The sequence below is a fragment of the Amblyomma americanum genome, chromosome 9, assembly GCF_052857255.1.
Source record: "Amblyomma americanum isolate KBUSLIRL-KWMA chromosome 9, ASM5285725v1, whole genome shotgun sequence".
Taxonomy (NCBI): Eukaryota; Metazoa; Arthropoda; class Arachnida; order Ixodida; family Ixodidae; genus Amblyomma; species Amblyomma americanum.
In genome coordinates, this window is record NC_135505.1 from 61,603,816 (window position 1) to 61,747,301 (window position 143,486).

Consider the following 143,486-nt stretch of genomic DNA (forward strand, 5'->3'; position numbering starts at 1 on the left):
CTGGCCTCCCTCATCTGATTGAGTGAAATCCTCATGAGGTGAGGGTGAGGACGCCCTCATGAAGGTTCACCCTCGTGAGGATGCCCACCTCTGCCAGAGTTTTTGTTTCTCCAAAGACTTAAGAGTGAGGAAGAATGGGCTTGGGCAGGGCATGTAATGCGAAGGCACCATAACCACTGATCCTTCAGGGTAACGGAGTGGATTCCAAGAGAAGGCAAGCGCAGCAGGGGGCGGCAGAAAGTTAGGTGGGCGGACGAGATTAAGAAGTTTGCGGGGATAAAGTGGCCGCAACCGGCGAAGGACAGGATTAATTGGAGAGACATAGGAGAGGACTTTGCCCTGCAGTGGGCGTAGACAGGCTGATGGTGATGATGACTTACAACAAAGGCCCGGACGAGCCTAACTAGATTGGCTTCTCTCATCCTGAACCGTGTGGGGACCTTGCCCCGCTTCGTACCCTATAGGGTTCGTTTCCGCACCACGAGAACCGAATAGAAGGAGCGCGAGGCCTAGTTGCCGAGCCCGAAGCGAGAGAGTACGGAAGCCGCGTGGGTGGTCCGAGTTTTCTCTACATACTCTTCTCTGCAGTCTCTGTTTCGACTCTGGGGTTGCGGCTCAGGGAGCCAAGTGACCTGGGGCTACGGGTGCCGCTACGAGCCCACTAGTATTGCGACTTTGAACCGGGCACTCCCACACCGGCCGATATAAGGTGGGCACCGACCACTCAGAAGCTGCTTCGTGCAGTGAGCAGGGTAGGACCACCCCACAAAGCTGATGTCTCCTCACGGCTGCGTGCACGTAACCTGTTTCGGGGTCTTTGTTGTGGTCACGGTCGTGGTCAGTGGTAGTCAGGCCGGAGGCTTTTTGGAGATGCCTGCACCTTGTCGCAATTAAGAGACACAGCCACCAGACTGTGGTGTTCACAGGGGGCGCAAATTGCTGCCAACTCGTTTTGTAACCTCGCTCGACCTGAGCAGTTCAACTCACGAAAAAGGTTTGTTCACTCCAACTTTGCGTTTGCAGTCGTTCGACACGCTTCGCTAGCGAGTAAGCACTGCACCACAAGGCCCTTGCGGATTGCGTTTCCCCTCCCGTGACCTACGTTAAGGGTATGCGGAGAGCGTTTCGGCAATCATGCAGATCAAGTGGAGCCACCCAGGCTTGTTGTCTTGTGCATGTCGTCTCGCAGACGCCTGCTGCGACAGAACTGCCCGTATCCTGTTCGGCGCGTCCATCCAGGGTAGCCGTGGCGAGGCCAGTCACCTGCCACCTCCGACTGCTGTTATCCTGGTGACCACTGCACAATCCCGGCTTGCAGTTTGCAACCGGCCTTCTCTTCGCAGGTCTGCTGAAATGTAATCCACAGGCCATGCGAGTCGTCCCAAAGGAGACAAGCCTGTTATACTTAGTGGTACAGCCAGGTACAATTTATTCTTCATTCTTTTCTGAGTCCCACAATAATTTTTGTCCCAAAGGAGACCTTCACGCCGCCTAAGGAACACCGCAGAAGTCTCCGTGCACCACTTCGGCACGACCTCCGCTGAGACACCTGCCTCAAGTTCATGAAGCCCAGGAGAAACCTCCGTAACATGCACTTGCAGGCATGTAGTTACACATGCAAGTTTGACCCGCGCTGCTCCCAAAATTTGGCTTACCGCCAAAATTTGACGTTCATCGATTTGGACCAAAATCGATGCCCAGAATAGCTTGACTATGGGTATCATGACGGTAATCTCCAAATTTGACTCTGGTCAGTCCCAAAATTTGGCCCACCCTCGAAATTTGATCTTTCGATCTGGACCAAACCATGGCCAACCCAATTTGACCTCAGTCATTTTATATTGGTTCTACCTTTGAGAGACCTTGTCACTTAGAATCCTAAGCATCTCGTTTAACAATATTTGCGTGATGGACTAGCAAGAACAGCTATCACTCGAATATTCAATGTAACGTAGATATGCCGCTGCTAGTTTTTTCCGACACCCCGGTCGTCGATCATTTGTGCTACGCTTCTTGCCACCTTATGTCAAACGGGAAAACTTTCCTTGCAAACAAATAGATAATTGTTTCCCGTAATTTTTATCCCCGCAGTAGCACTACAAATGACATGATTAGCAAAACCTTATGCGCAATCCAAAAGGCTGCAGTAAATATATACATAGATGAATATGGCCACCTGTGGTTTTTTGGCACGTATTGATAGTACAGACTAAATTTTGCGATGCTTACTATTATACATTTTGCCAGTACATGTAATAATGCTGTGAGTGGTAAAATCCACTCCATAAAGATGCACCTGCACATGGAGTGAACAAAGGCCCCACAAGTGTTCAGGTCCTCCTCCCCACCTCAAACACACCAATAGGACAGAAATCGCCAATAGATAAACTAAAAGATAAGATGGGTACTAGACTACAGTCCTTCTGAAGTCAATGATGATGAAGGCAACAGTATGTATTTGCCACTTGCTGCCCCTGCCATCTGCTAACCTATAAAAAGTGGCCACAAAAACTGTTCCGTAACAGACACCATTTTTTGCAATAAAGAGAAGCATGCGTACAGGGGTGGAGCGCCTGTAACTGTGTCAATGTGTCTATAACTGTGTTCGGCCGTAGGACTGCTGCATGGCATGTTGCCCACTGCATTATTGCTTCACTCTGTCGCTGGTGTAGCTGGCACCATCTATGGAAACTTGTGCCTGTGAGTACCAAAAAATTTGCTGAAATAAAAAAAAATGCTTTTGCACCGCATTCTGGATCCCATTCTGCTGCGTACAACAAAAGGGTATGTTTCAGCTCTTTTAGCTTTGGTCCCATGGCCAAAAATTTGTTGCAGAATATACCGAGGTTTCAGAGTGGAGATTCGCAACTGGCATGATCAAGGAGCTCTGTTCAACAGCACCCACACTGACATTCAACCAGATCAAGATCAAAGATCATCGCGTGCCACTCTTTATTTGTGCATTGTCTCTCCTCCACTCTGTCCGCAGCTCAGAGAGAGATTATCTCATGTGCCTTGGCCTCCAGCAACTTCTCCATGGCGGCCACATCTGCATTCCATGCGTCCAGCCGCTTCTTCATGGCCGCAATCTGCACCAAACACACACACACACACACTGTGGCTGAGCGATGTTGAATGCCAGGAAGGATTTATTTCCTTGCTATCCTTCATAAGTAAAGGCTCGTCAGAATGTACCCGTTAAAGCATTAGAACGCAGTCAACCTGAATCCTCGCAATTACCAGTTAGAACATAACCATTTTCACTCCTTAGGTCGAAGTGCTTAGTTGCACCATTTACACGGCAAATGACTTTTTCGCTTTTCTACATCATGGAACACAATGATGTACTCGACTCTTGCACCATAAATGACAGCTTAGTACAAAAATGCGCCAAAGCAGGATCGTCATCTGGAAGCTTCACACTGAAGTAGCTACACCACAGCAGCCAGCTCTATCATAGTTTCCAGTCCAGATAGTCGCGGATAACAGGGATAGTTATATCATGTCCCTGTGTTTGACAGCCAGATGCAAAGTGTCGCTGTTATGGATGAATTTGTTTTGACTACAAGGAGAGCGTGGCCATTATCGGGGTGTGTTTCCACTGTCTCTGAGCAAGAATCGGCCTCTCAGTAAGAGCAAATACAAAAACGTACACAAAAAAAAAACAGAATAAGAGTGCACAATTGCGGAGCCAGCTTGCTAAATAAAACACCTTTCTAAACAAATCAAATTCTTTATCGCTCAACAATACAGGTGTGTAGCTAATACTATATACTAGTGCACCTTTTTTAGAGCACGATAAATGTTTCTGCAATTGCTCTGTATCTTTATCACCAAGCTGGCCTCCGAATAAACTGATTGCTAGTTGCCAAACTGTTCCCTTCCCTCAAACAGCAATGAACCAACTACAGTATAATCTTGATGATATGAATACGGTCTATAAGAATACGCAAAATTTTCCCGGCTAGAGTGCAGTGCGTAGAATGTGTGGAATTTTGGATGTTCCGAACTTTTTTCCGCACCACTGTGGGTGATACGAACACACAAGCCGCGACCACACACGAGCACAAAGCGCTGCCCGTACACCGCCAACATCACGATCGCTAATAGTGTGATGGGCATCACGAGCAGTGCCATACCATGCTAACAGCGCAAAAGCCCATGCGTGTGGTGCCGACCGACAGATCGAGCCGGCGCACCAACACAGAGGAAGCAAAAAAACCCGTGATATGCACTTGAAGGCACTGGGCGCACCGAGGATCCTTGCATGTCACGGCAATACAGGGAAGAGAAACGGCTGGTGCGGTTGTAACGTCTCCATGTTTTCTTTCTTTCAAGGTTGAATTTCACTGACCAGATTTGTTATAACTGATGCTATGACAGCATTGCTGTAAGCAGTTTATGTTACCATAGAACACATGGTGAAGCTGACGGTGCCGCAACTGACCATTGTTATATCCGATATATTGTTACAACCGATATTGTTATAAGTGGGTTTAACTGTATCTATATAAATATATATATAAGTACAGTATTTTCCAAATACATGTAAGCAAGCACCATTCACTGATCTGTACAAGTTGTGTACACGATCCTTTGCAAATTGAAACTAAGTTGTTGGTACACTTAATGCCTTGCTGGCCAAACAGACAAAGTGACCTCATAAAGCTGCTTCGGCAACACCTTTTGCAGCCTTTCCCTCCTTTGCAAAACGGAAAATAAATTGTTTGATTTCGATTTGCGAGTGCACATAAGTGAGCACTGATCAGAATCTCTCTTCTCGGTGCTCAGCCATCGACACAAAGATGGTTGTTTGATTTAGTTTGGTTTATGGGGGTTTAACGACCTGAAAGCGACTCAGGTTATGAGGGACGGCGTAGTGAAGGGCTTTGGAAATTTCGACCACCTGGGGTTCCTTAAAGGGACTATGCAATAAATTAATTGATATTACGTAAAGCAGATGAGAGATAGGCATTTCATCACTCCTCATCCCAGCGCAAGAATTTTTGAGCTAGCATCAATAACAACCAATATATAGACGATTAAAAATTACGCTTCTCCTCTCCCCTTCAACTCGTACACGCTGGGCACCAGACAAAAATAAAGAAAACAGGTCTGGTACTGGGCCCCGCCCATGAATACGTCATCCGCTGACGTTCCTTTTGCGACTTCCGGTTGTCGCTCCTAGCACCCCAGCAGCAGCGTCAGCAGCGTGATTGCGGCGCGCGTCGTGTTTCTTTGCTTGTCGTCTGTTGCAGTCAGCAGTAATGGACCCGGAAAACGAGGCGCGACTGCTCGCTCTTACGGCCGCGATGGGCATCAAGCCCTATGCCTTCACGCCGTGCCGGCTGAACGCCAGCGACGACAGTATCGACTCGGCAAGCCACTGCGAGTGGCTCCGGAACTCCCGACAGAAGGAGGCGGCAGAGGAAAATTGAAACCATATGCGCGAAGGCAATGCCCTGGCTCGTGCTTGCCCGAGAGGGTCGTGCGGTGGCACGAGCAGACGATTTTCACGGCCACCGGAAGTGTGCCCATGACACCGTGGCTCCAGCGAATGACAGCGTGTGGTGGCCTGGTGACGTCATGGGTAGAGCGAAGTCTTTTTTCACGATTTTAGTTTCAAAATCGATCACTACGAGCGCACCAATCAGCCCGCGAATTTAAAAATAACACGGTTTTTGAAAATTCATAATAAATTGCCGGCTCAGTTCCGAACACTCATACTTGGTGTGAATGCTTCTTAGCATCATTTCTAAGCATCAAAAACATTTACAAGGGACATTTATTCATTGCACAGTCCCTTTAACACTTTCGTGACCGCGCCTATTCCCGTCGACAGTATGTTATCGATGGTAGAAGTTTGAATTTTGGCGCCTCTCCGAGCGTTATGGACAGCTAACGCCATCGAGCGGGTTAAAGAGAGACTATTTTATAAGTTTCGGAGTTGTGTTTCTCTTTTCCGCCGCGCGGGGATTTTTAAGCGCCTGCATAGGCGGGATGACGAGCGCTCGTTGTTTCCGAGATGGCATCTACGTCGCGTGCGTCCGCTCCACGGAAACGGCGAGTTTCAACGGATTCCGACGCATCTGGGCTCGAATTTGCGGATGATCATAGCACCACAGACTCTGAAGATGACTTCGATTCGTCGGACTTTAGTACGGACGGCGAAAGTGCCGCAAACCGCCCCAGAACATCGACAGGCATCCGCCGGTGAGTTTTGCTTTCTTATCGGACTGTGTTATCGCGTCGTAAGGATTTCCAGTGTGTTCTAAAGGGTCAGAGTTCTTATCTGCAGGGTGTCAACATCGTTCGGAAGGGACCATATGCCGTCGGCCGCGCAGAGAGTTGAGTTTTGTCCACGAAGACCGCCAGGAGTGGACCTTGGAATCGCGCTCCGGAGTGCTGCGCGGCGGTTCGTAAGAGCTGTCGATTTCTTCCTGCTCTTTTTCACCGCCGAAATCATCAGGGAGATATGCGAGAACACAAACAAGTATGCGTGGATGCATATTTTCGACAAGCCCAGGTACAGCGAGAGAGATGGAACCTGGAAGGAAGTTACTCAAGAGGAGATGCTGAAGTTCATCGGACTTCTCGTATACATGGGAATTGTGCAAGTCCCACGTTTGCATTGTTATTGGAGCACACACAGATTATTCTCAGGTCTTCTTCCGCCTACAGTGATGTCAAGGAAACGGTTCAAGGCGTTACTTGCATTCCTGAGTGTGTCTGATCCAGAGAAGACGACCGTCGCATCCTATGGCAAGCTTCACCGCATATCCTCTCTGCTTCAGCACGTCAACGATTCTTTCGCGCTATTTTTTCAACCGCGTCGGAACCTCTCCGTCGATGAGAGGATGGTGAAATCGAAAGGTCGGTCCGGAATTCGCCAGTACATGAGAGATAAAGTGATCAAATGGGGTTACAAATTATGGGTTTTGGCAGATTCGGAAACGGGGTACACTGTTCAGTTCAGCGTCTATACGGGAAAGCGCGAAGAACCTAGCGTGCGAGGTTTGGCATTCGATGTTGTGACACGGCTGTGCGAAAATTATCTAGATCAGGGTTACATAATTTTTTTGGACAATTTCTACACTTCTACATCTTTGTTTGTTCATTTACTGGAGCGCAAGACACTTGCGTGTGGGACAACGCGGAAAGATCGGCATGGCTTTCCAAGTGAACTCAAAGACACACAGTGGGAAAAGAAGGCGAAAAGAGGGGACGTTCGATGGCTGAGGGAGCAGGATGTTTTGTACCTGCAATGGAAAGACCGGCGAGTTGTGAATATGATGTCTACCGCGGACACAGCGAACAAATTCGTCCTTGCAAAGCGAAGAAAGAAAGTCGGGAATACGTGGACAGAAGTGTCCGTGAAGAAGCCGGTGCTGATCAAGAACTACAATGTGGGCATGCTTGGAGTGGACAAATCCGACCAGCTCATCGGGTCCTACAAAGTGCGTTGGTGGAAGACACTGTTCTTCCACTGTGTCGATATAGCTGTAGTAAATAGCTTTATAATGTTTGACGAGCATCGTCGGGAGCATCCAGAAATCCCAGAACTATCGAGAAGTTTGCACTTCGACCAGTTTGCCTTCAGGCTAGAACTTATCGACCAACTTCTGGGATGTGATGAGCCACATCTTGCGCACCCCCCAGTCGCGCCTGTTGTTCCCTCTCGGAGTGCACCTCAAGTGCAACAGCATCAGCCACAAAAAATGGAAAGATATAGAAACTGTAAATTGTGTTACGATGAAAGGAAAGTTGAGCAGAAAACATATGTTTTCTGTGAAACATGTGCAGCCAACCTTTGTTTCACTTCATCGAGGAACTGCTTTGCACGGTGGCACGATAGACACTAGGTCTAATGTTTCCCTGTGTACCTGAACAGCTTTTGCAGATACAGAGCTAATATTTGCAGGCTGATTTCATATGGCTCTTTTGTTGAAAATGTATATTTCGATTTTTTTTAAATATTTTTTTTGTGCAAAGCAGCATTGATGTTTTTATCGATTTTTTCGTTCTTGTTGCGATTCTTTTGCTTTCATAATTTTTTCTTACTGTCACTATTAAATATGTTGTTTGAAACCAATACCATTGGAAAGATAATTTCTTCTTCTACAATTTGATACCATACACTTCAACATGACTTACTTTCTGTGGCAGGAAAAAAATAATTACCAGACTACACGAAATCTACCGATTTTCCCGCGGTCACGAAAGTGTTAATGTGCACTGACAGCGCACAGTACACGGGCCTCTAGAATTTCCCCTCCATCGAAATTCGACCGCCGCGTCTGGGATCTTGCTGCAGGCAAGACTCACCTGGTCACGTGACAGCACCCGTGGCTGCACCCACTGGATGTCCACCTGGCGGTCCACCTGGTCAATGGTACCCCGTACCAGGCCCAGCGACAGTGCCTTCATCACCAGCAGCTCCACCTGCAGTGCCACCACCACAGTTTAAGGGGCCACTCTGAAGGATCTTCAAACACTCGGAGTTGACTGTCATGTCATATTTGCTGGACATTCCTGTCTTAAAGGGACACTGAGGAAAAATTGAAGTTGGCTTGTACCGATAGAATACCAGCTCCTGATCACAAAAACGCCCCTCTTACTGAAAACGAAGCTCTTGTAAGGTAGAAAAAAGCAAGAATCAAAATACAAGTATCGCCGCCACAGGCCAATCTTGCAATTACAAGCATGGTGACGCCACAGGACAAGAGACGCCACCTTGGAGGAATTTTCCTTCCTACATAGACGCCACGAATCTCTGAGGTTAACAAAGGCAGGTTGCACGATTCAGTTTTGAAGTAAGTTTTGTTTTGAAGCTGATAGTGCCCTTTTATCACAAAAGGAAGACAGACAAAAGACAACCTGAAAAGACAATGTTGGAAGCAAAGAAATCCGATGCTTGGCGGCCAGGAGAGTTTTGCTTTGTTATGGCGCTTTGCGTCTATGACCTTTCGTGCCCCGTGGTTTTGTTTTTGACGCGCCTCGATTTACAAGCACCGAACCGCAGAGTAACTCCAAGTGCCGCTTCAAGTGCTAGTTAACCTCTGAAGGAGCCTGTTAAGGGTGGTCAGATAATCACTACGGTCGATGAAAAACTATGATAGCATGATGGTCGGTGGTCGTACAAGGCAGCTAGCAGTATAAAGAGCACTTGTGTCTTCGTACGCTCGCCCGCCAAAACGTTCCCCGCTGTGCCAGTAAACTTCGAACTACTTAACGGAAATCGTTTATTAGGGTCGGGAGACAAGATACAAGGCAGTTAAGAAAAAAAGATTTGGAACTTCCTGAGACAGAGACTCCACACTCCTCCAACTAGTTCGTTGGCAGCTCCATTGAATAGCTTCGGCAGTTGGGCGGAGCTGTTCTATTCGAGCTCTCGGCTAATTTAATCCATTCACAGTACACATCTGGATGTACATGCAAGTGGGCGCCAGAGCCCGATCCAGTGGACACCGTACCTCCGGAAATCCGCGGAACCCATTGAAGCGTCATACGTCAGCTTTACTTTCAAGCCGCCGACTTTAAACACGAGCGCCCTTGAGCACCCAACCGTTTTCTGTGGCAAACAAAAAAAAATAAACCGGCCCTTGCAGCCGTGGGAAACCTCCTATACGCCTCCTGCTGCACTGTGCAACAGCGCCATTCAAGGAATCACAATCCATTGGCCCCAAGGCCTCGGACAGCCTCCGATGGGCGCGACGCACCGACCTTGTCCTGGCCCGTTGCGACTCCCCGCAGTGGGGTTATGATATTTAGTTTGCAACGGCTGCTCACTGAAGAAGAGGGAAACGACCCGCTGGCGCCTAACCAAACCGTGCTCCCTCAAAAGCATCGCACGCTCTGTGGGGTTGAGGTAGATGAAATGCAGGCCGAAGTTGAGAGAACTTTGGCGCCGGGTTCGGGAACGGGATCCATCGTAACGCTGCTAAGACGCCGGTGCAAACGTAAGCGAAGCGACGGTAGCAACCCCCGATAGATGCCTTCAACGTGCAGCGGCGGTAGCTTTCATTTCGGCTGCTGCCAGACCGCACCGCTAGCCGGCATAAATCACGGATTCTGCGTTTACGTCACGTTTCACATCACTCCGTCCTATGACGTCATAAGAGGGCGCCGAGTTTGAGTTGGAGCGACGGGAAAAACTTGAATTCAACTTCGAATCCAAATTTCTTTGAAATAAATGCATCTTTCGCTCCCGGACAAGCAGCAACAAACCCATGAAATGCTGAACTATCAGATTTTGCTAACAAAAAAAATTGATAGAGTTCTCATTGTCCTTTTAGGTGATATTTTTGCAAACTAACCAGGAACAAAATTACAAAAAGGAAAAAAGAAAAGGGGAATTGAAATAGGGTTTCAACCAAACTACCGTATTTACTCGTATTTAGGCCGGTGCATTTTTTTCTTTAATCGTTTACGAAAGTCGGGGGTCGGCTTAGATTCGAGGATGCGATTTGCCTGCAACCGCTAGACACGTAAAGCCATCTCGCGGCCACAGCTTGCAGCTGCTTGTAGCTTGCAAGTTTGCAGGCTCTATTTTGCTTGTCAGCGCTGGCTTGTTCAAACGTTGCGAACAAAGGTCTCGCCGTCCTGTACTTGCATGTGTTATTCGCCACGTGACTTCGAGAAACACCCGTGTTTGCAGCACAATAGGGCCCATTGTGAGGTGCTCAAAAGATCCTCGGAGGATCTGTGAACGCGGTGTGTCGGACAGTGGTGCGTCGGACAGCAGAGCGCTGCGTGTTCTAGCCCAGCGTTGCACGTGTGCGCGAGCGAAGGGTGTGTGCGAGGCGACGGCGCAGAGCGTGGCGAGCATGAGGAGCGGAGAGCTGACGTGTCAGAAAACTGAGGTGTAAAAGAAGGCAGCGCAGCGGAGATCGGGTCATTGAAGCATGGAGGTGGTAGCTGTTGGACGTTGGGCCCGTGCTGCCGTGGACCTCCCTTGGATCACCTACGCAAGCCTCCGGCGTTCCTTGCAGGCGTGGAGGTGGCAGCCAATGGACTGAGGGTCCTTGCTGCCAAACGGCACTCTTGGATAGCATCCTTTAAGCCTCCGGCGTTTCGTGACGTGTCGACGGGATCCGGCTACGATTCTCTTGCTGCTGCCACGTTCTTCGGGCTCTTGACGGGAGACCACCGGCGTCTCCCTGTGTTGCTCTCCACTCCTAATACCACCTGGCTCCCTTCCATCACTTCCTTCGACGCATCGCCAACGACCCGTCGCACTACATAGACCCACGTTCGCCCTGTCTGCAAGGCATCCCCGCTTCACATGGTATGCTCCACATCTGGTTAATTCTTTCCTTTATTCTGTAGTGTTGTACACATGTTGAGTGTGTGTTGTTCTTGTTTTCGTTTCCGTTTCTTATTGGCCCTTTTCCTTTAAAGTATAAATAGGGCTTCGTTTTGTTTTGTTTCATATCATTGTTCTCTTGTTCGAATCTGCACGATAGCTAGCGTTCCCCTTCGGAAAGTCGGGGACGCGCTACAGATTCGCGACACCCACCAAGCGATGCCATTACACCGCGGCTTTTAAGCGGAAAGCACTTCAAACCTACATGCCCAGCGCGACTTCAGCGTGGACGAGAAGAACGTGCGCTGGTGGCGGAAGCAGTGGAACGAGCTCTTCAACTGCGCTGCAAAGCGATTGGCCTTCAGTGGACCAAAGAGGACGAGACACCACGAGGTGGAAAAGGACGTCGTCAAATTTATCAGGAAGGAAAGGGAAGGTGTGATGCCCGTGACGACGGAGATAATACACCCAAAAGCGAGGAAGGTCGTTAATGTTAGAGGCGTCCCACGGACCCAATTTAAAGCCAGCAGGGGCTAGGTCACGCGTTTCATGAAGTGTTTCGGGTTCAGCCTGTGACGGCAGACTTCCGTATGCCAAAACCTACCACCTGATTTTGAGGAGAAGCTGGTGGTATTTAAGCACTTTGTAATCAAGAAGCGGCTGGAGAAGCAGTACAGTCTGGGCCAAATCGGTAATGCCGATCAGACCCCAGTGTATTTCGATATGCCTGTGGCGTACACAGTCAATGAGAAGGGTGCAAAACAGGTGAAAGTACGAACTGCTGGGTATGAGAAGCAACATCTTACCGTGATGTTATGTCGCATGACCGATGGGCAAAAACTGCCGCCCTGCCTCATTTTTAAGCGGAAAACGCTGCCACCTGGAGAGATTTGTCCTAAAACATCGTCGTGCGCACACAAGAGAATGGATGGATGAGTGGTGCCCTAGTCAAAGACTGGGTGAAGACCGTTTGGCAACATTGTGCCAGGGCCCTGTTGTTCAAAGTCACTCCTAGTTCTCGACTCCTACCACGGCCATGTGACAGATGCCGTAAAGTCTGTGTTTTCGAAAGGCGGTATGAACATTGCGGTGATACCTGCAGGAATGGCGAGGCAGCTACAACCGCTCGACGCTGCAATCAACAAGCCGTTTAAGGATAGGCTGCGGAAGAACAACAACGACTGGCTGACGCTTCAGGACCACCAGCTCACACCGACCAGGCACATCAAGCGTGCTTTGCTTGGCCACGTGGCGAACTGGGTTGCCGTGGCATGGGAGAAAATTCTGGCCTAACTGATTGTGCGGGCCTTCTGCAAGTGCAGCGTCTCGAACACGCTGGACGGAAGTGAAGACAGTGCGCTGTGGGACAAGGAGGACAGCGATGTTGACGAAGACAATGAGTGAGCATACGACGTGCTACGACGAGCGTCGCAAGCTTAATACAATGCATGTTCTAGTCCTAGTAAATGCTTTTTTTTATTCAGCTTACATTTGAGTAAACTTCTATATTTTCTGACTTTATGAATTTCTGGGGTTGGCCTAGAATCGAAGCCGGCCTAGATTCGAGTAAATACGATATGATATCATGGATGCTGCCACAAAACTTCTCGTGCATACGCTGGCTGGCTAAACTGGTGATCGTAATTGACAATTTCATCATTATTTATCTGAAATGATCACAAACGTGCTCAAATTTTTTTTTTCCTTCAGCAAACATATTGACCATAATGCAGCTTGTGATGTTACATGCATAAGGTACCCATAGAAATTTCTCAACTAAAGCCTCAAAACTTCAAAATTTCAAAATCATTTTCACAGAAACAGAATTCCGCCCAGCTGCAAAATTTCGGACAAAGGATCAGAATACTATGGAGAACGTACCATGAATGTTTCTATAAATGCCTGGAGGTCAAATAAATTCCCTAGTTTCTGGTGGTCAACCAAAGCACAAGACATGCAACCAAAAATATGTTGTTGGTGCTCCATAAAGAGACACTGAGGAAAAATTGAAGTTGGCTTGTACTGATAGAAAACCAGCTCCTAAGCACAAAAACAACACCAATTTTTATGAAACAAAGCTCTTAGAACGTAGAAAAAAGCAAGAACTAAAATACAGGTATCGCCGCCACAGGCCCATCTCGCAAGTATGAGTGATGATGAAATAGGAGAAAAGACACCGCAGATCTCCGAGGCTGACAAAGGCGCATGAAGGTCAATGTGTTTGATTGATACTGAAGCATATAAGTTTTGTTTTACAACCACTAGTGCACTATTATCACACAAAGACTAAAGAAAGACAACTTGAATACTGGAAGTAAAAAAAAACCTGCAACTGGCGGCGCAACGGGTGGCCAGCTGAGTTTTGGTATGCTTTGGGGTGCTTCAAGGTTATGTGTTTGCATGCCCGCATCGTTTCGTTATGCATCTCGATTTACAAGGGCAGAGCAGGAGAACCATTGTAATGGCCATAAGAAATTAAGGAAAATTAATTTTTCGGTGACATATTTTTCAGATCGCACATTGTTTTCCGAACATTCTCGCAGTCCTTTCAGAATTCATTTCATTCATTTTTATTTGTTCTTCACAACATGACGTACACATTGTGAAAGGGGCCAAGAAGAAAAGCCGTTCCTTTACGGCTTGAAAAAAAAATCTTGGTCCCCCCTGGCATTGACGGCAACGAAGCAACACAATCCAGAAACAAATGTACAGAAAAAAATATACAGAAATATAGAGACAAATCTGAAAAATAAGCCAGCCACTGCATATCGACGCCGCATATATGGAATTATTTTCTCAAACAGTCGAAACATCTGCTTGAAAACCAGAATAATAGTGCTACAATATAATTGCACATGCACATAGAACTCCCATTGAAAGAAACACTTCATGTGCAATCGGCCTATCTTATAACGATGCTCCTCGAATAAACTTTCACATGAAAACACATGTTGCATTGCAGCATCATGGACGTGGGATGAAACTGGGTGTGTGCATGACAACTAAGAAGGGATGGGAACCCCTTTTCAGGGGCAAGCGATTTATGTGCACTGGCGAAGTATATGGCAGTGTTTTTACGCTCGTGACAAGAACGGCACGGGTGTGTTTTACCTGCTTTCATAACCCCAGACACACGCACAAGAAAAAAAAAAACTCAGGTTTAACTTTGTGCTCAATAATGCACAAGAATAACGCCATTTTCTCTTTTTTCTCTCTGAGTTTAATGCCGAAGGCAGACATCATCACCCTCCTGGCATCCTGGCGGACTCGCTCCACTGTCAAAAGCATTGGCAGAAACCACTCCTTTGCTATCTTTAATGAAAGCTAACGCACTGAAAGACTACCGTGCTTAAGGTAACGAGAGTTGGCCTATTTTTATGATATAAGCGAATGGCTAGGCTCAGCACCTCATTGAGGGGTAGGCGTGTCTGGGCGGCAATCTCCTCAAATGAGAGGCGGCTTCCCGGTCGCTGGAACGCCATCTCCATCAGGCACAGCAGGCACATCTTCTGCCGCAGCGACAATTCACAGGCCGCCAGGTCCGGCTGCAGGAACCACGGACAACAACATGAATCATGTGTTGCCTTAGTCACCACTCATTTTTCAACACTAAAAGGGGCACGACACTATCTGCTACAAACATGCACATCATCACCAAGCGATGGCCGCTTCGACGCCATGTCGGCGACTCGGAGACCGCATTTCATAAAGCCGTGCTTGGTCTTCCTTGCTTTCTATGTGACTCTGCTTAGAAGATATTTCAACAAAACCACCAATATTGCACCAAAGCGGCCATCACTTGCACCTTTCACCACCACGGAATTCTTTCAAAAGTCAGAGCTGCGATCATTGAGAAATAGCGCAATGGGCAAAAGACTAATGTCTTGCAGGCCATTCAAAAGCAAAAAAAAAAAACACCACGGAAACTTCAGAGTCTCTACCCATTTTAATGTTAAGTGAGAGTGCCATAGGACAGAATGCTAAACACCAGCCTTTCAGTGACGACAGGTCAACTCAGAAGGACACAGAAAAGATGAGATTATATTTCTTTTAGTACCAGAATGAACTTCAACCAAAATGCACAAGAAAAAAAAAACTAACTTCCCAGTTACCGCTCACATTTTGATGTCCGATTCAGTGACAGTTGCTTGCGTCACAACATGGTCCGCACCACGCAGTGAATGGGAGCAAGTAGGTAGGTGTAAATAATGGTTTTTTGGTTTGAAGCGAATAGTATTTTCTTCGAATAAGTTCGAAGCAAATATTTTTCTCACACTCAAAAAGGTTCAATTACACAATAGGCATATTGAAAACCACGCATTTTTCTAACATGCAAGACAATTGCATGAAAAAAATCCGACCATTACGCTTCTCGGTAATGAAATTTTTCACCGCAGCTGCTGTGGCACTGGAACTGTAGGGGACCACATATGGAACATGCAGTGCCGAACGGAGGCAGCTCTGGGTTTCACCTTGGGCAACGCGCACAGCAATCTGCCGCTGTTTGCCTGAGGCAAGGCTCCGAGGCATGGCTTGCCTCGGGCAAACAGATAGCGGCGCGCACTACTCTGGCGCCATCTCTTAGTGGGTTGCCACCAACGAGTCCGTCTTCAGGCCGCCACCGTACCCTCCTCCTCTGCTTTCCTCCTTGTGCTCTTTTCACTACAGTTAAAACTCGATTTAACGAAGTTGAGGGGAGCCGTGAATTATTTCGTTAAATCGAGAACTTCGTTAAATTGAATGAGGCATTTCTTGGGCACATAATTCAGTACATTCGATTAAAGTAAAACCTCGTTAAAACGTACCCGCTTAAACAGTACTTTCGTTTTAAAAGTAGTAAAGTGAAGTCCCCGACTGAGCACCCATTGAACATAATGCATTTTGCATCCGCATAAACCGTACCAGCTTATCGCGGTCGTATCGGTTAGCACGTACCATTTTCACTTTTCGTCGCACTCGCGCGTGACGAATTCACGCCGGTAGCACCGACCCAAAGGACGGTTCGGCTAGCGGCGCAACAATCTTCCCTAAATAGCGCCGACGGGACGGCAAGCCACACAGCTAATGACAAATTGGCGCCAAAGTTGGTAATCATACAACTAGCGCAATCTTTGGGGGTCCGTATGGTCATCGTCATGACCCCCCGCGCTACTTTCGAGTGGGTAGCGCCAACACCACGACCGGCGCCGCTAGCGCGTATGAAAAGAAGCAACAAAAATTCTTACTCGACAAGAAAGGCCCGAGGGGACTACAAATTTATTTTCCGCCAAAGAAGTCGGTGATCTTTGCCTGCGTGCGCTTTGTGAGCAACGGCCGCACCGATTTCTCGTAGGTCTGAAGTGCGTCCAGCGCGTCTTCCGTCCCCTCGTGTGCGCCGGCAAAATGTCGCAGCAGATCGAGAGCATCCATCACCTGACCTGGTGTCGGCACGGGAGCTTCGGCACCTGCAGGGTCGTCGGCAGCGTCTTCAGCCGTCACTCCCTCCACGCTTCCTACAAGCCGCAACATATCGGCATCAGTCAAAACTTCCGTTGTGACTGCGTTTGCGTCGGCGTTCACGTAGTCTGAGAAACTTATGCCTGTGGGCACTTCATCCACTGAGCGAAGGTGTTCCCAGGCATCTTCATCCTCGTGCACGGCGCTCGCGCAGTCCGGACCAGCTTCGGCAGTTTCAGGGCCTAGTGTACCGAAACCGGCAGTCCTGAAGCAGTTGACAATTATCGACGGCCTCAATGCTCTCCAAGCCGCCGCCACCATCTCAACCGCCATAAAAATATCTATTTTCGTCTCGCGCTTCAGCTCCAGGTTGAGGAGAACTCTGTCGACGACTCGACGCTTGTATGCGCACTTCACGCTATTAATTATCCCTTGATCCAAGGGCTGAACCACGGACGTTGCGTTTGGGGGGAAGTAGCGGAGCTCCACGCTGGTCAGCTCGACCTCTGCAACGTAGTGGGCCGTGCAGTTATCCAGCAACAGGCACACTTTCCTTTTCTGGCGACACATGTCGCTGTCAAATTCCTTCAGCCATGTAGCGAAAATGGCACGCGACATCCACGCCTTTGAATTGGCAACGTACTTCACAGGAAGCTTTTTGGTGCCTTTAAAACAGCGCGGCCTCGCACTCTTTCCGATGACAAGCGGGTCTCGTTTGTCGGTGCCGTCCATGTTGACGCACAGCAAAAGAGTCAGCCTTTGTTTGCTGTGTTTGCCGCCGTGGCACGCCTGCCCCTTCAGGGCGAGTGTTTTTTTAGGCAGCATTTGGTAGAATAGACCGCTCTCGTCGGCGTTGTAGACGTCGCTGGGGGCATATTTTCCTAGAATGTCGGGCACGTTTTCAGACTGCCAGTCGCCGACTACAGCCATGCTTACGCTGCTCGCTTCACCGCTAAGCACTTTCCCGACGATGCCGTGTCGTTCTTTGAAGCGCGACAGCCAGCCGGGACTTGCCTTGAACTCGTTGTCGCCCAGCAAGCACGCGAAAGAGCGAGCTTTTTGGATGGATGGATGGATGGATGGATGGATGGATACGGCTGAACCCTTTACATCGGGCGGTGGCTCAAGCCACCTAGCCATGTCTTGTGAAATTTTACTCCTGCCTTGCTTTTAGCCACCAATCAGATAACCTTCGCTTGGTTACTTCTAACCTCTTAAAATCCACTTTCCCTTCACTATCCCTAAACCCCAATGCCTTGGGTAAGTCAGCCCCGCTGCCTTCCACTGTAGGGTGAAGCCCTTTACAGAAAAGTATCAAGTGTTCAGCCGTTTCCTCCTCCTCTCCGCACGCAATGCACAAAGTGTCTATCTCCTGGTACCTGACTCTATACGTCTTAGTCCGCAAAACTCCAGTCCTGGCCTCAAACAACAAAGAACTTCCCCTACAATTATCATAGATATTTTCTTTGACAATTTCCTGTTTAAAGGTCCGGTATGTTTCTAGTGCCGATTTCGTCAGCATCCCTGTTTTCCACAAAGCTCTCTCTGTTCCTTTAACCTTTTTCTTAACCGATAATTGCTGATTTGCCCCCTTACTGCTGTCCAGATATTTGCTTGTCAATTTTCTAGTTCGCTTTCTCCATTTAGTGTCAACATTCTTTATATACAGGTATCTGAAAACTTTCCTAGCCCACCGCTTTTCCTCCATCCTTCTCAATCGTTCCTCAAATGCTATCTTACTTCTAGCCTCTCTGCTCTCGAAAGACGCCCATCCCATATCACCCTGTACCCCCTGATTTGGTGTATTGTCATGTGCTCCCAAAGCTAACCTCCCTACTCCCCGTTGCCTAATTTCCAGCCTTGCTTGAACATCTGGCCTCATACACAGGACCGCATTCCCGAAGGTCAGGCTAGGGACCATCACCCCTTTCCAGATCCCTCTTACCACCTCATACCTATTGTAATTCCACAGTGCCCTATTTTTCATGACAGCTGCATTCCTACTAGCTTTATTCATTACATATTTTTCATGCTCTGTCAGATACTCAACACTGTTATTTATCCACACCCCAAGATACTTGTACTCATTCACTACCTTTAGCACGAACTCCTGTATTCTATGCTCGCCGCCCTCTTCATTAAATGTCATGACTGCAGATTTTTCCTTACTATACTTGAAGCCTAATCTATCTCCCTCTGTACTGCATATGTCTAACAACTTCTGCAGGTCTTCCTTGTTGTCAGCCATTATCACTATATCGTCCGCATATATTAGTCCCGGTAATGTCTGTTTAATCAATTCCCCTTGCTTGAAAAAAGATAGGTTGAAGCCTAGTCCGCTCCCCTCTAGCTTGGTCTCGAACCCTTGCAGGTACTACATGAACAACAAAGGGGACAGAGGACATCCTTGTCTAAGCCCCCGCTGTATCTCTACAGGCCCTGATACATTTTTTTCCCATTTTATGAGCACTCTGTTACCTCTATATATATCTTTTAAAAGATTAATTACTCCATTTTCCACATCCAATGTGCCCAATATGTTGGAGCAGGAACAGCGCCATCTATGAAATGTGGCACGAAACCTTTTTACTGCTGGCGCCATCTCGTGAGCTCGACTCAAAATTAAAACTCGATTTGCGCCGCGCAGTTTGAAAAAAGCGACGGGATGAAGATGCTCCGCGCTGTTACCGCTGACTCGCAATCAATAAATTTTGGGGTGCTGTCTACAAAATAGACCAAAAATTAACACTTTTTCACCTTTATTTCTCGAAAAAAGGTTCGTTAAATCGGGACAGATCACGGAATCGGTTTCGTTATTTCGGGTTAGTCAAAGCATTGAACCCTATGGGCGTCTGAGGGGAAATTAGGATACCTTCGTTAAATCGAGATTTTTGTTAAATCGGGTTTCGTTAAATCGAGTTTTGACTGTATCACCATACTTTCAACTTGCACTGCGTTCTGCATTCACTCTTTTTCATGTTCCACTCCGCTCGTTCGCTCTGCCAGTTATGCCAAGGCCGACGGCAAGGGATGCCACTCAACCCACAAATGGACAATTAAGAGCTGTGCTCTTTCAAAGAGAGAGTGCGTTGAAGCTTTGTCACACTCACTGAAGCTGTGTCAACTTCCTGCAAAAATGGCCACCAGAAATTGGAGGAGCCAACATAAATGTGGCCCCGATGTATCTGTGGGGAGTGAGACCTATACCGTATTTACTCGCGTATAACCCGCCCCTACGTATAACCCGCACCCCTAACTCTGAACTCCACGAAAAAAAAAATACCTCACGTATAACCCATAAGTTTACCTGAAAAAAAAAAATGAGCACTAGAAAGATACAACTGCACACTCAGTGATCATTTTGTGTTCAGAACACTTATTGAAACGACCACCACCACATCACTGGTTATCAGATTCTCAATCACCGCAGCTCTCACTGCTGCCCCCACTTAAGGCTTCATCGCTACTCTCAAAGACGTGGTAGTCCTCGGAATCATCCAAGCAGTTAGTGATGGCACATTTTTTAAAGCTTTTACGCACCAAGTCGGCCAGTGTCGCTTTCTGCACATCCACGATCCACTGGCACAGCAATGGAATATCAGGCTTTTGGACATGTCCCGCCGGTGTGAAGGCGTAAAGGCCGTCTGCCATCCACTGGGCATACAGCCGCTTCACGTGTACCTTGAATGGCTTGTTGAGGCACACGTCGAGTGGCTGTAGCATGGACGTCATGCCGCCAGGTATTCCAGGTATTATAAAAAGGTCAGTGCCAGTCTCGGAGAGGCAAGCCTTCACCGCATCAGTGCAGTGGCCTCGGAAGGAATCCAGTACGAGCATCGACCGGCATGCCAGCAAGGCACTAGGCTCAACAACGCTGGCTGAAGAAAGCTTGGCCAATGACGTGGGGAAGAATAAACAGACTATGATTTTGGATTTGGCCATGCCTTTCGTTGGCCCCTCATCGGCCTGACAAGGGTCGATGACGATGGGGATGGCGGACTACACGGGGGAGGCTGCCACGCATTGCCGTGAAGCCGACCTCCTCCCCGAAGAAAAATTCGCAGATAACCCGCACCCCAACTTTTTAAACGCGTTTTTTTCAAATTTTGGTGAGAGTTTTGTGCGAGTAAATATGGTATGTGGGGTATATAACTGCTGCTCTTGCGATTGCGTCGTTGTGCAGCTGTTGCTTTGAAGTGATGACTCCATGATACCTGCTATGCGTACGCGCCATGTACCCAGTGTCAACTCATGTTACGCATTGGAAAAGGGGGCACTCATCTCTTCTCATATGTCGCACTAGTTCCCTTTCGAGATGCGCGGCTACTGAAGCTGCTGTCAGCTCAGACTCGTTCCACGGAGGTCAAGGGAGCCACACATTCTCAGATTAGAAAGGTTTATCATAGCACAATCTGCTTCCGCAGGGAGCTACTGCACATGTGGAGACCATTCTAAGGACGCCAAAAGGCGCCAGGTACCGGTCAGCTGTTTGTAGCCTGCCCCTTCAAGACCAATCAGCGTGTGCACATTGTTCGCATGCAGAAGTGGATCACATTATGCTAAATCTCTCTACTGAAGCACGTTGTCACCGTGCCAGTTATGGCACGTGTGCACTGCAGATAGCGTGGCTGCAGACGCCTAGCAGGCACAGGTCAGGGCGCTGCGCTTCCACCAGTGCACATCTGTTGCCGCCAGCATGCGCAGACCTGCTCAGGCATACATAGGAGTGCAGGTACATGCACGTGATTGGGGCTTTGGTTTCGCTTGCGCTGCAATGCCCCCCCCCCCCCCCCCCCCCCCCCCCCCCGCCGAAAGGGGTATATTGAAGCGGAACCACATGCAGCAAGAGCTCGAGAAACAGTATTCACTCAAGATGAATACTTCGAAATTTCGAACACCAAACATTCAAATTGAACTGAATATCGAAAACTGCACCATTCGACCAAATATTCGAAATTATCAAGCATTTGCACATGCCCAGGCGCGAGCACTAATTCATGCTGCTGTACAAGGAGGGCACTATTTTCCTTCGAAGGTGGTCACGTTACACAGATGCCGCGGAACCGGAAAATGAGTCATTAACAGCTTTCGCTGCACGAGCGTACCTGTTGGGACCATGCTGGCCTCAGGGCCTCGTACTGGGCCAGGGAGCCACTGTTGAAGGCCGTGAGCAGCTCCACCACCCACTGGCGCTCGGTACCTTTCAGGCACTCCAGGATTGGATGGGCCAGCTGTGTAGAAGGGCAAGGTTAAATTAATGGACAGCAAACAATGAAGCATTTAGTCTGCCTTTACGTTGCTTGAACACTATTCATACTATTTTTTTTTCAGGAGCTATATCAACTGGTGAGTGAAGTGCAAAATACTCCACTCACTTACTCAGGGTTCGTAGCAGTTTTAGTTGAAAAAATTCAAGGGTTTTCAAGGACTTTCAAGGCCCTGGCATAGCAATTTTAAGGACCTCAAACAAGGTTGTGTTTAGCAGCTCAGACCAAAAAAGAAATTCTTCAACAGCAAAATCATTCATTTTATTCAAAAAGAAAAAAGGAAAGAGGCATATACCACCTTAAAACACATCAGCAAGTAGACACACATTTCCTTGAAGCACACACTCGTTAAGCACATCAAGAAAGCGCTTGAAGTTTTTCCACAATTGCACGAGCAATTGCTTGAACGTCCTGCATCTTTTCTTTCGCAGTTTTTCTAAGACTGTTTGACTTCACAATATATGTGATGTCATTTGCTGCTTCAGCTTTTTCGGAGTAACTGTCTGCACCTGCCATCAAGTCCACAATAGTTTTTTCTAGTTTATTTTTCTTGTGTCCGTTGGCTTCAATTTCATTTTCAATAAGGCTTCTCTTTGACTGCCTCAACTGCTTAGCTTCTTGCTGCTTCTGTTCCTCCAGGTACGCTTGGTACCGGTTCCAAGCGGCTGAAGTAGATGTCCGCAGCTCCTTTGTTATTGCGACTATAAAGATGCCTCCCACCTTATCTATGGCATCACACACAATTCTTTGCGACACGTAAGACATTTCCTTCGTGTTTTCAATAGAGATGTGGCGGTTAATAATAAATCCTCTTTCTACAGTAGCTTGACGATGACTTAAAGTAAGCAGAACTTTGACCACACCCCAGAGGTTTGAGCATGAAGTAAGGAACTTCAAAAGATTGCAAAAAAACTCAAACTTTTGGAATGCTCCTCAAATGATCCAAGGGTGTGCTTTTCTTCCTGGAGCAACTCTGTGTGCTCGGCGCGAGAACTGCATCTCGCTGGCGCTCGCTCAACCAGTTTGCTTCAATGAGGGCACCCAAAACTTTCCTGAAGCCTGTAAGGCACTCATCAGGCCTTGAACACATCTGCACAGGATCTAAAGAAGAGAGGGCCCTAACAAGAGGGTATCTTAGTGGGCTTTTATCCAATATCTTCTTCGTTGCATTAATCATAAACTGTTTGCACTCCATCTTAAATGCAAACACATCCTTTGCACTTATCTTGGCAGCTTTCACAACTTGTTCTGCTGCATGACCAATGTCTACTTTTTCAAAATGTATACTTTTTCTTTGGATCATCGATGTCAATCTCCAAGAGGCTCAAGATTCCAGCAGACGCTGCTACCACAGAGCACTTCACAAACCTTGTCATTAGTTTTCTCACAACACTTTCAAGGTCCTTTGCTAAAAAGAACACCAGAGGTATGTCAGCTTGGTATTCAGACAAAAATGGCCTGAATAACATTGCAATTCCCAGAGCAAATTGAAGCTTTGCTGGCGTCAGCAGATCAGCGCAGGCATCACACACATGTTGGAATGCAATACACTTAGGCAAACTTACTTGTTTCACTATGGTACATTGCACATACTTGTTCACATGGGGCCACAAAAGAATGACGCGGTCAATAACAGGTACATTTTCAACCCAGCGATGCGAGACAAAGTTGAGAGGGTATGTTGTCTGGCCAGTAACAGAGGCAAAGTCATCTCTCCGTGCAAGTGCATCGTGAAACAGGCCACTTAGGCTTGAAAGGAGGGTATCCAGGCACCACTTGCTGGCAACAACACCTGCTCTGTACGCATTGTGCAGAGTGTGAAGACCACAAGTCCCCAACTCCAGGCACTGAACTTGATAGTTGTTCTGAAGGTGACATTGCAAATTTTTGAAACATTTGAAATTCACATTGGGCCCATCCATAGACAAGTGAACTATTTTTGAAAGTGGCAAACAATCTAAGGCACTCAAAAGCTTTTCCTGGATGTCTTCTGCCGCACTGTGTCCCATGAAGACTGATGTGTAGTGTACATGGTAGTTACACGTTCAGAAACGGCGTCCCAGTACCACACGTGGATATCCATCTGCTTCCGCTGAAGGTAGTCGTTCAATGACTCATCGAACCGGACAGCGTAAAAGCCGCACTGCTCTATTTCGCGCTGCAAACGAGAGAAAATATGGCCGCAGGCCGTGACAAAGGACGTACGCGCATTTCTTTAAACCGCAGGAGAAGGCTTTCGCGATTTCGCTGTCGGGAAACATCTTTTGAAACAGTTCCCCTGTGTGCGAAGACGAATTGCACGAGTAGCGGGAAGCTACCACTTTCAAAGTTCACAGTACTTTGGCATCGGTCACAAGTTCCTTCATACCGCACGCATGACTCAAGTCTGATGACACTGAAGGCATGACGCTTTCCGGTCGCTCACTGACGGTAGCCACCACATAGTTCCGAATCGAGTTTCCTTGCGCTCCATTTTTTACGCTTGCAATGTGCTTTGCGCTTCTCATGTGACTTTTAAGTGCCGACTCGCCCATGGAGGAAGCGTCAAATGTTTTACAATATGCCCTACACTTCGCGCGATGACAGTCCGAGGGATCCGGAGCAATCCACTGCTTATAAACATCATAATGCAGCCAGGACCGCTGAAACTTGCACCTTCCTGGCATAGCGGAAAAACTCTGGAAGTTTTCTTCACAGCACATGAACCACGCTAATCACCAGGAAATGATCAAGAAACAAGTACACTGGATTGACTTGGATTAGGACTCGTTGAATGTGGCCAGACACTCAATTCTGCTAAACCCTAGCTGAGCGTAAAATTCAAGGACTTCCCAGCACCTAAAAAAATTCAAGGGTTTTCAAAGCCTTGAATATAGAGTTTTAAATATCAAGGGTTTTTAAGGGTTTCAAGGACTGCTACGAACCCTGCTTATTTCACGGTAGACCAAGAGACACGCTCTCTACATGAAGGAGGTTATGGAAAAAAGAAAGGCAAACCCCACCACATCCAAGTGACCCCATCATATTAACGACACCCATCGATAGATTATCCCTTTCAGGCACACATTACGTCGCATTGTCAAGAAAAATCTGGACATTTGCGTACGTATATACCTTAAACCCCCATTTTCCCAATAATAATGCAAATGGCTCAACAACTTCAGAAATTCAAGCATGCTGCAGATTTTCACATTCATGAAATTTCATCCTTATTTAAAAAAGAAAAAGACATGCTCAATTAACTAGCTTCATTTATATTGTCACCGACAAACGGTCGAAGCACTCAAACCAGGTTAATTAGACGTTCTGGGCGTGCAAGAGAGCCGGGAGCTCGAGCGAGGAAGAAGACGAAAACTCTAGCCCCTCGAGTGCGCAAGGCATGGCAAGTCCCATATAAAACAGTTCCCACAAAGCTGTTCCCACAATGAAAAATCAGCTGAAATTTCTTTCAGTAAAACATTCAACCTCATGAGAGAAGAAAAATGTTACAGCCCAAGACAGCATTTCCTAGGTGCACTGTAGAACTTTGCGACGTCCATCTTTATTATTTTTATTTTACATGATCCTTCTTTCTAGGCATGAAATGGCCCTCCCATTCTGTTCAGCAGGGATTTCAAATGTAGCTGGCACCACTGACTTCAGGAGAACATCTTCAGATGGTTCAAAAATCAGTTTGAAAGGTCGGGTGCTGCACAATCTTAGGCACTGTGCTGAAAAGGTTACTGATGCAAGTGAATAGATCCTGCCTCCTTGCCTAGGTAGAATCAGGCATGGCGTTACTATAAGACCAGGTAAAGATTAAGGATTTTAACTCCCCGTTTAGCTACGCCCTCCGGGCAAGAAATTTGATGCTGAAAACCTACTTTTGCCCCCTTTCTTCTCATAAAAAAATTAATGAAATATGCATGGTGCAAACGAGGCCATCTCTCCAAGTATTCTCCACATGTACATCTCTGAGCAAGCATCACATGATAATAATCCTGCAATAATAATCCAGCAGGGGAATAATCTGTAGAGAATACCTAATTCTGCAAAACAGGTGCAGGCCATAGAACACCATATTCATGGGCAGGAAGAAAGGTCTGATATGACGATCTGACTCAATGCTGTCATGGCAAAGAAGCCTGCAGAGTGTTCTCATGAAGCATTAAATTAGTCACACTCTCCTTAGTGGCGGAGTGACGTTACAGGTCAGTACTGGAAGGGCACACCTCACACAAGAACAAGATGGTTCAGGAAATGGGCGGAAAGCAGCAGCTGGTGCTACAATACAAGTGGGACCACCATTTCTCTACCGCGACCTCAAGAAGCGTTCGCTGTGGGGTGCTGTTCCGAACACGTCTTTCTACGCGACACATGACGTGCACAGGCCTCAAATATTAGTTTTGTTGCACTTCAAGCCTAGCAGCTTTTCAAATCAACGATGTTGTAAACCAAAGGTAAAGGCATAAGATGATACTGCAACAAGATAGACCATGCAGCTTGGCTCCGAGGCTCATGTCCCTAACGTTAGTTTTTTTCTTTTTCTTGTCCACTGCAGTTTACAATGGAACGGCATGGTAAGTGGGGTCCCAAACCTACTCAAGGGCTATGAGAGAGGCACCGTACTCGTGGGCTCCAGGTTGATTTTGACCACCTGCGGGGGGGTGTTTAAAATGCGCCAATGTCACACAGTACATAGGTGTCTTTTGCGTATTGCTTTCATCTAAACACAGCCACCACAGCCAGGGGTCGAGCCTGCAACCTTGGTTTTAGCAGCTGAACGCCACATTCACTAAGCAACCACAGCAGTTGCAGTTTAAAATATGTAATTCCTAAACACTAATAGATGAAAATTGAACAATAAAAAGGAGACCACTGCTAAACGACTGAAGGAGCGCATGTGCAGCACAGCTTTGGCCAATCTCCTACTCTCCGCAAGCACCGTCTTCGTACACGCCGTATCTATCGCACTTACTTGCGTAATGAACCCAATTGCATAATGAACCCACCAACCACTTTTGTTGCTAAAAATTCCTTTTTTTAATGCATAAGCATTACTTGCCTCATATGTGGCATGTACAGAAAGTGTCCACAATTTCTGTCCACACAGTAACTCAGGTAAGTTCAAAGGAGCGCCGCACAAGCTGCAGCCAATGATAGGAAGTTGGGTAGGTGTGAGGTGCACACCAAATCATTGGGGATTCTTGAACGCGTGTCGACAGTGGTGCGTCGGACAGCGGAGCGCTGTGCGTGCCAGCCCAGCGTTGTGCATGCGCGCGTGCAAATGGTGTGCGTGAGGTGACGGCGACAGGGAGCGTGGCGAGGACGAGGACCGGAGAGCTGACGTGTAAAAAAACCGAGGTGTGAAGGGAGATGGGGCAGCGGAAATCGTGTCATTCAAGCGTGGCAGTGGCAGCCATCGCACGTTGGGTCCGTGCTGCTGTGACCTCCCTTGCATCACCGACGCAAGCCTCCTGCATTCCTTGCAAGTGTGGAGGTGGCAGCCAATGGACTGAGGGTCCATGCTGCCGAAAGGCACTCTTGCATAGCCTACTTTAAGCCTCTGGCATTTCGCGACGCCTTCGACGGGATCTGACTACGTTTCTCCTGCTGCTGCCAAGTTCTTCGGGCGGTTGACCGGAGACCACCGGCATCTTCCTGCAGTCCTCTTCGCTCCTGATATCACCTAGCTCTCTTTCACCGCTTCCGTCGATGCAACACCAGCGACACGTTGCAGTTCATCAACCCGCATTCCGTCCTGTCTGCATGGCATCCCCGCTTTACCTGGGATGCTCAGTACCTGGTGAACTCTTTCTTTTATTTCTGTAGTGTTGTATGCCTGTTGAGTGTGCATTTTTCGTGTTTTCGCTTCTTATTGGCCCTTTTCCTTTAAATTATAAATACGGCTTCGTTCTGTTTTGTTTGATCTTTTTGTTCTCTTTGTTGTTTAGTTCGAACATGCACGTGACATCGTTCCCCTTCAGCAGCAGGGGACGTGTTGCCAATTTGCGACAGTGGGCTCGGGCATAACTTGGGTAAGCTGCGTGAGAAGTTGCTCGGGAAGAGAAACAAGCGTCACACAATCGCTACCGGTGGCTGTGATAGACACCTGCCAGTGCAGTGGTGCATCGCTTAATAAGCGCTGCATCACTGCATTTCACAATGTTAGTGTTTAACGAGAATGCCATCAAAGACATGCAGTATGTGGGGTGCTGTGTCACAGACCCCAAAGTGGCAGTCATGGCCATCAACCCAGAGCTACCACCACAAGAAAAGGGATATCATTCAGAAGGACAATACAGCCGGACGATGGAGAACTTAACCTCACTGAAGGACTTCAACTCCTGAGAACTACTCCAAGACCTTGAGGAAGCCATCACATAAAAATGCATCAATAAAGTTTACCTAAGCTCAGTCACTCTGGGTGTCATGAGAGTCACATACATGCAACCAGTAACACCACCGTAATGAGTGATTCGCTGCTCATATGCATGGATCTCCAAATGGCGTGCAGTTTGGTGGCCAATGCGATCTAAGTGACACAAACACACAGAATACTGTTGAACCTCGCTACAACGGAAGTGACAAGGCGCGCGCAAAATTTCGTTGAGGCGAAAACAGTCCAAAAACACTGTCAAGTTGGACAACACATTCCCAAAACATCATTTATTTCCAAAGAAGTTGGTCAGCTTCTCCTGTTTCTTTTTTTTTTTTGTCACGACTGCTGTGGCACAACTTTCGCACTCGATGAGCAGTTGCATCACGACATCGCCATCGTGAGCACCAATAAATCTGTGCAGCACATCAAATGTTTCCATCACTTTTAGTGCAGATGGTGGTGCTAATTCTCTGCGCCACTATCATCATCCGATGATGCGTTGCTGTGGCGAACGCCCTCAATTATGGCTTCATCACTCAACTCCTCGGAAGAAAGAAACTGCCGCTTCCTAGACAAAGTCGCCATGCTCGTGTCGATTGCACTGCACAAGCACGAGTGAAAAAAACTAGTGCAAAGGCTGCTGCGCCCTTTGGCGACAGATTGGTTGCGGCTCTGGCTTGGAAAAAAACCGGAGCTTGCACCCGCGACTTGCCGCAAGGCAGCCAGCCCGATTGTCATCACCACCAAGCAATGGCAGTCTTCATGTGAGTTTGAATGAGTGGATCAATTGGTTCCAGTGAAAGTTCAGTGAAACAAAGCAGCGTGGACCTATGGAAGTACACAGATGGGCGGCAATATGCTTGTTTTATTGTAAGATAGATTTTAAAACCCGGCTTCACATAGCAAAAATTTCGAAGCGAAAACACGCCCCAAAAATGATTCGTTGTGGTGAGAATTTGTTCCATTACATTTTATGGCGAGCTGACGGTGAATTGGAAAAATTTCGTTGAAGCGACGCTCATTGCAGCGGGGTTCGACTGTACGAGAGACATAATCAACCAAAAACGCACCAACAGAAACAACAGTAGTGCACAATGCTTTCGCATTCATAGCAAGTAAGGAGTTTTAAGTATTAGTAGTAGTAGTAGTAGTAGTACAGTACAAACTCGTTAATTCGAACTGACACCTCGGTCCCTGCGCAGCCCTGTGTATTTGAATGGGGGAAAAGCTACAGTTAATTCGAACTAGAAGACACTGGCTGACACCGCTCCTAGTAGATAGAAGATCACACATAGTGAGTAAAACACGCTCCAAATTTACCAGAGATTTAAAACAATGAAAAAGAGTAAAAAAGCCGAGTGCATGAGACTCACGGAGCCCGCGTTCCGGTGCATGCTGCAGCAGGTTTTCGCTGCCGGAGCACTCGCCCGCACCGTTCCATGTTTTCGTTGTGCCGCGGTCACTGGGTTGCGATCACGTGGCATAAACAACACAGTATGGCGCTTCGGGCGATGCCGGCTTTTGTTAGTGCCGCGAGCGCGAGCTACGTGGACAGTAGCAGGGAGATGTTGGAGCCCTTGAGTGACGCTGATACAATTGAGGCCGCATGCTCCCAGCAGATGTCACAGGGCTCACGTGCAGTGAGAACGGCCAACAGTGATGAGTGCGATGGCGGCACTGAGACTACGGCACCGCCAAGACACTTCTCTGTCAGTGAGAACTTTGACATTGCGCAGGAGCTTTGGGCAAGCTGCAGATGATGCTGATGGAGTCTCGGCAGAACAACCACAAGCAGATGCACTTCGCCAATTACATTTAATTTTGACAACCCTTCCCCGTAAATAAACATGTTTTGGAGCATAAACGGCGTCATATATTCCAGCACTAAAGCTCGCCGCTCACGCGAATGCATTCCAGTACTTGTTTCTGGCGCACAACTGGCCGATCAATTTAATCAATTTATTTCATTTGCCATCAGGACCGGATGAATTTAATTCTCAGAATATGCCCGCCACAAACGTGTAGTAGTGCCTAGCTCGCGATAACGAGTCTAGATGTGACTGCTTCGGGTTTTGCCCGAGTGGTGGGGCGCTATAACCGTTCATTCTAGCGCTCATACGACAATTTGAACTTCGCTTAATTCGAACAATTTTCCGGTCCCCTTCGAGTTCGAATTAACGAGCCTTTACTGTAGTAGTAGTAGTAGTAGTAGTAGTAGTAAGTGGTTTATTAAAACAATAATAAAAAGGAAGGAAAAGATTTTTGCTAGCCCCTGCATCTGCCATCGATACTGAAGCATCTGAGCTGGGGTAGCGGAAATAAAGGATAGCAGGCCGAATAGAGAAATGAAATAAAAGAGGTGAGGGGACAAGGAAAAGAGGACGGGGGCAGAGGTAATATACACAAACTATTTACACAATAATAAATATGCACAGGTTGTGCACGTCATTAGTTCATGATGTCCCAGGTACGTTTTTTAAGCATTCTAACCCGCCGCTGTGGCTCAGTGGTTAGGGCGCTCGGCTACTCATCCGGAATACCTGGGTTGGAATACCTGGGTTCGGACCCCGAAATTATTGAGCCCTCCACTAGGGCACCTCTTTCTTTTCTTAGTCCCTCCATTATCCCTTCCCTTTCTGGTGTCTGCCGATGTGAGACAGATACCAGATACTGCGCCATTTCCTTTCCCAAAAAATCAATAAAAGCATTTTAAGGGGGGAAGAGGGTCTTAGAGAAAAATTTTTTAATATTGGACTTAGCAAAATGAAAACTTCAGCTATTATGTATTTTAGTGCGCTGATTTCAAATATGGTGTCCATTTTTTGTGTATAATATGTCGTTTGTTATTAATTCAAGAATTTCAGTAAATATATTCTGAAAACTTTTTCGAAAAATTGGCTACTCTGATTCAAATAATTTTTATCCCAGTGGATTCTACTATTATTATTGCTTGCAATAAGGGTACTTTCGTTGTTCTAGCCCTTCTGCAGCCAAAGTTACAGTGTTTAGAAGTTCACATAAAAGTGGCGAGGAAAAAGGTGATCTTTTTTATGCTGTTTAATATTTTCACATTTTATTAAGAGTGCTGTTAATGGTTTTATTGCAAGCTTCAATCATTCAGCTTTCAGGTAAAACAAGAATGGTGAAAATCGCGCGGACCAAAGCCGGGAAAAGCTTGTCAGCAGTGTATATGGTGGTGCAGAAAATGAAACTGAGAAAAACGCAAAAAAACAAAATGAAACATTTTGAAGTTGTGTAAGCACATTACAGTGTTTAATTTTCCAAAACAAACAGCTTAGAAAGCCCACAGTGAATAGCCTGAATCACATTTTTGCCGTTGCCGCCGCTTAGCAAGCTGCAAAAATGATTTCGAGGGTGCACACTGTATTGTGAAGCAGTCTGTCGATCGCCACCAAATCTACGACCACGTCGGTAGCTCCACAAGCAATGGCGGGTTAGCATCTACATGCTCGTTCGCTAGCATCCACATCTTACGCTAGGTTGCAGAAATTGCTGCCAAACTGGCGATTTTATCATCGGCATGCTTCGCAATCCTTGTGATTAGCCCTGGGCCCCTGGGCAGAAATGTGCCTACTCTGACCCGCTGCTGCCAATCTCGGCGGAGCCCGCAATTTGCTCCGTGTCGAAGGCGGACGCCGAAGCTGGTAAAGAAGCGCTTATCACGACCGCCGAATTGCACTCCTGTGCCTCGTTATTCCCTCGCTGCAGCCGCGATATGCAGCACGCTCGGAACGAACGCCGGAACGGCTGCCAAGGTCGCGTCATCCACCGGTCCACGCTCAGGCACTCCGCTGCTGCTGGTTGACATCACTACCGATGAACTTGTGTCTTCCGAATGCTTTCTGCAGCCTTTTTTACGTTTTTTCCCAAACTTATGCGAGCTGCGAACTTCCGATACGATTTCACGCCACAGTGGTCTTTTTCAAAATGGCATCGCAGGACGAGCGCAGAACGTTAAAAAAACAGTGGTCTTTTTCAAAATGGCATCGCAGGACGAGCGCAGAACGTTAAAAAAACCAGCGCCGGCCAATGAGGCGCTTGAATTTTGCCACGTGGTGTCCAACAGCCTATAGCATTGCCGCATCTTTTTGTGTCTTTTCTCGGCGACCTATCGCAGTAGACCTTTCGTTCTGGCGGGAAAGAAAGCTGAGGCGTCGCTCTTTCAAACGAGATAAAAGTCACTTAGCTGCGCCGGCTACTTTTGACACGACACGCGATGCAAAACAGGCATTTCTAACTGATTTTCGCGAATTCGCTTGTAAAAATTGCATCTTTGCGTGTCGATTTCTCATGAAATACGCGGTATTCAGCCATGAAACTAGAAATTAAGATGAAAAATGATGAGACATATCCAACTATGACCAAATTGATACGTCGATTTCTTTGCGATTTTTTGGTCCCAAAGACCTGTGTCCCCCCTTAAGGGGATCCTCAGTTCCGCTTCACAGCATAGACCTTGGCATCCTGCAAGTGTTGCACACTCAAAAAACTTGACAGAGCGCCAAAGAGGGCAGTACGCTGCATGCCTGACTGTGCCATCTGCAAGCGCTTAAGCATAGGATAGGAGCAGTTTAAACCAGAATGCTATAAGAGAGCCTCTACACTGAAATACTAAGAAGGAAGCAGGGCCTTCGGGCCCCCAAGCTACTTCGTGAGCTCGAGATCGGGAGCGAAAATGCCAAACCCCTCCCACACAGCCAATGCTTAAACACTTGCATTATACACTCCTAACTGTCCTCCAGAGAGTTTTTTTTTTACTTTGCACAAAAAAACGTGCATATGACCTTCGGGGCCAGTGTTCAGCATGTTTGCCTAATCTCTAGCCGCAATGTGAACAATCACAAGTCATCGGATCGCGCCATGACAGAGCAATCACCTCACGAAGGAAACAATGCTGAACACCGGCAACATGAACGCGGCTGAGCACGAGCTTTTGTTGATGATGGACGGACAGACAGGCAAACGGACAGACGTGCCAGCGGATGTATGTGAAATAGCTACTGTCATAGAAAAATTTGTTGAAACGCTTTTTCCCCAAGTAATGAGCCCTGCCCCAAAATTAATGTCAACTTTTGTGAAAAAAAAAAACCTGGGCAATGAATATCACAGTCATAACTCCATCTGGTGAGCTGGTTAACTGTGCAATGGTCAAAACCTCTAACGGTTTAGAGTAACCCCACACACGCTTAGGAGGCAGCGATCACCCTAAAGATGGCTACTAACCCGAAAACTGTAATCATGACAGGTTCGAAAAAAACCTGTCGCTACCTCGCAAAAGCGTAATCCACACCGAATGACTCTGCCTCTTGATCCCCAGACTCAGACACAGACATCTGGTTTCCAGGTCACGTGGAACCACCAGGGGGTAAAGAAGCCGCTCACAAGCATGCCCGATCTCTTCTTCATCAGCCATCTCTCCGAGGCAATAGCGCAGAGTGTAAAGACTTAGTTGCCTCAATGTCTATGCCAAGTATTTGGCACACTTCAGAAAAGCTTGGCAAACACACCACATGCCGCACAAAGCACTATGCAAGGCAGCAGAACACAAAACTCCAACACCCACAAACACTTTCCTCACAGCTACACCAGTGGTACCTGACACTACACGCACTGCAGTGCCCAAACTGTGGTGAGGTACTTAGTCTGTACCACCTGGTCTGTGCATGCACATTCAATTCCAACCTAGACCCCATACCCAACCCCTCCAAAGAGCGATTGGAGGCCACTCTGCTCAGCGATGACCCTGAACATCAGCAAGGAATAGTAGCGAAGGCTAACACGGCGGCCGCAATCAATGTAGTCCCGGGCTAGCAGGTCCACTAAACAATCTCTTCAATCACCTTTTGTTATAATAAAGAGTTTTCAATCAATCAATGGGTTCATAACACAGTATTACCGTGGTGACTGACAGCAACAGGAGCAATGGCACCCATTCCACTTCCTAGCAACCAAGTCTGCAGCAAGCTGCTGACGCTGCTTTGACACAACAGTTGCATGCCGAAGTGGAGCTGTGCTTTGTGTTCCACGTGGCAAGGCGACCATTGCACAGCAAGCAGACAGAAGGGGTGCACTCACCAGTTCGCCAAAGTTGTAAACGCCTTCCCCCAGCAGGGCAGCCAGGCAGAGGGCAAAGGCTCGCTGCCGCTGCTCGTCCGCTGCACACAACATGATAATTGATGATAGCTTTTATATTTTTCATTTCACAGCGAAGATGTCGCGGTGCTTCACACTTTCACCAAAGCCAATGATTGCATCACCAATGGATACACAACCATGGATGCCACATTTGGCTAAGCTCCCGGTTCTTTTTTGTCCAAATTTGATGCACACAAGCACCCACCACGGTGGTGCACTCGCCATGACATTTGGCAGCTATGGATCCAAGAGGAAGCTTTTTGAAAGCAACAACTTTATGTGCATTATGTTCCAGCAAATTTCTAAAAATGAAACCTACTTTTACAGCTTTATATTGGTACCAGAGCAATAAACATCTGTTTGAAAATGATGCGTAGTTAAACTCATGCCCACAACAAAGTACCAATGGGCATGCTCAATTTACAGCTCACGCGAGTGTGCTGTTTGGAGGATGCATTATTCGGGAGTTCCCTCTGTTTTTATTTCAGAGCAAAATAAAAAGTTTGTCTTGATCGATTTTTACTTGCCATCCCTCCTAATTGCACAGTAGAATGGTTTGGTTTATGAGGTTTTAACGTCCCAAAGCGACTCAGGCTATGAGGGACGCCGTAGTGAAGGGCTCTGGAAATTTCGACCACCTGGGGTTCTTTAACGTGCACTGACATCGCACAGCACACGGGCCTCTAGAATTTCGCCTCCATCGAAATTCGACCACCGGCCGAGATCGAACCCGAGTCTTTAGGGCCAGCAGCCGAGCGCCATAACCACTGAGCCACCGTGGCGGCCACAGCGGAATGAGAACAATCATAGGCCACATGGTAGACCAACATCACCAATTAACCACTGCTGCCATAAGACAGGCACAGTACCCCCACAAACAAACCACTTCCAGTTAAGCTGCCTTATTTGTGAAATTTCTTGTACCCTGTGTAACCCTTACCACATTTTCATGTGTATGAAATAAACTTCAACTGTCAGCCAGTGCTCGAGCTCTTTGTACATAGCATCTCCACCCTTATTCCTTGACAAAATCTTGCACCAAATCCAAACTGCCATCAGTGGCACTTCCAGGATTTCTCATTCCGCTTCATTTATTTTACCCCTCAGGGCCAAAGGCAGTACAGGGGGAGGATACATATCACAAGCATTGAAAACTAAATGCACCACTGCATAAAATATACAATGTTAGAAAAAACCTGGATATACAACATTCGAGTTCTGCAGGAAGGTAGCTGCATTCCCGTGGGGGCAAAGAGTATGAACGATTGACTAAATGCCTGCATTCTTGATGACTCAATGCCCACTTCTTTGAGGCTGGTTGAGGTAGACTGACATGTTTTGAGGGCAATGTATGAGATTATGGTGCAGTGTAGAATGATAGGTGTAAGTTGATAGTGCAGGGTGAAAGTGTAGAGTGGCAGATGTAGGGTGATAGGTGTAGGGTGTAAAAAGGCTGAGAAGGAATAGTTTTCTTGCTGTGTTTTCATGCTGTTGCTCTTTCCCTTTGCGCAACCAGCCACACTTCATTTCTCAACAAGATAGAGAGAGAGAGTAGGGTAAAACGCACGGGGTATGCGTTCGAGTGCTGTACAGCCGAGGAAGCGCAGGGCATCCCGGTAGTAGGCCTGGTGGTCTCCCATCTGCTGGTGGTAGTCGCTGCACAGCTGGTAGAAGCGGCCGTGCACCTCCGTCACCCCAGGCAGGGCCTCCGCCTGCGTCTCCGTCTCCTCCAGCACCTTCTGCAATTGCATAACCCCCCCACACAAGGCAGATACAAGCTTTCAGCAAAACAGTAGCAAGGCCAAACAACACCAGTCACATGGGCGAACCCCATATGATTGAGCAGCATCGGGTTGTTTTATTTTTTGAAGAATTTTTATGTGCTCCAATGCCATATGCGGTGAAGTCCAATGGACACTGAGAAATGTGCCTGTCGCCCTACTGACAGAATGAGGCCCAGCAATTAACAAGGTAAATTTATGTCAAAAAATTGGGCGGACACTTAAGCTCTGCCTTTAAGAATATGACGCAACAGCAGTTCCACTTGCCCACGCTGACACAGACACTGTTTCCGCTTTCACAATCACAATGATTTTGTGAAAGACCACAAGACATACATATGAAGCCCCGCTTTAACTAAGGCCTATGAACATGCCTGCATGGCGCAGCGGTAGCAAGTCTTATTCACAACCCGAGGATCAGGGGTTTCCGCTGGTGCCATCTATCGGAGCCTCTTGTAACAGCCACCTTTTCTACCAGCCACAATCTTTCTATCGCGATGACATCAACACCAACACCAGCTTTTCTGTGACACGGAGCCTTCACACTTTCGTGCAAAAAAAAATTAAGGGCAGTGAAGCAGCACTAAAGTGAATAAGTGGATATTCATCCAAGCGCTATTTTTAATCATAAGCTGTCTGGAAAGGCCTGCTAAACTACTTCACATTAAGCACAATCCACAATTAATTGACAATTTGCAACACCCTGCACTCTGGCTCAGAAGCAGTTATTTTTAGTCAATGAAGGTGACACAAATCAAAGACCATCTCTGCACAGTTCGCAGCAACCATCCTCGTTGTGCACCTCTTGTAGGGCCCTTGTGGTTCTGAACTCATGCAAAACACACTGCAATGCCCATTGAGGCCCCAAAAGCCTCAATGGGCATTGTGACTGAACATCAAGCATCAGTGTTCGATTCAAACTGCCAAGCTGCCCATATAAGGCATAAAAAAGTGCGGCAGTGTGCCTTTAAGATTAGCAACAGCCCACTGCCTGCTATTGCTGTCAGTTCGTCCGAGCGATAGCAGTTGCAAAAACAATCGGCATTTTAATGTTTCACTCCATTAAGTGAGCCAGAGGCATAAAAATTTGTGCCCTCATAATTGTCTCAACATTACCTTCTTGTTTAGGTAACAAGCAATGCTTTAACAACACACTAACTTCATTGGGCAGTTTTAATATAGCCTATGCAGGCGTAGAGTGCACTAAAAATAGCATGCTTCGTAGTGCGCATACACCAAACACTATTTCAAATCGAGCCATACCGTACGCTCGCGTCACGCACGCTATTTCCCAAGTTTAGCGTGTATGTCTCTTGATTACACTAAAATACTGTTTCCAACACGGTAGTGCGCTTCGAAGAATGGAGTGAATTTGTCGTTGTTTGTGTGTTTTTCAGTATGTTCACTGGCCATAAATGGGGCATCAGGCTTTTGCTTTGTGTGATCTGGGCTATAGTAAAACATATGAGCAATAAAGTCGAGGTATTTTTTTTATTTAGAGCGATAGTTCTGCCGGTCATAGGCTTAAAAGAGAAGCATTGGTTTGTTGACAGAAGTTGTTGCTGCTCTGAAAAGCAGATGGCGCCGCTATGCTGCAGCATCCAAATTAATCCAATCCAGTACCTCTAAGTCTCCTTTTGCATACTCTGGACTAAGAGTGCACATGTGACAAACAGCGTAACGTCCCACAAAATGCTTGCGTTTAGAGTACATACTCAATTCTAAATCTGCTTATTGTTGTTGAGGAACAGTGCACATGGCAGTCATGAATGTGGAGGGGAAGCATCACTGCAGATTCGAATTCTATCCGACATTAGCAGGCATTCTCAACCTACTTTTTACCTCGCGGTGGTGTAGCTCTGCATTTAGCTCGCGAGTCAGCTTGCAAGTTAGTTCTGAGGCGTCAATGGGCATGCATCAAGATTTTTTTAGCTCATCCCTTTTATTTATTTGCTGCAGAAAAAATAAAAACCTAACAGCGGCATCTCGTGTTTCTTGCATTGTCTGCATAAAAGGAAAGAAAAACGTAAATTACCGTCTGCACAACCGTCCGATCACAGCACCAACTTACATACAGCAATGTTGCAGACGGCAAGTTAGCACGGTGTCTTGGTCCAGCGCGGTACGGAGCGCGCATTGTGGCGTGAGTGAGTGCATGCTACAAATTTTTCTCTCTGTTCCTTTTTACCCTCAAGATCAATGTAAAACGCTGTGTTATGCGAACAAAAGGTAGCTGTCGTTCATTTACCATCGGTGAAGTCAACTGGATAAATAAAGCAGCTTTCATATTACCCCTTTAGAGTGGAATCTGATGTGCAACCAAACTTGCGGCTGAATGTTTCTTCTGTCGCATTGGTCGCGTTCCACTTCTCGGCAAAGAGCAAAAGCACCGCTGGACGTTTCGCTGCGGCAACCGCAACGTGGTGACATCCTGCCGCCATTCACACTCGCAACCGAACTGACGCCTGCTTCCGGTGTTTCGACCAATCAGAGTGGCCGCTTGCCGCTGCGGTAGATTATGGTTTGGTTTGGTTTATGGGGGTTTAACGTTTCATAGTGACTCAGGCTGTGAGAGACGCCGTAGTGAAGGGCTCCGGAAATTTCGACCACCTGGGGTTCTTTAACGTGCACTGACATCGCACAGCACACGGGCCTCTAGAATTTCACCTCCATCGAAATTCGACCGCCGCGGCTGGGATCGAACCTGCGTCTTTCGGGCTAGCAGCCAAGCACTACAGCCACCACGGCAGCTGCGGTAAATTATGACGCTTTTTATTATGACGCAAACTCTGAATACGGCCCCTAGTTTGAGATTCCCGGGACTACACATATCACGTTGCTGCAAACAGCACCAACTGCCATGCCACTTTGACACCACATGGCGCCAATGTTGCGCCCTGAGTTGTGCATAAGGCGACCACTAGAGGACAATCCGTTTCTTAGGAAGGCAAGAGAAAGAGCCCCTACCTTGACGCTGGTCATGTCGCTGGCAGCCAGCTTGTTTTGGCCATAGAGCACATTGCACAGGACAACGGCTTCCGGCTCAGCCTTCACCTGCGCAAGTACAACACAGGGCATCACGCAACAGTTCCACTCCAGGCCTGCAATTCTTTCTGGTTTTGCATTATCAGATCAGAGCCACTGTAATCACCAAAACAGCCGAGCCAACATAACTCCAGCTGAGAACAGAATTAATCAGCAGTTTGAACAGCCTCAAACTCCCCCAGCAAATTATACCTTTCAAAACCTGAGCCAAGCTTTCTCATATGTAACGTCACCACAATGTGACAATCAGCTGGTTCTAGATGGGGTTCTAGCATGCAAATATCGTATTTCATAGCGTAATGAACCAACACTTTTTTTTCACAAAAGTAAAAAATCAGTTTGGGGAAGGGTTCATTAAGGGAAAAAAAGAAAAAGTTGATATATTTTTCTATAACAGCCAACGTTTCACATTGTGCACTCTCGGGCTCTGCATTGCACATCGTCGTCTTCAACTTCGATCTGCGGAGAGAGCAGATCAGATGAGCTTAACCTCGATCAGAGCTTAATCTGCGTCTAATATCATTGCCAGACGTGCCGATAAACCAGCAAAGCAAAACCATGAGCCAGTCAAGCTAAACACATACTTTTGCACGTCTCCTCGATTCAATTATGTTAAACCGTGCCATTTTGTTAGTTTGCTCCTGTCATACACTTAGAAGTATCGTATTTACTCACGTAACGAACTCGCTCACATAATTAACCCACTCCACACTTTTGTCATTGACAGTTTAGTATTTTTAACTTTGCGTTCAAAACGTGCACCTGGCATTCGGGCCAGTGTTCAGCATGATCGCTTTTACCTCGCTGAGATTGTTCAGTGTGCCGTCGACTATCACGAAATCTTCGGATCGCGCTGCGACACAGCGAGCACCTATTTGAAGCTTTTGGTGATCATGAACAGAAGGGCAGGTGGGCAAGCAGGCAGGGACACCTACACTCCCAGCTAATCACTCAGTGTTGTAATGATTGCCATGTAAGCCCAAGCTCATGATCAGCTGTGCTTGCCGCTTCAAGGCAGATTTCTCCAGTGTAGTCTATGGACTCCTTAGCCGCACCCAATTCCTTGTTTCCATGCCGGTTGCACTGTGGCAATCCACACAGCTTGGCGCCTTTTAGACTGAAAGTTCTACTTCACAACCAAATTTCCAAAGCCGGGCCATCGCTGAAGCCTTCACCTTGAATAAATAAATGAATGAATGAATAAGCAAAATAAATTTTGCCACGACTGGGGTTCAAACCCACGGCGGCACATACAGATCAGCTTCAGTGGCCGCTGGATGAGAGCACTATGCTATTGCCGCAGCCAATCACGCTTTGTGTTAGTGGTGAATGCCAGTCTGGCTGCACAAAAGTATTCGCGTCAGTTTAGAAAATACCAACTCTTAACTAACCGGTTTTCATTAACAGTCCGAAAAGGGGCTGTGATGGTAAACAGTACCCCTGTAACATGGCACTCCTCAAAGCTCCTCATCCAGCACCATCATCATCAGTCTGACTGTGCCCACTGCAGAACACTACCATAGCTCGAACGTGAAACAGTCATTAAACTTCAGCACCCATCACAGTGACTGTAGTGAGAGTTTTTAAATCGAACTATTTTATCGTTCATTCAGCGCAGAAATTTGTTTCATCTTACTTCCTTCATAAAATAATTACCAAGAGCTAAATTTCTGAAAGCTTCTCCCAACAGCAGAAGCAGCAGCAGATTTTGTTTACCACCTGGGCCACCATGTGCACCTGTTGTTCCTGCTACAATTTCACCACCTCTGTCCAAAAGGTAAAAAACTTTTTTATAATTTTATGGTGTCTTTAAACATTCTTAGCAGTTTAGATATTTCCTTTTCTTGCTTTTAGCTGTCCAAGGTAAATGGTGCTGCAATTTCGGGTTCTCAAAGACTGCTCCTTCGGACTTCAAAGGCCTACGGTAAGTCACATGGCCTCCAAGGCCCTTAGCGGCAGAGGCGAGACCACTTGAGCAGTGTAAATCTGTGTTGTTCACCTTCGAACCAGAGGACCTGATTCCCAAAGGCCTTTGCACTGCCCTCCGACATGGGCTGGCTGCCCAAGCTGCCTCGTGCCAAGCAGCTCCCTCACATTTCCTCAATGTGCGTCACCTCAGGCGGACCACAGGTTGCTGCTGCAGGCAGAGTGTCCACGCAAGCTCTGTGCAGTTACTGTGCTTGCACGAACACAATGCAAGAGGAGAGTCTCAGCCTTTAGAAAACGAAGAGAAATTATTACGACCATAATGAAGGCTCGGACTGCACAGAGCAAGGAAATGGTTTATAAGGGTTTCAACGTCCCAAAGCGACTCAGGCTATGAGCAACGCCGTTGTGAAGGGTTCCGGAAATTTCGACCACCTGGGGTTCTTTAACGTGCACTGACATCGCACAGTACACAGGCCTCTAGAATTTCGACCGCCGCGGCCGGGTTCGAACCTGCGTCTTTCGGGTCAGCAGCCGAGAGCCATAACCACTCAGCCACCGCGGCGGCAGAGCAAGAAAATGCTCTGCGAGATCATGTGTGGGCACATTTTAAGCCAGGCAGCCGAAAGAAATGCGGAAAATTATTTTTCAGCAGGACACCCTACCGTTTTATAAAAAAATTATAAATTGTGGGGTTTAACATCTCAAAGCAACACCTGGGCTATGCGGGATGCTATAGTGGATGGCTTCTGATTAATTTCAGCCCTCTGGGTTTCTTCATGATAGCTTTGATATGGCTTCAGTGAGCGTTTTTGTCTTGCTTGTTTTGCAAGCAAGAGTGCTTTAAAGTGCCTGAAATGTCCCAATCTGTTCACATAATGACTCCATATCACAGAAATAAATCAAAAGAACTATAACCGAGGCCCCAAGAACCACTGTTAAGTGACAAAGTGGACGTACAAGGAGCCACCATTGCAAAATTAATCTGAGGTGAGAATTTTTCTTATGTGGATTCACGGTCTGCTTCTTTAAAAATACCCGAAAAATTTGAAATTATGGCCCCATTTGATAGTAACTAGCGCCTGAAAGAGACACGGCCCTGAAGTCACCACACAACTCCTCAAAGCTCAGCTCATGAGCTTGGTAGGTGAGGTTGCTGCACCTGCAGCAGTAAAAAAAAAAAAAAAAAGAAATCTGCACTGCAACTGTAACTTGGTTGGAAATATAATGCGAGGTGTGTTATGAAGCAGCTAATGTGATGAAACAACCTGCGCTATATTTGTACAAGAAGGAGTAGCCTGTACAAAACATAATGCTGAGCATAGAAAGGTCCCTACCTTTTCTTTGGTCTTGGTGATGAATGCCAGTCGCTGCTCAACGTCTGCAAAGAAAAACAAACAAGTAGTTAAAAAATAGAGTAAAAGAAGCTGATGCCAGCTTGATGGCCTACGAAGTTTGTTGGGCACTTTAGCAATGCTTCCAGCTGTCAGCTTAACCCATTCACTTACAAAGACGGCAATTTACTATCCTCACTTTAAAATGTTCACTTTAAATGCGCATCAACAGATGGCACCACACGCTTGGCTGCTAATTTTGGAATATTAGTTTACACGCCAGAAAACATTAGTTCCTCAATAGTTTCGAAAATATAATGTAGGAAAAAAAGATATTATTTTCTCGCCGCTTCTTTCAAACATGACTACGGTGTCACACTGAAATTCACACACTGCTTTTCGGCAGCGAAGGGGATGTGGACTGCAAATACCCTGAACTTTTAGATGATACTGAAAGCAGTATCTTGAAAATCCAAAAGCTTTCAAGGAAATATTCTTCAATGTGACCGACTTGGCTGTTTAAATCAGCGACATATTCCATGAAAAAAAAGTGAGTGACAAAGAATGTGCTGCACTTAGCGGAAGTTTATCTTGTCAAAAAGAGTGTTTACGTGGCTTTGTTGCTCCAATGCGAGCACTGGACGCCAGCTTGTAGCTCCATTCCAAATGAATCTAGAGGCTTGCCAGAGGCTCCACTTCGATCGCCAAATGCCTCCAAATTATGGCACAGCACAAAAGATCACACAGATGTGTTTAGTGCACAAAGCCTGGCAGAAAACAGCAAAAGCTGTCGTGAGTGTGACAAGTTCCACTTCACATGGCAGACAGTTTCAAGATTTTTCATAAAGTAGAAAAATTTTACAAGCTGTACATTTTTAATTGTCTTGGGAGATGAATAAAATGATTCCCACATGCGGCTTTCAAGCTTGAGTCACTACTATTTCTGCCCAGCAACCTAAGTCGTTCCTGTGCCCTCGTGGACAGACCGCGGACGCGAATGGGTTAATGAGTTGTGCCTGTGTCTATCCTATTTCAAGTTGGCTGTGAAGTCTAGATTTCAAGTGAAATGTTAAATAGCAGGCAATCAATGCTCTCGGCTGAGCCAGTCCCGTCACAATCAGATTAGTGACACTATGCTAGCATGACGTCTGCCGCAATGTGACCCCTTGCCGGAACACTCTGTTCTCCAGCTCCGCTACACATTTTAGTGCACTAGCACTAAGGCTTCCAACCCCGAAAAAACCCATTGCTCGTTTGTCTGAAGCCAGCTAGACCTGCAAAAATAAAACAGATATGGCCCCAACTGGGATTCGAACCGACGGCAGCGCGAAAAGATTACCTTCGCTGGCCACTGCACAAGAGTAATGTGCTATCACTGCAGCCGGTTAGCTTTAGTGTTTAACTGCAGCTCTCTGTCATCTTCATAAACCTCTATCTGTGTACAATGGATCCAGAACACACCGCTATTGCAATACCCTCCAAAGGTCCCCATCACAGATTTCGCCGATGTTTGCTGGAAGCCTGACCTTGAAACACTAGACTCAAACTGAAAGCGAAACGAAACGCAACATGCTAGCGCACATACTTTGCATTTGGCCAAGTAAGCTAAATCAGCTGTTTTTTGTCATGTTTTTCACTCATTAGAAAGGTCAAAACTGAAAGACAACAGTGTAGCTACTCATACAAAGGGGCCAAGCCAATTACATCACTGAGCTAAAGTGCACGACTTTTTCTGAATCAATAATAAATAACAAAACCAGAGTTCAAGGTGAGAAGAAGGGAGGACCCCTTTTCCGGGACACCATCAGCCTTTGTGGAAAGTGACCATGAAAGGAGGCACCTTCTATCTCGACCACATTAGGCAGTGCTGGGAACAATGCAGATCATGGTAGCAATACTGGACACGTAATGAAAAGTAACGTGGACCGTGCCTCTACATGGGAAAACCTAGCAGGCTGAAGACAAGGAAGCCCTAGAAGGCTCTGAACCCATGGGAAACAGTTTGATAAGGTGCACTGCTCAGCTGATTGGGACTTTAAACAGCATGTGTCCACATCATCATCACCATCATCAGCCTGACTACGCCCACTGCAGGACGAAGGCCTCTCCCATATCTCTCCATTTAATGCTGCCCTGTACCAGCTGTAGCAACCTTATCACCGCAAACTTCTTAAAGGGACAGCGAGGAGAACTCGAATCAAATTTTTTTTTGTTAGCAAAATCTGATAGTTCTGCATTTCATGGCTTTGTTGCCGCTTGTCCGGGACCGAAAGATGCATTTATTTCAAAGAAATTTGGATTCAAAGTTGAAAAAGGTTTTCCCGCTGCTCCGATTCAAACTCGGGCACTCTTATGACGTCACGGCATCCTCTTATGACGTCATAGGACGGAGTGACGTGAAACGTGACGTAAACGCAGACTCCGTGATTTCTGGCGGCTAGCGGTGCGGTCTAGCAGCAGCCGAAATGAAAGCTACCGCCGCCGCACGTTGAAGGCATCTATCGGGGGTCGCTACCATCGCTTCATTTACGTTTGCACCAGCGTCTTGCCAGCGTTACAATGGATCCCATTCCCGAACCCGACAACGAAGTTCTCGCAGACTCCAGCCTGCATTTCAATAACCTCAGCCCCACAGGCGTGCAATGCTTTTGAGGGAGCACGGTTAACTTAGGCGCTGGCGGGTCACTTCCCCCTTCCTCAGTGAGCAGCCGTTGCTAAATAAATATCGTAAACTCAGTGCGGGGAGTTGCGAGGGGCGAGGAAAAAAAAAGGTCGGCGCGGCGCACCCATCGGAGGCTGGCCGAGGCTTTAGAGCCAATGGATTGTGATTCCTTGAACGGCGCTGTTGCACGGTGCAGCAGGCGGCTTCGAAGAGGTTTCACAGGGTTGCAAGGGCCAGGTTATATACTTTTTTGCCACAAAAAGCGGATGGATGCTCAAGGGCGCTCGCGTTTAAAGTTGGCAACTTGAAAGTAAAGCCACCACACGACGCTTCAACGGGTTCCGCGCATTTCCGGAGGTACGGGGTCCACTGGATCGGGCTCTCTCGCTGTCACAAAATTCGGCGCATGTTCAAAAAAAACCGGCACTGCGCCTTAGCAATCGCGCCTGCGCGTGGTAAAGTAAAACAAAAAAAACAGCGGGGAAGAACCCCGGAGCGCACGGTGCTTTTCACTCAGCTCACCGTCGGGGCGCCAAAGTAAGCAGACACACGCGGCGTAGATTCTTCTCGAATGTTGGAGAAGTTTTTGCTTGTCGTTGACGGAAAGGGGGTAACTTTGTGTGCACCAAAGTGATACCCTCCCCCTTTCGCTCCGGCACCGATGACTCAGCGTGCCGCGAATGACCTAGATTGTTCTAGAAGGTGGTTTCCACGCTTGACCAATGGGGTCGTGCGCCCGGCGCAAGAAAGAGAAGGAGTTGGTGTCGTTAAAGCTGCATGAATGTGCGCGAAGAACAAACAGACGCGGTCCGCACCTATAAATGAGGGGCTGCAACTGCCGTCTGTTAGCAAGAGCCGCCGTTCAAGCTTCCGAGAAGCGCGCCCGCTCGCAGCCAAGGACGGACCAGCGAGGCAACGTGCGCCAGTCAGCGGATCGGCCCCGTCGTGCTCCTGAAGTCGTCAAACTGTCGCAGTGCCCGGTGAAAAAATTGTGTTTTGTTTATTTGTCTCTCCGTGTGTTAGTGCACTTTAGGTGCAAAGACTTTGGCGAATTGTTTCTCTCTCTATTTTGACTTTGCATGAGTTGCATTGCATTTGTGAATCACTTTGTATGTGCTCGCACGAGTGAAAGTGCAATCCTCTGTATCGTCTCTTCGCTATACAAACTTTGTTTTGTTTTGTGAACCTTTGACTCCGACCCATTCTCTGGCTTGGGAACGGCGAAAGCTGGGCACCAAACGACCAACCCCCTTGTCACTTGGTAGCTGGTCTCCGGCTGAGTTTGCCACGCCGAGTCGAGGGCATCTCCTTTGTGACCGTGACCGAGGCCGCTACCCCACCACGCTCTAAGGGTGTCTGGGAATGCACGCAAAAGTGCGCGAAGTGGTGACACTTGCCCACTTGCATGTACCTTCAGGTGTGTACTGTGAATGGATTAAATTAGCCGAGAGCTAGAATAGAACAGCTCCGCCCAACTGCCGAAGCTATTGAATGGAGCCGCCAACAAGCGAGTTGGAGGAGAGCGGAGTCACGGTCTCTGCAGGTTCCAAATCTCTTTTTCTTAACTGCCTTGTATCTTGTCTCCCGTCCCTAATAAATGATTTCCGTTAAGTAGTTTGAAGTTGACTGGCACAGCCGGGAACGTTTCGCCGGGCAAGCGTACGAAGACCCAAGTGCTCTTTATGCTGCTAACTGCCTTATACGAAACACCGACCATCGTGCCACCATAGTTTTTCGCCGACCGTGGCGATCACCTGACCAGTCTTACCTGGCTCCTCGAAAGGTTAACTAAAACTTGAAGTGGCATTTGGAGTTCCTCTGCTGTTCGGCGCTTGTAAATCGAGGCGCGTCAAAAACAAAACCACGGGGCATGCAAAGGTCACAGACGCGAAGCGCCATAACAAACCGAAACTCTCCTGACCGCCTGTGGCGCCGCCAAGCATCGGCTTTCTTTGCTTCCAACATTCACGTTGTCTTTTGTCTATCTTCCTTGTGTAATAAAAGTGCACCATCGGTTTCAATACAAAACTTACTTCAATATTGAACCACGCAACCTTCCTTTGCCAGCCTCGGAGATTCGTGGCGCCCATGTAGGAAGGAAAATTCCTCCAAGGTGGCATCTCTTGTCCTATGACGTCACCACGCTTGTACTTGCGAGATTGGCCTGTGGCGGCGACACCTGTATTTTGGTTCTTGCTATTGTCTACCTTACAAGAGCTTTGTTTTCAGTAAGGGTGGCGTTTTTGTGATCAGGAGCTGGTATTCTATCGATACAAGCCAACTTCAATTTCTCCTCAGTGTCCCTTTAATCTCATCTGCCCACCTAACTTTCTGCCGGCCCCTGCTATGCTTGCCTTCTCTTCGAATGCACTCTGTTAGCCTCAAAAAAACATCAGTTACCTTGAATTTGCATTACATGCCCTGCCCAAGCCCATTTCTTCTTGATTTCCATTAGGATGTTCCCTGAGTTTGTTCCCTGACCCACACTGCTCTTTCATTTTTCTTTTCACAGCTCGCTGCGCAGTCAACTTAAAGCACCCCAAGAAAAAGTATAAAGCACAGGTCAAGTGAGGCCAACACCAAAGAATGCAAATCCCAATGAGGATACGGAGGGGAACCTAAGCAACCGGGAATCTGCTTCTGCCTGCAAAGAGGCGAGGGAGGTAACCTCACCTGGGATGCTGTGCGACACCTGGGCTACAATCTCCACCAGAGACAGCGGCTTCATCCTGCACACAGACACACATGGGCACCACCCGGTTCAATCTCTCACTGCCATGTTTCACCACAGATTCTCCCTTTGGCGTCTGGTATGATACTGGGAACGTCTACATCAAATTTCACCACCCACCCGACATTACTTGTGTGCGAAACATTAGTACAAAATCGGAAGAAAGCTTTGAGGAAAGACAGCAAAAATACCTCCCACTAATCAAGCAACCCCATGATGACCACTACTGACACACCACTCATGGTATGCACTAGTATTTGCCCGATTCATATCAAACTGACCCCATTCCCTTTGTGGATAATTCTGTCACTTGGGTTTAGCGAACACTTGCTGACTTTGCCTAGCGACTTCAATTTCCTGCCACTCTCTTTTCTCCTTCATCTTTTTATCCTCTCACTCCTTTCCCTCCATGCAGGGTAGCAAACTGGTTGTTCCTTGGGCTGATCGCCCTGCCTTTCCTCTTCCTCCTCTGTCCCTTAAGCAAATGCAACCCTTCACACGGAGTCCAGTCATTCTACCGGGGCAGTCGCTTAGGATCTTGAACACTCCTGCAGATGGTACCAAGGCAGACAATTGGCAGGACAACACTGCTTTTAGGGGGCTCCAAAGCAACAGTAGGCCAACACCAAGACTGCCTTTGAGAGAGGAAGAGGCCATTTTCATCCGTAGCTATGTTAGTTTGCTCGCTTTTATCCGTGCTCCTCCTGCTTTGCAAAAATGGCAAAAGCCACCCCAACACCCATGGCCCAGCGTGTGGCATACACCACTTTTGCTCCCAACCGGACATAATATGTCAACGTGCGGGCAACCAGTGTTGTAGGCGTTACCGAAAAAAGTAACTAAATACGCCACTCGTACAGCTAAACAAAGTACCGCTCATTACTTTGCCGTTATTTCAAGACCATAAATTTTAATTAGAGCGTCTTGACCTTAAGAACTCACGACAAAAATTTTACGTCAGGCATATTTCACATAAAACTCCTAGCCCAAACAACGATTTTATGAGAAATCCTGATTTAACAAGAATACTTTGCACACATGTGCAGGAGCTTAGCAATTTTATAGTGGCCTAAAGTTGCCTGCAGCGCTACATGTGATGGTTTCTAACTCTGTGGCATATGTGACATTAAACACGAAATGACACTTCATCATCAATTCTAACTTCACAAAGAAAACATGGCTGAACTCTCAACAAATTTACAGTAATTCTGAAAAATGTGATGTTCCAAAATGTTCAGCATGCATGCACTCTAGTGTGTTGCGTTTGTGAGTGGTTTGGGAAGGGGTGGTAGCTGAAGGCAAGTGTGTGAATGCGTGTTCGTGCCCGCGTTTCGTGTTTATGGCTATTCTGTCTTCTTTCTTTAGTTGGGTGTGTCGTCAAGGGCAGGTGTTTTCTGCCATTCATGCGAGCCACAACAAGGGCCGTCGAGAGCACCTGTACATTTTGTATATTTAAAACATCACTTTAGGTGCTCTGCGCTTTTTTCTCAAAAAAGGGGGCAGAGTGGGGGACAGCTGGAACAAAAAGTAACTATAGTAACGCAACACCTCAAGTTACCAAAAAATGCTAACGTGAATAAGATGCAAGCGTCAATAAAATTAAGTTTTCTGGTGCACATGTGAGGTACCCCCTTCACTATAATAACTCACACAGACGAGTTTTCATACTCGGCAACCGTTTAATACAACATGGTCGTTTATACAGTTCAATGAAAAAGTGCTGAAGTAACAACAACAATGTCAACTACAAAACAGAGACCTTCCTAGTTGGGACGCGGACAGGGCCAGGAAAGGGCGAGGGGAGAAAGAGCTTCAGTGTGTGTGTGTGAGCGTGTGAAAAGGACAGTCAACGGGGCAGCCAGTGCACAATGAAAAGTCGTTGGAAGAAGACGTGCGTAATCTCGTATGTTGAATATACCCACTGTTTTTGTTATCGTTCTTCAGTCTTGTCCATGTGTGATTTATCCGTTGTTAATCAAACCCAAAATTTTGAAGTGAGTTAATTTAGTAACATCAACACTGTTGTTTTGTGGGAAATAGCGGCCCGATTAGCAATCGCTTCCAAGCTTGACGAACATCTGTGAACAGCTGTCAAGTGTATGGATTGATATGGCCGTGCTTTAGAAATCCGTGTGAAGTTAGCGGGGGTCTGAAAAAAGTGAGAAATGGTTTGCCTCCGCCAAAAACTCAGTATTGTGCAAACGCTTCGAAATCTTGACTGTCCATCCACATTTAAGGACTTTCCGGTCTTATTTTGGGGGTGGGCCACCAAAATTTCGAGGGTGGGCCAAGTCCCCGGCCATGACACCAGCCAACTACCACCTGCCAGAAGCATGCCTGTGAGGAGGACTGTGATGTATGGTGTCCAAGTAGGCAGGAGCGACACAGATATAAAGCCCCACTTTATAACCAAGCCTCATGGACGTTCCTGCCTGGCCTTTAGGAGTAGAGCTGAAATTTGGGCGAATTGGTAAGCATTCGTGGTGGGTGAAGAGCGCAACAAAGGCGGGACAGAGGCAAGACAAGCGCTGACTAGCAACTGAGTTTATGGAAGAACGAAAAGTGGCAATATATAGTGAACATAAACAATAAAATAGAAAAAAACAGAAAAAACAACAAAAGGTGGTAAACAACCTATGTCATGCGCAAGTCCAGATATTGAATTTCCTTGTCACTTAATGTCACAGAAGGATTGCTGATGCACTTTTCTGCCAGATTATGATGATTTCTCGGGTCACCTTGTTCTTATGGTAAAACAGCACTGCTGTCTTCTTGTACAGCGGTTCGCATTCGCATTTTTTGCAGCGAAAATTTGTCCCAGGAGCCGCGTCATCCTTTTCTGGTTTTCTCTTTTTTTTTTCGTGTTTACAACTAGCGCAATGAGCGGCAACATGGCAAAGGGGGTCATTTTTTCTTGCGCATTTGTGCTCCATTAACCTCTTATTCAGGCATCTGCCTGTTTGCCCAACATAGGTGGCACCGCACTTGAAGGGTATCTGGTATACCACGTTTTCCTTGCAGTCAACGGAGGGTGACACATGTCGAACCTGGCAACCGACCTTTTTTGTTTGTTGTCCCTGCGAGACTTGTTTGCGCGCAGATAAGGCGTGGCTTTTCGTTTTTCAATAAACTCAGTAGCTAGCCAGCGCTTGTCTTGCCTCTGTCCCGCCTTTGTTGCGCTGTTCACCCACCGTGATTGCTATTGGAGTAGCACCTCTGACTCGGGCCTTGGTGGATTCGATTCCCACCTCAATGTTGGTAGCCCGAGTTGCCAGCTCCGGCCAATTCCTGCCAGAAGGCTTCTGATACATGTCCCCCAAATCCAGTTCCGGGTGAGTTCGATTCCCATTTCAAAGTTGGTAGCCAGAGTTTGCAGACTCTGCCACTCGGTTAAGTAACAGCGATTAAAATTAAGTGACAGCGATGAAAAATTTTATAAACCAGGTTAGGCCTAGTGACGGAGTGCTTTTGCACCTAAATTTCGAGGGGAAGGGGGTGGGCTTGCCCCCCCCACCTCGCTAAGTGCCTGACCATGTGTTGCGTGTGCTCCCTTTACTTTATGTCCATGACCCAAGTTCTACACTTCACTCACGTAACTTTCATAAATATAACCATTGAGTCATTTCAGTTTGCAATGACAATTTCGCATACCTGACATATTCAAAATAAGGAAAAGTAAGTGCCCGGTATATGGCAGAAATGAAATAACTTGTCGGTGCTAGTCAGTGAATAAAAGAAGCGCAGAAACTGCCACAAATAACAATTTTCAAGTGCACAGAGTGCACTTAAGCAAGAGAAATGCGCTATAAAAGACAGGGACGAGAAGAGCACAAGGACGGGCGCACAGAGTGTACGGTTATATAGTGCGTGTGAATTCTTCCCAACCCTTGACAGCACAACTGCGGCGCCAATTCATGTGCAAAATGAAAAGAGAAAAGCAAAGACCAGGCACTCACTTGTTCTCAAAATCTGATATGAAGTTGTCGTAGAGCTGAAAGAAAAAAAAGAGAAAATACCAATGTGAGAAACAGGTGCCAAAGCACAATCTACTGTAGGCACCTTCATCACCACTGAATGAGCAGAGGATGGAAGGAACTTTCATTTCACCATTATTCCACTGGCAGCACAAAACACCTTGACTGCAACTAGAAAGCATGTCTTCAGACACAACTCATTGCAACAACTAAGTCCCGAGAAAAGTGCTCTCAAAGTTGTCACCCTCCCTCAGTGAAAAGGAACCCACCCCTGTCCCCACCCCTACGCCAAAATCCCTAGTTCAAGTACCGCCAGCTGGCCATAGACAGCAGCACATGCTCGAGAGCGCCCACAGTGAAGCAGATGGCACTGCATGTTGCAATACCAGGCTCTTACACCACCGTGCTTAGGAAGTGAAAGTGAAACTCGAGATAAAGCTTGCGAAGAAAAGATCCACATACGTGTTCCGTAATTACCAACCACGTTCAAAGATCACTCAGTGTTTGCTGTCCTGCACTGTTCTGCAGAGTGCAATACACAAACAGAAGAAAGAAAGAATAAGGTGCAGATTGAGTGGTCTAGACGTGCCCTGTTTCTTTCTCACTGCACTTGTTCCGTGTACTTAGTGGAGAACATCAACAATGATGGGGTTTTAGCCTTCCCACTGCTGTGACAATACAATCATGCCGCTGCTAACAGGCATGCAACTGAGAGGGCAGAGGTACAGATGCCATCAAACTTACCCAAGTGGCACACACCGCAGTGGACATCACTGACACCTACTGCTGGCCTCTGGTCTACAGATAGCTCGCATGTAAAGATGTTCTTAGAGACTCGGCTTGTTGTTTCACCTTCCACTGGACCCCAGTTGACGTGCAGTTTTTAGTGTGCTAGCACTAAAAACCCCAGTCCCAGATTTCGCCAATACTTGTCTGTCTGACGCCTCTGGCAGGTAGCTTACAACCCGATGAACAGTTGCCACCTGCCCACCGAGTTGTGGGAAACCTGCCAGCAGGCTTTACAGCCAACTGTGCGAAAAACTTTATGGCAAAACACTCAGGGTGACAAGTGGTTTTTCAAACCCGCAGCGGCACGAACAGATCAGCTTTGCTGGTCACCACATTAGAACTCATCGTCGCTGCTGCCGAACGCCTCGCGTGTTTAACTGCCAGTCTCTCGTGCTATCATTCGGACGTCGCCGTGTTCATCAACTTCCATCCGTGTGCATGGATCCAGAACACACCGCTATCGCACTGCCCTCTTAAACCGAGCCTCTAACCTAAGCTGAAGTGAAAACCAAAATCCGAGCATACCTACTTTATATTTGCCGTAACCGCGCTAAATCGTCTGTCATTTTTTTTTTTAATGTGTTAGAATTAGAACCCCTGTGACTACAAAAAGTGTCTCGCGTTGGCAGCATGTAGAGCTGCGGGGAAGAAGAGGCAAAGAGGGTACGAGAAAGGAGGGAGGAAGAGGGCAGGAGGAAAGTGGAGAGGGGGAGTTGGCAGGAGGCAACAGGCAGGGGAAACCATGGTCGCTAATCAATCAGAGTTGAGGGGTGTAGAGAGTAGCAAGGGCGTCCAGTGTGGCGCACGGCGATAGATAGGCTGTATCACACCACGCGCCACCATCAGGGAGTAAATGCTAACGCCTACTCTTCCGCATTAATTGCATTGATTACAGCTTCTTTCACTTCCTGACGTGGCCTTTGAGCAAAGGCAGAAGCAGCAACCAGAGACACCAGAGATGAGTGCATCATAAGCAGAGGTTGGACTTTTTTGGTTTTCACTTTTTGAAAATTCGGCGAACTTTTTTAAATGCTTACTTCATAACAAAATTTTTTTTTTTGCGCGTATTATTCTCGGCGTATGAATTACTCACTTTCTTCAGTGATTCAATGCTGCAATCCTGTGTGGTCTCGAGTGTGTTATTTTGATGTTTTTACAGCATGAACAGCTTGTTTGCCAGTAATTAATTTGCAAATCATTGTACTTGAAGCACAGCTAATAGAAGGAATCGGTATCGTCATTAAAAAGTTAACACAAATTAAATAAGACAATCGGCAGACAAAAACGCAAGTGTAAGCTTATGTTCTAAAACTAGGTTGACATGTTGTGTAGTTGTACTGGGCTGAGCGTGAGGATGGAGCATCACGTGGTCTGCGTGTTGATGGCAGCGATGGAAATGCCGCTCAATCGCCACATTATCCAGAACATGATACTTTATTAGTTACGCCCATGCATGGCTTCATGTGAAAGCCCTACAAGCAGTTGCTAAACCTACTTAACAGCTCATAGCGGGTGACAGTAGCGAAGAAACAGCACAAATGGGGTGGTGGTGGTAGAATACCTCCAATGAGACAACTGCACAGCTTATCCTACAATACCACTATCCCATTACACCACTGGGTTTCATACTTAGTTAATTTCCATGACTGAGTGTAACTCATACAGAATGGCCAGCAAGCTATGCCTTGCATGTCAAGAATGCTGACCTTTTTCAGTTAAAACCGAATTCTGAAAAATTAATTTGGCATACTTGTATCTTTTTTTTTTGTTTTAAATGACGAAGTCCAACTCTTGAACCATAAGGCAGGCCTTCCAGTGTATTCACCCCCTAATGCAAACTGCCTCTGGAACATGAAACAAGTGAACAATGCCCCTCGTGAGCTCAGACACAAGCAAACAGCAGACACAGGAGGCCCAACAGTAGGTGCCAACAATGCACCAAATCGAGCATGCAGTACAAGTGCGGTGGCACCCATCCTGCTCTAGAGCTCTGTGCCAGAGTTTCTTTGGCCAAAACCATTACTTTCAATCAAAGACAATTCGGAGAGCAAGACTACGGAGGGCTCAAAAGTCACTCAGGCTCAGTATGACTCACTAATACAACGGCAGAAGTTCTCACCTGGTATAGGGCTCCCCCCTGCTGCATCTGCGGGTGCCGCACAAAGGCTAGCATCTTCACAGTCAGCTGATGCCACAGCCTGCAAAAAGGCGTCAGACTGAATCGACTCCCAGTGGGACAACCAATCAACACGGCACCAGCACAGCGCCAAAAGTCACCGAACACTATGTCAGTAGTGTAATGTACAGTCTAACGCAATTTGAAAGTGATCACACAAGGCTTAACCTACTCTGTTTAAACTGCTCTTACAAAGTTTTTATTCGCAAGAACGGTGCAATGAATATATGAGCTTAGCTAGCCAAAGGATTCCTCTATCCTGCACAGAACGCAGGTGGTAAGCTTTAAAACTGCGCTAGAGTGCACCACCACGATTTCAAGTTCAAGATCGTCTTTATTTACATCAGGACAATGTAGATAGGCCCAGACAGAAAAGTGAAAAAAATTCACTTGAAGGAGTCCGGGCCCCCTTCTACAAGGCAAAATACAACGAAGACAACAGAGCGTGGTTAACAATGACAAGGTAGAAAAAAAAAATTAAGAGGCACTGCAAGGATATATTGTTAAAAGACAAAGAAAAGAACATATACGCCCAAAACATGAACACTAAAGCTTTTGTACGGTTTTTATAAGACAAACTGATTGATAAAATTACCATCACACATAATTGGAAAAAAGATGCTTGCGTATGTTAGCACATTTATCAACAGGACTGAAAGTCGCCGCTCCAAACTGACAAGAATGTCACATGGGCTACTTTTTTCCACAGATATGCCTCTACTCAGCAGCTTATTTAATACATGTGGAACTGCAAAGCGTAACATAGAACGTCTGTATTCTGTACGACAGAAGGGAACGCACCAGAATGACTGATTTCGAAATGCATATGTTGGAATAGTGGCTTCCAGGCAGGATAGTTCTAGGAACGTATTCTGGTGGTAGCGTATACACTTTTTATATCTCAGTGCTAAATGATATCCATATAGGTCATGAGCTGGTGTAATGTGAAAGTGCGTGAAAAATTCTTCAGTGTGCGCACGGTAATCCACATTTGCTATGTGCCAGACTGCTTTCTTTTGGAGCAAGAATATTTTATTTATGTTGGCCTGCGTTGTCTTGCCCCATACTAAGAAGCAGTAACTAAAATGAGGGAGGAACATTGTGTTGTAAATGAGTATTTTTATAGACGTCGGAAGAAAATACCGAAATTTTGCTAGCATTCCTACACATTTCGCGAGGTGACATAGAACTATACTAACGTGAGCGTCCCAGACCATGCTCTTGCTGAAAAATACTCCAAGTGTTTTGGTCGTATCTACAATTTCTATAATAGAATTCCCAATGGTAACCTGAGGCTCTGCCATGATCGCCCTATTTCTCGCTTGAAAAACAACTGCTTTTGTTTTTTTCGCGTAACCTGGTTTTGAGCAATGTATGCGTTTCATCCATTTGCCTTGCATTCGTATGCGATGCAAACAAGGCAGCTTCACAAGTGTGTTCCATTTCTCTCGGCTGTGTGCTAAATCTATGCACTGCGCCTCTTGGAGCATAGTCACAGTGTGCTCACCAGAAGTGACCGTGCTTGTACAAAGAAGCTACACGGCTTCTTATACCTTCAGAATTGAAAAGCAATTTGTCTGAGTATTGGCATAATTTTTTGTTTCTCTAACCTTGCTATCATGCTCCACATCATGGCCATGCATCAGCAACAAGTCGAGGATGCCAACAATGGTCCCCTAAATATGGTAAACCTTTAGCAACCACCCATAAGAAATAGACGAGACTCTTGTCAGAGTAATAATGACAGACTTGTAAGTGAACTTATAGTTGATTCAAACATACTTAGGTTTTAATTCCTGTTGCTAGCATTTATTTCTTCTGCCTTCCTATAACCTATATACAACTGTGCATCACTAATCACCGGTCATTAACTTAATTCAGCAATGTTAACACTGAATCAAAACACTACAATGGCTGCATGCTTTCCTAGTTGATGAGGGCCTCAGTCGACAAGATATGCAGTGTATATTAACAGGCTTAACATCCCAAAGCACGACACATGGACTATGAGAAATGCTGTAGCAGAGGAACCCGGATTGCTTTAAACCATCTGGTGTTCCTTAATGTGCACTGACATTGCACAGCACACAGCCACCTTTTGCACTTCACCTCCACTGAAACGCGGCTGCTGTGGCCGTATTTGAACTTGGGTTGTGCAGCTCAGTAGTCGAGTGCTGTAACCACTCAGCCACTGCAGCGGGCAGCATATGATGCCTTTTAGAAATAAAGCTGCGGAAAAAAAAACGGTACATCTTGTATTGGAGAGGGCCTATCTGCAATACTTTTGCCACTTCTCATGTCTGTTTCACTTTACGAAACTCGTGACCTTTTTAGTGTACTACCTGCAGGCGCTTACCTACCTGCTGCACACGGGTTTCAATTTCCTGTACCCTAACAAGCCATGTAATCCGAGCTTTCAGCTGACCAAAGCAAAAGTGCACCTTTAGTTGTCAGGTAAACAAAGTAAATTGAACTGAACCACTTCTGCTGATTCAATACCTTTAGGAACTTCAATGCAGTCTTGTTAAACTCTTTTGTTGACATGCAACATGCTCTATTTGCTAGCTGATGTAAAATGGTTGCCTGAAACAGTAACTGCTCCCAACTCTTCATCTTGCTAACTGCCTCGTATAATGGCTATATACGGCTCTGTGCTATTCAAGTTATGCTCGCTTTGAAGAGCATAACTTTGAGCAGGCACTAACGTGAATCATCTTTCACATCCAGATGGCTATTAAGCATCTACTGTGAGGTCTGCGGAATGTCCAAATACACAGACCAGTGCTCAACGTCACTTAGAATTCGATGAGTGGACTGTCCATTGTGGCACACTCAAAATGCAATGAATTCTTACAGTGTTTGTGACAACATTCCAACCCTAAGTGGTCCACCCCAGGAGTGCCATCAAACTTACATCGTCATGTGCACCCCAACAATTCGGCAGGGATACTTAAAAGACTGCTAACGTGTGAGAATGCGAAAGCATTGTTGTCCCTGGGTGCACTGACACCCACCCACACCAACATGCATGTATGACGCCACCTGGAACGCTGTACAACAAACGGTTGCACCATAATTTTGATACAAATGTTGGGAAAACTAGTGCCGCATGGAGGCTGACCAGTGGCGGCTATACATATAGACTAATGACATGCATAGGATTGTCTGAAGTGGTGGTGCTCGGCTTGCTGTGTGCGATGTCACCCTATTTTTCTTGCCATCCCTGGGATTTTCCGTACGCAGTACATGCACACACACACACACGCGCGCGCGCGCCGCCGGCTTTTCTTGTAATTATACTAGTAATGCTTTCACATTAAAACAAGTACAGACCAAGGTCATGCCAGTCTGACGGCGTATCACAAGTAGAACTGCGATCACGTAACGCGTCGAAGCACCGGCCAGAAGGCCACTTCCCTGCACCAAACTACCAGTGGAAGTGGGAATAATAATAATAATAATTGGTTTTGGGGAAAAGGAAATGGCGTAGTATCTGTCACATATATCGGCGGACACCTGAACCGCGCCGTAAGGCAAGGGATAAGAGAGGGAGAGAAAGAAGAAAGGAGGAAACGGGTGCCGTAGTGGAGAGCTCGGGAATAATTTCGACCACCTGGGGATCTTTAACGTGCACTGACAACGTTGTCACGGGCGCCTTAGCGTTTTGCCTCCATAAAAACGCAGCCGCAGCGGTCGGGTTCGAACCCGGGAACTCCGGATCAGTAGCCGAGCGCCCTAACCACTGAGCCACCGCGGCGGGTAGGGAATACTAGGCGTTTTGAAAAATGAAATTAATATTGGTTCTCGGGGAAAGAACCTGAACCGCGCCGTAAGCGAACCCAGTTTTCATAGTCGCTTCGAACGGGTGCAGCTTGCTGAAACCCCAAAGGGCACTGTCGCCAAAATTGCGACGGCGCTGTTCACGGCCTGTTTGCGTAATCTTTGCTGCGGCATGATTTGCAAGAATGACAACGCTAATAGCACCGTTCTTTTTCCAGACGTAGCTTGCTCGCACGGAAACGTCACATAAAGCCTGAAAACGACGCAAATCCACGAGCACTCGTGGTACCACACGTCCTAGGCACCGGCGCCCCGGCAGGCGTTGACGCCAATTGAGCCTCGGGTGAAGTTCCAGGACCCCCAGCACATCCGACAGCCCAAGAGCTCGGCCCAGCCAGACCGTAAGCGCACAGCACGTACCGCTTGTTGTAGAGCTCTTCGAACTCGGCCCATTGCTGCGACAGCTCGGGCGGGCTCTGCTCCTGCTGCTTCTTCAGATAGGCTCCCACATCTTTGGCCATGGTCGCCGATCACAACACAACAACTGCACTCAAACACCTACACACGCCGGCTTCCAGCGGCACGTTCTACAAGTCACGCTCACTCGATGAAAATAATGAACGCGTGACTGATGCTTTCGGCGATCGCGCTTAGGTATTATAAAAGAAGACTTCACAAAAATAAACAGGTAGTTTTTTGCAAAAAAAAATCAGATTGTCAAAAATAATTTATTAAAAAATCGAACATTTGAGTTAAATTAGGGTGCAAGAGCAAAGTATACCAAAATTTAGAAGCGTCGGACGCCTTTTTTTTGTGCTTTCGATTTTTTGATGCTTTCTAATCGCTGCATTGATGCCGTCTGTCAGCTGTTGCAGCTCTTTGGAGGTAAAATGTGCCTATAAGTGTTCTGTAACTGTTCTGCACATTACATGTTTTTCACACTCACTACTCGTGAGGGCCAGTGGAGCCGGTGCAATGCAATCACCATCGGCAGCACCATCGAACAACATGGCGGCTTCCAGCCGCGGCTTTAGCGGTCGCAGTTTGGGACGTTGTTTCGCGAACGTCGCCGCCGCGGCGGAGGCTCGAGAATGAAGAGGTAGCTTCCCGTGCCGAGCAGCAGTGATGTGGCAGCAGCGGACGTTCATCGTGCTGCGGCGTGCAGCCTTCGGCCTGCCTGTGGCGGTGGCATTCGTCGACTGCGTGGCCTATGTGGCCAAGGTGGAGGGTGTCTCGATGCAGCCCGAACTGAACCCGGAGCCCGAGGCGTTCTCGGACTACGTGCTTCTCAATCGCTGGGCGTCGCGAAGCTACGAGCTGCAGCGTGGTGACGTCGTCGCCATCAAGTGAGCTACGATTTCTTGCGGTGCTCTCCGCCCTCCAGGACGGGCGTCATCGTCATCATCATTTTCTGCGCGCCTGGAATTTTCTTGTCACCTATTCTCTCTTAGGCCAGAGCCGAGAGGAAGGCTGGTCTAAAGACACTGTCGGCTGACGGGGTCCTGGTAGCCTTTACAGTTATCCCTATTCCGCAGTGGGACGGCAGTGTCGCTTAATGCGACAGTCGGCTCTTTCCATTGGGTTCTCTTCATTTGGTAGCGACATTACGGTCTGTCTTGCCTGGCCTGTCTTGCAAATTACATTGCAAGTGACAACAGTCTTCAAGAGGCACCCACAGGACAGTGCACCATGCGGGTACCTCTTGAAGCCGAATGGGAGGAAGGAACCTCCGAATTTCGCGTAAGTTCGCATCCCACCGGCCGCTTGTCGTTGTCTTTTCTTCTACGTTAGATACGTTAGATTTCTGCATAAAGTAATTATACCATTAATTTCCAACTGATGAACAACACAGTTGGGAAAAAAGATTACCATATATATATATATATATATATATATATATATATATATATATATATATATATATATATATATATATATATATATATATATATATATATATATAAGCAGACAAGTTAAAGGAAATGAGAGGCCCGTATGACAAATTTATGAAGGGAGCCAACAGTCACCGAAACCAAGGTGCATAGGGGAACGTTAATTTTTTTAATGTGTTATGCTTATCAGTGGGATAATATTACTTGGATTTATAAATCGTTTAAAGAAAATTACTTATAAAGCAGCAGAAAAAACAACCATGCCGCCGGTGGGATCCGAACCCACGACCTCCGAATATCGCGTCCGGTGCTCTTACCAACTGAGCTACGGCGACGGCTGTCCAATCTGCTGCTTTCGTGGGTATTTATGTTTACTGCGTGTAAGCGAACCTTGAGAGCGTTCACCAGCGCCACCCTCAACCATAGCGGTGGACGTAGCACGTCCTGTTATACCGCGAGTGTGACGTAGAACGTCATCTAACGGCAGAGGGCGGAAACTGTGCGAGAGCCCTCTTATGCTACCTATGGCAACAAGACTGCCAGAACCGAGACCCCCGTTAAGCTATTAGCAGACAAGGTAAAGGAAATGAGGGGCTCGTTTGACAAACATTTTAAGGAAGCCAACAGTCACGGAAACCAAGGGGCATAGGGGAATGTTTTTAATCTTTTTTTATTTGTAGTGCCAATCAATCGGTTTAAAGAAAATTACTTATAAAGCAGCAGAAAAAACAACCATGCCGCCGGTGGGATCCGAACCCACGACCTCCGAATATCGCGTCCGGTGCTCTTACCAACTGAGCTACGGCGACGGCTGTCCAATCTGCTGCTTTCGTGGGTATTTATGTTTACTGCGTGTAAGCGAACCTTGAGAGCGTTCACCAGCGCCACCCTCAACCATAGCGGTGGACGTAGCACGTCCTGTTATACCGCGAGTGTGACGTAGAACGTCATCTAACGGCAGAGGGCGGAAACTGTGCGAGAGCCCTCTTATGCTACCTATGGCAACAAGACTGCCAGAACCGAGACCCCTGTTAAGCTATTAGCAGACAAGGTAAAGGAAATGAGGGGCTCGTTTGACAAACATATTAAGGAAGCCAACAGTCACGGAAACCAAGGGGCATAGGGGAATGTTTTTAATCTTTTTTATTTGTAGTGCCAGTCAATCGGTTTAAAGAAAATTACTTATAACAGGACGTGCTACGTCCACCGCTATGGTTGAGGGTGGCGCTGGTGAACACTCTCAAGGTTCGCTTACACGCAGTAAACATAAATACCCACGAAAGCAGCAGATTGGACAGCCGTCGCCGTAGCTCAGTTGGTAAGAGCACCGGACGCGATATTCGGAGGTCGTGGGTTCGGATCCCACCGGCGGCATGGTTGTTTTTTCTGCTGCTTTATAATTTTCTTTAAACCGATTGATTGGCACTACAAATAAAAAAAATTAAAAACATTCCCCTATGCCTCTTGGTTTCCGTGACTGTTGGCTTCCTTAATATGTTTGTCAAACGAGCTCCTCATTTCCTTTACCTTGTCTGCTAATAGCTTAACGGGGGTCTCGGTTCTGGCAGTCTTGTTGCCATAGGTAGCATAAGAGGGCTCTCGCACAGTTTCCGCCCTCTGCCGTTAGATGACGTTCTACGTCACACTCGCGGTATAACAGGACGTGCTACGTCCACCGCTATGGTTGAGGTTGGCGCTGGTGAACACTCTCAAGGTTCGCTTACACGCAGTAAACATAAATACCCACGAAAGCAGCAGATTGGACAGCCGTCGCCGTAGCTCAGTTGGTAAGAGCACCGGACGCGATATTCGGAGGTCGTGGTTTCGGATCCCACCGGCGGCATGGTTGTTTTTTCTGCTGCTTTATAAGTAATTTTCTTTAAACCGATTGATTGGCACAACAAATAAAAAAAGATTAAAAACATTCCCCTATGCCCCTTGGTTTCCGTGACTGTTGGCTTCCTTAATATATATATATATATATATATATATATATATATATATATATATATATATATATATATATATATATATATATATATATATATTGTAAAGACGCAAATCAGACGCACAAGAAATGTGGACAGGCAAAATCTTCGTCGACATAGTGTAGCTCCAAGCCAAGAGTTCGAGAGCGTCAGCTTCGTCTTCTTCGCAAACTGAACTGCGTAAGCTTCGTCTTCTTCAGCTTTCTCTCCTTCGGCGGCACTGGCCGCTGGAGCAGCAAACCCCAATTGTATTGCTTACAATACCCCCGGGGTGAAAAGGCGCCTTCCTGGGGGCCTAAGGGCACGAGATGATAGCGGGGTCATAGTAGAGTTTCAGGCGGTCGAAGTGGACGATTTCGCGGCGTCGATGATCAGGCGAAGGCGTGAGGGGCTCGACGAGGTAGTTAACTGGAGATGTCTGCTGAACTACGCGATAGGGGCCGTGGTATTTGCTTAGCAGTTTTGTCGACAGGCCCGGGCTGGAGGATGGAACCAAAAGCCAAACTAAGGAGTCGGGAAGGTAAGCCGGCGGCAGACAGGTAGAAGTGGCGCGGGCACTTTCTGACGGCACTGATCGTGGCCAGTAAAGGAACGGGCGAGTTAACGGCATTCTTCGGCATGCGCAGCGGCTTGAGAGACGGTTGTAAATTTGGAGGAATCTGGGCGGTAAGTGAGTATGGTGTCCATAATTGAAGATGGCTCCCGGCCGTAGAGAAGAAAATACGGGGAAAAACCAGTAGTTGCTTGCATTGCAGAATTGTAAGCATAGGTAACGAATGGTAGAATGGGGTCCCAGTTGGTGTGATCGGATGAAATGTACTTGGCTGTCATGTCGCCGAGGGTCCCCTTAAGCGTTCGGTCATGCCGTTCGTCTGGGGATGGTAAGATGAAGTTGTACGGTGGACAATGTGACACTCCCGAAGAAGGGCCTCCAGGACGCCGGACGAGAAGACGCGACCTCGGTCGCTGAGCAATTCCTGAGGCACACCGTGGCGAAGATTGATGTTTTGAAGTATGAAACCGGCGATGTCGGAGGCCGTTGCAGCTGGTAGCGGGGAAGTTTCCGCATAGCACGTGAGATAATCTATGGCGACAATGATCCAATGGTGCCCAGCAGAAGTGTTAGGAAGAGGGCCATAAAGGCCGATTCCAACACGGTCGAAAGGGCAGGCCGGACAAGGTAAAGGTTGCAGAGAAGCCGGTGAGTGCTCTGTTGGATCCTTGCGCCGCTGACATTCGACGGACAGAATGGTACATGCCTCGCCAATAATACCGAAGACGTAGGCTGGTAAAAGTTTTCAGCAGACCGACATGAGCGCATTGCGGGTCGTCATGATAACTGACACAAATAGCGGAGCGGAGATGCCGGGGAATTACGAGCGGCCATTTGCGACTATCTGGTAGGTAGTTGCGACGGTACAGCAGCTGGTCACGCACGACAAAGTGACGGGCTTGACAACGGAGTGCTCTAGAAGGGGGGCTGGCAGAGCGGTTGGCTAAGATATCGAGAATAGAAGCTATCCAAGCATCCTTGCGTTGCTCAGAAGCCATATCAATGGTATTGAAAGAAGGCGTGAGGCTGGAAATAGAGGGTTGGTCGAGTTCAGAGGACACAGGGGAGCGTGAGAGGGCGTCAGCATCGGAGTGTTTGCATCCGGAGCGGTAAATGACCTGAATGTCATAGTCTTGTAATCGGAGAGCCCAACGAGCGAGGCGGCCGAAAGGATCCTTGAGTGACAACAGCCAGCAAAGGGCATGGTGATCTGTGATGACAGCGGATGGGCGCCCATATAAGTAAGAAGTAAGGGCGAAATTTTGTGATCGCCCAAATAATTGCCAAACATTCTTTTTCCGTGACGAAATAATTAGTCTCCGCTTTTGTGAGTGCACGGCTTGCATAAGCAACGACGTACTCATTGAAGCCAGGTTTCCGCTGAGCAAGAACGGCACCCAGACCGATGCCGCTGGCATCCGTGTGGAGTTCTGTAGGGGCGGAAGGGTTGAAATGGTGCAAGATCGGAGGGGAGGTGAGAAGATGGCGCAGCATGGCAAAAGCTTCGTCGCATGCAGTGGACCAGGCCGGTAAGTCGTGGCCGCCGGCGAGAAGTTGTGTCAGTGGGGCGATAATTACAGCAAAATTCTTGACGAACCGACGAAAGTACAAGCAAAGTCCAATAAAGCTTCTAAGTTCTTTCAGGGAGGTGGGCTTCGGGAAATCAGCAACTGCTCGTAGCTTGGCAGGGTCCGGGAGGACACCATCCTTGGACACGACGTGGTTTAAGATAGCTGTCGGGCGCCAGAGTGACACTTCTTCAATTTAAGCTGCAGGCCAACGTCACTGAGATACTGAAGGACACTCTCAAGACGAAGAAGATGAGACGGAAAATCCGGGGAGAATACGACAACATCGTCCAAGTAGCAGAGGCATGTTTGCCATTTCAGCCCGTGTAGGATGTTGTCCATCATGCGCTCGAAAGTTGCAGGCGCGTTGCAGAAACCGAACGGCATCACATTAAATTCATACAGCCCATCAGGTGTGATGAAAGCTGTTTTCGGGCGATCAGCTTCGGCCATCGGCACCTGCCAGTATCCAGAGCGCAGATCTAACGAAGAAAAGTATTCTGCCCCCTGCAGGCAGTCAAGCGCGTCATCTATACGAGGCGGGGGGTAGACGTCTTTCCGAGCAATTTTGTTTAGCCGGCGGTAGTCAACGCAGAATCTAATGGAACCGTACTTTTTCTTGACGAGTACAACGGGAGAAGACCACGGGCTGTGAGAGGGTTGGATCACTCCACGGTGTAGCATGTCGCTCACCTGATCATCAATTATGCGGTGCTCAGCGGAGGAGACGCGGTAAGGGCGCTGGCGCAAAGGTCGATGTGTTCCAGTGTCGATATGGTGGCGAACCGCTATTGCACGACCCAAGGTGTCTTGATGAGAATCGAAGGAAGCGCTGAAGCATGGCGACAAGCTGGGCGCGTTGGAGAGGTGGCAGAGCAGCATCGACGGAATCGGCAAGACGGTCGGATGAGGTCTGATCGGTTGTGACAATGGGAGGAGTGAGGGCATTGATGTTATACGCGGGAGGGTCATCCGGAACAGGTGAAGCATCGTCGAGATCGGTGACGTCAACCGTGCCAAGCGATTCTCCCCGAAATAAAGTGGTCGGGATAGGCAACGGGTTCGCAACTTACAGGGCGCTACAACCACGAGAAATTGTGAGCACAGCATGCGAGAGCATGACAGATTTGCGGTACGCACAAAGGGGTGAGGGCGAAAAAAGGACAGTAGCGTCAGAGAGTGCAGCACAAGTAAGGGGCACAAGAACAGAAGAGAAAGCCGGCATGTTGGTGTCGTCAGTGGCGAGAATATGCGCTGCAGTAGCAGGGGAGGCGTCCACAAGAGTATCACACAGCGGCGACAAATCAATTTGAGCACGTGCACAGTCGATGATTGCGTGATGCGCAGACAGAAAGTCCCAACCGAGGATGATGTCATGAGAGGAGCGGGCAAGAACGAAGAACACGATGGTGTAGGAGAGGCCTTGGATGATGAGGTGAGCGGTGCACGCTGCGAGAGGTCGAATGGGGTCAGCGCTGGCGGTTCGAAGGGAAATTTCAGAAAGCGGTGTCGTCACTTTTTTTAGTTTGCGGCACAAGTTGCGGTTAATGATGGACACGGCAGCACCAGTGTCAATGAGCACATGAACAGGGACACCTTCAACCAGCACTTCAAGAATGTTCACAGGAGCGGCAATAGGGCTTGAGACGGTCGGTGACGGCGCAGTTCTTGCCTCCGGAACTGCGGCGCCTAGTTTTCCGCTTGGAGGGGTGGCGACCAGCGGCGCATAGGAGACCGAACGGCGGCGAGGAGACGGCGACCGGGGGGTTCGGTGGTAGGAGTCGGAGCGATAGGTAGAGGGATGCTGGGGCAGATGAGAAGAGTCAGGTGCAGAGGGCACGGGAACGTCGTACGTCGGCGCTCGCCCGTAGTCGTGAGGACGGGATCCGTAGGTGCGGCACCGACGGGCCACATGACCAGCGAGGCCACAAGTATAGCAAATCGGGCGGTTATCTTGCGTGCGCCACGGATTCAGAGGGCATGGAGCGGTGCGAGGCAAAGGCCGGTGAGGGTGAGGCATTGTAGGAGCGAGCGGCGGGTCAGGAAAGACGGTGCAAGGTGGCGCATAGGCAGGAACAACCGGCTGAGGTTGTGGCCGGACGACAGCTTCAGCATAGGTCAGCGGTGCAGTGACTACAGGAGGTGGATTAGCGGGCGGCAGGACCTCTGCAACCTGCTCCTGGATGATACGCTGAATGGAAGGTAACAGCGTTGCTGGCGTTGGAGCGGGTGGGCAGGTAACCAGCAATAGCTGGCGGGCAACCAACGGGCCACATGACCAGCGAGGCTGCAAGTATTGCAAATCGGGCGGTTATCTTGCGTGCACCACGGATTCAGAGGGCGTGGAGCGGTGCGAGGCAAAGGCCGGTGAGGGTAAGGCATTGTAGGATCGAGCGGCTGGTCAGGAAAGACGGTGCAAGGTGGCGCATAGGCAGGAACAACCGGCTGAGGTCATGGCCGGACGACAGCTTCAGCATAGGTCAGCAGTGCAGTGACTACAGAAGGTGGATTAGTGGGCGGCAGGACCTCTGCAACCTGCTCCTGGATGACACGCTGAATGGAAGGCGACAGCGTTGGCGTTGGAGCGGGTGGTCAGGTAACCAGCGATAGCTGGCGGGCAACCTCCTCCCGCACAAACTGCTGGATCTGCTGAACAAGGGTCGACTAATCGTGAGCAGGGCCGCCGACAGCTAAGCTCGAAAGGGTGTCGTCAGGGCAAATGGTATGGCGGGTGACAAGACGCTGTTTCCGGAGCTCGTCATAGCTCTGACACAGAAACGACGTCGGAGATGGTTTGAGGATTTTTGGACACTAACATCTGAAATGTGTCGTCCTCAATCCCTTTAAGAATGTGTTTGATTTTGTCCGCGTCGCTCATGGATGGATTCAGACGCTTGCATAAATCAACGACATCCTCGATATAGCTTGTGAAATTCTCGCCGCTCTGCTGGGCCCGACTGAGCAACCATTGTTCGGCACAAAGTTTTCGGACAGCGGGGCGGCCGAAGACATCAGTAAGGCTGGTTTTGAGGGCCGCCCAGGTAGAAAATTCAACAGGATAGATAAGCGGGCGAGTTGGTGATACATAATGCAAAAAAAAAACAGCGCGAACAAACGGGGACTAGACGAAGAATACACAGGAACAAGCGCTGTACTCTCAACTAAAGTTTAATCACAGGAAGCACACTTATAAAAGGAAACAGAAAACGAAAAAAACACAAAATCAGAACGCATGTGTTACTATGTGATGTCCAGATATGCAACCTCACAGTCACGCAGGAGCAGGGATGGTTGGCTGACCGTAATCTTGGTTTCTTTGTCATGTTATACGCCTCGATAATTTCCCTGGTCAACTGGTCGGGGTGTTTGTACAAAATGTCAGTAAAATGCAAGGACGGAAAACATGATTGACACTCTCGGCAATGATCAACTAGATTAGTGGAGCGATTAGATTCTAATGAATTGAGAAAAATTGGCTTCGTGGTTGCGAAACCACAAGTTGGCGACGTCGCTCAGATAAAAGACGACGTTTGTCAGCTTGACGCTGTCGTCCCATTTATTATAGGCGCTTACATGTTCATAGGAGGCGAGCCAGTCTTCGACGTCGGTGTCGTCTGTGCCGCTGAAGATCGCAGGGTCGCGCTGACGCACGAGACCGGAACAGACGACATCGGCGGGAACAGTGGAGCCAGGCTGGGGCTTGGTGTCAGTGATCATGGTAGAGGCTGGTAAGGGGTGTAGATCTTCAGGTCCGTAGATCCGTAAGGCCTGTAGCTCCAGGGTGGGAACAGGCAGCACCTCCACCAAATGTAAAGACGCAAATCAGACGCACTAGAAATGTGCACAGGCAAAATCTTTGTTGACACAGCGTAGCTTCAAGCCAAGAATTTGAAAGTGTCAGCTTCGTCTTCTTCGCAAATTGAACTGCGTAAGCTTCGTCTTCTTCAGCTTTCTCTCCTTCGGCGGCACTGGCCGCTGGAGCAGCAAACCCCAATTGTATGTCTTACAATATATATATACACGCATATTGATCAACACCACAAATTCTTCATGTGTAACGAGCCCCTCATTTGCCTTCCCTTGTCTCCTTCTATACACACACGCACACACATTGCGTGTGTGTGTGTGCGTGTGTGTAGAAGCAGACAAGGGAAGGGAAATAAGGGGCATATATATCCGAAATGAAAAGACGTTAGTTTCCAGGGTATGTAGCTTGCATGAAGAGGGCATGGCAAAAAGCACTTTATTACTAATGTTTCGGCCGGGGTCCAGCCTTTGTCAGAGTGAACACTCGTTGGTAGGAGGCCAACCAACAACAAGATCGTTCACTCCGACAAAGGCCGGACACCGGCCGAAACTTTAGTAATTAAGTGCTTTTCGCCAGTGCCCTCACCTCCTACCAACAACAAAATTGTTCACTCCGACGAAAGCTGAACCCCGGCCGAAACGTTAGTAGTTAAGTGCTTTTCGCCAAGCCCTCTTCTTACAAGCTATATATATATTGCTACGGACGCTGGGAGGACGACGCTGAGGTGCGCGCTTGTGTGCTGAGAGTCTACTCCAAGTCATCGGTTCCTTGCGTAGCAGATTACCTCTGCTCTTTCTACTGCTACTTCTAGCCGCCACGTATCATTTGGTGGAGGTTGCTAAATTCGATCCCCGACCTCAAGCTGGCTCTCCGTCGTGGCCGCCGTCTCGCCAACATGTCTACCGAGTCCGAGCCATCTCCCTCTCCGTCAACACCGCCAGCGGTCATTGTCGCCCACCACCGCGAACCGGGCTCGTTCTGCGGCACAGACGACGTTGATGTGGACGACTGGCTGGCCCTTTACGAACGCGTCAGCACGCACAACAGGTGGGATCCAACGCTGATGCTCGCTAATGTGATATTTTACCTGACCGGCACCGCGAGAGTGTGGTTCGAAACCCACGAAGATGACTCGACCTCATGGGACATATGTAAGCAGAAGCTCCGTGCGTTCATTTCCTACTCCGCGCTCCTCCGGTGATGTGCGCAGCTTTCTCGGCCTATGTTCCTATTTCCGCCGGTTCATCCAGAACTTTGCGGAAATAGCTCGACCTCTTACCACGCTCCTCAAGAAGGACATCCCGTTCTCTTGGGGACCGCCCCAAGCTGACGCCTTCAGAGCCCTTATCAGTGCCCTCACTGCTCCACCTGTGTTGGCGCACTTTGATCCTTCAGCCCCTACGGAACTTCGGACCGATGCGAGCGGCCATGGCATTGGTGCCCTACTTGCTCAGCGGCAACGCAACAAGCTTCGCGTTATTGCATACGCCAGCCGTCTCCTTTCTGTGTGAGAGCGCAACTATATTGTATCACCGAGCGGGAATGCCTCGCTCTGGTTTGGGCTATTGCAAAATTCCGCCCTTACTTGTTTGGGCACCCTTTATCTGTTATCACGGATCACCACGCCTTATGCTGGCTTTCTTCGCTCAAAGACCCTACTGGCCGGCTGGGGCGCTGGGCTCTTCGCCTTCAAGAGTACACATTTTGTGTCGTCCACAAGTCCGGCCGCTTGCACCAGGACGCGGATTGCTTGTCCCGTTACCCTGTCGATCCGCCTTCCTCCAACGAATGCGAGGCTGACGCCTGCGTCTTATCCATCTCGGCCTTCCGCAACATTGCGCAAGAACAGCGCTTTGATTCGTTGCTACGTTCCCTCATCGACCGCCTCACTGCCAACCGCTGTGATGCGTCCCTCGCCCCGTTTGTGCTCCATGAGAACGTCCTCTACCGGCGCAATATGCGGCCTGACGGCGCTGACCTCTTGCTCGTGGTCCCTCAACACCTGCGCAGCAGCGTCCTTGAACAGCTTCATGACGTTCCCACGGCCGGTCATCTTGGAGTCTCCCGCACCTACGACAGCGTGCGCCGCCGCTTCTTTTGGCCCGGTCTATACCGTTCTGTCCGCCGTTATGTGGCCGCTTGCGAACTGTGCCAACGGCGGAAGACACCCTCGGTTCTCCCTCCCGGGCACCTTCAGCCGATTCCCATCCCCGTAGACCCGTTTTCCCGTGTCGGCCTCGACTTGCTCGGCCCTTTTCCGGTGTCTGCTATGGGAAACAAATGAATCGCGGTCGCGACGGACTACTCCACGCGCTACGCTATTACTCGAGCGATCCCAACCAGCTGCGCAACTGATGTCGCTGACTTTCTCCTGCGCGACGTCATACTCCACCACGGTGCTCCCCGTCACCTGCTCACCGATCGCGGTCGCTGCTTTCTTTCCAAAGTGGTCGCCGAACTCCTCCGCTCCTGCTCCGTCCGTCATCAATTCGCCACGTCCTACCATCCGCAGACGAACGGCCTCACTGAGCGTCTGAACCGTACCCTCACCTACATGATTTCCATGTAATAAAACTTAAAAGGAGGACGCCGACCAAAAGTAAAAAAAAAGAACAAACAACAAAATGACGTTTCGGCTCCTGTGCGGGAGCCTTGTTCACAATGAGAAGGATTAGAAAGGGCATCAGGATTAAATACGTTTGAAAAGAGGGCGCAGGGAGCGTGCGTATACAGGAGTTAGATTTCCAGTGTTACGATTGAGGGAGCGATTAGTCGTTTGAATGAATAATGATTCGAGGTGAAGGCGACGGTACAGATTCTTTTTAGTTGCCAGCACGTGTGCCCTACCCCAGTCAATATCGTGGCCAGTTGATACGGAGTGTTTGGCGATAGCATTAGAGTTCACTTTTTTGTTTTTAACGTCATTACAATGTTCTTTTAGGCGTCTATTAAAATCACCAGTCTCGCCGATGTAAACGCTGTCACAATCAGAGCAGGGGACGCTGTAAACAACGCCAGGGTACTTTTCTTTGGGGAGAACGTCTTTGACGTTAACCAGCGCATGCCGAAGTTTCCTTGTGGGGACATGGGCAACGTGAACTTGGAATGTGCGCAGAATAAGCGCCAAGGCTTCGCTTATTCCAGGTGTGTAGGGAACAGCGGCACGTTTCAGAGGGGACAACACGGGAGTTTCACGTGTCGGGCAAGATAACTGCTTTTCAGCGGATGCCACAAAAGCAGCTGGGTACTCGTTTCGCGCGAGTTCTTGCCGTACAGTACCAAAGTCGACTGCCCGTCGTCCCCGACCAGACGAGTTTTCGTCCAACTCTCGACTTCATGATTTCCATGTATGTCTCCGACCATCACCGCGACTGGGATATTAGCCTCCCATTTGTTACATTCGCCTACAATTCTACGCGTCACGATACAGCCGGTTTCTCCCCTTTTTACCTTCTCTTTGGCCGCGATCCTTTGCTGCCCTTCGACAGTGTACTGCCCGCCACCGCCTCCACGAGTCCTTACGCTCGGTACGCCATCGCTCGCGCCGACGCTGCCCGTCTTGTCGCCCGCCAGCGGCTGTCGGCCTCCCAAGTCAATCAGAAACGACGTCATGACTGTCGCCGTCGTGAAGTCACCTACTCTCCTGGCTCCCTTGTGTTACTCTGGATCCCTTCCCGCCGTGTGGGCCTTTGTGAAAAACTGCTCCCCCGATATACAGGCCCTTATCGGGTCGTACGTCCGGTGACCGCGGTGACGTACGAGATCACCCCGCTACATCCGCCATCTCCGGCCGCTGCACCCCGCACCGACATCGTCCATGTGTCCCGCCTCAAACCTTACAACTCGCCATCTAGCTGGCCTGTGTAGTGCGCACCGGGACGGTGCTTTTGCCGCGAGGGGGAGTCATGCTACGGACGCTGGGAGGACGACGAAGTGGTTGGTAACGAAGACGACGCTGAGGTGCGCGCTTGTGTGCTGAGAGTCTACTCCAAGCCATCGGTTCCTTGCGTAGCAGATTACCTCTGCTCTTTCTACTGCTGCTTCTAGCCGCCACGTATCAATATATATATATATATATATATATATATATATATATATATATATATATATATATATATATATATATATATATATATCGTGTTGGAAGTTAGCGCTCATTGTCATTTTCAGTTGCTGTAGTTCTGGAATGCTTTTTGCTTCCCGATGGAAAATTTGCACTTCCAAGTAGCTCCAACTAAAATCTCTTCGTCTAGCTGGAAATGTACTACTGGGCACAAAAGTTTCCGAGACACGAGTTCTGGGAAGAACATTTATTGTATCTCCACCTCGCTACCCAGTCGCCTGATATTCTGAAGAGAGGAAGGAGCATTTAAGCCTTTTATGCCTTTGTACAATATCAGGCGACTGGTTTGCAAGGTGGAGATACAATAAACGTTTTTCCTAGAGCTCGCATCCTGGAAACTTTTCTTCCCAGTAGTGCCTGGAAAAATGGTTGCCCAGCTGCAATTAGAGTTTCCGTTTTGATGTGGGTGTTACGATGGTGTTTTAAAAGTACACTGAGGCCTAATGAGTTAGACTGTGTCGACATTATTATCATATTATAACGACAAAGATGTTGCCCTCATTTTAAATGGAGGTTTCATAACTTAGAAGACGTCAAGAAAGGAATACATATGTTGCAATCACCGGTCAATTTCGGAAGTACATCGCGGTGCGTCTGCAATGTATTTTTTTTATTTTGCGTGGATCCCATAGGCTAGGCTACACAACCAATCACTTCATAGCAGTGATCACGAAGTCTTTTGCGATGTAGACGTCGCGACTTCAAATCGAGTGGCGGGTATAGTTTTGAGTACTAATCAGTTCTAAATGCATCTTTCGCTGCCAGAGAAAAATTAACAAATCCATAGAGAGTTAAAATTAGGAATTTAATGTGATTTATGGTAATTGTGGGGTTTAAAGGGATCATGAAATGATCGTCACTGAGGTTAAGGAAACTGCATGAGGGATCTACATTCCATCACTCCTCACAGCACTGCAAAAATTTGTAAGCTAGGTTCATTAACACTGAAGATATTGACGATTAAAAATGATGCTGCTCCGCGCACCCTTAGGACTACAGCCATCAAATTTCTGCTTGCATGTTTTCTTCTTTCAAATGATGCGTTAGACGTTAGAATACAAGGAGCACCACGTAGCATTCGCCTACGACCGTTAAATAATTTATAAATGAATTTTTTCTTGCTGCTGTTTTGGTTTCATCAACCACAGCTCTGTGACGTGTAGTTCATACTTAGGTCACGTGAGACATGCGATAACAGCAGTCGTCGACTGCTGATAAGTTGTTTGTTGTTATTCCAGCTCCACATGTCATGCTTTGTTCGTGCTGAGAGAAAAAGTTGGATCAAGTTGTTATATGTCCATTTTTGAAACCGCAGGTCCCCACGCGATCCCAGCCAGCGGCTCATCAAGCGCGTAGTGGCCCTGGAAGGGGACACGGTGCGCACACTGGGCTACCGCGAGCGTCTTGTGACGGTGCCTCGGGGCCACTGCTGGCTCGAGGGCGACAACCATGCCCAGTCGTTCGACAGCAACCGCTTCGGTCCCGTGGCGCTGGGGCTGCTCGTAGCCAGGGCCTCGCACCGCGTATGGCCACCACGCCGCTGGGGGCGCCTCGAGCCGAGACCCACCGAGCCGCACAGGCTGCTCGATCCGCGCGGCTGCTGACTGCAAAGCCCAAAACCAAAGCCCACATCGAGAAGACACAACGTGCCATAGTGTGTTAGGCCGCATCATCTGGGCAGCTGTGAACCTTGTGACAAACCGACGCTTCCGTAGAGAACCACGCCACACATGTGTTCGCAATTAAAAATCGCTGTATTCCACTCAGTCTTGTGCACCCGCACTCGTGCTGGGTCTGGTTTTCGGGTGCTGTGGTGCTTGCCTTTACAGTGCCTCAGCTTTACTATCAACTGCAAAGTTTCCGAACGAGCAGCCAGGCGTGTTAATAGTTTCAAGGTTTAAAAAATTAAACTTACAAACTAAAGTGCGGTAAATTTGCCCCAGACAGGCGCATAAACAATATCTCTATGTGCGGCTGCAGCGTTGAGCCTAGCCCCAGCTACCTGTTAATGTGTAAGCATTGTACAGCTATGCTTGCAGGGCCGGAGCAAAAGTGGTGCCAAATTTCAAAACACCGGAAGTGGGCACAGCTAAAGCGTGGCGCCAAATTTGAAAAACTGGAAGTGTGGACGTAGTGAAGCGTGGCACCAAAGTTGAAAACGAAGCACGGTGCCAAGTTTGAAAACTCAAAAGAGGGGCTAGGAGGCATCAATGCTTACGCATTAATTACTCGAATGCGGGTGCCGCAGTGATCTCAATTTTTTTTTCCTACACTCGAAAAAAAAAACGTTATCAAACAGTTATTGGGATTGGGATGTCCTCTAGCTGGAGCCCCCAGTCCAGGACTCCATTGACGCACCGCCGAACCGGCCACTGCTGATTCTGCAGGTACGGGCTTTTGACAGATTGGTTGCACCGTAGGATTAGGGCACTCCAAGGCAGATTGGTTAAGTCATGGGTCTTTCACTCCACTAAGGACAGTGGGAAGGGGATTGTGTAGGATGAATGATATGTTGAATGCGAAGGCTGTGGAATGAATTAGTGTTCGTGCTGTCTACTTGTGACGGCATCCACATGGTGGGGGGTCTCATTTTTTATCTGTGTTATTGTGTGGTTTTATCCCGGGCATGCTTTCCGACGTGCAGTAGGGTGAGACGCCACCGGACTACTCCATGCATGATTGTAATGGTTCATCAATGCGCACAATTACTACTCGGAGGCTTCACAGCGACAATGCTGAAACCAGGGGAGTGTGGCTAAAAGTGTCTTCGCACTAAAAACGCTGATGTAGGCAGGGAGCAATCCCAACCACACCCTTAGTACTTAGATTTGTTTGGAAGCGAAAACTTCCCTACACTGGATAAAGCCAGTTTTGCCATGTGTTGCCGGTTGATCTTCAAGTGAGCCAGTGGTCAAGTATGGCTATATAGGCCTTACCGTATATGGTCCATTTCTACCTCTTAATTTCGACTAGGATGTCATTAACCCACGTTTGTTCCCTCACCCACTCTGCCTGCTTCCGGTCTCTTAACGTTACACCTATAATTTTTCTTTCGATGGCTCTCTGTGTTGTCCTTAACTTAAGCAGAACCGTTTTTGTTAGCCTCCATGTTTCAGCCCCGTATGTGAGTACTGGCAAGATACAGCTGTTGTACACTTTTCTCTTGAGGTATATTGGTAACCAGCCATTCATGATCTGAGAGAACCTGCCGTATGCGCTCCGCCTCATTCTTATCCTTATAGTTATTTCCCTCTTGTGATCTGATCAGCTGTCACTACCTGCCCTAAGTAAACATATTCTTTACCACTTCCAGCACCTCGCTTCCAATTGTGAGCTGCTGTTCCCTTGCTAGGCTGTTGAACATCACTTTGGTTTTCTGCATGTTAATTTTTAGACCCACCGTATTGCTCTTCCTGTCTAAATCGTTGATCATGCCTTGCAATTCATGTCGTGTGTGATTCAGTAAGGCAATGTCATCAGCGAATAGCAGATTATTTAGGTATTCTTTATTAACTCTTTTTCCCAACTGCTCCCAGTTCAGGCCTTGGAATACGTCCTGTAGACAGGCGGTAAATAGCACTGGCGAGATCGTATCCCTTGCCTGACGCTGATTGCTGACTTTATGGAGGACTATGGTAGCTGTGCAGTTGCTATAGATATCTTCCAGTATTTTCCAGAGGAAGAAATGGGCTTGGATAGGGCATGTGATGTGAAGGGAAGACAACCGCTGATCCTTAAGGGTAACGGAATGGATTCCAAGAGAAGGCAAGCGTAGCAGGGGACGGCAGAAGGTTAGGTGGGCGGATAAGATTAGGAATTTCGCAGGCATAGCGTGGGCGCAGCTGACAAAGGATCGGGTTAATTGGAGAGACATGGGAGAGGCCTTTGCCCTGCAGAGGGTGTAGTCAGGCTGATATGTGGTCCAACACTTGACCTTTGACTTTGACCTTTCGATTCACCGGGCAGTAGAATAGGCCGCAACGTTCATTGGGTGACCAACCTCTCGTGATGAACCATTAACTGCCGCCTGCCAGGGTGGCTGGGCAGGTGCGCTGCCTATCCAATGTGCGAAACGCACTCCACGTTACAGACGCCAAGCCGCATCTGCTTGCCCTATACAACACAGCTTTCGCTCTCTAACCAGGTTTTCCAGTAGTTAAACTGTAGCTAATTTTTAGTGCCTAAGCGCTTTCAGCTGCACCCCCCCCCCTCCCCCCGAGTATCAGTGGCATGTCTTGCGTATGTCTGCGAAGCCTCTGAATAGCAAGTGTAACTGGAACTGAGTCAGTGGACACCTCCATCTCCTGTGAGTAGTTAGCGGCGTCCTCACAAACTGAGGTAGTTGTGCGCCTTTCCTTTTCTCAAAGGCAGGGAAGGTTTCGACTGCTGGTTTTGAGGAAAAGGCCCGTAGCTAGGTCAGAGCTAGAGGACACCTCAATCGTGCTTTGAGGTTCATGGTGTGGTGTCCACCTGCAAAAACCGTGCTAAGCCGATAGCCATTTTTTTTTTTGGTTCAAGCTCTTCAGATAAAAGGATAAATTCTCCACTTCATCTTATTTCTAATCTGTGAACTAACGAATAGGCAGGAGAAGTGTGCCACACGTGATCTACTTTTTTTTAAATTTCTTTCTCTATGGTTGGAAAATTGGTTTTTGAGAAAAGGAAATGGCGCAGTAATTGTTTTATGCCCGGAGAGGGGGGGGGGGGGGTGCTCAGTGGTTAGAGCGCTCGACTACTGAGCCGGATCGAGTTCCCTTGGTTCGAACCCGGCCGCGGCGGCCGAGCTTCGTTGGAGGCGAAACGCGAAGGCGCCCGTGTGCTGTGAGAGAGAAAAACTTTATTGAGCAGAGAAATTCGGGTCTCCCAGGCCCCTGGGTCCCCGCACGACCTCACCACACTCAAAAGTTGATGCCTAAAAGGTCCGTGACGCTGGCAGCGCGGCTGGCGACGATTTTTGGTCTTGCCGGATCCATGGAGCGTAGTGAGGTCTCCCAGTCCTCCCATGTTTGGATTGGCACCGGCCCGCCGGGTGGAGGCGATCGAAGCCGGACAGGCCAGGAGGATACGGGTCAGGTTTGCCTTCTGTGCATTGCACAGAGGGCAGGAAGGTGGGATGGGTCGGTAGTGGGAGAGGGGGCATAGGTATTGTCCGCGTTTGCAGACGGCGCCAAAGGTGTTGCTCCCTGGTTGTGAGGGAGGCGCCGGGGGTGGGTATATTTGCCTTTCAGCACAAGCATTCGCAACGAGTTCAGCGAAGGTGCACGCACGCTCCTTTGAGAAACCCCCCCATAAGGTCCGCCTGTGCCCGGTTTCTAGACCCTCGGGCTAAAGAATCGGCGGCGCCTCATTGCCAGGGTTTCAAGCAGTACTGGCATTGACCTCAAGAAGGCCTTCGATAATGTCAAGCACGAGGCCATCCTAAAAGCCATGGTAGACCTAGATGTTGGCCAGCGAACTTACAATTACATAAGGGGTTTAATGCAAAACCTTAAGGCAAGCATGTGCGCAGACAACCTTTGTACATGCCGCTACACACTAGCGAACATAGGCACCCCAAGGCTCCGTGCTGTCACCTTTCCTTTTTAACGCAGTACTTATTCCGCTTGCGCGGAAGTCGCAGCACATTCCCTATCTTGACCATACCTTGTACGCGGATGATATCACCCTGTAGTCAGACGCCCAAATCGAAGACAGAATACAAACAGCCGCAACGGTAATACAGGGAGAGGTCAATATAAGGTATATAGGCCTCACCTGCTCACACTAAAAGTCGGAACTTTTCTTGATCCCGCCCCAGGCCAAAACGTACCACACTCCCATCAGAATCTGCGTACAGGGAGGTACCACAGGTGCGAACCATTCGCATCCTGGGCCTCTACCTCCAACAAGATAAGAAAAATACTGAAACCATCAAACAGTTAAGCTAGAGCAGGCTAGCAGCCACAACGCAGCTAATACGTAGTCACTGGGAAAGCTCACGGACTAAGGGAAGCGCGCGCGCGATACTCTGCGACTAGCCTACACTATGAGTAGAGTATACTGTATTCTACCCAATATATTGTAACAGTTGTTACACTGAAAAGGAACTGCAGCGGCTGAACGAGGGCACCAGAGAATTGTTGTTATTGTTGTTGACCTCACACACCGAGAAAACGGACCTACACTTCAGCGTCGTCTACTTCTAGAGGCTGCGATCTCTTTCTTCTACTTCCAATCCTCGTGTCACTGCCCCCTCTTCAGGAGCATCGCCCCGATGCGGTGTTACCGTCAGACCGAATATCGGGGAGAAAAAGTGTTCGAGAGGTACACCACGAGTCTGACATCACGGAATATGACTACATGCAGCCGGAAAGTCACTCGGGGGGTCGCTCGTAGTACGGCTTCATTCGCACCACATGCACAACGTCGCTGCGCTTGCCGTTGTGCGATGAACGAGCTGGCGAGGCTGGTGCAACTTCGTACGTTACGTCGCTGAGGCGGCGGACAACAAGGTAAGGGCCGAAGTAGCGGCGCAGTAACTTTTCGGACAGCCCGCGACGACGAACGGGCGTCCAAACCCACACATAGTCGCCTGGGTGGTAGGTAACGTAGCAGCGTCCAAGGTTGTAGCGGTCAGCATCGATCTGCTGCTGACGGTGAATGCGGTGTCTGGCCAGTTGCCGTGCTTCTTCTGCGCGCTGAACATAGGTGGCGACGTCGACAACAAGTTCACTCTCACTGTCAGGGAGGTCCACGGGTAGCATAGCATCGAGGGGGGTGGTAACCTGTCGACCGAAGACTAATTCGAACGGAGTGAACTGCGTCGTCTCTTGCTGCGCGGTATTATACGCGAATGTTGCGTATGAGAGAATTTCCTCCCATGTCTTGTGCTCGATATCAATATACATGGAAAGCATGTCGGTCAAGGTCCTGTTGAGGCGTTCTACCAAGCCATTTGTCTGTGGGTGGTAGGTTGTTGTACGTCTATGGCTGGTGTGCGTGAGCTTGAGTACAGCCTGAGTGAAGCGGGCCGTAAATGCAGCTCCACGGTCAGTAATGATAGCTGCAGGAGCGCCATGACGCAGGACGATGTTGTGGACGAAGAAGTCGGCGACTTCAGCAGCAGTACCGTTTGCAAGTGACGTGGTCTCAGCGTATCGGGTCAAATAATCTGTCACTACCGCAATCCACCGGTTTCCTCTGGTCGACTTCGGAAAAGGGCCGAGGAGGTCTATGCCAATCTGCTGAAAAGGGGTCTTTGGTGGTGCTATGGGCTCCAGAAAGCCGGCTGGCTTCAGAGGAGGAGATTTGCGCCGTTGGCAATCCCGGCATGTTGTTACGTATCTACGCACGGATGGGAGTAAATTGGGCCAGTAATACTTAAGCCGAATCTTTGCCAGTGTGCGACTAACCCCCAAGTAGCCGGCGGATGGTTCATCATGACAAGCGCTTAAGATTTCGGAGCGTAACTTGGATGGCACAACAATCAGAAACGTCTCTTTGTTGCTGTCAAAGTTGCGCTTGTAGAGGACTCCACGCCGCAGAATGAAGGTCTGTAGTCCACGGCGAAACACACGAGGTACATGAGAATTCAAACACTCCAGATACTTAACGAGTGGCGCCAACTCAGAATCTGCTCGTTGAAGCTGCGCCATAAGGGAGATGCTAATGGCCCAAAGAACAGGGCAATCTTCGGGGATGTCTTGCGTAGCCGGTTCCACGGGCGGTCGTGATAAACAGTCCGCGTCCTGGTGCTGCCGACCCGATTTATAGACGACCGTAACGTCGTACTCCTGTAAACGGAGGCTCCATCTGGCCAACCGGCCAGAAGGGTCTTGAATGCTGGCCAGCCAGCATAGCGAGTGATGATCGCTGACAACACGAAACGGTCGGCCGTAGATGTAAGGTGGAAACTTACTCAGAGCCCAGATGACGGCAAGGCACTCTTTTTCGGTCGTCGAATAGTTCCGTTCCGATCGAGAAAGTGCGGCTCGCGTAGGCGATTACTCGCTCTGCGCCGTCCTGCCACTGTACGAGGATCGCTCCGAGGCCGACATTGCTAGCGTCAGTGTGGACATCAGTCTCTGCATTCTCGTCAAAATAAGCTAGTATTGGTGGACTTTGAAGGCGGCAGCGGAGTTCCTCGAAGGCTGCGTCTTGGGCACTTCCCTTTACGAAGGTTGTGTCATCTCGAGTCAAGGCAGCCAATGGCTCAGCTAGGCGAGAGAAATCTTTAACAAAGCGGCGGTAATACGAGCAGAGGACCAAAAAACGTCGGAGGGCCTTCTTGTCGGTTGGGCGTGGTAAACTGGAGACGGCGGAAGTCTTGTCGGGGTCTGGAAGAACACCTTGTGCGCTGACATGTCCTAAGAAACGGAGCTCCTCGAAGGCGAAATGGCATTTCTCTGGCTTGATCGTTAGTTGTGCAGACTGAAGAGCTTGAAGGACAATGCGCAATCGCTGCAAGTGTTGTTCGAAGCTAGACGAAAAGATGACCACGTCGTCCAGGTACACAAGGCACGTCTGCCACTTCAAACCAGCTAAAACAGTGTCCATCATGCGTTGAAATGTGGCCGGAGCGGAGCAAAGTCCAAACGGGAGCACCTTAAATTCGTACAGACCGTCGGGTGTCACGAAAGCCGTTTTCTCGCGGTCTCGCTCGTCCACCTCGATCTGCCAATATCCGCTTTTCAGATCTAAGGAAGAGAAGAACCTGGCGTCCCGGAGTCGGTCAAGGGTATCATCGATCCTCGGGAGTGGGTATACGTCCTTTTTGGTAACATTATTCAGTTTCCTGTAATCAACACAGAATCGCAACGTGTTGTCTTTCTTTTTCACCAGGACCACCGGCGACGCCCACGGACTTGTTTACGGTTGTATAACGTCGTCTGCAAGAATTTCATCGACTTGCGTCCTAATAGCTTCGCGCTCTTTAGGCGAAACGCGGTATGGACGCTGACAAACTGGTGGCGTGGCCGAATCGGTGGCAATGCGATGCTTGCTACCGGCGTACGTCCGACCTTGGAGCTCGCCGCGAAGCAATCTTTAAAATCAAGTAGCAGCGACGACAGAAGGTTCTTCTGATGAGGTGACAACTCCGGGTTGATTTTAACCTTCTGAAGGGCGTTACTTGGTGCGGCATCGTCGTGAAGATTCACCTGTACGGGGCACAGATTCGGCAACCTATCCACGTCGTCGAGGAAGGCGACGGCCGTTCCCTTGGCGAGGTGCTGAATTTCGTTCGTGAAATTCGTCAGAAAAACTGTCGCACAGCCGTCATTCAGTTCAACAAGACCGCGCGCGATAGCCACACCCTTCTCGAGCAACAGCGAAGGGTGACTGTCCGCAATACCTTCGTAGTCGTGAAACGAGTCGTTCCTCACTAACACCAGCACACTGGACCGTGGTGGCAGCATTACGTCGTCCTCGACTATACGCAGAGCGTTGACTCCTGGGCCTTCTGTGTTACTGTGCGCCACGGCTTGCTTCGTCGAAAATGTGACTCGCGCCTCGTGTAGATCGATCACAGCACCGTTTGCCTGTAGAAAGTCGAGGCCCAGGATCAAATCTCTCGAACACTCGCTCAACACGACGAATTCACCCACGTAGACGAAACCGCGGATGCCGACTCGGGCTGTGCACCTTCCGGCCGGGCTAATGAGGTGACCTCCAGCCGTGCGAATGCTAGGGCCCAACCATGGTGTCAAAACTTTGCTCAGTTCCTGGGCGAGGGTGTGGCTCATCACGGAATAGTCAGGCCCAGTATCAAGTAAAGCGATGGTGTCAGTTCCGTCAATCGTCACACGCAAATCAGAAGTAGCGCGTCGGATGCTGTCGCTACCCTGCCCCGGTGAGGAATCAGCGTATCGGTATATCGGCGGCGGAGGATCTTCAGTTTTCCCGACAGCAGCGGCCTTGCCTCCGGAGACCGCTGGAATTAGTTTTCCCGGAGTGGACTGGGAGAACGCCGCTCAGGGTAGCCGGCGTCTCGGCGAGGGCTTGGGGAACGGTAACACAGCGGAGATGACGACCTAGGATCGTAGCGACCGTATGTCCCAGGCCTCTGACGGGCCGACAGATGAGCTTCAATTTCGAATGGTCGTTCGCCATTCCGGGGGCAAGGGTCGTCGGGCGCGAAACCACGCAGACCCACTCGGCGGTACGGGCAGGCCCTGTAAAGATGTCCCGCCTCACCACAGTGGTAGCAAAGGGGCCGCCGGTCCGGTGCACGCCACACTTCACACTTCCGTGGCCGCTGATAAGCTGGGCGAGCAGGCACACGGGAAAGACCAGACTGCTGCGCTGCGTGAGTCGCGGTATTCACGTCGTAGCCTGGCGTTGGGGCCCGGCAGAGGACAGATGCATAGGTTGGTCTGACCTCAGTCTGTCTTGGGATCTCAGACAGTTGTTGCTGCTGTGCTGCTAGGCGCACCTCGTCCCGGACGACTTCAGACAGCGATGTAACAGACGGTGCGCTGGGAGGCAGCTGGAGGGCTTGTAATTCCTCTCTGACGATCGACCTGATTAGGTCCCGTAAAACGGCCGCATCACTCCCTAGCGGCATCGAAGAAACAGCGGGCCCAAGCGTGCTTACATCCCGATTGTATTGCCGGGCTCGTTGCAGGAGCGTCGTCTCCATGGTAGTCGCTTCCGTGAGGAATTCGGCAACAGTATGCGGTGGACTGCGCACATGACCGGCGAAAAGTTCCTGCTTGACCCCGCGCATGAGGTGGCGAAGCTTCGTCTCCTCCGCCATGGATGGGTCAGCACGCTTGAAGAGGCGCGTCATGTCCTCTACATACATGCGGACGCTTTCGTTAGTCCGCTGGTTACGGGAGCGAAGCGCAGCTTCAGCTTTCTCCCGGCGGTCTGCGTTGGGGAATGTAGCTATGAGATTTTGGCGAAATGTCTCCCAGGTGGACAGGTTGCTCTCGTGGTTCTCGTACCATGTCCTAGCGGAGTCCTGGAGTGCAAAATACACATTATGGAGCTTACGGTCGTCGCTCCAACCGTTGTAGCGGGCGACCCGCTCGAAGATGTCCAGCCAGTCTTCCGCATCTTCGTACACGTCGCCGTGAAAAGATGGCAGTGTTCGCGGCGTGTGGTAGAGGATGGGCGCCGGGAACCTACTGTCTGTGGCCATTTCCGGTGGGACCGTCGGTCGATGATGCGTCTTCCTCGTCGGGTTGTCAAGAGGCCCGAACTCAGGTGTCTCACCGCGGAGGCGGCGGCTTGGGCGCTGATGGACCGGTGTGAGTGCCGTCTTTATCTCGTAGGCGTACGCAGGTCGGGAAGCGTACCCAGCACTGCTCCAACAGATGTGTAACAGTTGTTACACTGAAAAGGAACTGCAGCGGCTGAACGAGGGCACCAGAGAAAACGGACCTACACTTGTTGTTGTTGTTGTTGACCTCACACAATAGCACATACCCAAGAGGGGGATTGGCCATAACCAGGCGGTGACTATTTAAATGACCAGTTGCATGTGGCAAGCATGGGATGACCTACCAAAATTTGGATCGCACAGTTTCCGTAGCCGAGGTGGTTGCAGGAGGTTAGGGGGGTCATACAAACTAAAATTTAGGCAAAGAAGGGGCAGGGATTACTATAAGTGGTTGTAAAAACCGAAATACAGAAGCTGATAATGGGATGGGCAGGACGAAAGTTCATGCTGGTAGACGTTTTGATTCTAGGAGATAATTTTGAACGGCAAAGCAAACATTCCCATTGGTATGGCCAAGCATAGAAGCGCCAAGAGACAGAACAACCGCAGAAGACAGGCGCAAACTGAGATTCTGTATTGGAACTTCTAATAGTCGCCTCCTAATCGATGAGTAGCGACGGCAAAAAAGAATAAAGTGCTCTATTGTTTCCGGCTCCGCACAATACAGACACAATGGGGAGATCGCCAGACCAGGCCTGTATAGGTAAAAATTTAGTTGCGGCACCCGGCAACGAAGCCTCGTGAAGGAAACTTCAAGATTGCGCGATCGCCAGGCTGAGCTTCTCCATGGGAACAGTAGGTGCTGGAAGTCGTCCAAGGAAGTAAGCGCTGATGCGCCCAATTCGTTCATTACAGTGTACCGTCGAAAGCGTGCCGCCGTGATGTAAGCAGTTGTTGGAAGCGGGTCAACAATCGGTCCACTCAGGGCTGCCTTCGCTAAAGCATCAGCTGATCCATTTAATAGAAGACCCCTGTGCCCAGGAACTACACTTCAGCGTCGTCTACTTCTAGAGGCTGCGATCTCTTTCTTCTTCTACTTCCAATCCTCGTGTCAATATAGCTCAAACTCAATGGAATCGAAACCCAAACAAACTCTATAATCAGACAAGCTACTAAAGCAGCGCTCTGCCTGCCTAAAACCACCAACAACGAACGCAGAGTTAAGTGTGCATAACACCATACAACAATTAACCGAAGCGCATTTACAAGCCCAATATCTGCGCCTAGCCAGCACCCCTACCGGCAGGCATATATTCTCTAAGCTCCAAATTCGCATCCCCGCACTCCCTAAAAGCTATTCCTATCTATTCCATGCCATGGATCTTACGATTACTTCGAATTTTTTTTTAAACAAACCATTTTGTCTGCCCAGCTATGTCTTAGAGCTTGTTTTACTTGTTGCTATCTATCCTAAATATGACGTTCACGTGGTTTTAATTGTTTGTAATAAAGTTTTGGTTTTAAGAACAAGATGCGATGCAGTGCAAAAGGTAACTGCTATGCATTTGACAAATAGAGGAAGCCCTCAAGTTTAGTAAAGAAAACTTTTGAAGCGCGTGTTCTCCTATCGTTGCCTTAGGTGATTTCAGCGCTCAGTGACGATTTCCTCTTTCTGGGCAATTTTTTTATTAGGCAAGACATTCTAACGCACCGCCGGAAAGCAGTTCGGGCCACAGTAACCGTTTGCCAAAACTGGCTTAGGAAGTGTCCACTTGGTCTAAAGAAATGAAATAGAAACCGCAAGGTGAAATTGGCTCTTGTTTCAATCGCGTAGGTTACGTGATTTTACTTAAGTTTAAGGACAGCAGTGTAGTCACAAATGACCACGAAATATGACTGCGCTGAGCCAACATGTTTTGAAAAGTGGTGGTCGGACCCACCGCGGAGGCTCAGTGGTTAGGGCGATCGGCTACTGATCCGGAGTTCCCGGGTTCGAACCCGACCGCGGCGGCTGCTGTGCTGTGCGATGTCAATGCACGTTAAAGATCCCCAGGTGGTCGAAATTTTTCCGGAGCCCTCCACTACGGCACCTATTTCTTACTTCTTTCACTCCCTCCTTTATCCCTTCCCTTATGGCGTGGTTCGGATGTCCAACGATATATGAGACAGATACTGCGCCATTTCCTTTCCCCAAAAACCAATTATTATTATTATTAAAGAAATTCGTCAAAGGCTACGCATTTGGTCACCTCCTCATAACGTGCATCCCGATTCCCGACCGAAACCGCGAGCGACGGGAATAAGCCAGGGCAGCGGCCCTTCATGAACGATACGGCGAAGAACAGAACGCCGTGTGGGTAGATGCTGCGTGCGACCAGCACGGAGCCACAGCGGTTGCGTACATCCCACATACCCCTCCAATTATAAAAGAATTACCCCAGGGAACTAACCCAGAGGAAGAAGAAATAGCTATGGGCACCGGGCAGGAAACCAGGGGGCAGCACTCTCGGCGAACAGGCAGCGCCACCGGTGGCCGCCGGAGCAGATGCGTTGGGAGAGTCGCGGCCGCCTGGGTCGGGCGCGCGCCCAGTTTGCGGCGGCCGTCGGCTAGTTTTCGAGATTGTTGCAGCGAGGTGGTGGCGATTTGGCCTAGTTGGAGTGACACAGCGATAAATAAACAGTGCGGGAACATGAAGACACCACACAGAGAGACATGGATGAGCCCTGGCTTTATGCTGGGCGTGTGTCTCCAAGTAGCAAAGCACGAGAAACAGAGCAGACGACACAAGGAGAAGGGTGCCCAACGGCAAGAAGCAACACACAGCAATGGATTGAAGGGAGGGGATAAAAAATACGGTGAAGAAAGAAGTAGAAAAATACATATCAAGATTTGTGGCAGCCCCCACATGTGGTACAACGCGACACAAAGCCAGCCACGAGCAAGTCGATCAAGCGGGACGGCAGGATTGTTGTGAGAGGTGAGGGCGCACTTAGGAAAAAGCTGCGAGAATGAAAAGAAAAAGAACACTGCGAAGGAAGTGGCGGTGGAGAAGGAAGGAAAAGGTACGGAAGGAAAAGAGCAATGAATGGAGGAGGAGCTGAAACGGAGAAAAAATACCAGAAGCTGACGAAAGGCCTGTAAATTCGCGTACGTCGGCCAGCTAGGCTCATAGAAAGCGACATCTCCCTGCCTGTGAGAATAATTGAGATAACTGACGTAGTAGATTGGCAGAATTTTTTTCGAAGGCTTCAATTATCTCTCCGGTGGGTCGGATTCCTCTTCTCCTGATGACAGAAGTTTTAAAAGGACGTACGGCATGTAGCGGTGGTCTCCGCAGCGAATCTCAAGATGACGCCCTTTGATCATTCTCGCCACACTGCACTGGTATGCGCACAGGAGGTGGCTGATCCAGTATACTAGGTTGACCCTTTAATTACAAATGTTCTGATTGGAACATACGAATTAAAATTTTTTATTTGCCTTCAAGATACGCCTTTCTTTAAATGTTTTGTTTTCGCATCTGTATGATGGTTGAGGAAATGATTGCAACTATAAAATTTCGTATTGTTTTATTTAAAGACTGTATTATTATTGGAAAATGGACACATTTTCTTTTAGCCTGTGTCGGAGCCGAGTGTTTGTGGGGCCCTTCCCGGAAAAAAAGTTACAATCGACAAAAGGGAACAAAAGCACTGACAAACACTTGCTGATATCGTGACCAAACCACACGTTAATTGAGCGTTATGTAAAAACTACCTGCGTCGGCGCCCGCCACCAGACGCGTTCTGTGGTTCCTAGGGCACGCCCTTTCGTTCTGTCGGGTAGGCTAAATGGGAACACAAAATACAAGGGCCACATTGCCGAATAGCTCGATTTTTTTTCAGATGGTGAGAAAAATTACGAATGCAGGGGTTTGTGAGTGCCTTCTTTTTCTCTTTTGGGAACAACGTCATGCGGCGAATCCTGACATGATTGCCGCCTCACTGCCCGTCGGGACGAGAGCCATTCACTGTTCCCGTCGCTTCGGATCGTAGAACTTGTTTGGGGACGTCCCTGGGGACTTCCAAAACATTGTCCCTGGGGAGTTCAAGTATGTGCTATTGTAGACTGCTGCGCAGTAATTGATCTGTGACCACAGAATATCCCTAAAGCAACGAGCGAAGGAAGAATAGGACGCGCGCCCGGGCAGTTTTGCTGCATCTGAGCGGCGCGGGCCGGCGAGCGTCTCCCACCCGGTCTGCCCTTTCCGCCGCGAGGGGCGCGCGCACCGTGCAGGAGCTAGGGAGCCTACATGTCGCGCCCCCTCCAGGCGGCAGGCGGCATGTATGTAGGCTCCCTAGCAGGAGCTAGCAGGAGCAGCTCCAGTATATCCACCGCGAGGCGACACCTCCTCTCCCTCTACCCCAGCGGGGCACATCAGGTGGAGCGAGCGTCGACGGCAGCGCCATCTGTTTGAGCGCGGCTGTGGCGTTGCTAGGCAACGGCGGCTCAAGATCGTTCGTTGGCCACGGCATACGGCTGAAGTGCCGGACGAGCCGAAATGGCTCGCTGGCTGGCGTAGTAAAGCTTTCGCTTTAAAACTGCAATGCTAAATTATGCTAGCGGCAGAGCTAGTCTAAACTGCCACCTACCAAATACTGACCCAGAACCTCCTGCAGCACTGAGCTCATCTGTGTGTTCGCGCACTCTTTGGTGTGTGTAGGTATGAGGGTGTCCAGAATATCTGTCGTAATCCGAAGAATGGCATCTTGCGCGGATAGGCCAGATCGGAAACCAATCATAGAGTGTGGGTATTGACTGCTATCTACCATGCGGGTGTGCAGTCTAGCCAGTATGACTTGCTCAAATAATTTGCCTAGGCTTGAGGTAATGGAGATGGGGCGACTGATTTGTTACGTTTAGGTATGAGGATAACCATTCCATGCGTCCACTCCTCTGGCAGCGTGCCGCTCTGCCAATATGCTTGTTGAAGAGATCGGTAAGTTCTTGTAGGGAATGGTCATCTAGGTTCCTGAGGGCATCATTTGCTATCCGATTTTCTCTTGGCGTTGTGTTCCAGAGTCTAGCTATGAAGTGCTGCTCGGACTTCTTCTATTGCTATGTCGCTGTCCAGCTCAATATTTGGGGGCCCGGCGAAATCCGGCAGAGGAGTGAATACCACATACTGAGCCACCGCAGGTCATTAAAAATCCCCAAGTAGTCGAAATTATTCCGCAGCCCTCCGCTACAGAACCTCTTTCTTCTTTCACTTCCTCCCTTCCCTTGCGGCGCGGTTCGGGTGTCCGCCGAGGCGTGAGACAATTGCTGCGCCATTCCCATTCCCCCAAAACGAATTTTATTCCTAAACCAATTTTATTTTTCTCGGCCGGGTTTGAACCCGGGAACTCCGTCTCAGTAGCCGAGCGCGCTCCAACCGCTGGGCCACCGCGGCGGGTCTTCGTGCGTGGTTGAACGCCGGTGTTTTTACGGATATAATGCATTGACTTCCGATGACGCTAATTCTTCTGTTTTAAAGCATCGAATTGTGCGCTGCATCCGGCAATAAATTATACAATTTTTATTTATGTTCCTTTTATCATTTCTTCCAGTACACTACGGGATGAGCGCTGGGCAATCAATAGTTTATGCATAGAGTTCCTTACTATTAATTCTTACTGTTTCTTACTGTTAATAGTAAGAAACTCTATGAGTTTATGTCGTCATTTTGTAGGCTTATTATTGGCGCGATTGCTTCATTGAAGATTGCGGTTAAATGGCTTGTGCTGTAAGTCTTCAGAAGACTGCTGTTAATATCCAGAATACAAAGGAACGGCACCATGAAATACCATACATAATACATAGGGTTTCTAATGTACAGTAAGAAACTCGGCCATAAATGAAAACGTCCCGCACTTCTGCTTCTAGCGCTAGCTTTCGAAAACGAAACTGCAGGCCTTCGCCGGCCATAATTTTCCAACAAAAATTACATATAAGTAAAAAAACACGTAGAAGCAAATTATTATTCAAGAATACAATAAACATGCGAGTATTGATGTGATTTAGGGGCATAAATAAGTTAACCCATCGAAAACTCTAAGCCGATGCTGGTCAGCCGAAGACGTCCGACAAGTCGAGCCATTCTGGTTGATTGGCATCAGCGGCATCGACGTTTTCGTTGTAGGCATTGTTTACATTCTTGTAGCTTGGGTTACCTGTTCGATCTTGCAAGTTTTGCGTCTCTGAATCATCCTGCTGTTGTAAGCTAGAAGGTCAGAGCGATGGCCGAGTTGGTCGATGAGCTGCTTCGCTACGGCCTCTTCCTGGGGGCGATCTTTCAGCTCGTCTGCATCGCCGCCGTTGTGTTCGTGCCTCCGAAAGAAGAGGGCAAGGTGAGTTGGTTGGTGGTGACTTCCGAATGTTGCTCCAGGTATAAGTACTACATCCATTAAAGTGTTCTGAAGCTGGTGTTCCTGGCCGACCTGGTATTAATCATCACCGGCAAAATCGGAACCGAGCGTTTTGTTTACGAGCGCGTTATACTGCTTGAAGCGTTGATCTGGGTGTGCGCTGTAAAGATCATTAGCCTTCGGGAGCGTTTTGAGCATCCTTGCGCTTAGTACAAACCAGAGACTCTAGGGTGTAGCAGTAGCTTTGTCCGTCTCGCGTTGAGTCTGGCGATGCCCGTTTTCCTCCGAGCTTTCTTGCTTACTAACCTGTTATATTTTTTTGTGATCTTGCATATTCATCAATACTGCAGCATTCTTAGGTGCTGCGAACACAAACTGGTCCTTAATGACGACAAAGGAACATCGTTGCGTTGGCCATCGAGTACAGTGCTGTGCGTCGCTGAGACAACTTCGGCGTGTCAGCGCAGGAATAAAAACGTAATCGAAGTATTTTTGTTCTAGTTGTATGTAGACAAGCAAAATTCTCATTGAAGACTTGTTTTGTAGCTTGGAAAGCATATGCCTTTGTTTTCGATCCGTGGCGTGAAAACGTGTTGCTTTTATACTGTGTCAATACTTTTCTTGAGCAATTAAAGAGCTGTTTTATTTGTGGCCTTGAAAGTATGCTGAAGAATATTATGGGTGTGTTCAGGTGAAGTTAGTCGTCAAGGTCTATACCACAAACAATGATGCCAACCTCCGATACAAGAGTGGAAAGTATGTTTTACTGTAAATGGGAAATCTGCTGCAGTGTGAGATTTTTTTGAAGAAGAAAAACCTCTCAATGAAAGCACTGTCACAAGTGGGAGGACCGACCATCTTCAACCCTGGAAGTCCTCCCATCTGGGAGGGCTTATCAGTTTACATGGGACGAGAAAATCTTCACAGGATGTTCGTCTGGTTAGGTTTGAAATAAAAGTTGATAAATACTGACAAAATAACCCCATTGCCAAGCACTGCAAGTAGACTCACCACAAAATTGCTTTTGGAGAACTGAGTGTGCTGGCCATGGAACGTAATTCTTTCAAGAGGCGTCACGTAGAGTCATGGCACATCCGGCTCACAAAGGTGATGGTAAACAGGACTCCGGGAACACTCCCTTCCGCGTACGTTAATGGCCTTCGCCACTTAATAGCAAAGGGAAAGCGAAGTCTGTTCTTTGCTGCTGCTTGCTTGCTTATCAGTCACCCCTGAGGAAAGGATTAAGTTGCTCTCGAAACATTGGGCTTAGAATAAATTATTGGTTGGTGTGAGTGTTTCTCAACTTTTACCTGCGAAGTTTCAAGACATGACACCTGTGCTTGGGAGCTTGGACAGTGATGCGCAGGGGTACACCCAGGAGCTTCGAGGTGCCAGCAGAATTGTGAACTCTCGAATTTATGTTGCTGCGGCACTGGGCATAGCTTGCATGTCTAAACCCTCACAGTAGCAGTGTTCAGCAGGGCACTTTTTTTTACGCAGAAAGGGATTTGTGATGTGGAATGCTGCGAAAGCTGCCTGAAGTGTTCTGGCGTACTTTTAAAGTGCCCTGGGCAATTCTCCAAAAACTCAACCAAAAAAGGAGGTAACCTCAGGTATCCTGATGACCCAGCACTCAACTGGGACCTTATTTATTTGTTTATTTATTAATTAATTTATTCATGCTACCCCTAAAGGCTTTTGCAGGGCGGGCGTTACATTGTTGCAAGCTCTTTAGCGAGCGAGCTTTGGAAGCTTGGGCTCAAAACAGATTGGAGGGGCTGGTCTGGAAAATGAAAGGGAAGTCACCATTTTTGTGATGACGCCAGCTGGGGAGATCTTGCCTCCGCAAGTTATCTGCTTTGGGATAACAGAAAAGTGTTAGGTCAGGGTGAAACCTTCGCAATGTGGGGGGGTTTGTGGCACAGCGGCAACCACTGGAGCAATGAAAGTAGGATGCTGCATTTTGTTGAAACTGTTCTGCTTCGGCCATAAAAACAACTTTAAACATTAGCACCTTTTGCTAGTGGCATGTGAATTGCCTGTTGATGGCTGTTTTAACAATGCTGTGTGTTGCATCGGAAGCCTTAAGCACTTGCCAGCGTAGTTAATGGAAACATTGCAAGGTAAACAAAGTTCAGAGAAGAGAATACATGTGACAGGTATTTCTTTGCCTCACTCGACCACTTTCACTGCTTCAGTTGTTTGGTGAGGGCTGCCAGGGATTACACTGCTATCGGAGTTATACCCCGGTCACACAGGCACCGAAAAGGCCTTTGAAAATCAGGTCCTTATATCGAAAGGCGTAAGGAGTGCAGCTACACGGCACAAATGTTGCGCCTTTGCCACTAAGGGCCTTGGAGGTGAAGGCGCCTGTCAGAGACCTTTGGAGCCCAAAGGTGCAGCCTTCGAGAACCTACGATCGCAGTGCCCCCCAACGTCAAAAAGTAAAAGCAATAAAAAATTAGATACAGCCAACAATGTTTGAAAACCTCTTTTTCTAAATACGAAAGGTGTGTCTGGCTTTGCTTTATGTATGGATGTTTATATTTTATGCCCAGATTTCAAGACGGTGAAAGTGTTGCAGCAACACCGATTTCCCTGGTGGCAAAGGCAATACACAAAACCTGCTGCTGCAGATGAGAGTAGCTGTTGCAGTTTTTTTAAGGAAGCAGTTAGAATGAAAAAATTGTCTGAGCTCAACGAGTAAACAGAATAAACCACACATTAATTTTAAAATACTCACTTCAGCCGCCTTGAGCACAGCAGCGGGTTACTTAGCTTAAACGACAGTTTCACCTTTGGGCTGTACCGTGTAGCTGCGTCGCTGCCCCTTTAAGCCTTCGCTCCTTTGGTGAAAAATGGTACCTTTGCTGGAAAGGCCTTAGAGGAATGCCGTGTGACAGGGGCATTAGAGTATAGGTCCTGTCCTTTTCAGAGTGTGCTGCAGTATGTGAAACTTGTCAAGTAGCAGTGATGTGATTGCTGCGCCAAAAGGCAAAGCCTGCTACATGCTGCTACATTACGATAAATTACAAGTAATCTGCGACACGCTTGTGCCAAAAACCATATTTCCTTACGAACAAAATTCTCGGGTGCCGCGTGTTATCCCACCTCTCCATTAGGCAGCTCTAGTGGAAAGAAATTTTTCCGAGAATCCTTCTGTTGTTACGTCTCGCCTACGACGCGCGGTATAGCCGGCGCGGATGCAACGGACGCCGCGGCTTCGTTCAAAGTGGCGGTCATTTTGGGCCCGTTCATCGCTGCCGCAACGCCTCCCGCCAAGCCCGTCCAGGCAGGTTTCAGTGCCACGTGTCGTGCGTGCGTGCGTGTGTGTGTGTGTGCATGTTGGTGCCCACGCTTGTCAAAGCGCGGCAGCCGGGGAGAGGAGCTCCCCAACTGGGAGGCGAGGAGGTCTGACCGGCGCCGGCCCGGCGGGCGCGCACGTCACGTCTGGACATGTTCAAGCGTCGCCGCATCGGACGCCTCTTCCCAAGCCGTTCCTTCTTGCCCTCGACTCCGTGGGTATAAAGGGAGCTGCCCCGGACGCCAACGAAGAGACTTCGATTTCTTCCTTCGAGTAACGTGGTCGCCCTGACCGGCTGCTCTTTTGCGATGCCAGAATAAACAAGTTGTTCTGTTGCCAGTCGACTCATCCTTTGCCGGGACCTTCGGATGTTTCCAGCTTTGCCCCAGGCCGCCAGGCCAACGCTACCCTTGGGGCTTGCAACCCATTTGCAACAACTGGTTGCCAGCGGTGGGATCCCGACAACGGAGGCCAGCAGCGAAGATATGCGGTCAACTGTATGCTGAGCAGCACAACGACCATCCGGGAGCAGTGCAACGAGCCCTGTGTGATGACTGGTTGCCTGCAGCGGAACGACTGCGCTGAATTCTTGGCTGCGAGGTTTGGTGAGTGCGGGACTTTCTTCTTCTGAGTTTTGCCAGGCTTTTGTTAGTGTCAGAAACAGAGCTGGTAATTGTGGTTGTCGTTGCTGCCGGGTTAGTTTGCGGCAAGACAATAGTAGGCAGTAGAGAAAGCAGCATTCGGAGCAGCCATGGATTTGAAGTCGTTGCGCAAACCGAAATTGCTGGAGCTTGCAAGAGAGTTGGGTCTGGATGTCTCAGACAAACTCAGAAAACCAGAACTGCTAAGGGCTATTCTTGAGTTGGAGGCTGAGGATGACGAGCTGTCGGAATGCCTTGAGACAATTGAGGAGAGGGAACAAAAAGAAAAAGAGAAAAACGAGCGCGAACGTAAAGAGCAAAAAGAGAAAGACGAGCGCGAACGTAAAGAACAAAAAGAGAAAGAAGAGCGCGACCGTCAACACGCTTTGGAAATGAAGCGTCTCGAGGTAGAGATGGAACGCGCTCGTAATGGAAGTCAGGCACACGGTGCAGGAGAGCGGGTATCGTTCAAAATGACTGACCTGATGCGGCCGTTTAAGCTTGGAGAGGACATTGGTTTGTTCCTGGTTAACTTTGAGCGAACGTGCGAGAAGCAGGGGTTCTCTCGGGAAACGTGGCCACAGCGCTTGCTCACTTTGTTACCCGGCGAGGCGGCCGACGTAGTCGCTCGCTTGAAGAGAGAGGAGGCAGAGGATTTCGACCAAGTGAAATCGAGTCTGCTAAAAAAGTACAGGCTGTCAGCGGAGGCGTTCCGTCGGAAGTTTCGGGAAAATGAAAAAGGCAGAAGTGAGTCATATACAGAGTTTGCCTACAGGCTTCTGTCAAACATGCAGGAGTGGCTCAAAGAAGAGAAAGCGTTTGGTGACCACGAGAAAATTCTGCAGCGTTTCGGGCTGGAACAGTTTTACAGTCGGTTACCTGAGAACGTGCGGTACTGGGTCTTGGATAGGCCAGACGTTAGTACAGTGGCTAAAGCCGCCGAGCTAGCCGAGGAGTTTGTGACGCGTCGGGCTCGCGGAGCTAAGGACGGTCAAAAGGGTGAATTTGGCTCCAAGTCTGAGAGGCCAAAGTTCACACCCATGAGAGCAAGGGGGGACACACGTAGTGCGGATGCGAGTGAAAGCAGTCCGACCGAACGTAAGGAGACGGCGGCAGCCGAAGCCGAACGCAAAAAGCGGTTCGAGAGGAGGCAAGCGCGCGTGTGTTATACGTGCCAGAAGCCGGGTCACTTTTCGGCGCAGTGTCCAGAAACAAAAAGAAAAGTCGTGTGTTTGTCATTATGTAGCACTGACGAGAACATGAAGCTTCTCGAGCCTTACATGCGAGACTTCCTCGTGAACGGGAAAGAGTGCCGAGTGCTTCGTGATTCCGCAGCTACAATAGATGTAGTTCACCCCTCTTACGTAGAACCCGATATGTTCACGGGCGAGTGCGCATGGATCAAGCAAGCCGTGGAAGCTCATAGCGTGTGTCTGCCCGTAGCAAAAGTGGTTATTGAAAGACCTTTCGGAGCAATTGAGACGGAGGCCGCAGTGTCATCTATGCTACCCCCCCAGTACCCGTACCTATTTTCGAACAGGTCCGATCACCTCCTGCGCGAGAAGGGGCTTTTGTTTGGTGAGGCTAGCGTTCAGGCCTTAACCAGATCGAGAGTTCGGGAGCTCGCTGCAAAGGCAGTAGTTGCGGGGCCGACGTTGTCGAACAATGAAAAAGGGTCGGAGGCACAGCAAGCTGATATTCCGAGCACGTCCGAACTGGATAAAATTGAGCCTGTAGCGTTGAAGGCACCAGGTACTGGAGAGGAAATGCCCGACACGGGAAAGTTAGAAGAGCTTCCGGTCGAGCTTCCGGGACTAAGCTCAGTGACGAACAGGGAAGACACTGATCAGGTCATTAGTGACTTACTCAGTAAAGCACCGCTGTCGCCTGAGCAGAAAACCGAACTACACCAACTCTTACAAGAGTTTCAAGGTCAGTTCTCTGAGAGGCCTGGTAGGACTTCTGTCCTTACTCATGATATAGAACTTACCTCACCAGAGCCAGTACGATCCAAGGCGTACCGGGTGTCACCCCGCCAACGCGATATTATGGAGGCTGAGGTAAAGAAAATGCTACAGCTCGGTGTTATTGAGGCGGGTGAGAGTGATTATACCTCCCCTTTGATTTTAGTTGAGGTACCGGGCAAGGAACCTGGTCCTTGCGTCGACTACCGCAGGCTTAATTCCATCACTAAGGATCAAATTTATCCGATCCCTAACATCGAGGAGCGCCTTGAGAAAGTTAGTAGCGCTCAGTTTATTTCCACCCTAGATCTTGTCAGGGGTTATTGGCAGGTTCCACTTACAGAAGAGGCTAGTAGGTATGCGGCGTTCATTTCACCAATGGGAACATTCCGTCCTAAAGTTTTGAGTTTTGGTTTGAAGAACGCGCCATACTGCTTTTCAAGCCTCATGGACAAAGTGTTGCGGGGACAGGAAGAATTCGCTTTACCGTATTTAGACGACGTAGCGATATTCTCCGCATCCTGGTCTGAGCATATGGCACACTTGCGGGCAGTGCTAACCCGCCTGCGCGAAGCGGGCTTGACAGTCAAGGCTCCCAAGTGCCAATTAGCACAGGCCGAGGTTGTCTACCTCGGTCACGTGATTGGACAGGGTCGTCGCCGCCCCTCTGAAATAAAGGCGGCCGCTGTGCGAGACTTCCCGCAACCGCGCACGAAGACCGATATTCGGTCGTTCTTAGGTGTCGCCGGCTACTATCAGAGGTACATCCCCAGGTACTCCGATATCGCGGCTCCCCTGAAGGATGCTCTAAGAAAAACAGAGCCCCAAACAGTTGTCTGGAGCGAGACAAAGGAAAGAGCTTTTAGCGCCCTAAAAAGCGCCCTAACAAGCCAGCCTGTGCTACGATCGCCAGACTACACAAAAGGGTTCGTTGTTCAGTGCGATGCTAGTGAGCGAGGCATGGGCGTTGTACTGTGCCAAAGGGACAATGGAGAAATGGAACACCCCGTCCTGTATGCTAGTCGTAAGCTGACCTGTCGTGAGCAGGCGTACAGCGCCACCGAGAAAGAGTGTGCGTGTCTCGTGTGGGCCGTTCAGAAATTGTCATGCTACCTAGCCGGCTCGAGGTTTATCATTGAGACGGATCGCTGCCCTCTCCAATGGCTGCAGACCATCTCTCCCAAAAATGGCCGCCTCCTGCGCTGGAGCCTCGCTTTGCAACAATATTCCTTTGAGGTGCGTTACAAAAAGGGTAGTCTCAACGGTAACGCCGATGGCCTAAGTCGAAGCCCCTAACGTAGGAATCCGCCTCAAAGTTGTTTGTTACTGATGTTTTCTTCCTGAGGCAGGATTTTTAACAAATTGCTTTTGTTTAGTGTTTCAAAGTGATTATGTGCTTTCTAGTGCAATTTTCCAATTTGTGGACGCGTTCTGAGTGCTGCTTGACTACTGTAAGGAACTAGGCAGTAGTATAAAAGGGGAAAGAGCCTGGCAGAGCTTAGTGAGGGTTGTCTCGTACTTGCTAACTGAGCGGTTGCGTTTCGGCGTAGTTCTAACGCTTGCTGGGAACGAGCACAAAAATGGCAACTCTCCTGAAGTGACTTTGCAGTGCCCTGTGTGATCCTGAACCTGAGAACGAGGCTTTCTCTGTGCGCTGCGCTCAAGCAACGTCGAGGGACGACCGGTTTCGATTATGAGCATCATCGAGCGACATCCCTCTGGACAGCGGATGCAGTCCCCTGACCATCGGGATCTCCTTCTCCCGGCGGGGCGGTCTGTTACGTCTCGCCTACGACGCGCGGTATAGCCGGCGCGGATGCAACGGACGCCGCGGCTTCGTTCAAAGTGGCGGTCATTTTGGGCCCGTTCATCGCTGCCGCAACGCCTCCCGCCAAGCGCGTCCAGGCAGGTTTCAGTGCCACGTGTCGTCGTGCGTGCGTGCGTGTGTGTGTGCATGTTGGTGCCCACGCTTGTCAAAGCGCGGCAGCCGGGGAGAGGAGCTCCCCAACTGGGAGGCGAGGAGGTCTGACCGGCGCCGGCCCGGCGGGCGCGCACGTCACGTCTGGACATGTTCAAGCGTCGCCGCATCGGACGCCTCTTCCCAAGCCGTTCCTTCTTGCCCTCGACTCCGTGGGTATAAAGGGAGCTGCCCCGGACGCCAACGAAGAGACTTCGATTTCTTCCTTCGAGTAACGTGATCGCCCTGACCGGCTGCTCTTTTGCGATGCCAGAATAAACAAGTTGTTCTGTTGCCAGTCGACTCATCCTTTGCCGGGACCTTCGGATGTTTCCAGCTTTGCCCCAGGCCGCCAGGCCAACGCTACTCTTGGGGCTTGCAACCCATTTGCAACACTGTCAATCCTTAACATATGTGGGTGGGCATCATGCTGGCTGACCCTGTCACCCCGCGTAATGCAAAACAGAGAAGCGAAACAGGCCTGCAGCATGCAGGGATTTACTCTGGTCATCCTGTGGAGTGAGGGCACACTGGAAGTGCGCAAGGCTCAGACATTCACAAACGACGCCGGTGCTGACCTTCGTGTCCTTGCTTTGCTGAATGGGGGGAAAAGGCATGTTACTGCAAAGTTCTCAGTGGTTGTCGATTTTGGGGTTTGCTTCATTGCTTTATCAAAAAAAGACGGATAGTCCCGGATAATTTTGCTCACTCACGTCAAACTATCTCCCTGCTGCATGGTTCCCATTCTCCAGCGCATAATCAACAACAACAAATTCAATTTTGCATCGTGGCTTCTTCGCCTGGCAGGTGGCGCCGTGTTGAGTAAGAAGGATGCACCATGCTTGCGAATCCATAACGCTGAAATTGAAACTTTCGAGAATGTGAATGGACTGGGTGCGGCGTGCACATCATGCTGCCGTCACATTAAGTCGGGTTGTTGCGAGATTATGGGATTATAGCGGTAGGATAAAACTTGAAAGTAAAGTTTTAGCATAGTGCGATCTGCATTCCACTATCGTGAACCACATTTGCGGTGAGTTATCTGCGCAGTGCACAGGTGGTTCTGAGGAGCGTACACCTGCCATTGTGCAGGCATAGTTGAGTCTCAGCGGAAGCGGATCACGGGAACTAGTTGCTCTGTGCTAAAACTGTAATAACTCGAATATTTTTCTCTTTTATTCATTGATTTTCTTTTGAAACATAGTTACTATGAAAGGCAAAAGATGGCTGCGTCATTTTTGTGTCATATATAAGCCGCAGCAAGAAAAAATCTTAAAAAAACAAACACAACCTATGCACTGGATAATGCGGTATGTATATATTTGTGCCAAACGCTTGCTTTTCCGTGCACATAGACACCTTTGGATGCTCCAAAAGCTTCGGCCAATCACATTACTGAAGCAGGTTCTGTAGTGGGCAGGCTGGGCAGCCTCCGAGTGTGTACTAAGGGAGGGGAGGGGTGTAGAGGTTGGCAGAGAGAGTCGGGTGGGGAGATAAGCTGGGCAAGGAAGGCCTCAACAGAACAGTTTGGTCAGCATTATTCAAACACCACTAGGGCGGTCCTGTGGCAGATCGAAAATGACAGATTCTGTGGCATCAATAATAGGATGTCAGCGTAAGAAAGGCAGTGGCAATATTTATTTGGCCATTGTCCCTTAGGACGTTCTCTTGCCTTTGGCTGGCAAGAACAAACTAGAGCTTGGCTCTGGTGCGAGACACGATGCAGGCTTGGCTGCATTACGTTTTCGGTGGTGTTGTGATGCCGGTGCTGCTGCTGCAATGCTCTTTCTGTGTGTGTTTGCAAGGACGTGGGTGACTCGAGCGATGAGGATGGCCCAGCCGGGGAAGGACCTGTGGTGCCTCACCGGCCGCCCCAGCATACAGCCAGTGGCGGGCGTCGCAGCCGGCAGGACCGCAAGAAGCGGCGCTGAAGCTATTGGTCTCTGTCATATCTCTTCCCACAGGTAGTGGTCACTCCGATATGCTTTGAATGGTCCTTTTTTTGCCCAGGATTTTGACTAGATGATGAGCTTGTTATGTCATGCAAACAAACATTGGTATCGTTCCTTTGTTAGTAAGAGTGTCATCCTTGAAGTACCTTAAGGAGGGATGTGGGTTTTGGTAGTAAAATTTTATAATTTTTTTGCCATAGAGTGATGAATTTTGACACACTTATTGGGAAGTGCACTAAATGAGCAAATACAAATTTTCACTCATATTTCTTCAGTAGTTTTGACATTATAAATTTTTACATGATTCATTGCTGTACCAAACTTGACAAAGCTTTGCATGCATGACAACAAAACAAATATAGGAGCCTGTAGTCGCTTTTAAGTTTTGCCCAAAGGAATGGTTAGTCAATGACATTTTCCAAATATTTTTAGAAGCGTGATTGTTTTCTACACGGAATGTTATATCCATGCTTACATAATGTGAAATGAACAACGGCACAGACAAGGACACTAACAAGAAAGAAAGAGACACCACATGCGCACACTACCAACTGTTTATTGCGCAGAAAGGTGGCATGTTTAAACATTCAGCTCAAGCATGTGACTTCGCATTATCGCTCCGAACCCAACACGTGGAAAAAAAGCATCAACATCAGGAAAACTAAGAAGAAAATTTAACCCCTGCAAAAAAAAGTAACCGATTCTGATAAAAGGAATTAAAAAACTTAAAGGAGGGGGCCATCTTTTAGCAAAAGCAGTGTCACATAATCTTAGCAATAGCAGAGTGATACATGAGAAGCAAAAGCAGTCATACAGTAAAAAACCGATAACAAATAACAATCGTAGCGAAATCAGAGTCAACCAAAAGAAGCAAAAGCAGTCAGAAACCAAAAAACAACAAACACTAAAAAGATAAACCCAATAATGAGATAAACAGACAGCCGCTAGAAAAGGAGAGCTGAAAAGTCGCACTGAGCATGATGTCACAAAAAACTATCAAGAAATAAAACTTCATTTCTACGGAGGGATAACAAAGAGTCCCTAACACAAGGCTACCCTTCTTTTTAATCATAAAAGCCTTTTTTATATATATATATTTGATTTGTGTATTGCATAATGTACTCATTATCGCCTTGTCAAGTTAGTGGCAGTGTGAAAAAAAGAGGAAGTAATTCAGAAGTGTAGGAACTTCACTGCATAAAGAATGTATTAAATAACACAATGCAACGAACCTCATAAAAATCCATGAACCCATTGTTGTGCTTTGTTTTATAGAAGCATGGCAGTCAGGTCAAAAAACACTTTTGAGGAAAGTGGCATTTTCTTGGAGATCTCAGCCAGTTATTGCTATGTACAGTCACAAAAAAACATTCCTTAAAGAACGATAGACACGAAATTGTGAAGCTCAGAAAGAAATACGGCTACCTTCCTGGTTAAACAGAAATGCCCTTCAGGCAATAGTAACTCTTCCTTTGGCCGAGAAGATATTTTAATTTGGTTTTAATCACACACTGTACAAAGTCCTCACCATTTAAAACCCAGCGGTAGCGACATCTCCACGAGTAGTTGATGTGACATTAACAATGTGAGATCATTCAGATACGTATGACGCGTTGCAGAGTGCTGTTTGGAGTCGGGTAGCAGCATCCCACTGCTGGAAACCATTTGTCGGGGTGCAGGGGTTCACTCAAACCCGGGCTCCTTCGGGTAGCGTGTCCGAGCCTTTGGGCTGAGGAAAGATGGAACTTGAAGGTTGAGAAAACGAAAAACACAAGTGGGTTTACTGGCATATCGAAATAACTTGATTACATAATTTAGAAAAGAGAGAACAAACAGTCAAGAATTAAAAGTTCATAGCGTCGAGCGACTAATGAGCCTTGTCGCCAAGGCTCAGAGCATTCTTTCCGGCTCAGGATGCTTGTTAAATACACTAAGGCTTCGCCCCTTTCACCAAGCGTTAGCGTATTGAACGCGAGGCACGGATCGGGAGGGTCATCGCACATGGCACGCGGAGCCCCGTGGGAATGGGTGAGGAGGATTTGGAGGTCGCTGCTTGAACGTTCACCCAAACACCGGCACTTCTCAGTCATGGTTAATTTCAGGAAGGCGCCTTTGTCTTCTTCCATTGTCGTCTGGCCACCATCGGTTGCATCTTGCGAGCAAACAGACAAAGAGAAGGTCATCTCCCCCCCTTCCTGAAGAGCGTGGGAAAGATTCGGGAGGCGGGTTGCCACCACATCTTTTTTTCATGGGGTCCTTGCAGAGTCAACGATCTGTCGAAATTGCCACTACCACGTAGTCATCTCGGTCGATGAATCTTCGCTTTAATCGCTGGTGTGGATCCCGTTCATAACAGCACCCCCGCCGCCAGGCAATACGTCTGGAAGATGAGCTGCTGCTACGCGGCTCGGCTGACTGGGCATGTGAGAATGGGCTCTCGTTCCGCAGTCCTCCAGGCCACTTCTCGTCCTGGTGTCTGAAGTCCAGCTCCGGGAATTTTTTTGCGAGGCGAGGCAAATGGGACCACAAATTCCAAGCCATACACAACAAAAGCAAGTGCTATCTGCAGCCCACTCGTCCCGCCAGATCATCACCAAATAAAAACTGATTACGCTGCAGAGATCTCTCTGAAATCCCTCTGAAATTAATTTTCCTGAATTTTCCTGAACGCACACGAAGCGTGAACTGGATGCTAGGTTCAGGTGTTCGGACCTCTCCAAAGGGTTGTCATCATGCGTGACACGTCAAGACAAAAGGGAAATTTATAATTGGTTTGGAATTGGTCGGCAAGATGGAAACGATTTCGGACGTTACCCGGGCAGGGAGGAATCTGCCGAGAGGTCAGACAAAGACCCAATTTTGCCCCAACCTATTTTCAATTTGTAACCCGCACAACTGCGGTCTTCCTTTCTGTCCTTCATGACAGCAATCACTACGACACCTGCCGTAGGTGTGCGAAACTTACGCTACGGCACCTGCCGTAAATGCGCAAAACTTCCATACTTGACACAGCCTAAACATACTGCGAAACTTAAATACTGCACATAACCTTACTTGCAGACCACATAACAAAGCTGACAAAATTACACCTCAGAAGGCACTGTAGCTGCAGAGCTCGTTTCCTTTACTGGTAACAGTTTAAATGCAACACTTAGCTATTTTACAAAACAAACAATTCGAAAGCCACGTCACTGAGTCATAATCAAGAAGCGTAGAAAACCCACTCAGCTATAAACCTCAAAAAAACTTCCCACAGGCGTATAAATACAAGAAGAATGTATTCCTGAAATCTGTCTGAAAACTGTGTTGGGACTCAAGGAAGGTACTTGTTTCTATTCTTCAGCAGCGCCCTTCGCGGTCACAGTTGGACAGGGGCTTTAGCAGCCGGGACACAGCACAAACCGAAGGTCTTAAGTGTGCTTTGACACACGCGAGTTTCAGACACCACGTGACAGTGATTCGTTCCGCACCCAGGCCGCGCATCTCTAACACCTGAGCCGCACTTGGAAAGTTGAATGCGAGGGGGGGACGAATGAGTATGAAAGCTGCGTGCCTTCCTCTCTCGGTTTGGGAATACCCTTCGATTCTTTTTTTGACAGGCACGCATTCTGCGGCGTTCTTTCGTGTGATAGCAGTACATGATTCTCTGTGGCCCGCACTGAGTTTCACTCGTGGTGCAAGCACTTCCGGAGTGTCGCCAGAATGGGGCAGGTGGCTTTCGCTTTGTCCGAACCCGTCTAGTCAGTCTGGCCTTCGTGCGGTGCCAATCGCATCTGGAGTGCAGGGGTGAAAGTCTTGGACGATTACACTTTTCACCGGATTTCACCCTTACCATGTTTTCGGCCTGTACTTCTTTTCTGTGGAGACTACCCCTTGGCTTGGCCAGCTTGGCTCTGTATGCGCGTGGCCATTTTCCAGAAACTGCCAGTTAAACTTCCCTGCTCTCCTTCTATGGGGACGTCTTTTAGCAGTACGAATAGTACTTCAGGTCTTCGTCCGGCGACACGTTGCCGGTTGGGGCAGCAATTCCAGCTTCTCAAAGCAAAACTTATTTATTAAAGACGTGATTGAAATACAAGGTGGTGATGACAAGGCAGTTTAAAGAAAAGGCTGATAAAGAAAGGCTGTTAAAAAAAGGCTGTTAAAAACGGCCGAGCTTGAGACTCGGCGCGCTCGTTTCAAGTCGTCGTTTCCCGCGGGTTTTAACCCCTTCGATAATTGGGCGGAGCTTGAGTAATCTAGCTCTCGCCCAATTTGGACCAATAGCAAAGCAATTGCATCGTATGTACTAGTGGGCGGAGCCCAGGGCCCGCCCCAGGCATGATAGCTCCTGGTAGCAGGTGCGGGGGGGGGGGCATTGTCCCCGTGGGCTTCCACTTAACACCTCCCCACCAAGAATGTTGGGGGGACACTTGCTGTACAAACAACATACCGAAGCCCACAATAGCACAATGCATCCAGCCTTCAACAACATACAAAACGCGCGAAAGCAAAAGGGTCCGGGCCCCCACTGGCCGCTGTACCAGCACAAAAAATACCCTTCTGCATCCTACTAACAACTGAAAGAAAAAAACATGCTAGGGAAGATACCTTCAGGCATGCAGATGCAAGCACAATTCTTAGTTACGGTAACACATTTCAGGTACAGGACGACAAGCAGAAATGAAATCCTCTTGTAAAAGCATTAGAACAATTTCACACGCAACAACATGGAACGGAATACCGAATGAACAAAGCATACAATGTCTCCAGTTCTTATGAAGTGGCATATACACCTCAACACGATCCCGACGAGGGCAAAACAAACCTAATGACACGGTGCTCTTCGTCACACATTGATTAAATGTCACAAGGGGAACAGTTCACAGAGGACACAATTAGCCCACTGGAATGAAACTGTTCGATCACTTTCAGAGTCACTATTCACGTTCCCCCACTCTCACTCACTGCCCCATCGTGTGCTCGAGCCACAAGGAATATTTACGCCTATCGCAACCTGGCAGTGGCAAAGTGGGTTAAGGCTATGGCCATTATGCATTTGTCCCTATCCCCCAGGATCGAACATGTCTGTTTGCACGAAAGTGTACATTGCGCGCTTCAGGAAGCACCATTCTCGCATTCGTCCTGCTCTGGGGTTGTCTCTCTCATCTTCCTCGAAGGAGAGGCCGACCGTCTGCGCATATGGGGGGCAAGCCTCCGCGAAAGGCTTTAAATGCTCGTGTCTAGAGAGCCTCCTAGAACATGGCATGGCCAGCTCACTGAATTCATCAGCGACCTCTATTTTTGCGATCCGCCTGTCGACAAGACCAGCAAGGAGATCGCAGCATGGATCGCGCTTCGCCTCTATCAGCGGTAGTGTAACTTCGCTCGTTCCAGGGCATGGGGTGAATCCCCCGTCGTCACTGCTCTGGTTCCCCTCATCTAGAGCCAAGCTTATTGCGGCGTTGAACGAGTCTGAGTTTTCCGGCTCTGAACAACCTCGCCTACCCAGCTGCTGTGGTGCTGGCTTCTCCAACGCGGCTTTGAAGGTTGTGCATGCTGTTGGCACGCACACGCCAATTTCTCCCAACGCTGTCTGGCCTACCGGTGCTTCTACTGGCAACATTTCACACTGGGCAACCCTTCCGGCAAGGCAGTCCGTGCCGCTGCGTTCCTCAGCGCCATTAGACTCACTAACCACATGCCCGGCTATCTCGCAACACTCGGTCTGCACAGTATGACCCCTGTTCGAATTTTGCCCAGGCACGTCCGTATAACTCACCTCCACCCTGGGAATCAAGGGCGGTTGGTATGGGTAAACACCCGTGTTTAACTGCACAATGTCTGGCTCCTCGACGCTAACGACAGCTCCGCTGTTTGCAGGAACCCGTGATTCCTCTTGTCTGTTCTCAATAGGCACGGACTGAACTACGCTGCTGCTGTCCTCTTTATTCGACTCATCTATCAGCATTTGATCAGCGTCCTTGGCGATGATACAGCACGGCTGGGCGTGTGCCGGCTCCTGCAATACACGCGCTGCTCTCCGCGAGCGTTGCTCCTCTGCAATCCTTTTCTTTGTCTGCCGTAGCTTCTCTTCGGCTATCGCTAGCTGACGCTTGAGGTCTCGAATAATGGCGTCACCTCTCTCCTTTTCTATGGCTCGCTCGGCCTCTGACATTTGCACTCGCTCATGGCCATACCCATACTCACAGTCATATTCACTCTGCCAACTGACTGTAGCCATTGTGCCTTATTTTGTTCTAACCTTACGGCTCAAGTACTCCCGAGGCAAGTAAAGTGAGAATGGGGAAACTCACTCCATTGTCGGGCTGTCGGTCATGGCACTTGCTTCGTGGCAGCAGCAGGTCACGTCCTGAGGCGCAGAAGTGTGGCCGGAATCTGGCTTGAAGCAGGCCCTTCACGTCCTCCCGGCCTTCAAAGTCGCCAGCCGCAGGCGCTCCGTCGGTCCGCTTCCTCGCTGTCAGCGCTGACGTGGAGCCTTGACTCCGAGACCTCGCCTGGACTTTGGTCCCCGGGGCTTCTCCCCAAGATTTTCTGCTCCGTCAATCTTCCGGAAGGTACTGCTTCCAACCGCTCTGCAGGAAGCCGCTCAGACGATCCTGGTCACGGCACCAGTTAAACTTTCCTCTGCCCTCCTACCGAAGGGAGCGGCGGTTAGCAGTACGAAGAGTACTTCAGGTCTTCGTCCGGCGACACGTTGCCGGTTGGGGCAGCAATTCCAGCTTCTCAAAGCAAAACTTATTTATTAAAGACGTGATTGAAATACAAGGTGGTGATGACAAGGCAGTTTAAAGAAAAGGCTGATAAAGAAAGGCTGTTAAAAAAAGGCTGTTAAAAACGGCCGAGCTTGAGACTCGGCGCGCTCGTTTCAAGTCGTCGTTTCCCGCGGGTTTTAACCCCTTCGATAATTGGGCGGAGCTTGAGTAATCTAGCTCTCGCCCAATTTGGACCAATAGCAAAGCAATTGCATCGTATGTACTAGTGGGCGGAGCCCAGGGCCCGCCCCAGGCATGATAGCTCCTGGTAGCAGGTGCGGGGGGGGGGGGGGGCATTGTCCCCGTGGGCTTCCACTTAACACTGCCCTTGTTCTATCTTGTGCACCTCCCTATCTCGCGGTGCCCTTGCCGTTCACATGTGCTCTTTTACTCGGCACCGAGCCACATTTTCCACTTAAACTATCGGCTCGTGCTTTCGATGAGTTACTGCTGTTCGTAGCCCCAAATTGTTCCGACTGCTCCTTACTTGCCGCTGAGCCTAGCACCTTGCTCTCCTGAGGCCTGCTATCCAACCCTACAACCCTAACTCTCTGGCCCGCAACTCTACCTGAACCAGACTCTTTGGTTAACATTGCGTTCTGGCCTGGGGCTTCAGCGGCGCACTAAGGTGACTCGCGGTCACTCTCTTTACAGCAGAGCATCTCGAACACTTGGCTATTATTGCTCGCCAGCCGCATCAAAGGAGGGTCTCCTTTGATTCCCTCACTGCGCTGGCCTGTGAGTTCACTGCTCTCTTCCTGAAAGAAAACATATGCCTCTGAATCGACAAATGCTGCCCCTGCAGCTGCCGAACTGGCGTTCGTTTCTGGGCTTAAATCTTCCTTGCCGTTACTTCCCTGAGCAACGGCCGTGTCCCCAGCTGACCAAGCGGGGTTCCTAAGCTGGTCGCTGACACACAGATGGGAGCGCTGCGCACTTCCATTACTTCGGACTTTAGAGTCCACCTCTAAATCGACAAATCCTGCCCCTGCACCTGTCGAACTAGCTAGCGTTCTTTTCTGGGCATAATGCTGTCCTCTCATTACTCCCCTGAGCAACGTCTGTGTGCCTAGCTGACCAAGTGAGGTTCCTAGGCTGGGCACTGACACACTGATGGGAGCGCTGCCTGCTTCCATCACTTCGTACTTTGGAGTCCGACTTCCCACAAATGCCAAAATACATGTACAGAGCGCTCTTCGCTGCCTCATAGTTGTCGGCCTCCTTTTCGGACAGGCGCGCTAGTACGCCGCCGACATCACATGGGAGGGTGGCCTACAGCAACGTTGGCCAGTAGCTCTGGTCCAGCTCCTCTTTAGCTCAAATTCGCTCGAATTTTGCGAGAAAATTTCTGAAATTTTCTCCTCTTTGCAAATTTCTCAAACGGGCTCTCGCTCTTTCCCAATTCTGCAACTGAACTCTCTTCTCTCTTTCTCTCTCTACTTTCTCTAGTTCAGCCCGTATCACGCTACACTTCACCTCCCATTCTCTCTCTCGTGCCTCGCGAAGTTTTCGCCTTTCCTGATGTTTTTCCTCGCTGTGCCTTCGCTCCAGAATCATTTCTCAAGTTTTGTCTGCCTCCTCGACTGTCACCACCTCCCCCCGCATAATGTCCAAAATCGCTTCTCTTGATTTAGTGGGGCCTACTGGAATGCCCAGATCTTCCAGAATTTCAAGGAGGTCCTCTACCTTTAACTTATCCATCGCGGATCACACCTTGTGCCGCTAATCCCCACTAAATTACAAGCTCCAGCTGGAAGCGATCAAAACAAAAATGCCAAGTTTTCATTACCCAGTGTCACATCTTCGTGCACATTTGCGTGCACTCCCAGACACCCTTAGAGCGTGGTGGGGCAGCGGTCTCGGTCACATAGGAGATGCCCTCGACTGTGCGTGGCAAGCTCAGCCGGAGACCAGCTACCAACTGACAAGGGGGTTGGTCGTTTGGTGCCCAGCTTTCGCCGGTCGCAAGCCAGAGAATGGGTTGGAGCCAGAAGTTCACAAAACAAAACAAAGTTTATACAGCAAACAGACGATACAGAGGATTTCACAATCACTCGTACGAGCACATACAATGTGATTTACAAACACAATGCAACCAGTGCAAAGTAAGTCATGAGAGATTACAATTCAGCCTTTGCACCTAAAGTGCACTAACACAGAGAGAGACAAACAAACAAAACACAATTTGTTCACCGGGCGCTGCGGCAGTCCAACGACCTGAGGAGCACGACGGGGCCGATCCGCAGAATGGCGCATGCTGCTTCGCTGGTCTGTGGCTGGGCGAGTGGTGCTCTCCCGGGAGTCGAGCGGGCGCGCTTCTCGGAAACTTAAACGGTGGCTCGGGCTAACAGACAGCGGTTAAAGCCCTCATTTATAGGCGAGGTCCGTGTCTGTTGGTTCTTCACGCCAAGGCAGGCGCGCACATACACGCAGAATCAACTGCACAAGTTCCTTCTCCTTCTCGCGCCGGACGCGCGACCCCATTGGTCGAGCAGAGAAACCGCCTTCCAGGAGATTCTGGGTCCTTCTCGCTATGTGAAGCCACCGGCGCGAGAGCGAAAGGGAGAGGGTATCACTTTAGCGAGACAAGGTTACTCCCTCTCCATCGAGAATGAGTAGAAACTACTCGGACGTTCTAAAGAAATTGAGGGTGCGCGCGGCCACGTTTCCTTTGGGGCCACGTCGGCAAGCTGGGTGGAAAGGGCAGCAGCACACGCAGTTATGCACTATCCGCGAATCCTTCCCCGCTTTTTCTGTTTTATTTTACAGCGCGCGAGCACGATTGCTGCCGCGCAGCGCCGTTTTTTTTTTTTTTGAATATGCGCCTAATTTTGTGACACCCAGAAAACCAAAATCCCACACGTAGCATCTGCCTGTGCTAGTGCGGTCTGGCGAAATGAGTGGCAAACATCATGCACTCACCCTGTCGAGTATGGCTGACGCCGTCAGTCCTGTAGCTTCCATCTAGTTGTTGTCGCTTGTGGCTTCAGATCCTCATCCCTGATCCACATTGGTTGGGGAGCCCAGACTTCGAATTTCAATTCCTCACACAACAGCAACATGTCCGGCTTGTGCAGCTTCCACACATGTGGTCATGTCCCGAGATAGCTGGTCTCTTAATGGCCGATCGTTGTTGCCGCTTGTAGGTTCCGATCCCTCCGCTGGTCATGAGTTGTTAGGGCGCCCTGGCTTCAGATCTCACCGCTGATCACCAGTTGTCGTGGTGCAGGGGTTCACTTGAACCCAGGCTCCTTCGGGTAGCTTGACCGAACCTTCGGGCTGAGGAAAGATGGAACTTGAAGGTTGGCAAAACGAAAAACACTAGCGGGTTTACTGGCACATTGAACAAACTCGATTATATAATTTAGAAAAGAGAGCAAACTGTCAAGAATTAAGAGTTCATAGCGTTGAGTGACTGTATGAGCCTTGTCACAAACTCCCAGAGCCTTCGTTCCGGCTCAGGATGCTTGTTAAATACACTAAGGCTCCGCCCCTTTCACTAGGCGGTAGCCCATTGAACACGAGGCACAGATCGGGAGGGTCATCGCACATGGCACATGAAGCCCCGTGGGAATGGGCGAGGAGGATTCGAAGGTTCGCTGCTACTTTGCCCCAAGCTGTACGTTCATCCAAACACTGGCACTTGTCAGTCACGGTTAATTTCAGGAAGGTGCCGTTGTCTTCTTCCCCTGTCATCTGACCACCATCGGTCGCGTCTTGTGAGGAAACAGACAAAGGGAAGGTCATCTCCCCCCCCCCCCCCCCCCTTCCTGAAGAGCGTGGGAAAGATTCCGCAGGCGGGTTCCCAGCACATCTTTTTTTTTCCGTGGGGCCCTCGTAGGTGGGGTCAACGATCTGTCGAAGTTGCTGCTACCACGTGGTCATGAATCGATGAATCTTCGGTTTGATCGCTGGTGTGGATCCCGTTCATAACAGGGCCGTGATGCACAAGGCTGGATCTCGCAAGTTGTGACCTTCTTGATCAGTGCTCCACAAGGTCCGTGTGCGGGTCACTGGATTGTGTACACACGTGATCACAGTCTTGCCGCCAGGGAGTGCTTGTGTGACACTCATGCAACTTCATGTCCCGCCATGCTCATGCTCTCCGGAATCGAAACCGAAACTGACTGTGTTAAATTGCCTGGTAATTAATTACGTCGTGCTCAAGGTTTTCAGGTCGAATTTCCACTGTTCTGGACCACTAGCTAGCGATTAAAGCAAAAATTTCTAAAGAAAAGAAATGCTTGCCGATAGTCCATTAAAGTCACTTCTGGGCTGTTTCCAGGGAAAACCTTTCAGGATATAATTAGAAAGATGTTATAGATACAAAATCTGGAGTTTTCTACTCTTTGATTTTCTTTTGAGATTTTCATTGTTTGAAAGCTGTGTCCTGTGTCCCCCCCCTAAGGGGGCACCAAGGCCAACTTCATCCATCTGTTGTTCTCACCTGGAGAGGCAGCTTTACATCTTAATTCCTTGTTATGTCCTGTCGGGAATACATTGGGCATAATTGACTGTGATGTCTGGGTACGCTTTATCCAATCGCATAGGCTGGTGGGCATTTTGGCACAAGTAACGAGATGAGAACACAGGGAGGGTGGCTACACTGCAAAGTGAGGATGCATTTTTACGTGCTCATTGCACAAGAACCTAAAGAGAGCAGTAAATACACTACATATACAACTCAGTAACGAAGCGGCAGATGCCCCTCAAATGATACCATCCAGTTAATGACATCTACCGATTCTCTTGGTGTCATGGTTAATCTCCTTGGATCTGCTAGCATGACTTCAGAGGGAGCACCAGATGGAATGGGATCAACTATGGCTTCATTGGATTAACCGCAATGTCATGAAAATCTGGTGACGCCATCGACTGGACAACCTCCTTTGATTGACATCTGCCACTTGTATACTTGAGTTGTATCCGACCATAGTGTCACTGCAATGGGCAACTTGCCATTCTCTGTATCCCATCACCTTGTGTCCAGCTTCTGCCTTTCACAACTTGAATTCCTTATTCACTAGGAATGCCTGAGTGACCCTTCTGTGTGTTTTTGTAGCACCTGGAGGAAGATGCCGGGCGATGATCCTTAGCCGACTGGTCACAGTTGGCCAGCTCCGCTCCAACTCCTTGGCCTCGAACCACACGTACGGCAGCCATCCTGCTCCTGTAGAGAGCAGCACGTTTTGTGTGTAGGTTGGGTGTGGTCACTTCTGCAGGATTCAGGCCTTGGAACGCAGACAGGCAGGCAAAATGCTGGGGCTACACACTCAACGCTTTCCACTTTCAACTGGGTTATTTCAAAGCACTTTGAGGCCCTTGCGAGGTCACATGGCATGAATGGCTACACATAGTGTGGCCTGCACATTCTTCACTTAAAGCAATTCTCTCTCGAGCAGTTGTCTGGATGCTACATGCGGGGTACTGGTGTTTAATTTACTTATTTGTTTCTCTAAGGTCCTGCTGTGAGGTACTACATGAATAATGGTTTTAAAAGAGTTTAGAGGGCGGCCTTGAATTGGTGATGGCCTACCTTGAAGCCGTGCAAAACTGACAGGTTGTTCCGGTTTTTGTTGATATCCAAGCATACGCTGACATTGTCAACCATGTCGACAGTGTTGGCTGTAAAAAAATGACGGCATTGGCTTCGTATTGGTGTGAAACAGGGAAATCGCTTGGAAATGGCTACTTTCAAATTCATCCCATTCGTGGCATGTAGATTTTGTCAATGTCCTTGTTATTGCTGTATGGGATGCTGAGCTGTGAAAAAGCACCAATGCAGGTATGGAAGCAAGGACAAGAAGCTTTCTAAGTGTTTGTTTTCTTTTCTTTTGATTTGTGGTGCTTTGACCTGCTGTCTCGTTTGTCCTTGTTTGCATTTCTGTGTTTGTGTGTCTCAATGCCTTTAGCCTACCCAGTCTCTGCACCAGCAGCCCGTTGCTGCACTCCCTATTTATATGCAATGCACGAATCTCTGGTGACAGGCGTAGACGGAGGAGACAGCACATGCCTTGTGGCACTGCATAAGTTTCTGCACAAACTTTTAGAAAAACGAGTTGCCTAACGTTGCTACTTTGAAGGGGCCCCGAACGACTCCTTGAGCATTGCAAGTACTTCGCATGTTCAGTGGATACATTCATCTTCATCAGGCTAAATACATCCACTGCAGGTCAATGGCCTCTTCCATTCACCCCAGTCAGTCCTGCCCTGCCTCTGCAGATTTCCTAATGGTCTTATCCTTGCCTGACTCTGTGCTGCCCTCAGCTAGGTACAGTTGTAGTGGGATACAACTTTAGGATAAAACAACAGCTGGCACCTATAACCCACGGCCTGCATGAATGTTTATTACTCCACTAGCCAATCTCAGCTGTGAATAAAATCAGCACTTCAATGGTTCTCCCTATTAAGCAAGTCGGAGGCCTCAAAACTCTTAAGCTTTTAACTTCCTCATGTTTCAATACAAAGCAAAACTTCAGCAGAGAAGTGCAGTGAAAACTCTTTGTAGTTTGTCACAGTTGCTTTTCTAAGCAGTTCAAGCAGCCCTAGAGCAGCCGCCAAGTTTTCTCCATCCCAGCCACTCCCCCTCAAAGTGCTGGTGAGAATAGAGATACGACGGCAGCTGGCCACTTGTGTCCTTGGATTTGGTAGGCAGGGCAATGCTTCGAGAATACAAGGGTGGCGGCGGACCGCAAAAGCTGAAATCATCACTCGTGCTACATCTTGAGCAAAAAGTCTTCTCGGGACCACATTATCACTAATAATCATGCTGATGATGATGCTGCAGAGAACAACACAAGTGCCAATTATCAACCAAGAACACATGAGGCGTTTTATAAGTGGGAATGAAGGCATGTGCAGGTGCACATAAAACAGAAATCAGTACATGCCAAAACCAGTCAGCGTCACAAGGCTGCAAGACCCACATGAAAAAATACACTATAAAAAATTTTGTTGATAGTGTGTGTGTGCTGTTCCTTGTGGCATCCTTGTCGCTTTGCTGTTCAGCAGGCAGTGCTTGTGGTCGGAAATGAAAAATGAAAATTGTTTTATGGGGAAAGGAAATGGCGCATTATCTGTCTCACATATCGGCGGACACCTGAACTGGGCTGTAAGGGAAGGGATAAAGGAGGGAGTGAAAGAAGAAAGGGGTGCCAATGACCACCTTAGTATCTTTAACGTGCACTGACATTGCACAGCACACGGGTGCCTTAGCGTTTTGCTGGTTGGGTTCGAACCCAAGAACTCCGGATCAGTAGCTCAGCGCCCCAACCACTGAGCCACCGCGGCGGGTACTTGTGATCAGCAAAAAGGAGTTTCAGGGCTGCTTTAAAACCACCTGCATGCTGATGTTACAGAACAGCGTTGGCTCATGTTCTAGTCGGTGCCATATTGCTGTGTGTGCTCTTTCCTTCCGTTTTCCTATAAGCGCCCTACTGTGATAGCTATTTGGACAGTGTGTAATTTGTTTCTTGTAGCCCATGAAGAACACGTGAGACACACCAGCAGGGGATCATTGCCACTGTGTGGCTTTTTTTTTTCCTTCTGTATGTATGTTTAGCATTCCTTGGGACCTTGTCCGTGCTTAAAACTGAAAGCCTGATAGTGTCCATCTTTGGTTTGCTCAACCTTGCTGTTGCTTCGGCATATTGACTCTTGCTCTTACCCTGCAGACATTTGTCGCCTTTCAAGCGACACTGAGTACTAACAGAAGTTGGCCTGTATTGATTTTAATCACTGTCACCAGAAAAGGAGCCCTTATGAGCTAGAAAAGACTACAAAACGAAACTACAGGTCACCAACACCGTCCTACTTGTGCTTTGTGCACCAAGTTGATGCAAGAAAACATCTGCAACAGGCAACAGCATCATGTTTTTCGGTGAAGGCAAAAACACTACAAGCTACGTTAGAACTAGCAGAAGTGTTGAAATGACCAAGCGGAAATTGACGAAATTTCTCTTAATAAGAGAAAGAAAATGTTTCTTACCATCGAGTTGCATAGTGAATGTATATTGTGAAATGTGATCCTAGTTATCCCAAAACACTTCTGTGGTGTCAACTGTATGGGAGCCACCTTTATCATTGTGGACATGGAGTAGGGTTCACTGTAGCTTCATAATGGCATTTTGTCAATGGTACGGTATCCAAACTTTCGGTTTCACCTCCCGGCTTCTCTCACAGCTTTTTAAACAACAATCTTGGCTCAACAGCACCTCAGAATAAAACCTAAAGGTAACACACGCTCATGGTAAACACCAAAATTTGTGAGCAGTTAATTGGTGTAAGAAAAAAAATATTTGGAAAAATTTACGTAGAGCAAGAGTGTTCGAACTGCTGTCTTGTGCATTTAAACATTTTACTAATCCATAGCGCCATGGAACTCGTAGAAATTAGTTTTTTTAAATGGCCCTGAAACACCTTACGGACGCAGTATATAAACTCGCTGGGTCACTGCAGTGTGTTTTTTTCATGAACAACTGAGCCAAATAATGCACTTCTCCTCGCAGAAGAGAACCCAGAACTGCACTATAAAGTTGGCAAGCCCTTCTTGGCCACATCTTGCCCTCCTCTGTCGCTCATCTGCGTATGTCGGGTAACAAGCTGGTATTGGTTAGGTTCTTTCACATTTCACGCAGCTACTATGCTGGCCAGTCAGCCAAGTCGCGCCTGCAGGTCAGAAAGCTCCGCCTCTCGGGGAACTCCTGCGTGCTCCAGCAGTGAGGCTGAGTGGGTGTGGGGCCGGTGGAGGAACGCCGACCTTTGAGCGTGCAAAAAAGGGACGAAAGGAGAGGGAAAGGTGCAAAGACACTGAAATTAAGTTTTGACTGCAGATACTGTCAAGCCCACTTTTACGAGCTCTCGCTTGTTACGAATGAGGATGGTGTTGTCATCAAACTATGTATTATGGCTATGGCACTGCATCTCAGATAAAAGAAACAACTGTGGCCACACCACTCGGTTGTAACTAACTAGGAGACGCTTAAACTCTCCTCCGAAGTTGAAAGTGTCCGCTTCCCGCCAGCGTGCAAACCGAAAGGGCATCTCTTAGCTCCCATGATCTCTCCCAGAAAACATGATGACCCCCCACAAAACAAAGGAGGCAGATTTGAAATTTCAGTTAACTGCCGATCCAGCACACTCAGACAGGCTACAAGGTCAGTCGGTGCGTGGGTGTGTGCTGGCAGAGCAAAGCATTTAAAATGGAAGTAGACGCATGTCAAAGGGGCCCCGAAACACATTATCAATGCATTGTTTTGCCTGTCGGTTGCATAAAATGAGTTATAGTGATGCTATTAGCATCAGTCGTAGCGCTTATACTGCAGTTTTTAATATTTTAATCAGATCGCAAAGCAAATTCGTGGCGCTGACGGTGTCACCATACAGTGGCGGTTTTAGCAGCGGATATGACATCTATTAGTGGGAGCTTGATGATTGGACAAGGAGTAAATATACTGCAAATTGTGTTAATAAATTAGAGATACGTTTTGTCAAGTTTTTGTGTTTTATATTACGTTAACAAAACCAACTTGTTTGCCCTACATAAAATCACTGTAAAGCAAGTAAAACTACATAAAATCACTGTAAAGCAAGTAAAACAAATGTACACCACCAGAGGCTCTGGCTAATTTTTGCATCGAAGGACTTTGCGCCTCTCTGTAAACGTCCTACGACCACACCACCAGAGGCTCTGGCTACTTTTTGCATCGAAAGAGTTTGCGCCTCTCTGTAAACATCCTACGACCTAGCACTCAACACTTATGGCTACGCTTTATGTATCTGAAAGCGGCTTTGCGGAATCGATCCAATCGAGCCATTGAATTCTATAAGCGTTCGTTTCGGACCCAAAGAACGATGCGTTCGTTTAACATTTAGCAGGCAGTGCGCATCGTCAGTTTGTCGAGAATCACCGGGCAGTGGCACCAGATGGCGCCACGTTCCCGTCAACAGCGCGTGCTCCTTGCTCGCCGTGACCAACCAGCACACTAGGAGCGACAGCCGATGGTTGGCGGTAAGCAGTAGCGGTATGCGCTATGCTAAATGCGTCTGATATCTTGTGCAGGCTGTCACACTGTTGCAGTATCTCGTGCTCGAGTTCGGATCCATAAGTAAGGGAACGTCACTGAGCAGTTATCCCTTCTGCGCCGTCGACGTGACGATGAAGCATCGCTGGGTCATGTGGGCGTTCACATGGTTGTTGTAACCATGCAAACGGCGCTGCCAGCCTTGGCATGAACAAGTTACAGAGAACAGGCAACCATGGAGTGCAAACTTCCGCCACGTGCTCAGATAGGCTGTTTTGATTGGTCGCACTGAGTGTCGTCATTGGGAGAGTGAAATGGGAATGGGAAGCTGCGCGAAAATCGAGTAGAGGGCAGCATTTTGTTTGCTTGTATTTTGAAATTTCTTTATTGAATGACTACCGTTCCTATGCCTCGATTCTCGTAATCCTTTTTGAGTCAGCATCTGTGTGACATAAAGAATCCATCTGAAGCGTAACCGGCATCCGTTCAAGTGGTGTTTCGCACCCGCTTTAACAGTGAGACATGCCAGTGTTGGAAGCAAAATTGTACTGCACATGGCTGGTGATTAATGAAAGCAGCAGTATGAGAAGTTTGAATACCTCTCCTGAGTATGTCTGCTGGTTCATCCGGCCATGTGGCGGGTGTCACCTGCCCAATCGTATCTTCACCTTCTGCGCTGCTGCCACGTGTTGGTTTATCTCGAGCCCAATGTGCTTCTCGAGTGCTCTACACAAGGCTGGCGCATACTGTAAGTTTCGCATGCACCTGCACTGCGTGGTCGCTTTGTCGCTGCATCCGTACAACCACCTGTCGCTGTGAACGCCTAAATTGCCATCTCTATTATTGCGTCCCTTAAGTCGCTCTTCTGCAGCAAGGGTTTTAGCCTGGAGCGCATGGCCATGCTGGAGAGCATAGAAAGTGGCTTGATAGGGCCTGCTTTGAAGAAACAGATGTGCACAACAGACTTTTTTAAGAACTAAATGTAACTTTTGTCTGACAGCATATTTTGGCTGTAATAGGACACGTCCACTTACTACGAACTTCGCATACAATGAACACAATCTGTGTGGCCGCCAGGTTGACTTTAAGTATGCTCGCTGTAATTCAGCTTCTATGAAAGGCATTGAAAAAAATCTTGCCGAAGGATAATCGTGAGGTCGTGTCTTTAATGCCGTGGCTTTATTAAACACTGTTGTGGGGCCCCTTTAATCGCATTCTCATCCATCCTCGGGAAAACGTCTTCTGTTTGCAGCTGGTTGGCTCATGCTTTTAAGGGGACACTGGGGGCAAACTGAAGACTACTTGTATAACCTTTTCAGGCACTTTGTACGCCATTGGGTACAAGGTGAGTGCATAGCTTTCTCTCGAAGTGTGCTGCAGCTAGCATTGCTTTATCTGTTTCTGGTTGCATCCTTCATGTTGCAAATAATGCCTTCTAGGGAATGAAGTAAATAATATTTCACAAAACAGTAAGTGGTGTAGCACATCGTCCGCCATTTTTTTGTAGACAGATTTCACCACTGGTAATACAGCATTACTTATTTCTTTTCGCAGTTTTAAGTGCCGTGTATATGTTCAAAGCCGAAATTGATTCCATGATCCTTTGTGTATTTACGTGACAAGTCCTGGTATTCGATGTTGGTACGCCTATCAGTTATGACAGTTTGTAAGAAATTTCGCACATTTCTGTAAAACTTCACGCGCTAGTATTTGTTTAGGACCCTTTACTGAGACTACTCGGGATACGTACTGCGTAAATAACTGAAGTGGTACTTATTTCAGTTGCCTCAGATTTCAAGTCCAGAAACTCGTTTTGTTTCTAGGCTTTGTGATGCAAGCATTGGTTTTAGTGGGAGAGCATGCTGTTTAGAAATTAAAACCAGCTTTTCTTAGTTTTGCTTTTGTTCCAGGTATATACCTAGCTGCAATCCTTGTCATGTCTGTTCTGTAAAAATGTCAGAGTTTGCTAAGGTATTGTGTTCTTCTGTTTGCTTTAGTGGAGTGCTGGAGCAGTGTGACGTTTATGTATGAAGCACGGAATGAAAACACCTATTTAAATTTCAAATATTGGCAGAAACACTTGGCAAGGCAAACAGGAATGGTAATTTTTCTACTCTGAATTTTCGTATGGTGTGGTTTTTTTATGGTGTTCTAGGTTGTGAAAATACTCTTGGAACTGTAAATGTTCACAAATAAATGCTGAAAACCTAACACGAAGGTGTGTTTGCTTTGGCCTTGGAAGACATGCTGGGTTTGTCTCTTTCATGTGTTTGTTTTTGGAGGGCTTGCTAATTTCATTCAGTTTGCAAATTAACAGAAAGGGCCGCCATGCAATTGCCCATATTAGGAAATAACTCTTATTCACATATTTGAAACCTACTCTATTGAACCTCGTAAATTTCCCCAAACACCTTAGTCTGAAAATTAATCGGCTAGGGTTTTACTAAAGTTTGTTAGCATTCTTCGGAGCAATAACGCTAACAGGACAAGGGACCAAGAACGAGTAGACACACGTAGCGCTGTGTGCATATACTCGTTGCTGGTCCCTTGTCTTGTTTGCGCTATTGCTCCGAAGTATGAACCAACAAGCCCGAACTTCAATGTTGTTAGCATTCCTTTGCCGATAAGCTTATGCATGTGTGCTCTTATATTGGAACAGATTGTGTCCTTGCATCTATGCCAGGCATGAAATACACTTTTTGCGTCAGTAACCTTACTCTTTGGTGCACCTCTGGCTCAACTGGTAGAGTGAAGGACACCTTAGAGGAGGACATAAATACAGTCACTAATCTTAGCTCAATAGGCCTCCCTGCACACCTGAGAAGTGTGAGCTTCTCGCTGGAAAGGCCTGCTATCAACACTAGTGCACTTGTCTCGCAGTGGTGGGTCGCTGCATCCCTCTCTTGCCCTTTTATCACATTCTTGGACTTGATATCCACAAACCATCTAATAAAGCGAATATGTGATGACCGTCATCAAAAGTTTGCCGTCAGCTTACACAATATTGTCAGTAAGCCCACTGATTTTGGCAAGCGTTAAACAAAGCATGTAGTCTGTACACATTAGCCCTTAATAAAATTCCTTGTACCCTTCCTTATCGTTAACCCATCATCAGACACCAGATAGAGGTGACATTTCATGCATTGTGCAATCCCGCACCCAGTCAAGCCGCAGCTTTCTGGCCGGTCTGGAAGCTTTCACCTCTCCCCGTGGAATTCCCACGTGTGCCGGCGGTGGGGCTTGCAGAGGAACGCCAACTTTTGAGATCAATAAGTGACTCACTGAACACCGCAGAGCGGTACAAAATGAGACAGGCACTCACCTTGCATGTCATGTGCGAAAACGCCAGGAAATAGATGAAACCTGTGAGGCCCACCGAACATGTGCAATCTTTATGCATCATTCTTTGCCTTCTTTTTCTGTTCTTACTCCTAATTTATGCCGAGTGTTTGAATAAACGTCTTCATTGATAGTAAGCTCTCGTGTGTGCCTTCAAGTGTCTGGTACCTTTTTTTGTGCTCTTTCTATCATCATCATCAGCCTGACTACACCCACTGCATGGCAGAGGCCTCTCCCATGTCTCTCCAATTAACCCTGCCCTTTGCCAGCTGCAGCGACTGTATCCCTGCAAACTCCTTAATCTCATCTGCACACCTAACTATCGGCCGCCCCCTGTTACGCTTCGCTTTCCTTAGAACCCAAGCGCCCAAGCCCATTTTTTCCTCTTGATTTCGACTAGGATGTCATTAACTCGCGTTTGTTCCATCACGCACTGTGCCCTCTTCCTGTCTATCAATGTTATACTTATCATTTTTCTTTTCATAGCTCACTGCGTTGTCCTTGCCCTTTTCGTTAGCCTCCACGTTTCTGCCCCGTAGGTGCGTACCGGTAAGATACAGCTGTTGTACACTTTTCTGTTCAGGGATATTGGTGAACTGCCATTCATGATCAGAGAGAATCTGCCAAATGCACTCCACCCAATTCTTGTTCTAGTTATTTCACTCTCGTGTTCCATATCTGCAGTCACTACCTGCCCTACCCGGGTAGCACCGAACATTAGAATAGGGTTATAAAAATGTTATGTAAGTTGCAGTAATGTTACATTGTAACTTTATATTAACAGAAAAAGTAACATGTAATGTTATAAGGTACATAGGAAGCATTACTTTCACGTTCTAAACATGCATATTGTTTTAATATAGTCTTCTAAATTTTATTGTAATGTTATAGTCATAACTATAAAACAACATTGCCAAATGTATTTCGAGCACTGATTTCCAGAACTTTATTCACTTGCTCTTTAAAGACATTTCTCCACTGGCAGTACTTTGTAACCACATCTCTTGGATAATACTTGCCATAGACTGCATGCACAGCCCCATTATTTTGTTAGAACACTTTGGTTATTGCGCGTTCTCCACTATCCCTCACAGGACATCCCACTGTAGTGGGTGATGACATCTGTTTGTGGCTACGTACCTAACTACGAGGCTAGCTGTGAGTGCGGCAGACAGGCGTTTTGCAACACACTCTTCTTTCATCATTTAACTTTGTGGCACGTTTTCTGCCGTCAGTGGCCTTGAATAAGCAGCACAGCGACAACGCGCAAATTTTCCCTTCCCGCTCTGGATCAGGCAAGAATAAAACGGTGTCCATGCTGTTGGCTTGTGATTTATTATTTTTCACTCAATATAATTGCAAAAGAAGTCAACTGATGACTGTTGCCCTGTCATGTCTCTGTGACTAAGTTTTAATTCATAATTAATGCTCAAAGTGCTTGCCTTTAACTGCCATGCATGCCATGAATCTCTCCTTCATGGACAGTAGCACTCGTTTCACAGCATGTGGGGGTACACATTCGCATATGTGGGGTGGTTCTTAGAAATCTGCTGCGCCTTCATGTTCAGTTGCACGGACTTCGTTCTTGACGTAACCGCCCAAAAATAAATCTAATGGAGTTAGGTCGGGTGAGCCAGGTGGTCAGAACATTGGTCCACAGCACCCTATCCACTGACCAATGAAGTTACTTTCGGGCCAGCCCCTTGCACACGACAAAAAGCGGGCAGACAGGTGCCCCGTCGTGCTGAAGCCGTGAGCCATGGACTTGAGGTGATGCCAGACAGGAAATCTCTAACAGCACCAGTTACTAGAAAGCTTGCCGTGTATGAGTTTGCTGTTAGGTTTCTTTTTTGTAAAGTACGGCCACAGTACTTGATCTGAGTGAATGCCACAACTGCACACACTGACCACTGGACTTGGCGGTTGTGTTCTGAGAGCCAGTGGTTCTGATCAGACCAATAGTGGGCGTTGTGAATATTATCTTCCCCATTACGGCAAAAGTGGGCCTTGTCCATCCACAGAACTTTCCCAAAGAAGTCGGAGTCTTCATCACGTCTGATCAATGGCCATTTGCTTTGTCAAGGCCCGTCCAGAGATCAAGGCGGACAACACATTTTCTACTCGTGCACTGCCATTGCCTTCTCGGACGAAGTTCACGCTGCTACACGCACTTGCGACGAGGAAAACACCTGTGGCTGCAGCTAATGTTGCACAAGCATCCATAATATCAAACGCATAGCTTGGTGTGTTTGCTTCATCAGCTGTGGAAACATGGGGGGACAGCCTTCTGCCGCCGCGCCCTCCCACTCCGCGGATGCAGCGTTTCCGCTCGCTGACCGCAGAGCGGTTCGTGCTCGAGGGAACAAAGGGAAGGGACGACAAAACATGAACACTCATATGCTATTTATTGCACTTGCAATTAATACACAGAGCGGGCCAGCTAGCTACAAAACATCAACGAGGCATTCCTCGGAAATAGAAAGCTACGTAAGAAGGACTTCCGACTTACACTCTTTGGCAGGGGCTCGACTTCGGAAGTATCGGCGGCGAACATTTGTATGCGCTGACAATGGCGGCCGGGTTTTCCCGTGCGCGCCGCATTTTGTAGCGATAGCTACATTACGGTAGCATTCCGAGCCTTCGGCGTGGCGGCGCCGCCACGTTGTCACGTGGTTGGTTACGTGATGCGGAGCAGCTGCCGGTGGCGCGGCGCCGTGGCTGATCACGTGGTTGGTAACGTGACCAATTTCCACTCGGCCAGCTGTACCTATCGCGTCACTCCAGGTTTAACCAGAGCTAAACCACCGCCAATTTTTTGGGCAAACCCATCCCCGAGCATTTGCTGGGGAATGTAGCGAGAGCGTGCGGCTGCAACCGCTCACTGCACTGGCCGGGTCCCGAAGAGACCCTCTCCGGTTCCGAGGTGGCGCTCCCGTTGCTGCTTTCGCTTCTCCAGTGAGGAAGACTTCTCTCCTCGCCCAGCCGGTGCTGTCCTGACGCACGATGATAAAGGTGGTCGGCCGCGTCGCACGGAGGGGAGAAACAGGTCCCCCACACGGCGTAAATGCTGAGCTGCATAACCAGCTCTAGATGAGTGTTATTTCAGAACCTAAATATGTCCATACGTACCAGTCTCAACTCATCAGTCGTAACGGTGGCTCAACGTCCCCATCCGCCATTCTCGCCTGACCTCTCCCCATGCGATTTTTTCCTGTTTTCTCCTGTGAAGAGAGTCCTAAAAGGTCGTTGGATGGGGAGCGTGGAGGCTATTCAAGACGCCATGACAAAGGAGCTGACAGCCTTGCCAAAAGAAGCGTTTTCCAACTGTTTCTAAGACCTCATGAAGCGTTGGAAGCTGTGAACAGACTGCAAGGGAGACTGTTTCGAAGGGGTGCTGCACAAATGATTTCAATGATACACGCATTTTTTTAATGGACTCAATCTCGGAACTTTACGGACAAAGGTTGTATTTCTTGGTGGCCTTCGAGGAGTAACAAGTTTTTAGGAAGACTCTGGCAGCAATTTCTGGCGGCGGCGCGTCCGTTGTTTTTCCTTGACTCACGCGGAAGATGGCGTACACTCTCTCAGGGCAACGCGATGATCGATGCAGTCTTTTTTTTATTTTTCACAAGGTCGCCTGCCTATATTAAAGGAAAAAAAAGGTTCGGTGGGAAACAAAGTAGGTACAGCAGCCTGGCGACTTTTTCTTTATTCACAGTAATACACTTCTCATAAGTGGTCAAAGGGTTGAAATTCTGACATCTTAAGGAATAAGTTGAGTGACATATAGGCTTCCTTGGTCTTCCTCTCGGTTACAGTCAAGCTCCGGCTTCAATTTTGTGTCAGTTAATTGATAGAGAGAAGACTCGCCCACTAATTTTGATAGTAAATATTTTTGCTCCTACCACGCCGCAAAAGGAGAGAACAAAACGAAGACTAATGAGGCATGCGCTGAAGCGTTGAGGCTGGTGCAAAGTTGCACCAACCATTGTTCGAATCTTTCCTTTTCCGGTCATTTGGAGGTGGCTTCCTGGTGCTGCATCCCTGAAGGTCATAAGGAAAGCCCGCAACACCATGGGCAATTTTCGTGGACTGAGGTGAACCAGCGGCGGCAGAAGTCCTTACCTTGAAGACAGCTGCTTCACTCTGCTCTGGGCAGGTGAGCCATCTCGTTGATTTCTGTGGCTATAGCATTTATTTTCAGCTCTTTGTCCAGAAGACCTTAAACACAGTGCGTGAGAGCTAGAACCAAATTAAGCAAGTAATAAACATATGTTAACTAGATACACGCGAACTATATCGCCCGGCCAATAAGGGAGGGAATGTCGTTCTTCCATGCATCATGCGTGTTTATGGAATTATATTCAGAGCTTGTTATTTGTTCACCGCAGGAAAATCTGCGCCTGTAGCAGCTCAAGCTTCAGCTGGAGTTCCAGGTTTCTCCGCGGAAGCTTGGCGGGAGTAGAACAGGCAAGCGCTGGCACAGCGTGGAGCGCATGCAGGTACAGGTCTTCCTCTAAACCAATTGTCTCTGTACTGCGTCCCATTTGCAGAACGACTCAGATTTTAGACGACATCATGGACAACGTTGAACGCTTGGGCGATGATGACACTACTCCGGCTGCCCATCCACAGCGCAATGACCACGCGGTACTCGCTGAACAACCGCCATCACTGGACGCAGTGGTCACCATTGATGGCGGCGACTACAATCCGGGGTGCAGCCACGGCATTCTTCAAGCAGTCACAGGTTCTGAGTTGGATATGCAGGAGGAGGACGACAGCAACAGTCATTTCGCAATCAATGGCAACAACGAGTCTAGCGCGACACTGGCTGGTAGAACGAATTCGTGCGTCGTGGAACATGCCTGGGTAAAGAACAGTATGTTTCCTGCGAATTGAGATGTAAAAAAAGGCTGGCTGAATATACAAATGCCAGGGGAGTTCAATGTTGCTGGTGCGGTTTCTACACTGGAGGAGTCTGTGCCAACTGGAGCTTGCCAGTTTTCAAGGCCTGCAGCTTTAGTGCGACGCATCGGCTATGAAAACCCTGACATATCCACACCAAACCACTCCCCTCTGGCAGTGTTCTTGGCGGTAGCAGCCTCTTTAAACATGATGTCCTCAACATCACACCATCTGGCAGCGATCAGCTAAAGGCAGTGTTACGTTTCGCCTACGACGCGCGGTATAGCCGGCGCGGATGCAACGGACGCCGGGGCTTCGTTCAAAGTGGCGGTCCGTTCATCGCTGCCGCAACGCCTCCCGCCAAGCACGTCCAGGCAGGTTTCAATGCCACGTGTCGTCGTGTGTGCGTGTGTGTGTGTGTGTGCATGTTGGTGCCCACGCTTGTAAAAGCGCGGCAGCCGGGGAGAGGAGCTCCCCAACTGGGAGGCGAGGAGGTCTGACCGGCGCCGGCCCGGCGGACGCGCCCGTCACGTCTGTACATGTCCGTGCGTCGCCGTCTCGTGCGACTCATCCCAAGCCGTTCTTTCTTGCCCTCGACTCCGAGGGTATAAAAGGCAGCTGCGCCGGACGCCAAGAGGAGACTTCGATTTCTTCCTTCGAGTAACGTGGTCGCCCTGACCGGCTGCTCTTTTGCGATGCCATAATAAACAAGTTGTTCTGTTGCCAGTCGACTCATCCTTTGCCGGGACCTTCGGATGTTTCCAGCTTTGCCCCAGGCCGCCAGGCCAACGCTACCCTTGGGGCTTGCAACCCATTTGCAACAACTGGTTGACAGCGGTGAGATCCCGACAACGGAGGCCAGCAGCGAAGATATGCGGTCAACTGTATGCTGAGCAGCACAACGACCATCCGGGAGCAGTGCAACGAGCCCTGTGTGATGACTGGTTGCCTGCAGCGGAACGACTGCGCTGGATTCTTGGCTGCGAGGTTTGGTGAGTGCGGGACTTTCTTCTTCTTAGTTTTGCCAGGCTTTTGTTAGTGTCAGAAACAGAGCTGGTAATTGTGTTGTCGTTGCTGCCGGGTTAGTTTGCGGCAAGACAATAGTAGGCAGTAGAGAAAGCAGTATTCGGAGCAGCCATGGATTTGAAGTCGTTGCGCAAACCGAAATTGCTGGAGCTTGCAAGAGAGTTGGGTCTGGATGTCTCAGACAAACTCAGAAAACCAGAACTGCTAAGGGCTATTCTTGAGTTGGAGGCTGAGGATGACGAGCTGTCGGAATGCCTTGAGACCATTGAGGAGAGGGAGCAAAAAGAGGAGCGCGAACGTAAAGAGCAAAAAGACGAGCGCGACCGTCAACACGCTTTGGAAATGAAGCGTCTCGAGGTAGAGATGGAACGCGCTCGTAATGGAAGTCAGGCACACGGTGCAGGAGAACGGGTATCGTTCAAAATGACTGACCTGATGCGGCCGTTTAAGCTTGGAGAGGACATTGGTTTGTTCCTGGTTAACTTTGAGCGAACGTGCGAGAAGCAGGGGTTCTCTCGGGAAACGTGGCCACAGCGCTTGCTCACTTTGTTACCCGGCGAGGCGGCCGACGTAGTCGCTCGCTTGAAGAGAGAGGAGGCAGAGGATTTCGACCAAGTGAAATCGAGTCTGCTAAAAAAGTACAGGCTGTCAGCGGAGGCGTTCCGTCGGAAGTTTCGGGAAAATGAAAAAGGCAGAAGTGAGTCATATACAGAGTTTGCCTACAGGCTTATGTCAAACATGCAGGAGTGGCTCAAAGAAGAGAAAGCGTTTGGTGACCACGAGAAAATTCTGCAGTGTTTCGGGCTGGAACAGTTTTATAGTCGGTTACCTGAGAACGTGCGGTACTGGGTCTTGGATAGGCCAGACGTTAGTACAGTGGCTAAAGCCGCCGAGCTAGCCGAGGAGTTTGTGACGCGTCGGGCTCGCGTAGCTAAGGACGGTCAAAAGGGTGAATTTGGCTCCAAGTCTGAGAGGCCGAAGTTCACACCCATGAGAGCAAGGGGGGACACACGTAGTGCGGATGCGAGTGAAAGCAGTCCGACCGAACGTAAGGAGACGGCGGCAGCCGAAGCCGAACGCAGAAAGCGGTTCGAGGCGAGGCAAGCGCGCGTGTGTTATACGTGCCAGAAGCCGGGTCACTTTTCGGCGCAGTGTCCAGAAACAAAAACAAAAGTCGTGTTTTTGTCATTATGCAGCACTGACGAGAACATGAAGCTTCTCGAGCCTTACATGCGAGAATTCCTCGTGAACGGGAAAGAGTGCCGAGTGCTTCGTGATTCCGCAGCTACAATGGATGTAGTTCACCCCTCTTACGTAGAACCCGATATGTTCACGGGCGAGTGCGCATGGATCAAGCAAGCCGTGGAAGCTCACAGCGTGTGTCTGCCCGTAGCAAAAGTGCTTATTGAAGGACCTTTCGGAGCACTTGAGACGGAGGCCGTAGTGTCATCTATGCTGCCCCCCCCAGTACCCGTACCTATTTTCGAACAGGTCCGATCACCTCCTGCGCGAGAAGGGGCTTTTGTTTGGTGAGGCTAGCGTTCAGGCCTTAACCAGATCGAGAGTTCGGGAGCTCGCTGCAAAGGCGGTAGTTGCGGGGCCGACGTTGTCGAACAATGAGAAGGGGTCGGAGGCGCAGCAAGCTGATATTCAGAGCACGTCCGAACTGAATAAAATTGAGCCTGTAGCGTTGAAGGCACCAGGTACTGGAGAGGAAATGCCCGACACGGGAAAGTTAGAAGAGCTTCCGGTCGAGATTCCGGGACTAGGCTCAGTGACGAACAGGGAAGACACCGATCAGGTCATTAGGGACTTACTCAGTAAAGCACCGCTGTCGCCTGAGCAGAAAACCGAACTACACCAACTCTTACAAGAGTTTCAAGGTCAGTTCTCTGAGAGGCCTGGTAGGACTTCTGTCCTTACTCATGATATAGAACTTACCTCCCCAGAGCCAGTACGATCCAAGGCGTACCGGGTGTCACCCCGCCAGCGCGATATTATGGAGGCTGAGGTAAAGAAAATGCTACAGCTCGGTGTTATTGAGGCGGGTGAGAGTGATTATACCTCCCCTTTGATTTTAGTTGAGGTACCGGGCAAGGAACCTCGTCCTTGCGTCGACTACCGCAGGCTTAATTCCATCACTAAGGATCAAATTTATCCGATCCCTAACATCGAGGAGCGCCTTGAGAAAGTTAGTAGCGCTCAGTTTATTTCCACCCTAGATCTTGTCAGGGGTCATTGGCAGGTTCCACTTACAGAAGAGGCTAGTAGGTATGCGGCGTTCATTTCACCAATGGGAACATTCCGTCCTAAAGTTTTGAGTTTTGGTTTGAAGAACGCGCCATACTGCTTTTCAAGCCTCATGGACAAAGTGTTGCGGGGACAGGAAGAATTCGCTTTACCTTATTTAGACGACGTAGAGATATTCTCCGCATCCTGGTCTGAGCATATGGCACACTTGCGGGCAGTGCTAACCCGCCTGCGCGAAGCGGGCTTGACAGTCAAGGCTCCCAAGTGCCAATTAGCACAGGCCGAGGTTGTCTACCTCGGTCACGTGATTGGACAGGGTCGTCGCCGCCCCTCTGAAATAAAGGTGGCCGCTGTGCGAGACTTCCCGCAACCGCGCACGAAGACCGATATTCGGTCGTTCTTAGGTGTCGCCGGCTACTATCAGAGGTACATCCCCAGGTACTCCGATATCGCGGCTCCCCTGATGGATGCTCTAAGAAAAACAGAGCCCCAAACAGTCGTCTGGAGCGAGACAAAGGAAAGAGCTTTTAGCGCCTTAAAGAGCGCCCTAACAAGCCAGCCTGTGCTACGATCGCGAGACTACACAAAAGGGTTCGTTGTTCAGTGCGATGCTAGTGAGCGAGGCATGGGCGTTGTACTGTGCCAAAGGTACAATGGAGAAGTGGAACACCCCGTCCTGTATGCTAGTCGTAAGCTGACCTGTCGTGAGCAGGCGTACAGCGCCACCGAGAAAGAGTGTGTGTGTCTCGTGTGGGCCGTTCAGAAATTGTCATGCTACCTAGCCGGCTCGAGGTTTATCATTGAGACGGATCACTGTCCTCTCCAATGGCTGCAGACCATCTCTCCCAAAAATGGCCGCCTCCTGCGCTGGAGCCTCGCTTTGCAACAATATTCCTTTGAGGTGCGTTACAAAAAGGGGAGTCTCAATGGTAACGCCGATGGCTTAAGTCGAAGCCCCTAACGTAGGAATCCGCCTCAAAGTTGTTTGTTACTGATATTTTCTTCCTGAGGCAGGATTTTTAACATATTGCTTTTGTTTAGTGTTTCAAAGTGATTATGTGCTTTCTAGTGCAATTTTCCAATTTGTGGACGCGTTCTGAGTGCTGCTTGACTACTGTAAGGAACCAGGCAGTGGTATAAAAGGGGAAAGAGCCTGGCAGAGCTTAGTGAGGGTTGTCTCGTGCTTGCTGACTGAGCGGTTGCGTTTCGGCGTAGTTCTAACGCTTGCTGGGAACGAGCAAAAAAAAATGGCAACTCTCCCGAAGTCACTTTGCAGTGTCCTGTGTGATCCTGAACCTGAGAACGAGGCCTTCTCTGTGTGCTGCGCTCAAGCAACGTTGAGGGACGACCGGTTTCGATTACGAGCATCATCGAGCGACATCCCTCCGGACAGCGGATGCAGTCCCCTGACCATCGGGATCTCCTTCTCCCGGCGGGGCGGTCTGTTACGTTTCGCCTACGACGCGCGGTATAGCCGGCGCGGATGCAACGGACGCCGGGGCTTCGTTCAAAGTGGCGGTCCGTTCATCGCTGCCGCAACGCCTCCCGCCAAGCACGTCCAGGCAGGTTTCAATGCCACGTGTCGTCGTGTGTGCGTGTGTGTGTGTGTGTGTGCATGTTGGTGCCCACGCTTGTCAAAGCGCGGCAGCCGGGGAGAGGAGCTCCCCAACTGGGAGGCGAGGAGGTCTGACCGGCACCGGCCCGGCGGACGCGCCCGTCACGTCTGTACATGTCCGTGCGTCGCCGTCTCGTGCGACTCATCCCAAGCCGTTCCTTCTTGCCCTCGACTCCGAGGGTATAAAAGGCAGCTGCGCCGGACGCCAAGAGGAGACTTCGATTTCTTCCTTCGAGTAACGTGGTCGCCCTGACCGGCTGCTCTTTTGCGATGCCAGAATAAACAAGTTGTTCTGTTGCCAGTCGACTCATCCTTTGCCGGGACCTTCGGATGTTTCCAGCTTTGCCCCAGGCCGCCAGGCCAACGCTACCCTTGGGGCTTGCAACCCATTTGCAACAGCAGCCAGTGACGATGCGGCGAAATCACCACTCGCCGGTAATGCCGTGGGCAAGGTGCCGCCCCTCCGCAGTGTGACGCCAACCGACGGAGACGAGCGGACCCAGGGCGGCAGTAGCAGCAACTGCCTCGAGCTCGCCGTGGGCGAGATGGTGTGCCTCAACGTTTATAGATACTTTTTTTAGTTCCCAAACTCCTCCGCTGAAAGCGGGCGCTGCTTGTACCCGGGCGGTGAGAGGGCGCTACAGTCGAGGTTTGCGCGGTCGCCGGCGCGCGCGCGGCCCCTCTCCCGCCGTTACTACTTAGCCCGTGCACGCGTTTGTCGTTGCCTTTTTTTTGTTCATTTGTGTTCCTGTGCGAACACGTGGTGCCCATCGTGCACTCAGAACAACAAACGCTGCTGGCCGTGAAGCAGCTTTCGAGCGCGACGATGCCAACTTGCCCGGCTGTACTAGCGGGTACAAGAGCAACCCGGAGAAACGGCCCCGCCATCCGATCCGGAGCTTCTCGGAAGGTGGGTATTCCGCGTGCAGACAAAGTGCTCAGCAAGACTTGCAAGGTGTGTGACGTACATTTTGTGGCAGATGACATTGTGAAGACTTGTCATTGACGGTCAGATTGTCGAGATGGACCGTGGGTGTTGGGCACGGAAGCCTGATGCAGTTCCGTGCGAATTCCCGAATGTTCCGAGCTATTTATCGAGAAATCGCAAGAGACGGCGGTCGCCAAAAAAAAAAAAAAGACCCAGCCTACCTATCAATGCGGCCCCTGCTAATGCCACATTTGCGGAGTCCCACCTAGAAATTCCTGAAGCATTGTCTGATCCCGTGCAAGGCATTGATTTCGCCCAGATTGTGGAAAAGAGCTCGTCGATACAGCTTCCGAGAAACTGGTGAATGGCGGCCCTTGAGGAGGAGGCGAGAAAATACAAAGAGGTTGTCTTTTATGACGCCGGGATGAAGGAAGGCGTTTATACCATCCTGAAAAGTGTCGTATTTCGTGAGGACCTGACCTACGTTGTCCAAGCAAATGGAAGGTTGTTGTACAAGTGGGATGCGGACATTCAGGTTTTTTCTTTGAAAGATATAGAGGCAATTTTGCAGATCGTGCACACAAAGCAATTTTGCCGTGGTTGCTCTGACTTCGATGTCGCCAGCTGCAGGAGCGTGGCCCAAAATGCTAGAAGTACGCTCTACCATAAAGACTGCACTGTTTTGACAAGTGCAGACAAAGGAGTGTGTGCTATGTGCACCAGCTTGGCAAAATGTTTGAAGCGGAGGGCAACATCGACACGACCGAAGAAAAAGGCGCCTGTGGCAGCAAGTGTGCTGAGAAAGCGGCTAATCCGTGCCACTGCAGCACGAGAACGAAAAAAGCAAGAAGTGAAGCGGCTCAGTGAGAAGCTGTAGAATGCGTTGACAAGAACTCTGGATGAAATCACCCAAGATTTGCCTGAGGTACAAAAAATGGCCCTCCGAGCAGCTGTAATGCAGCAGGCAGCAAAATCACCCCGTGGTCATAGATACACAGCCGACTGGCTTATGGTCTGCTTACTTTTGCGGCTAACAAGTCCGAAGGGCTACAAGGCCCTTTCTAGTATGAAGGAGGAGGAGGAAAAACATTTATTCAGAGCACAAAAACTGGGTGGGTTCAGTACGAGAGCCCATTGGTCGCCATCATAATCCGGCCCCTCTCAACCAGTAATTTCTGGTAGAGTGGGCTGTGGCTATGAAGGGTTGCCTCCCAGCGCTCATGAGTCGGATCGGGATTGCTGTCCAAGTCTGGGTTTTCCTGACATTCCCAAACCGCGTGAAAGAGTGTGCCAACTGCTCCACAGAAGGGGCAGGACGAATTGTAGGTTTCTGGGTACCATTTACTCATTAGGTAAGGATTGGGCAGAGTATTAGTTTGTAGTCGCCTGATTATGTGCTCTTCATATTTACTTAGGGTTTTGTGAGGAAGAGGATATTCCCTTCTTGTGATCTTATAGTACTCCGTAATTTCTGCGTAGCTTAGTAAGGGTGAGGGGTTGTCAACTATGTCAGAGAGAGGCTGCGTGCCAGATGCTCGGAGGAGGAGAGCTCGAGCAGCTGTGTTGGCCGCCTCATTGCCCGTCGTTGAGAGGTGCCCTGGCGTCCAGAAGATCTGGATGTTGGAAGGATTAGACCTTTCCAAAATTTCCCAACACGGAGCGCCAACGCGGCCTCTGAGGTAATTGCGTACCGCGGCTTGTGAGTCGGACATAACCGTTGCCTCGCTGTTCTTTGATATCGCTAGTGCGATAGCTGCTTCTTCAGCCAATGTGGTATCCACCGCTTGGATAAGGCTGCTTGCAATGATATCTCCCCGGGGTGAAACTGCTGCAATTGCCGCGACTCCGTTAGCGGGTCCAGCCGCATCGACGTAGATCGTGTCCTTGTTTCCATCCCAGCGCTTAGAGAGGTGTCTAGCTCTGGCTAGTCTCCGTCCTCTGCTATATTCCTCATCCATGCGTTTTGGTATGGGGTGAGTCGTAATGTGTGATCTCATCTGCATGGGCATGTCGATCTTGTCAGCGACTTCCCGGGGTGGACTGATTCTCAGCTTCTGTAATATTTTCCTGCCAGGCTTAGATGTTGAGAGCCTGACAATTTGATTTACACGGTGGGCCTCTATTAGTTCGTCGATGGTGTTATGGATCCCCAGCTGTAGTTAGCGCTTAGTGGATGTGCATAAAGGGAGTCCCAGCGCCGTCTTAACTGCCTTTCGAATAATAACATCTAGTTGGTCTTTTTCCTTTTTGCTAAGCCGTAAGTACGGGGTGGCGTATGTTAGTTTAGAGAGAATGAAAGCCTGAACTAATCTTAGGGCCTCGTTCTCTCTTAGCCCATTTCTTTTCTTGATTACCCGGCGTAGCATTCTAGAGACTTGTTCGGAATAGGCTTGGAGCTGTCTGATTGTAGTGGTGTTAGTGTTGCCGCTGGGTATGATGGCTCCCAGGATCTTGATCTCTTTCTTGATCGGAATGCTCATACCCTGGACCGTAATGGCGACAGAGGGAGTGGACGGCAAAAGCCCCGTATTCTGCTTCTTGCCACGGTCGATCAGGAGTAACTCTGATTTCTCGGGAGAGCACGTTAACCCACACCTCGCCGCATGCTGGCACACGACATTCGCTGCTTCCTGAAGCCGGCCTTGAATTTCCCCTTCATTACCGCTGCAACACCAGATCGTAATGTCGTCGGCGTATATAGCGTGCTCAATGCCTTGGATGCGGTCTAGCTTCTCTGGTAGCCCACGCATGGCCAGGTTGAAGAGAAGCGGAGACAAGACCGCTCCCTGCGGAGTGCCCTTGGAACCTAGATTGAACGGAGAGGAGGTCCGATCACAAATACTTATTGACGCTTTTCTATTGGAGAGAAAGTCCCTCACGTAATTATATGTGCGGTCACCACAGTTGACGCTGTTAAGCTCATCCAGTATTCCCTGGTGGTTGACATTGTCAAATGCCCCTTTTAAATCGAGCGCAAGGATGGCCTTGACCTGACATCTACCGGGGTTGTCCAGAATATCCTCTCTGATACGGAGGAGAATATCCTGTGTAGACAGCTTTTCTCTAAACCCGTACAGCGTGTCAGGGAGGATATCAGTCTTCCTCAGGAGTCGCTTCAGTCGGGCGTTCACGACCCTCTCGAACAGTTTACCCAGACACGACGTCAGGGAGATCGGTCGTAAATGATCAATATCGCATGGCTTATTGGGCTTGGGAATAAATCGCACTAAAGCCAATTTCCAGGAGTCGGGGATCTGGCCCTTGTGCCAGCACTGCGTGTTGAAGTATTTCACTAATTTTCTTAAAGAGATGTCATCCATATTAAAGAGCATCTTGGTGTTTATCTGGTCCGGTCCAGGAGCGGTGTTCTTGCGCATGACGTCAAGCTCCGCCCTCAGTTCCTCAACCGTTACGTCTTGGTCCATCTCTTCATTGGGTGCACCGGTGTACGCAGGGAGAGGGTACGAGGATCCCAGATCGAGGAATTTCCGTGCAAGTTCTGCAATGAGGGCTTCGTTGTCCCCTTTATAGCTGTGCAAGGCGTTACAGAGCGTGTCTGTTTGCTCTTTCCGGTTTGAGTTCGGCTCGATAAGGGATCTGAGGAGTCCCCATGCTTTAGCCGTGCCCATTTTACCGTTGAGCTCATCACACAGCTTGAGCCAGTTTTGGTTAGCGAGGTTATGTGCGTAGTCATCCGCTTCTTTGGTGAGTTCTGCAATCTTGGTCTTCAGCTTGCGATTTAACTTTTGCCTTTTCCACCTCCTTGTCAGAGATCTCCTGGCTTCCCACAGGTGTAACAGGTGCGGGTCAACTGCCGGAGTTTCCTCCGTTTTGTTCACTGTCGCAGAATGCCTGGCGACGGTTTTCATCTGCAGCGCTGTCCATTCCTCAATATCTGTGATATCTTCGTCCGGGAGACGTGCGAGTTCCTCTCTCCACTTGTCCCAGTTCACAATCTTAGCCTTTCCAAATGGTTTCCGACATTTAACTCCCTGAACAGTGCAGGATATGATGAAGTGATCACTGCCCAGGGACTCGCCAGTGTTAGACCAGGTGGACTGCAGGCAGTTTTTCACAAGCGTGAGATCGGGACAGGTGTCTCTGCTGACGCTATTACCCGCTCTGGTGGGATGCAGGGGATCCGTTAAGATTGTGAGCCCTTCTCTGTTAGCGATCTCAAGGATCCTCCTGCCTTTCGGGCTGTTAAAGTGATATCCCCATGCTTGGTGGGGCGCATTGAAATCACCGGCTATGACGAGGGGGTCCTTACCTGCCCTCTTGATAAAATTATTAAATAATGTGGCTATCTGACGACTTGAGTCCCTGGGTCGACTGTACACGTTCAGTATATGCAAGCTGCGTTTTCCCCTGTGTTTGGGAAGAATTTCAATGTAAGCATGTTCGATATTTTCGGTTAGCGGTTCTTGCAGCGTTGCGGTAAACTCCTTGTGAACAAGTATTCCTAGGCTATGCTCGTCTTGGAAAGTTTTGTACCCCTTCATGCTGATGACCGTATTTGCTTCTTGAAGTACTATTACAGCAGGTGGCGCCTCCGACGTGTCGATGAAAAATTGAAGGCTTGCTTTTTTCTTTTTAAAGCCCCGACAATTCCATTGCCAAATAATTGTTTCCTGTCCCCTATGTGCCATGGTCCTTATTCGTCCTCTTCTGGAAGGGGGTGCCTGTCGGCATATTTGGATTTCCTATTTCTGAAGTTGCACTCGTTGAGTTTCGATTTGAATTCGTCTCGGACTGTGGCAATGGCAGAGTTTATGTATTTCCTAGTGTTGGCGGACTCGTTTGCGAGCGCGTTTTTGACCATCTGAATAACTTGTAGGAACTTTTTATTCTGCTCCTCTCTGTCAGCCCTCAGCTCTGCAATGACGCGCTCATAAACTGGCTGTGAGTTTGGCAGGGCTTCGGGTGTTTTGTCGTGAGCTGTTTGTGACTGCAGCCTGACCAATTTAAGTTCAGCTCGCAACGCCTCGTTCTGTTTTTTTAGCTGAATAATTTCTGCTTTCAGGTCGTTAAACTCCTTAGATATCGCGTTTCCGGGGAGGGATGGAGGCAACCCAGCATAGCCCACCTTTACGATGTGTCTTGAGTCTTCTTGCTTCTCAGAAGACGGTCCGCGTTCTCGGGTGCGTGGCGTCTCCTGTGCCGGTGGATCCGCCTTAGGTGCAAAGGAGACCGACGTGGTGGTCCCCTGCTCTTTATGATGTCTTGACTCTTCCGTTCCGGATCGGCCTGACGAGTTGCGACGTTGACTAGACTTAGATCTTGACCTGGACCTGGACGTAGAATTGGAGGCCGCTCTTCTGGATTCCTTCTTGTCGAACTGCTCTTTTCGGCTGGTGCGTACAGCTGCCGCGTAGCTCTTGCTGGTGCCACTGGTTGTCGGTTTCTCTTCCTGATCATCGAAATGTTGATGTTTCCTAGGCTTATTGATGGGATCCAGAAACTTTGCTTTGCATTCCCTTGAGTAGGTGTGGTGATTCCCCTGGCATGCCGCACAAGTTGGGGTGCAATCGTGAGCTTCCCCGGGATTCAGCTTGCCGCACGAGTCACATTTCGATTCAGCTGGGCTGGGGCAGACGTCCGGTCTATGTCCTTCCCTGCCGCACAGTACGCAAAACGGTCTAGTTTTCCTATAAAGAAAACATTTTCGCTCGATCCACCCGTACGTAACAAAGAAAGGGACTTTGTATCCACTGAACAGTATCACCGCTGAGTAGGATCTGCCGAGCCTTCGGACGCCTAATATTTCGTGGGTTTCTGAGGAAAAGTCTTTCTCTAGGTCTCTGTCTGATGCGTTGGGGTCAATCCCGTGCACCACCCCTTTGCATGAGTCTTGCGGTGTTCTCACGTAGGCATTGAGGTGGTACTTTTTCCCGTCTAGGTTGATGTGATCGATCTTCGCAAGTACTGTGGCGTCTTCGACATGGGAAGTTGCTGCGATGATGATGTTTTGCTCTTCGATAACTCTGATGTAAGGTTTGGCGCGTAGCGTCTTGCCACGTAACGCGTTTTCGAATGCGACGTTAAGTGGGTGTACACTCCCACCCCACATTTTTAGGTCCAAACGGTCTTTCGGCTTGATAATCACTTTAAATTCATACTTGTCGAGGTCAGGCAGTCTCGGGGGCCTTTTGCGGCTCGTGGGATCCGCTGCTGGTGACTTCGGGTCGTCATCGTATGTCTTCGGAGCCCAGTGCCCTTGTGCACGCTGTCCTGCCCTGAGGTATATCGTCTTCCATCCAGGTTCTGGCTGTGAATTATCAAAGTTCCCCTCGCCTTGTTTGCTGCTGCTCGGAACACTTCCGAATCCTCCAGACTCGGGGTCGTAGCCATGGGTGTGGTCCACATCCATCGTCGAAGCCGTAGCGGGGTAGCTGCTCGCTGGTCAGGCCGAACGCGGCAACGGACGCCGGGCCCGGTGCCGAAGTGCTTGCGAGGCTTAGCGATTCCACGTTTTCGCTTGGGCTTTAAAGTCCCGCATAATGCCAAGAAAGTCACTTCTTGGGATCAAAGCGTATCCACGAGTAGTCCTCGACGTTATACGTCTGATCCGTACAAAAATGGGGAACTGCGAATGGATCTTGCGCGCACAGGACGAGAAATCCACGGAGCGCAGACAAGCTGCGTCCGCTCAATCCTATCTCCAGCGTTCTCTCTTTTCTAGTATGAAAGTTCTTCCCCTTCCAAGTACATGTCGCCTCGTGCAGCTGCTGAGGGGTCTGCTGTGTGAGTACGGTTTAAACAAATTTGCCCTCGAAAGCATTCAGCTTCAAATGACAGGAAAGCCAGAACATCAAACCTATGGCTGTACAATAATTGATGAGGTGAAGTTGCGGGAAACAACGGAATTTAACAGAACATCTTGCAAATTTGATGGATTTATCGACTATGGTGATCTTGCCAAAGCGAATTCTGAACAACTAGCAGACCATGCTTTAGTTATAATGTTCAATCCCATGTTCGATTCGTGGGTTCAGCCCATTGCAAGCTATGCCACAAAGGAAGGAGCACCAGGCTGGGTGCTGGCAAAAATAGTAATAAACTCTGTTCTGCAGCTTCACCAGCATGGCGCCCAAGGCTTGGCTGTAATCAGTGATGGTGCTGGAAACAATAAGTCAATGTGGAAGCACCTTGGGGTCAGCGGAAAGCTTGGCGAGGCCCAATGCAGGATGGAACACCCATGCCTCCCTGACGGTGCATTTTTGCATTTCATATGCGACATGCCGCACATAATCAAGTGTGTCCGAAATCATTTGATGAAGCACAAGTATGGAGAGGTAAGTTATTATAACCACGCCTTCTTTTTATGTGGAGAATTGTTTCTTTTGAATGAGCATGTGTGCCTTGCTTTTATTCCCTTCAAACGTGGCAATTTTATTGCAGATCGGGGACCATCGAGTGAACTACCATCACTACGAGCGGCTTTATGAGGAGGAAAAAGAGGCTGAGATTAAAGTGGTGCCAAAACTGACAGAGTATCACGTCAAGCCGCAGAGGCTTCAGACCATGAATGTTCGCCTGGCAACACAAGTACGATATTTCAGATGCCTTTCCCTGCCAACATTTTATTACTCTTTCCAGATTAAATACTGCGTATGCACGCTCCTACCACAGACAGTTCATATTTCCAGTGTGGGCAACGTTTATTGATTGGCAAACAATATGTTAAGCTTCTATATTCTGAAGCTTGCTGACTTGTAGCTGTAGTAAAATCAGGAAACTGTTTTTCAGCTTTTCAGCCGCAGTGTGGCGACGGGGTTAAAGGTCTACCGGCAGCTAAAAGTACCTGGCTTTGCCGACAGCGCAGAGACGGAAAAAGTTACTTTGCTGCTAAATGATCTTTTTGACATCCTGAATGCCAAGATTCCTCAAGCTGGAATAAGAAAAGGCTCTCCTAAAATTAAGGTAATCAGTTTCTGTGTACTCAGTTTAAAAGAATCAATCAGAAATCTCTTAATGTGAGAAGAAAAAAAAAATAATTTTTATAGTATAATGCACCATTTCTGTTGTAGCTTAATATATTTATTTTTTTTCATCTACACACATTTTTTCAGTTTTTGGAGGAATTCCTCGACATGATGAACCGGACAGAAGCAAGAGGAAATATCAAACTCATTGCATCAAATCAAACCGTTGAGTCCCTGCGGGTGACATTGATGTCAGTGCTATCCATTATAGACTTCCTACACAACAAGGGAGTCAGCTATATTCTCACAGCGAAGTTAAACCAAGACCCGCTTGAGGTAATTAGACTGGCACGTTGAATAAGCCTAGAAATGCTCATATATAGTGTTTTTTTTTATTCCAGAGATTCTTTGGCCTAGTGAGGTCATTTGGAGGTGACGAAGACCACCCTACAGTGACCAAGTTTAGCCAATTATTTAGGCTGCTTTCTTTTTACACACCTGTTGAAGTAGCTGTGAAAGGGAACTGTGAGATGGGAACTGATCGTGTATTACTTAGGGCCTTCAAGAGCCTCGGAGAAAAGCGTCGCGACGCCCTTATCCAGAAAAAAGGCTATGAAAGAACAGGTCTGGCAGGAGCTGATGACGATACCTTTCAGGGACCTCTCCAATGCTTCCAACGACAAAAGATGCAGTGTTCCATCACCAGAAGAAACAGCCTTGTACTATTTGGCAGGCTATGTGGCTTTCAAAATGAAAAAGAAAACGCAATGTGAACTCTGCCAAGCGGACGCACTTGGCACGCAGGATTCTCTGCCGCGTGAGGCTATGCTCATTATTGAGCGTGAATATGTCAGTGGCAGTCTCGCGTACCCTTCCGAAAAGCTGTTTGCCTGTGTAAGCACTGTAGAGGGCACTATAAAACAGGCTAGAAAGGGCGAGTTGTTTGGCGACCTGTTTTGGAACGTGCTGGATTCTCTTGTAAAAAAATACACGAATGGTGTTGGTTGTCCACAGCATGCTGAGGTGTTCACAGCTCAATTAATTTACTTTTATTTAGTGACGCGCATGCACTTCTTTGCGCGAGCAAAGTGCTTGGAAAATAGTAGCGCCGTTAGAGCTCAAAGAGAGCGAAAGAAGGCGAAGCTTGTCTGACAAATTAATGGACAGCAAATTTGTCAGCAACGATGTTTAGTGGATTTGTGAATAAAATTTTTTATTTAAATGTTAATGGCCTTGAGTTACTCTTGCATTTCGCCCACACCGGTATCGAACTCGCGGCTTTCGGGAAAGCAGCCGCGGGCCGTAGCCACTGAGACAGCTAGCAGCGGGTTTTAGTTGCACCAGTATTGCTGTAATAAAACTTAAAAGTAATTTTGCTCGAAATGCATGACAACAGCCAGTCGCGAAAATGTGGTTCGGCGGATAATCCGAATCTATTGAAGTAGCAAGGTTAGGTTCATCTCACGGGATGCTGAATCGAAGCATGCATTTCGTCATTGCCTGTACAAAACGGCCGCTTGCGACACTGCTCAGAATACCGCTCTTAAGTTCGCATACGCGCTAAGCACACATATGTTACGAAATACCTCCGGGCAAGAGCCGGAAACAAAACAGCCGTCGCGCAGCGATGATTCGAATGCGAGTGCTCGTGCTAGCACGCTGCACGCTAGCAGACGACTCTCGCTCTCCCCGCTCAACCCGCGATTGCAGCGCCGCGGTGGCGGGGACGGCGACAGGCCGCCCGCTCCCTACGGGCGCTGCGAGGAGTTATGGAACTAAAAAAGTATCTATAAACGTTGGGTGTGCCTATCTGACAAGCTGGTACCTGTAGATTCACAAGCGAGGGAACGCGTGGAGGAACGTTTCCACGCCGAACGCAAGGGTGAAAAAGTGAAGCAGGAGACTGGCGCCGTGTGCCCAAAACTTTCGTTGTGTGGCCTACAGGCTGAGGATCCTCGTCGCCAGAGGGACGAGGCTTACGATCGTGTGGAGCGCCTAGAGAGAGAAATCGCCTCGCTGCAAGATTTTTATGACAGCGAAATCGAATTCCTCCTTGAGAAGGGGAGGAAGCAGAATTGACATCTGAGCTAGTTGGTTTTTAGTTTTCAAAAATTATATAAAGCGCACTTAAAACAACAGACAAGGGAACGGTCCCGCGGTCGTGGCCACTAGGGCCACGACCGCAGTCGTGGCCTCCGACTCGGCTGCGGGAGGTGGTTGGTTCGAAACCCACCGCCGGACACCCACCGGTAAAAATGGGTACAAGCCACCCCCGGCCCGGCGCCCGGCTTCTTCAGGGGTGTGTGCTTGGAGGAGGCTCCGCAAACCCCGCTGCGCCCTTTCGGGGGCAAACCCAGTTTCGAACAACTCAACCTGCAAAGGTGGTTCGTGTTTCACTCCCCAGTGAAGAGTTCGACTCAAGACTCGTACGCTCTAACCAGCGTCAGGTTCAAACACTATGGTCCTTCGTCAGAAGCGATTCAGAGTATCACTACGGTCATGGGCTAGTCCGGCTTTTCGGCTGTCCGACTTTGTGAGAAAAAAACGAAGCTCACAATGTCGGGAATTGAAGCCGCAGGCTCCTTTTCCAAGCCATGTAACCCCAGCAAGCCGAGCACCAGGCTGGGCCATAGCTTGTACCCATTTTGAGGAAACCGGTGGGTAACCGGCCGGCAGTGGGAGTCGAACCCACCACCTCCCGAAGCCGAGGCGGGTGCTCTACCACGAGGCCACGGCTACGGTAAAAGCTCTTGTGTTTGGTCTCCCTTGTCTGTTGTCCCAAGCGCGCTTTATATAATTTTTGAGAAGGGGAGGAAACTGCAGAAGGAGAACTGCAGGTTCTCAGCCGCCAGCGCAGTGCAAAGGCTTCTCATGCAGGAGGTACTGACAAGACGGGATGATTCCTCCCTGCCGGAAGAAACTTGCGACCAACTGGAGCTGCAGGTGGAGGCAGAGCGTCTTCGCAAGAACTTCTGCTGAGGCGGAAGAAGAGCGAGACCTGAACGCGAATTTCCACCGCTTGCGTAAGGCCTCAAAGGAGAACTACCGAGCTGCCACCGACATCAACAAGCTGGATACCACGCTGCAGCGTGTTCATCAGGCCTTTGAAGTATATTCGACGTTGTATTCCGCTCCCTATAGCGCTAAAGCAGGTGCTGCGCTACCTCCGCATTGAAGGTGGCGGCACAAGGAAGGAAACCACGCCTTCGAGTAAAAAATCACCAAGCACGCCACCTGGTGCCAGCATTGTCAAAGGCAAGTTTCCCGCTGCTGTCTGACATCGTTCCTTCACCACGGTCATAGGTCATGTGGTCTACGAGCCATGGCGAGCCAAGGGGCTGTGGGTTTCTTCCAGTCCTGGCATGGAGGATTCCACGCGGCGAACAGCCTATCCTGTCTGCTCAAAGTGTGTTCACGAATAAAGGAGCTTGCAATTGTAACAATGTTTTATGTCTGCTGCAGAGACCTACCGTCCAAAATATTTTACTTCAATCATGCTCACAATTTTCATGAGTTGGTGCAGGAATAAGGCAGTTTCTTCAAAGTCTTGCGTGCTTTATTTCAGTTGTTGAGTGCCTGATGCGCAATGCTTAGATGCTGTGTTGCGCATGGGTGATGTTTTAGGCGACCAAGTTTTTCCTGAGTTTTATGAGAAGGTATCCGTTTCTCCGACGTTCGGTTGCATGATTTTCGATGTCGTATTACTTTAGTTATGTATCAGCACGACGGATGTTTCAGTGAAACCCTTCAAACGTTTTCATTAATAGGGTGGTCAAAAAAATATCAGGAAGAAATTGTGACCCCCGCAAAGAACCAGTTCTGAAAATAATGGTAACTAAAAAGTAATTAATTGACATTTACTAATCTACATTTAAATAAAGTGCTGAATTAGGACGAATGTATAGTTCGAAGTCATGGGCACGACGATGCGATAGACACCCGTTGTTGAAAGAAAGGAACAGCTGTCCGCTAAAGCCCTGCACCGCGAGGAACTATTGGAGAGATCGCGTCTCCGTGACTGGCATCGTTCCTGACTGGGATTACCTAACAATTCAAAATGCGCTCGCTGCAGTTCTTACCCGCAGCGATAATGCGATTATAATCCCCATTTTACATGCAACAAAAAAAGATTAGATCGCTTTTGCGAGGAGTTCTTATAGTTGAGGCAACAAATGATCGAAAGGGGCAAGATCTCATGGACAGTGCTCACTTCAATGACATGACTGCTGTCGGCTATCAGGCACAACGCTTTACTTGATAGCTAGTAAATATTAGAAATTACAAGTAAAACAGCTATAAATACACACGTGAGCGTACACCATGGACCACTCATGGCTCTGACGGGGAAATTGAGGAAACTCTTCAGTTAACAGCTGACACTATCTCCTCTCACGCGTCATCCATCGGACTCGAATGTTCCCCATCTAAGTCTGCGCTCTAATTAGGCCAAAATCTGGTGCTAACTCGCCCATCCAAATAAATTTAAAAGGATCCCATATCCCCATCACACCCACCCTCCGCATTCTTGGCCTCCACTTGGCCTCCACGAAATGAGCACACCCTTAAAAGACTCAAGGCCTCCACGCAATACATGTTGCACCTTCTACGCCGAGTGTCCTCCCTTAACAAGGGTTTAGAAGAAGCGGACAACATGAAACTAGTGCACGCATTTACGCTTAGCCGCATTCTATACGCAACCCCATATCTCAAATTGA

At 48.8% G+C, this 143,486-nt stretch overlaps 3 protein-coding genes and 1 long non-coding RNA gene across 5 annotated transcripts; 3 read left to right on the forward strand and 1 right to left on the reverse strand.

Moving 5' to 3' along the window:
- Window positions 1–2,935: 2,935 nt before the first annotated feature.
- On the reverse strand, window positions 2,936–59,352 carry Rpn9 (regulatory particle non-ATPase 9). Its single transcript, XM_077638137.1, has 12 exons — window positions 59,144–59,352; window positions 54,887–54,965; window positions 51,961–51,995; window positions 47,947–48,002; window positions 42,615–42,658; window positions 39,274–39,360; window positions 36,093–36,264; window positions 34,466–34,545; window positions 21,847–21,972; window positions 14,713–14,850; window positions 8,326–8,442; window positions 2,936–3,089 (listed from the first exon to the last, which is right to left on the reverse strand). Exons 1-12 carry the CDS (start codon window positions 59,242–59,244, stop codon window positions 2,991–2,993), a joined length of 1,134 nt encoding a protein of 377 aa, XP_077494263.1. The 5' UTR covers window positions 59,245–59,352; the 3' UTR covers window positions 2,936–2,990.
- A 365-nt stretch (window positions 59,353–59,717) lies between these two features.
- On the forward strand, window positions 59,718–74,421 carry LOC144104903 (mitochondrial inner membrane protease subunit 2). Its single transcript, XM_077638138.1, has 2 exons — window positions 59,718–60,069; window positions 73,971–74,421. The coding sequence occupies exons 1-2, from the start codon at window positions 59,849–59,851 to the stop codon at window positions 74,257–74,259; spliced, it is 510 nt and encodes a 169-aa protein (XP_077494264.1). The 5' UTR covers window positions 59,718–59,848; the 3' UTR covers window positions 74,260–74,421.
- Window positions 74,422–89,902: 15,481 nt separating this feature from the next.
- On the forward strand, window positions 89,903–118,991 carry LOC144104904 (uncharacterized). 2 transcript variants are annotated; one of them, XM_077638139.1, is made up of 3 exons: window positions 89,903–90,167; window positions 99,857–100,015; window positions 111,821–118,991. In XM_077638139.1, the coding sequence occupies exons 1-2, from the start codon at window positions 90,057–90,059 to the stop codon at window positions 99,980–99,982; spliced, it is 237 nt and encodes a 78-aa protein (XP_077494265.1). In that variant the 5' UTR covers window positions 89,903–90,056; the 3' UTR covers window positions 99,983–100,015; window positions 111,821–118,991. The 2 variants fall into 2 exon arrangements, with proteins under 2 accessions (XP_077494265.1, XP_077494266.1); XM_077638140.1 differs by lacking the exon at window positions 111,821–118,991 and adding an exon at window positions 102,360–102,633 and having other exon boundaries at window positions 89,909–90,167.
- A 19,934-nt stretch (window positions 118,992–138,925) lies between these two features.
- LOC144104953 (uncharacterized) lies at window positions 138,926–139,999 on the forward strand. Its single transcript, XR_013308664.1, has 2 exons — window positions 138,926–139,107; window positions 139,173–139,999. It is a non-coding gene; the product is annotated as an uncharacterized LOC144104953 (long non-coding RNA).
- Window positions 140,000–143,486: the final 3,487 nt, after the last annotated feature.

What these genes read in the sequence shown, in the direction of transcription:
- LOC144104904 (XM_077638139.1), top strand. Translation starts at nt 90,057, where the DNA reads ATGGCCGAGTTGGTCGATGAGCTGCTTCGCTACGGCCTCTTCCTGGGG. An exon ending in CTCCGAAAGAAGAGGGCAAG is followed by an intron (nt 90,168 to 99,856) that starts GTGAGTTGGTTG and finishes TGTGTTTGCAAG; the next exon opens with GACGTGGGTGACTCGAGCGA.
- Rpn9 (XM_077638137.1), bottom strand. Translation starts at nt 59,244, where the DNA reads ATGGCCAAAGATGTGGGAGCCTATCTGAAGAAGCAGCAGGAGCAGAGC. An exon ending in GAAGAGCTCTACAACAAGCG is followed by an intron (nt 54,966 to 59,143) that starts GTACGTGCTGTG and finishes GCCTTTTTGCAG; the next exon opens with GCTGTGGCATCAGCTGACTG. An exon ending in GGTGTCGCACAGCATCCCAG is followed by an intron (nt 42,659 to 47,946) that starts GTGAGGTTACCT and finishes TTTTCTTTGCAG; the next exon opens with ACGTTGAGCAGCGACTGGCA.
- LOC144104903 (XM_077638138.1), top strand. Translation starts at nt 59,849, where the DNA reads ATGTGGCAGCAGCGGACGTTCATCGTGCTGCGGCGTGCAGCCTTCGGC. An exon ending in GGTGACGTCGTCGCCATCAA is followed by an intron (nt 60,070 to 73,970) that starts GTGAGCTACGAT and finishes TTGAAACCGCAG; the next exon opens with GTCCCCACGCGATCCCAGCC.